A 144,179-nucleotide genomic window follows, 5' to 3' on the forward strand; every position below is an offset into this window, starting at 1 on the left:
GTCGGAACGGAACTCGGTCGTAAGTCCGATGTTACCTGTATAGAGAAGCAAATGAACAGCCCTAACCCAAAGCATACCACAACATCGCAGCGGCCATTTTAGGATTGAAATCGGATCAATGACACAAGGTTGCCGTGGCAACTGTAGCAACATATAGCCTGCCGAAGGGATGCTATAGGTCATAAGTAAGGAAGTTGGCGGGTCGCCGCTGACATTTTGATTTGATTGATGTATAATGACATACACAGTCAAGAAGAAAAATATATTGCAATTAACAACTGTTTCATTTTGCACATAATTTTATAAGTATATAAAATAATCACACCCAATTAGGAGTAAACCAAAATATTTTTGCAATTAGAGGTAGCTAATTAAAAAAAAAAACAAAAATCAATGACTTCCAATGCTAATGGTCACGTAGCATGTTAGCATCCTAAAACCAAATATTCCCGCGCTTCCTCTCACGACGGCGGCGACGTGCTAAAGGTCGCGTGACAAATGGAGCGTCGTGACCTGGCGAGCTCCGACGCGCCCACGGCGGAGAGACAGACGCTCGACTTGAGTGCCACTACCCATAATGCTTTGCTGTCTGATGTGGTCACCGGCCCATGGGGCATAGCTGACCCTTCGCAGGGGGATGAAGGCGCGCTCACCGCACTCTGTGTGTGCCCAAGATGATCTCCACTTGTATAATTTATTACGGAATATAAAACGTTCCCCGTTTTTTTTAATTGGAATGACGAAAGAATTTGCCTGACGACACTAATGCTAATGATTTTTTGTACACAGATTGGCTCATTTGACATTCACAGCGCGAGCTGTCTCTCTCAAGGTCACTTTTCAGTCACAGGGTAAGTTTTTCTGTGGGTGAGCAGGGGCAGCCACACGCGCTAGCCTTCATTCAACCCGGAAGTAACTCAAATAGATAGAACGCTAGCTAGATAATAGATAGCTAATAGTTAGACAGCTAGCTAGGTAGCCGTATAACTAATAGATAGGCAGTTAAATAACGTTGCTGTCACAAAACTGAGCAAGAAATATTAGAGCACAAAAACAAAAGACATTTTTAATTTACAACAGATTATTTTCTTACAGACAGTGTTTACCTGACATGTTTCGTGTCAGGTAATTAAACACCTAAAAAACATCGTCTGTAAGAAAAGAATCTGTTGTAAATTAGATATCAAGTAGACAGGATGAATTTAACACAACAAAAAACGTCGAATGGTCCTGAAAAATTGTCATCATCTCCATGTACTGTACTGTATTCTCCCATATCCGTATTGTACCGCCCCCTGTAGGCCAAAGCGTATAACAAGCAGGTGTCGCACAACTTCGATTGAAATGAAGTTTCTAGGGAATATTACAGGTTATTTCGTTCTTTTTAAAAATGGCGGTAATGTTTGGTGGTTGTCACAGCTGCACATACTTACAACCACCCCCTCGGAAAAAGAACAACAAAAACAGGCGCTGCTTCACCTTTTGAAAACTGAGTGCAGATGCGTTTTGACAAATCTAATCAAGGGCGGTAGCCGAGCAACTTATTGAATTATACGGCAGGAAGTGATTAACGTATCCAAACATGGGGTCGAGTGACGGCGAGGGGCGACAGGAAGTGTCCGCTGGAGTCATCCAGACTGAGCTGAAATCAATGGGAGCAAATGTTTGATTCTGGAAATAACAAAATCAAACATTTGTTTTATTTGATCTTTTTTTTTTTCACTCGCTAGCTATTAGCTGTCTAGCTGACTGGCTAGCTGGCTATCCATTAACTATTTGCTATCTATTAGCTCGCTAGCTAGCTATTAGCTGTCTAGCTGACAGGCTGTGAACTGTCTAGCTGGCTAGCTGTTGGCTATCTGGGTATCTATTACCTATTTATGAGCTATCCATTAGCTAGCTAGCTTTCTATCTGGCGCGTGTGGCTGCCGCTGCTCACCTGCAGAAAAACTTAATCGTGAAGTGACCTTGAGAGCTTGGAAATCAAATGTATTCTTCTTCTTATTATTTCACGTCTAATGGGATTCCCCTTCAACAGAAGGTGTCTTAAAACGGCAACTCGGCGTGAGCGTGTTGTGGCCGAGGTGCCGTGCTTCTTGACCTTTGACCTTCATTAGAAGAGGCATCCAGCCGGGACTGAAGGATGAAGGGCGGGAAAACAAGCCAACGGGCCAAGATAAGCAAGACCACTGTTGTGTGGGTGTGCGCGCGGGTGTGTGTGTGTGTGTGTGTGTGTGTGTGTGTGGGTGTACACCTTGTGCTGCAAACATTCTTGCTCATTCGCTCTTTCAGACACACACGGTCGTGAAAAACATGTTTTCAAATGGAACGGAAGGTCAAACGACTTCCTGCTTCCAACGCGCACGAGCGGGACAAATTCCAGCAGGTGTCCATGTAAATAAGTTTCTTGTATATTAAGCAGCTGCTAATTTCTTAGCCAGATAGCTAGCCAGATAGTTTGCCAGATTGCTAGCCAGTTAGCGAGATAGGTAGCTAGCTAGATCGCTTGCCTGATAGCAAGACAGCAAGAAAGCAACCTAGCAAGCCAGCAAGATAGCAAGGTAGCAAGATAGCAAGATAGCTAGCTATCTAGCTGTCTAGCTGACTGGCTGTAAACTATCTATCTATTAACTATTTGCTATCTATTAGCTAGGTAGCTAGGTATTAGCTGTCTAGCTGACTGGCTGTAAACTGTCTAGCTGTCAAGCTGTCGGCTATCTGGCTATCGATTACATATCCATTAGCTAGCTAGCTAGCTTTCTATCTATTTTAGATAGCTAGATAACTAAACTAGATAGATAACTAGATAGAAACTAGCTAGATAACTATCTCGCAAGCTAGCTATCTAGCGAGCTAGATAGACAGCCAGCTAGATTGCTTGCCTGATACCAAGCTAGCAAGCAAGCAAGATAGCAAGCTAGCTAGCAAGCAAGCAAGATAGCAAGAAAGAAAGCTATCTAGTTAGCTAGATAGCTTTGTAAATAGATAGTTGTTATATATGTTATAATAGATAGCTAGATAGGTAAATCTCATCAAATTGGGCTTTGGATGAGCCTGAAATCAGCTCATGGGAAGGTTGGCGTTTTTGAAGTTGCCGTTGGGGTCACGCGCACCCCCACAAAACCCTCGAGTGAGTAACGCCAATTCCACTAGCGCCCCCTGAGCGGATCCCGGCCCTCGCTGTTTTGCTAGCCGCTCCCAGTCCTCCTGCATCCACAAACACATTTGGCCAACATGTGCACCGCATTAAACACATACACACACTTTCCCACCCACATTCTCACAAGGGTCGCAGGAGGTCCTGGAGCCCATCCCAGACATCCAACAGGCAGTAGTTGGGGGGGCACCCTGAACCGGTCGCCAGCCAATCGCAATAATAATACATTTAATTTCTAAGCGCCTTTCAAAACTCTCAAGGTCACTTTCCAGTCACAGGATCAGTTTTTCTGCGGGTGAGCAGCGGTAACTCAAATAGAGGTAGGTAAGGTAACTCAAATAGATAGAAAGCTAGTTAGCTAGCTAAGAGTTAGCTAATAATCACTCAACCCAGAAGTAACTCAAATGGATAGAAAGCCAGGTAGCTAGCTAAGAGTTAGCTAATAATCACTCAACCTGTAAGTAACTCAAATAGATAGAAAGCTAGCTAGATAAGAGTTAGCTAATAATCACTCAACCCGGAAGTAACTCAAATAGATAGCAATGCACACAGAGACCAACAACCATGAAGCCTTGTCGAGAAATATGCAGTATCCATTTTTGAAGACTGTCATTTGATTAGCTTTACAAGTTTAGACGATAGCCTTGGTTCTCAGAAATGCTAGTAGCGTCTCCAAAAACTTCTTTTACGTTCACAGCAACGGTTTGATTGTTACGCTGACGTGGTTTTGGCAAGCCGACAGCGACCTGAAAGGGCCGACGAGGGAACTTTGGTCTCCTTCGTAACGACTCAGTCGCGCCAAAGCGTCTGGATTAGCACGTCCTTGACATTGCTAGCGCAAAACGTGAAACAACATTGTTGAAATAGGCGATAAGGCATTTCTTTTTTTTTTTTTTTAATTTCCGCGAGATGAGTGAGTGTGACGGTCATGCTGGAAAGTGTGGGAGGAAAGCTGATTGGACGCTTTTTTGGGAAAATGATGACAGCTGTTCTTTCAACATTCCTCTGAGTTGTCTTTGTTTTTAGTGGGAAAGCAGAAAATGAAACAATGACATGTAACATGATGTAGCTTACTAGATAGCCATTTTAGCTAGCTGTTGAGCAAACAACTTTTTTTTTTTTTAGAAATACATGCATCTCCTAACCAGATAGACAAATACATGATGTTAAGTATTGTTAGCGTGACAAGAATTAGCTTACTAGATAGCCGTTTTAGCTAGCTGTTGAGCAAAACAACTTTTTTTAGAAAGACGTGAATTGACTAACTAGACAGACAGATACATGAAGTTAAGTACTGCTAGCTTGACAAGAATTAGCTTACTACATAGCCATTTTAGCTAGCTGTTCAGCAAAACCCCTTTTTTTTTAGAAATACATGTGACCTTGGGCGTTTTGAAAGGTGCTAATGAATGAAATGTATTATTATTATGACTGTAGCTATTAGCTAGCTAGCAAGTTGGCGTCACGCAGCAGTTGACGGCCTTAAAATGTATATTTTTGTGGAATGATAACATATAGAGCTAGCTATTTGATATCTAGCTGGCTATCTAGGTATCTATCGATTAGCTAAGCTGTCTAGCTAATTTGTAACAGATAATAAGGAGACAGAATGAACCTAACGCAACCAGCAAGCTAGCTATTAGCCAGCTAGCTTTCTACCTATTTGGGTTACTTCCGGGTTTAGTGAACGCTGGCGCATGTGGCTGCCGCTGCTCACCCACAGAAAAACTTATCCCGTGACTGTAAAGTGACCTTGAGAGTTTTGAAATGCGCTTAGAAATGACATGTATTAGTTGTATCAAGTTCATCCGGTCTACTTGATATCTAATTTAAATTAATTTACATTAAAAATTAAATAATGACATATTATTATTAAGAATACAACAAAAAAAAACATTTTGAGAAAAATTAAAGTCATTCTTTGACCATAAAGTCGTTTTACGAATGAGTCGCGTTTGTGACGTCGTGTATTGACATTCATGTAAAATCAAACATTTTCGTTAGCCTGACTCGCTGGTGACGTCATCATCACCGGAAACCGAAAAAAAAAAATAATCAGATACGTACTCTCAATGAATTCCAAATATTTTACGATTTTCTTAACACGGTCGAGTGTGGAGTAAGATTGAGAACGGAGGGGGGAGAACAATGCTATTTTTATGCAATTCCACACGAAATGATAAAACTGCCGTCAACGGGTGGGAAGTGAAGCACCGTCGAGCTTCCAGTCAAACACTTATGTAACGTCAACACCCCCACAAACATCCCGGATATTTGATAGACGGACGAATCCTCGGAAATATTACAACGTGACACACACCCCTCCCGTTCCCATCAAATAATTGTCAACCGATGACGTCGGGAGACGTCAAAGCGACTCCCCTTGTCAAAAAAAATAAAATAAAATAATCAGCATACATTTCATTTATAAGCGCCTTTCAAAACTCTAAAGCCCATCTAGGGGCCTTCACTGTGCTGCGGAAACAAAACAGTCAACAATTCTCCATAAAATGTCACGAAAAGGCCAATTGTTTTGAGTTTAAAAGCTTGAAACAATGTTTAGTCGTGTTGTTCCGCGCTTCCGTTAGATTGGTGCTAAAGGTCCGAAATGACGTCATAGTAGAAGTCAGGCGAAAGCTTGCGTTTGCTGCCACCTGGCGGACAACCGTATGAACGCACCCTTTTATAATAATAATCATAATTTAATAATAGTATAATAACAATGATAGTATAATAATAATAACAATACAATAATAATACATTTCATTTATAAGCACCATTAAAAACTCAATGTCACTTTGCAGTCACCGGATGTTTTTCTGCGGGTGAGCAGCGGCAGCCACATGCGCCAGCGTTCACTCAACCCGGAATAACTTTCGATAGTTAGCTAGCTAGCTAATAGATAACTCATAGTTAGCTCGATAGTTGAATAACTCAAATAGGTAGAAAGTTAGCTAGCTAGCTAATAGTTTTTTTACACGAGCAGCAAATGAGTTTTTCTGACCAAAAAAACATTTATAGTTTGAAATTGAAATGAAATATTTTGTTTGTGCAGTTTCAGCTTAAATTAGCTATCTATTAGCTATTTTACCAACTAATCCTTTACATTTTATGGGGAGGGAACAAAATATATTTTTTTTAAGTCATTGTAATTATCAAGCTTTATTTTTTTCCCACAATGAAGTACACTTTAGATTATTTTTTTTCATAAACACTCAGTCACATTTCCAGAGAAAAACCATTTTGACCAATAACAGTTGTGAATAAAATAACAAATATACATTTGCATGCAGACGTAACGAACCGATTTGGGAAAATTTAATATTAAACGTACAGTAAAAAAAAAAAAAAAAAAGTAGAGGCACAGATTAAATCAATGCTATGCAATCCAATGTCTGATATACAAGTATAATAATTGCCTTTGACAAAAAAAAAAAAGAAAAAAAAAGAAATAGAAATAAAATGGACTGCAGCCTAACAAATTAACACAAAGCCCTGAGAAAATGGTGGCCTATAAAACAAACGCTCATGACTGAATGCAAACGATAAACTTGCGGGGTACAAAGACCCAAATCATGTTTGATGCATGGACGAAACGTTTTTGTTTTTTGTTTTTTTGTGGGGAAGAATCTGCGGTTTTACATGCCACCTGATTTGCATAAAAACGGTTCTGACCTTAAATCGGGCACAGTTGAGGCCCAGAGGCTAGCAAGAGATCAGGTTGCGCTAACTGGAGCGGCAGGAACTGAAAAAGCGCATTCCACCAGTGGCCCCCACTTTTTTTTTTTTTTTTTGGAGCCTTCGAGGCACGTCAGGTGAGGGGAAAATATCACGGCATATCCAGGCAAAGGCGTCATTAAAAAACAATGCACACACACAAAAAACTGATTTTTAATTTTATTTTGAAAGACCAGTTTTTAATATCGGCACCGAAAATACATTGAGGCAATCAAAACTAACACCAATTTAAATTTGCTCTTAACCAGATAGAACCAAAAAATGTCAATTTCCTTTTTCATCTTGTTTTGAGATGTGTATAAGAATTGGTATGGACTGGAATTGTTTTTTGATATAATTTGATGGATTTTTGTTATTTTATTTGTGATGATGTATCCCAATCATTAACAAGAAAATTGGGAATTTTAATTTTTGGGTTCTATCTGGTTAACAGCAAATTTAAATCAGCACTAGTTTTATATGCTTCAGTGTATTTTTGGTGGATTTAAAAAACGTATTTTTCAAAATAAAATAAAAAAATCCGTTTTTTGTGTGTATTTTTTTTTAATGAGAAAACACAGTAATCGCCAAATATAATTATTTTTTTAGAATTAATTAAAAATGTAAATCGACTTTTGTATGCCTCAGTGCTTTTTTTTAAATAATTCTTTAAAAATAAATTTAAAAAATGTTCATTTTATTCCCAATTTTCTCGTCATCTTGTTTTGAGATGTGTATGTGAATTGGTAGGTACTGGATTTTTTTGTAATATAATTTTATGGATTTTTGTTATTTTATTTGTGATGTATCTCAATCATTAACAAGATGACAAAAAATTGGGAATTTTTGGTTCTATTTGGTTAACAGCAAATTTAAATCAGCGCTAATTTTATATAGTTTAGTGTATTTTCGATGGAGATTTAAAAAACGCATTTTTCAAAATAAAATATAAAAGTTTTTTGTGTGTATTTTTTTTCATGAGAAAACAATGTAATCGCCAAATGTAATTTTTTTGGGGGAGAATTAATTACAAATTTAAATCGAGTTTTGCATGCCTCTGTGCTTTTTTTAAATAAATTTCAAAAATGTTAGTTTAATTTTATTTAATAGAATAGATGTTAGTTTAATTGTATTTCACAGAAAAGCTTTTTTTTTTAAGTGTCTGTTTTAAATGAGAAAATTATGCTCTTTTTAGCGACGCCTCTTCTGTAACGTGCATATCCAATGTAAAAAAATAATAATATCATTTTCACTTGGTAGCGTAGTTTGTTCAATTCCTGCATTTCCTTTGTATCAATGGATGCGACCTGAGCCACATTGTTGGTCAGATGACAGTGTGGCTAAAATTTTGTTGTATTATGTATCCAATCTGAAATGCCTCGTCCTTGCAAAAAAAAAAAACAAATCCTGTATAAACATCTTTACGAATATGTAAAATGAACCGATAGTTGATTACATGTAAAAAAGTGAAGAATATATGTTTTTCCGTTTTACTTTAAATAGTCTATTTTACACACAACATTAAAGGACAACCGACGTCACTTTTTTGTTTCTTAACTGACATCAGAAAAACGTTTTATAGCATCTAAAAGACCCAAAATGATATTTTTATTCAAATGCAAAACACCAATAAAAATGACTTAAAGTGTCCAAAATCTGCAAAAAATTGAGCTGCGAATGTTGTTTGCAATTGATTAAAGAAGTCCTTCCGTGTCATTTTGAGGCATCTGGACTGCAATGTAGCGTCCCAGAAAACAGACAGAAAATGGCGACCAAGCTCCCTATGAGGAATTAATCAACCCGTTTCCACAGGCTGATAAATTCCTGATATGGAGCTTGGTCGCCCTCTACTGGCAGCTTTTGGGTGCAACATGACGTTTCCAGACCAAACAAGCATTGACGTGATGGAAGGACTGCTACAATGTGTCCTTTTTTTTCGGTCAGGGGCGTTCCTTCAGTGACGTCACGTACGGACTCATCACCAACTCAAAAACAAGACTTCCGGAATATTCAGCGCGTGTGTTAAAAGGTAAAATATAGCTATATGCGCTGGAATCTTAGTAAAATACGCTCAGTAGATGTCATTTGAAGCCATCTTACAAATTACGGACACAACTTGTCCGGAGACGTCGGTTGTCCTTTAAGTTGAAGGGGGTTGATTGGCAGTTGGTCAAGAAAAGATTATCTACCACTCGCGTTCCAACCACAGAAATGTAAACATTCAGCCAAAGTCCGATAACTATGCAACACCACCGCACGGGTAAAAGAAAAAAAGGCGCAAGTATTAAAAGGACACCCCCCCAAAAGTTTTCTACCTACAACATCCTCCACCCACCATTTTAAAACGTCTGCAAAATACCCGCACATATCATTAATTGTGCTCCCAAAACTTTTCAAAATGCGAAATTAGGACGATAACAATAACTTGTAAGCGCTTGTCGCCGCCCCCCCCCCCCCAAAAAAAAGGAAGGAGTGGTCTTAAACGCGGCCAAACTGTGCAGCTTTCACAAATGAATGGAAGCGAATGACTAGTTTTAAATGTCTATATTATTTTTAAAGGAAATGAAAATAATAATTAGAATGATATTTTTATAAAATATTTTTTTTAATTAGTGGTTTGGCCTGACAGTTAACTAATTTGAAGATTTTTTTTTGATGAGTTCGCTTACACGCATGGATGAACATCCCATAAATATCAATCAATTATTATTATTATTTTGATGAGTTCACTTTCACGCATGTACATGAACAGTACATAAATATCAATTATTTTTTTCAATTACTTTTTTTTATTAATTCCCTTACACGCACGGATGAACAGTCCATAAATATTAATTATTATTTTGATTAGTTCACATGCACGCATGTATGAACTCTCCATGAATATCGCTGAATTATTATTTTTATGATTAGTTCACTTACATGCATGTATGAAGAGTCCATAAATATCGATGAATTATGACTATTTTTTGATTAGTTCACTTACACGCATGTATGCCCGGCCCATGAATATCAATTAATTATTTTTTAATGATTTTTTTTATTCGTTTACATACACGCATGTATGAACAGTCCATAAATATCAATAAATTATTATTTGTTTGATTAGTTCACTTACACGCATGTATGCCTGGCCCATAAATATCAATTATTTTTTTAATGATTTTTTTTATTTGTTTACATACACGCATGTATGAACAGTCCAGAAATATCGATGAATTATTATTTGTTTGATTAGTTCACTTACACGCATGTATGCCTGGCCCATAAATATCAATTATTTTTTAATGATTTTTTTTATTTGTTTACATACACGCATGTATGAACAGTCCAGAAATATCGATGAATTATTATTTGTTTGATTAGTTCACTTACACGCATGTATGCCCGGCCCATAAATATCAATTATTTTTTAATGATTTTTTTTTTTCGTTTACATACACGCATGTGCGAATTATTATTTTTTTTTTTCTGAGAAGTTGTGTGAAGAAATTATTTATATTATTATTATTTTATTTATTTACCCTAAGGAATAATCCAGATAGGCAATAATAAAACCCCGCGTTGGATGAAATTTGATGCTAACTTCATTGATTGCCAGTCACTGAAGAGCAAGTAAGGTGGGGTTCAAAGATGGTAAACTAAAACCAAATAATCAACCAGAACTGCCCTTAATCCGGCTGCACCTGAGGTGACGCGACGGGGCCGACAGGCTCGTTCGTACGAGGCTGAAATCTGCGATGAGAGGCAGGCAGCGTAGCAGCAAAAAAAAAAAGGGGGTGCTCAGCTTAATTGACCTGCGCCTTCATGCCGACGACCGTCTCTTCACCTAAAGCCTTCAACACGGTGACCTCGAGAGAGAAAGAAAAAAAAAAATAATCATCATCAGATTTTGGTTCACGATCAATCATGCAATGTCACCTACGGGCCATTAAAAATGTTTTTTTTTTTTCTTAAAAAAAAAAAAGGGGCAAAACTTACATAAAAATTCTCGTCAGCGTCTATTTTCTTCTCAATGTCTCTCCCCAAATCGCCATCCGGCAATTTCAGGTCATCTCTGGTATCCGCGGCGTCGTCCATCAGGCTCAAAAAACCATCACTGTTACCTATGACCTAAGCAAATTCATGTACACGTACACGCTGAAGATGGACCAAAATCATTTCAACTAACTCATTCTTTGCCATTCTCGAATTTATTCGGGTTTTGGGTTTTTTCTAGCGCTATTCAGACCTCTGGCTAGGTAATTTCTTCTCCACAAGGGGGCAGCAGTTCCCTTTTTTCCCATGTTAGCGCTTTGTTCAAGCTTCAGTTGTTGTTACAGCGCTATATAAACCAATATTGTATTGTATTTTGGATATCTGCCCTCATTTCAAGCTCAGATAACTCCAGACCCATATAATTTAGGAATTAACTCTGATGAAAGAAGCAATTCTAAAGTTTCTAACGCTGAATTGAATGTTTGTGTAGTCCTAAAATGCAATATTCTGTGGGTCATGCAATTTGAGCGAAGATGACAAAAACCCTGGCACTGGAGCGGACATATTTTTTGCTGTTAATTAGTTAAAATTAAAAAAAAAAAATTACACTGAAACAAAAGGGGATAATGCTGCGTGATAAAAATATATCTTTTGTTAAAATATGAGAAAAATGTGCACTTTGATAAGGAAAACTAAAAATATAACGTGCTGAGAATGGATAAATAAATAAATGTGCACAAAAAAAAATAATACAAATAAATCAAAATAAATACATTTCAAGCTGAGATAACTCCAGACCCATATAATTTTGGAATTCCAACCATTTTGATGAATATAGGAATCACAAACAAGCAGAAAATAAACTACAAAGCAACACGACAATACAGTCAAACCTGGGTTTTCGAACATCTCGGTTCTCATTCCATTTGGGTTTCAACCAAAAATGTCCTATTTTTTATGCCCCGGTATGCACCTGAATGCATCACTCGACTACCCAAAAATGTCCTATTTTTTATGCCCCGGTATGCACCTGAATGCATCACTCGACTACCCTGTGCTTCCTTATACGTTACTTCCTTAGATGTCTTAGTCATTGTCTCATTGTGACTGACGCATTAATATTGTTTTATTTTTGCAAAAATGCTGACATATTTGGTTAAGATCTCTTGCTTTAAAATCTATGATTTATGATTAAAATCTATGATTTTAAAGCAAGCAGAGGATGGTTTGAAAAGTTAGTGTGACCTGTGTTTGCCCAAAGACGGCTGGGATAGGTGCCAACACGCACCGTGGCAGAAAGACAGAGAGATTTTTATGTACAGATGTTAATGTTGATGTTAAAATTGGTGAAAATAAAAGTTTGACCTGCTCTATTATTAAGCTTTTATCCGGTTTATGCGATGAAATAGTTAAAAAGTTGTTTTCTAGACTTTGAACGGATTAAGATTTTTTACATTGATTTTAATGGAAAGTGCTGTTTCGGTTTTTGAACAAATCGGTTTTCGAACAGGTTTCCGAAACGGATCATGGTCGAAAACCGAGGTGTCACTGTATAACTTATTTTAAAAAAATACATCCAGGATGTTCCTGCAATACACTCCATGGCCACCTAGGGGCAGTGCAGTGCCAAGCGCGCACGGTGTACGCATATTAAACTAAAGAGTAGAAGTGGCGATGGGAGCCGTATGAATGGAGAACTCGTCACTCAGGTTCATTGGCCAAACAGGCTTTGTAAGTTTCCAAACGTGAACATTGCGTTCTCGACATGGGCGTTAACGCAAACGGCATTTTAAAAACAGGGAAAAACGTGCGCAGTTCAAACAAGCTAACAAACAAACGAAAATCAATCACCAACATTGGAAATAAAGAAATAAATGTCTTGGTTTGGTACGCCAATATGGAACCGAGCCATGATCTCACCTGGTAATCTTTTCTCTTCACATGCGGGACGTTCATGTTATGAGTTGACGGGCAAATATCTTCATACTTCTTGCCAGTGAAAATGTCAAGGCCAACAAGGTGGACCTAGAAAAAAATAATAATAAATAAATACAGCCATTTATTAGATTTTTTAAGGACGGTGATACATTGGTTTACGAACATAATTGGTTCCCAGACAGTGTGTAAGGCGAAAAGTGTGTATCCTAAAAATTAATTTCCCATAAGAAACTATTAAAATGAGAATAATCCGTTCCCAGATCCCCATAAAACAATTTTCTAAGCCTTAAAACTACACACACTATACCTTATTTTATGAATAATAAATGTGCTCTGGTATTATAATTAAAGAAATAAACAGTACAGTATAATAAAGTGGTTTTATTGACCTTGTGATGGTCGTTGATGGCTTGATGGAATGGAGTGGCCGCTTTCATCAGCATTAAAGACTCGATGAGGAACGTAGCCTTCTTCTTTCACCATCTTGCGGAATGATCCCTTGTAGGTGCTTTCTCTGCCATAATCTTACCTAGTTCCTCATCAATTGTGTTCTGTTTAGCTGGGTTGATAGCTTTTTGCATCAAGTGTAGCAACAGATGCAGGAAGACACACTAGAAACTTCATTAATAGCTGGTTCCCTTGCTTGGGTGTTCTCTTCAAATTGTACAGATGGCTTGTGCGGGTTATTTGTGGAGCCTGATTGATGGGATATTTTAACCTTGCAGTCTACACTCTGCCTTTGAACTATCAAAGTGGAAACGAGTCAAAATTTCAGTTTTTGATCCATTTTGTCACTCTCTCTCTGTCGTCTGCCTGTCTCTTTAATGTTTAAACCACCTCCCCTCACTGCTGTGTTCTTGACCAATCACGTGGCTTTAACCGAAGACTGGGGGCGGGAATAGAGGGAAAAAAAAGTCGGCTGCCATTTCCTTGTGAGGAGAACGGGCTCGTTCGCCAACGACACATCACTCATTGTGGCGCTCCGTGTGTATTCCGCAAAATAGTTTGTATGCCAAGGTAAAATGTACAGAAATTTAACGTTGGTAAACCAAAAAGTTCTTAAGCCAAGGGGTTTGTAAACCGAGGTATCACTGTATTAGCTGAGCACATTTTCCACTAAATGTGTGGGACGGATCACATTTGAAAGTGTTGCTTTACCTTGGCATGCCCGTGCTTGCCAGTCTTGGAGGTAGACATGTCGACAATCTTACATGGGCGCCCCTTAAGCATGACATGGCCGTTCTTCCTCAGGGCTGAGGCCTGCATGGGGTACGTGTCGGACGCCCCGGAATCCCCACTATGAAAATTCTCCTCTGCCATGCTTAATCCTGCGCTGCGAGGATACAACGGGCGATCTTTTTCAAGACACGTCAAATCAGGCAAATGAGGCAAGCTAATGAGGCAAGCTAACTTGTGTCGTGATTTGAAAGAAATAGTTGATCATCATAATAATAATACCTTTCATTTATAAGCGCCTTTCAAAACTCTCAAGGTTACGTCAGCGTAGCCAGCGTTCGCTCAACCCGGAAGTAACTCAAATAGATGGAAAGCGAGCTAGCTGGCTAATAGATAGCTATTAAGCTATTTTGACCAATTCAAACCTAACAGAAAAATTTATTCTACAAGTTCTGTAAATGCAGTTGAAACTCTTTTTGGGAGGAATCCATTCCAAAGACAAAAAAAAAAAAATAAAAGAATAAAAAAAAACGTTAAAAGCAAAGCAACATTAGCATATATAACAGATGGTAGATTTTCTTTTTAATAAACACAACTAAACAGTTGGGTCATAGAAGTCCATTTTGTTTTATTTTATTTTTTCAAGCAAGAAAAAATCTCGCTAGCTATCTAGCTGGCTACCTCGCTGGCTACCTAGCTATCTATTTGCTATCTGTTAGCTATCTAGCAAGATAACTATCTATTAGTTAGCGATTAGCTAGCTAGCTAACTCGTACCTATTTGAGTTATTCCGGGTTGAGTGAACGCTGGCGCATGTGGCTGCCGCTGCTCACCCACAGAAAAACTTATCCTGTGACTGTAAATGTAAGGTGTCCTTGAGAGTTTTGAAAGGCGCTTATAAATGAAATGTATTATTATTATGATTATTATTATAAATTCGATTCCACAGATCCAAAAATGTTAATGACATGAGAGAATAAACATATAGTACTTTGTTGTTCAGATAACATGAAATGAATCTAAATGATTCATTAAAAAGATAAATGCACATTTTTTTACTTTGAAAATGGTAAGGCCACATTTCAGTGAACGATATACATAAAAATATGAATCTATATATACATATAAATACACATTTGAATAAAAATACATTTGAACACACACTTTATATACATGAAATACAACTATGTCATACAAATATGACTGCAAAAGTTTTAAAACCTTCCGTGCAGTGAAATAGTAATCGATTTTTTATAATTCCATTTTTACTTCCTTTGATATCTGAGTACAATTGAAGGGGCGGGGCTAATGCAGGCTGTCAAAATGGCTGCCACGTCCATTGTGTGACGTCACCTGCCCATCAGGAACGACGCACCTCTTTTATGTATATATACATTTTTTTTTAATTAAAAAAGGGCTCTTGTGTCTTATATGAAGGCTTTGTTGGTGCTGTGACGCGCGATAATTCTCTTTTAACACGAAAAAAGTGAAGAGTAAATTAGCTATTTAAAAAATAAAAATAAAAAAGCAACACGGTCTGTGTGCGTCACGCGTATGCCCCACTTTTATTGGGCTATACCGACATGAACATGTATTAAATTGCGTGGAAATATATTTAAATTAATATACTTTTCATTGAATAAAATCGTATTTCGTGGTAATAGCCCCCGGACCAACATGACGCATTGCTCTCGTTTTTTTTTTGTCATCTAAAGAGACAAAATGTCTGTCCACTCATATTAAACTTTCCATGTTTGCTTTAATGTAATAAAAACAACAAACGTTTCATTAATAAGTTGGATTTTTTTCTCTTTAAATTTGTGCCGATGTGTGTAACCTGACACCATCGTCGATGCTCTTCATCTTCGAGAAAGTATGCGTGAAAAAAAACGTCATTTTGAGTCTTTCATCAAAGATACTATGTTTGTTGATGGAAACAGCACAGATCGATAGAGGTACGTTTATAATTTAAACAATATATAGTTTTGATTGGTGAGCTAGTCATTAACAAAAATGACAATCGAACGAACATTCGCCGCCTTGTTCAGGTGGCCCACACCCAACAGACTTGACACAAGTTGCTAAACATTAGCCCACAGCCAGGTTTCGCCAAAATGGAGCCTTTTAATATTCCAAGTTACTCATTAACACGTCACGGTATCGCTCTCTGGTTTAAAATTCGCAGATAAGAACGATTACGTCTCCTTTCGGAGTGGATCGTGACACGACGTGACCTTACCTTGATGACCTGCAGACGCCAAAAACAAAAAGGGAGCGCGGCTCCGCTCAGCTAAAGTTTTTGTATGGCGGAAGTGCAGGTAAGCGCTCACGTGATCAGCGTGGAAGGGGCGGAGCCGAAAAATCTCTGCTTACAGGAGACCTCGTGACCATATTTGGGCAGGTGACAAAAAAGTATGGCGAAGACGTTTTAAAGGACAACCCACACCTTTTTTTTGTCTCCTAACTGACATCAGAAAAACGTTTTATAGCAGCTAAAATACCCAAAACACGCAGGCTGATATTTTTAGTCAAATGAAAAACACTAATAAAAATGACTTAAAGTGTCCCAAAACTACTTCAAAATGAAACCGGAAATGGCCAGTTTCAGAAGGTCCCGCCCCCATGTTCGTGGCGTCACCCTAATACGTCTTGCCTTGCTGGGGAATCAAAACAATGGCTTCAGATTGGGAGAATATGATTTCTTGTTACTCATCCAGTTATGAATATGATTCAAATACTTCTGAAGAGGAAAGCATACATGTTTGCAATCAATTAAAGAATTTATTTTGTGCCATTTTGAGGCAATGAGGGGGGGGAATGTAGCACTAAAAAGAGGCAGAAAATGACGACTTGTTTGGTCTGAAAACTTCGTGTTGCACCAAAAAGAGGCAGAAGAGGGCGACAAAGCTCCGTGTAAGGAATTAATCAGCCCATTTCCACAGGCTGATTAATTTAATGAAGACCAAACAAGTACAGCAAAATGCATTGACGTGATTGAAGGACTGCTACAATGTGTCCTTTTTTCGGTCAGGGGCGTTCCTTCAGTGACGTAGGGTGAGGACTCGTCACCAACTCAAAAACAAGACTTCCGGAATATTCAGCGTGAGTCTTAAAACATAAAATCTAGCTATATGCGGTGGAATCTTTGTCAAATATGCTCAGTAAAAGTCATTTGAAGCCATTTTACAAATTATGGACACAACTTGTCCGGAGACGTCGGTTGTCCTTTAAGAGTCATTTAATATTTGTTGCGTTTCTTTCGCTGTGTCGGAATGTATGTTATATAAGTTCTCCCCTCATTAAATAATGAATGGCAATGAACGTAGTTGTTTTGTTGTTTGTTTTAAACCCTTCTTTTGGTCGGTAGCAGTCAATGTTTATACATGCTTTGAAAAATGGAATAAATTACAAGTATACATTTCACATATTGTCCATGCCTTTATTTAATTTCTTTTGTAATTTAAACACTGGTTTGTGTGCATTAAACAACACAAGACAACTCTCACAATGAGGTAGTGATGTCACAATTAAATGTCAATTAAAAGAAATCATTTTAGCAACCTTACAGTTTAATACTCACAAAAAAAATGTAATACTGAAGTAAATGCAGAGCGCGTACAGTAAATATGTCATGAAGGAATTCCCAAGCATGGATTATCATATATATCAATATATGGTAAAGAATATTTATATCATCAGAGTAAGGAGGAAATAATTCCCCAAATTATGAATATAATGAATAAAGTCACAATGTAAGAAAAAAAAAATGGACAAGACTTAACTTTTGAAAATCACGTGCCAATTTAGTCAAAATATTACCAAGTACAAAGTTATTATGAGTTGAGGGGGGAAAAATATGACCGACGACAAAGAAAAAGGCATAAAATACACGCAAAGTTATAAAAGGAAGAGGAAAGGAAAGAAAGAAGTAGAAAAACAAAATACAGGAACTGCTGGAAAGGCAGCCACACTCGCGCCGTCATCTTATTATTATTATAATTATTGTTTTTGTTTATTTATCTAATTAGTGACATTCAGTATACTAGCTAGCTATCTATTAGCTACATATCTATCTAAGTGGCTAGTTATCTGTTGGCTATCTATTAGCTATCTACTAGCTGGCTCGCTAGCTTTTTATCTGTGTATTTAATGGTGACATTCAGTGTATTAGCCAATTAGCTAACTATCTAGCTCGCTAGCTATTAGCTATGGAGCTATCTAGTGGCTAGTTATCTAGCTAGCTATCTATTGGGTATCTATTAACTATTTACTAGATGGCTGGTTAGCTTTCCATCTATGAACTTCCGGGTTGAGTGAACGCTAGCGCGTGTGGCTGCCGCTGCTCACCCACAGAAAAACTTATCCTGTGACTGTAAAGTGACCTTGAGAGTTTTGAAAGGCGCTTTCAATGAAATGCATTATTATTATTATTATTATTATTATTATTATTATTATTATTATGATTATGATGCGCACACACAAAAAGAGCGCAACAAGAAAATTCATAACATTATGACAAGTACCAGAACAAGACAAAAAACGTCGCATTGTCACAAGAATAAAATGAATTAAAAACAAAATTGGCATTTTTCGAACAAGTCACACTGAGACAATAACAAATATGGACGCATTTTTTTTGAAAATATGACGTAGAGCACCATTCCCGAATTTGTTTGGTAGTTTGTTTTTTTCATTCTTGGGTGCTGATAAAGCGCTGGCAAGACCTCTGGCAATGTTTTCCCTTCCACAAGGGGGCAGCATTTCTCTTTTTTCATGTTAGCGCTTTGTTATAGCTTCAGCTGTTGTTAAAGCGCTATATAAAGCGATATGTATGTATTGCACTGTATTTTGGACATCGCCCCTCATTTCAAGGTCCGATAACTCCAGAACCATATAACTTAGGAATTAACTCTTTTTTTGCTAATGAAAGAAGACAGTCTCAGGTTTTTTTTTACGCTGGATTGAATGTTTATGTAGTCCTAAATGTTTCCATTCTATGGGTCCTGGAATTCCAGCACATCATCTGGCAGTGAATGAGTTAAAAGCAAAAACAATAATACTGACAGATAATCCCCCTCCACACCCCCTCCCAAAGTCGATTGTTGGGAGACTCCTCTCAAATGATCAAATGTTACCCTCCAGGGGGCGCTGGAGGGAATTGTATTTATGTATTTATTTATTTTATTTATTTTATTTATCGATTGTTCATTAATTCATGCGTGCATGTATTTATTTTCGGTATTTCTGTACGTGTGTATTTCTGTATGTGTATTTCTGTATGTGTGTATTTCTGTATGTATTTCTGTATGTATGTACAGTAAAGTCTCGTTATATTGATATCGGTTATATCGATAATACTGCTTATTACGATACTATTTCTATGAACGGATATATCGATAGTCTGGTTATATCGATATTTTTTCCGACTCCCGACAATATCGATATAACGAGACCTTACTGTATTTCTGTATGTATTTCTGTGTGTATTTCTGTATGTATTTCTATTTATGTATCTATTTATTTATTTATCTATTTATTTATGTATTTATTTATTTATTCATATTTTTGTTGGGTTTAAAATACAGTTTTCCTGTTGTTTGTTTTTTTAAACATACCTCGATGATTTTTCAGTGTTACAATCAAAACGTCCCCTCCCCTCATTGTTATGAAAATAAAGTTGTGACTCACCAGGTGACTAACCGGGTGACTAACCGGCGTATGGGTGGAAGTGGGTGGTGGTGGTGGGAGGGTGTAGGGTGGTGGCCTCAAGCGTGCGCGTCCATTTTGAGTCGCTGCAATTCCACGTCGTCGCCCTTGGCGTGGGTCGGCGCCTTTTTGCCGCCTTTTTGGAAAAGCTCGGCGATCTCCTCGAAGCTTTTGCCTTTGGTCTCGGGCACTCGGAGGTACGTGAAGGCGGCGAAGCCAAAAAGTAGCGCGGCAAACAAGACGAAGACGTACGCGCCCAGCCAGTTCTGACCAGTCCAAACGGGGTACGGTTACATACTCTCGATGTGTTAGCGCTAGCAAGTATTAGCCACATTGAAAAAGGACTAAAAACAACACGTGATACAAGATGAATTGTACCTGGATGTAGGAAAAGGTCATGGCCACGACGAAATTGCTGGTCCAATTGCAGCAGCCGGCGAGGGCGATGGCCGCCGGTCGGGGGCCCTGGCTGAATAACTCGGCCACGATGAACCACGGGATGGGACCGGGCCCGATTTCAAAGAAAGCCACGAAAAGAAAGATGGCCGACATGCTAACGTAGCTCATCCAGTCGTACGAGCTCTACAAAAAGGAAAGAGGAACTCGCTGGGATTGTCTCCGAGTGTCTTCCAAAAGGACAGACGGGGACAAACCTGGAACTTGAGGCCGACCGTCATGGCCGCGGCGCACAAGCACATGCCGCCCAGCCCGGCTAGCGTTAGCGTGCGCCTGCCGGCTCGGTCCACCAGCGCTACCTGGAGTGCACAAATAGCGACTTTTACTTCACGCATGTCATCCAAACAACTTTCCATCATAATAATAATAATAATAATAATAATAATAATAATAATAATAATAATGCTTCAAAGTGTCCTTGAGAGTTTTGAAAGGCGCTTATGACTAATAATAATAATGCTGTCAAATGCCCTTGGGAGTTTTGAAAATAAATAAATGAATAATAACAATAATAAAAAATATAATAATAATAATAATGCTTCAAAGTGTCCTTGAGAGTTTTCAAAGGCGCTAATGAATAATAATAATAATGCTGTCAAATGCCCTTGAGAGTTTTGAAAGGCGCTTATAAATAATAATAATAATAATAATAATTCTTAAAAGTATCCTTGAGAGTTTTGAAAGGCGCTTATGAATAATAATAATGCTGTCAAATGCCCTTGGGAGTTTTGAAAGGTGCTTATAAATTAATAATAATAATAATGCTTAAAATTGTCCTTGAGAGTTTTGAAAGGCGCTTATGAATAATAATAATAATAATAATAATAATAATAATAATAATAATAATGCTGTCAAATGCCCTTGAGTTTTGAAAGGTGCTTATAAATTAATAATAATAATAATGCTTAAAATTGTCCTTGAGAGTTTTGAAAGGCGCTTATGAATAATAATAATAATAATAATAATAATAATAATAATAATAATAATAATAATAATAATAATAATGCTTAAAATTGTCCTTGAGAGTTTTGAAAGGCGCTTATGAATAATAATAATAATAATAATAATAATAATAATAATAATAATAATGCTGTCAAATGCCCTTGAGTTTTGAAAGGTGCTTATAAAATAATAATAATAATAATAATAATAATAATAATAATAATAATAGTGTCAAGTAGTGTAAAATGCAGTCAAGTTTGTAAGCAGGCTGTCAGTAAACGAAAGCGACTGACCGACACCAGGGTGAAGATGGTGTTGATGGCGCCGACGCCGATGGTGGCAAAGGCCGGCTGACTGACGCCTGCTTGGGAGAAGATTGCCGTGGAGTAGTAAAAGATCTTGGGAGGAAAAAAAAGGACACTTCTTGAAAACAAAACAAAAAACAAAAAAAAACCGGACGACACTCAGCAACCTAGAAACATGTAAATATTCAGAAATAAATAAACAAATATGTAAACGAATAAGTAAATAAATAAATGAACACATAAATGCACAGATACACAAATGAACAAATAAATAAATACACATGCATAAATGAATAAATAAACAAACACAGACACACAAATAAACAGATAAATAAATAAATACAATACATATACATAAGTAAATAAATAATGATACAAATACATGAACGGACAAATACACAAGTAAATAAATATAAGAAACAAATAAGTAAACAAACAAATGAATAAATAAATAAATGCACAGACACACACATGAACAAATAAATATACATGCATAAATGAATAGATAAATGCCAGAAAAAATAAGTGAATAAATACATAAATAAATACAAAAAAATACACAAAAATAATGAAACACACAGATACACAAATAAATAAACAGATAAATGAATAAATACATTTATAAAAAGCTCAAGAAAAAGCACATTTGACGCCGTTTTGCCCGCAACTCACCGCGTTGATGCCCGAGAGCTGCTGAGACAGGTGCATCGCGAGGGCCACCACCAGCGGCCGCCGATACGCCGCCGAGCAGATCTTAGGACAAAACGCACGAGACGTGTCGTGTAGAGCGACGCGGGAAAAAAGCCCGTGTCCGAATTCCAGCGTGGGAGACCAACCAGAGACGAGATGGACACCCGAGGCGCCTTGTCTGCCTCCTCCTTCTCCCGCCTCATCTCGTCCAGATCGGCGGATGCGTCGTACGCCCCTTTCAGTCGGTACAGACCTGCCACAGCGGCACTCCTTTCAGACCACCATTGTAAAAACGTTTAAAGGACAACCGACGTCACCGGACAAGTTGTGTCCATAATTTGTAAAATGGCTTCAAATGACTTCTACTGAGTGTATTTTAATAAGATTCCACCGCATATAGCTCGCTATATTTTACGTTTTATGACTCGCGCTGAATATTCCGGAAGACTTGTTTTTGAGTTGGTGACGAGTCCGTACGTGACGTCACTAAAGGAATGCCCCTGACCGAAAAAAAAAAGACACATTGTAGCGGTCCTTCCATCACGTCAATGCTTTGTTTGGTCTGAAAACTTTGTGTAGCACCAAAAAGAGGCAGAAGAGGGCGACAAAGCTTAGTGTAAGGAATTAATCAGCCTGTGAAAACGGGCTGATTAATTCCTTACACCACAGGTGTCAAAGTCAAGGCCCGCGGGCCAAATCCGGCCCGCCACATCATGTTTTTCGGCCCGCGAAAGCAAATCAAACTTGTTAAATTCCATGATGATTGCTAAAATCTGAGCCAAAATTTCATATTTTTGGATGTAAACCACAATAAAAGTCATTTTTCTTGACTTCAGATTTGAAAACGAGTTATTCATTAATTTGCTGTGTGCTCTATATGTAATATTTGAAGGGATTTAAACATTCTAATGGCTTCCCCAAATTCATAACGGCCCTCGAGAGGAAACCATAACGACAATGTGGCCCGCGGCAAAAAATGACTTTGACACCCCTGCCTTACATGGAGCTTTGTCGCCATTTTCTGCCTCTTTCTTTAGTGCTACGATTGCAAACATGTATGCTTTCCTCTTCAGAACTATTTGAATCATATTCATCACTGGATGAGTAACAAGAAAGCATCTTCTCCGAATCTGAAGTTGTTTTGTTTTGATTCTAGAGCAATGCAGGACGTCTTGGCGTGATGTCACGAACATGGGGGCGGGACCTTCTGAAACTGGCCATTTCCGGTTTCGATTTTTTGCAGTTTCAGCCCACTTGAAGTCATTTTTATTAGTGTTTTGCATTTGACTAAAAAGATCAGCCTGCGTGTTTTGAGTATTTTCGATGCTATACAACGTTTTTCTGATGTCAGTTAGGAAACAAAAAAAATGGTGTCGGTTGTCCTTTAATCAAAGTAAAGCGCCCGCAAAGATTCCCTCCGTGTTCGTCACGCACTTTCCTCAGCCTCGCGTTCCTTTCCCAGAAGGATGTAGAGATAACGGGGGCTTTCGGGACACAGAGGCAGTAGGAGGGACTGCAGGACGGCGGGGGCCCCCGACAAGGCCAGCAGAAGGGGCCACGTGGCGTCGTTCCCCAAGATGAAGTCCAAGCCGATCACCTGACGGGTACGTAAGCTGGCGTTGACGCCGAGGGGCCGCCGGCGGTGGCGTACGAGGGAGGTTTACCTGGCTGATGAGGATGCCGACGACGATGGCTAGCTGGTGCAGGGTCCCCAGGGCCCCCCGGTAAGCTTTTGGGGCGATCTCGCCGATGTACATGGGCACCAGGCCGGACGACAAGCCTGAAAACGCACACGTGTTGCAATTTTGAACGGGTCGCTGTCCGTCAGTCACCAGAATGGAGCATAGAGTTGTCGTGTGAGGATAAAGAAGGTGTCATTTGAGCAGATTAACTCATTAACTGCCGTTGACAAATTGATTCGGGAGTTGAAAATATGACGTAGAGCGCCATTCCCGAATTTGTTCAGGTTTTGTTTTTTCTTGTTTGGGTGCCGGTAAAGTGCTGGCCATTGCCTCTAGCAATGTTTTTTCACGTATATTTTTCTCCTGCTTTGTTACAGCTTTAGCTGTTGTTAAAGCGCTATATAAACAAATCAATACATAAATACAAAAAATATAAATAAATAAATGTACAGAAAATAAATTAATTAATAAATATAAACTAATTAATACATAGACATAAATCTGTACAAATAAATAAATTAATAGATGCAAATAAATACAGTAATGAAAAATAAATAAATAGAATATTAAGAGAAGTAATAAATATAAATCTGTACAAATAATAAATAAGTAAATGCGTGCAATTAAAAGAAACAAATAGATATAAATACATGAAATACCAATAAATAAATGTATAGAAAATAAATACATTAATAAATATAAATAAATTAATAAATATAAATAAAGCTGTCCAAATAAATACATAAATAAGTAAATACATGCACAGAAAATAAACATTTTAATACATATAAATACATTAACGAATATAAATAAATGTGAACAATTCAATAAATCTGTGTCAATAAATAATAATAATAATAAAAATAATAAAATAACAATAACAATACTACTACTACGACTACTACTACGACTATTACTAATACTACGACTATTACGAATACTACTACTACGACTATTACCACTACGAATAATAATAATAATAATAATAATAATAATAATAATAAAGCCGAAGAATGAAGTTCACCTTGCTCGAATGAGCTGAGAGCCTGTTCGAGGCCCCGGAACAATAATATAATAATAATAACAATAATAATAATAATAATAATTAGGACACTTTCCAGTCACAGACAAGCATAGGTATTGTAATAAATAAAATACAATCACAAATAGAATGCAATCAATCAATCAATCAATCAATCAATCAATCAAGGGAAAATGTCCGTCTCACCGCAGTAGAAGCCCATGATGGCGCGGCCGGCGATGACCATGATGTGTGGCTTCCACATCTTGCACAGTCCCATCAGGAGCCCGCCAGCCACGGCCAGCACGTTGATGGCCAACATTCCTTTCACCCTATTGGTCGAAATGTGTTAGCGGCAAGTGACTTTAGCAACGTTTGTTTTCCAGTCTAGTACTTGTGAATTTCATGACACGTGTTGATTTCTCACCTGCCTTTGAGGTCTCCCACAAAGCCCACCAGGAAGGAGGAGAGCATGCCACCGACCGAGAAGATGGCCACCGACAGCGACCAGTACATGATCACGGTCGGATGAACCTGTTCCTGCGCACGATCCGCCGCGCGGCTTCCATTCAGCGACATGCGGTCGGCTTCCTCAGGCCAAACGCCCAACGAGCGGCCATAGTGCCTCTCGATCACCTGTCAGGCAAAATAAACAAATAAATTCATAAACATAAAGATAAATAAATAAATAAATAAAGATAACATCCGACTTACGACCGAGTTCCATTTCCACCAAACGGTCGTAAGTCGAAATGGTCGTAAGTCGAAATCCATTCAAAATGTTGAATAGAGACTCGGAGGCTAAATGACTCGCAAACTCTGGTGCCATCACACGGTCGATTGCTGTGCGAGTGTGAGATGCTGGCTGGCCAAAATTGTCGTACACGATGCCGGCCTGCTAGCGCGTAGCGGTGCCAGGCGTATAATTAAAATTTGAAAAATGGGGTCTAGGGGTCGTGGTCGTAAGTACGGGTGGTCGTAAGTCGGGCTGGTCATAAGTCAGATGTTACCTGTAAATAGCTATCTAGCTAGCGAGATACAGTAGATAGCTGGCCAGGCAGCTAGTTAGATAGATATACAGTAGATAGATAGATAGCAAGATAGATACAGTAGGTAGCTAGATAGATAGATAGATAGATAGATAGATAGATAGATAGATAGATAGATAGATAGATAGATTAGAGTAGATAAAGTAGATAGATAGCTACATACAGTAGATAGATAGCCAGGTAGCTAGCTAGATATAGAAATACAGTAGATAGAGTAGATAGCAAGCTAGCTACATACATACAGTACATAGATATTTACACACCAAGCTCGCGAGATAGTTAGATGGCTAGCTAGGTAGATAGTTAGATAGCTAGTTTGCTAGCTAGCTAGATACAGTCGAAATATAAAGTAGATAGCTAGACAAATAAATAAAAAATGCATTTCAAGGATTAGCGAGCATCAAAGCTAAATTTGGTCTGAAAAAAATAATCATTTGATGGGTTGTCTGACCAAAGACCAAAAGTTAAAATTGTGGATTAGACCAAAAAAAAAATTTTTAAGGGTTAGCTAAACATCAGACCAAAGTTAAAATTAGTGACCAAAAAAAAAAAAAAAAAAAACAGTTTGATGCGTTTGGCTAATAGAAGAACGTTAATAATACTACTACTACTAATAATAATACATTGTATTGATAGTCGCAGGATATTTTTTTCTGCAGGTGAGCAGCGGCAGCCACATGCGCCAGCGCTCACTCAACCCGGAAGTAACATGAAATTAAAAATAAATAACAAATATGACAACACAGAGAGTCATTCATTCTTCAGCTCTTTCTGTACCCTCTTTGTGACATGAAGCTGTTCTTCTTGGCAGCGCATAGATAGCTAGCTAGCCAGCTAGTTAAGTCATAATGTGACAATTGTGGAACACACCGAAACAAACCGAGAATGGACTCGAACGCAACTCACCCGTTGCGGGGCGTTGATGACTCCCACGCTGTAACCGTATTGCAGCGAGCCCAAAACGGCGGTGAAGACGGCCAACGCCAAGGTGGCCGTTAGCTCCTGCGCCCATTTGATCAAACTGAAAATAAATCCATTTGGAAGAGAGAGTGATGCTTGCTAAAAATGAATGCTAGCTTACCTTTCGGGGCTCCATGATCAAGAGCCCAAGAGTGTCAGCCAACGGAGATCAGGATCGAGGTGAAGCGGTTGGCGGTAGCGCACGGCGGAGGCGGGGGTTGTTGAGCTAATCATCAATGACCGCCGGCCAATGTACGCACACAAAGGGCAAACAACACGAGTACAGGTAGCAAAAAAAAGCACAAGTAAACCATGCACTGTTTTTTTTCTTCTAAATAGCAAAAATATGAGTGATAAATGTCATACAGGAGTGGTCCATCGATGAAAAGGTTTCGTCAGCCGTCATCTGTACTTCTTTGAAGGTGTCAGATGTTTCGTTCTTATCCAAGATGCTTCGTCAGCAAACTAAAATCTTTTGCTGGTAGTTTCGGCCCTGGATATATATCCCTACTGTCCAGACGTGGCGGTGCCGGACTCTGCTATGATTGGTCCCTGCTCTCAGGTTGCGGGGAGCAGAGGACTACTCCCTGCGCCTCCACTGATTACTTTTATCGTCCTGACTGATTACTTCTATTGTCCTACCTGAGTGTGAGGTCTACGACTGGCCTTATTGGCCCATTTGCTCTGGTATCACCTCATCAGCATAACTAAGCCTATGTTGCCTAAGATGTCTGTTGTACGAACGATCCAAATTGAACCTCACCCCACCATGGTGATTTAGTGAAGGGTTTTGCCGTTTTATGAAAACAGCTTGAATTAATATTATTCAATCCAAGAACGAACGCTTAGGTTGTTATTGTCATCATCTCATGGACTGTAAATATCAGCAATGAGTATGTGTGGATGGATTTCAGCAAAGCTTCAATGAAAAATCTGTGCTAAAAAGTGCCTGCATCATTTTTTTTTTTGGGGGGTGTCAGTCGGAATGTTGTTTCTCCGGGCGACCGTTCCGACTTTCACAGTAAGACACAACTGGGTGTAATAAAACAATTTAAAAAAAAGTGGTTGGTCAACAAAAGAATTGGGATGCAGAATGCGGTGTCAGATTATTCACAGGCTTGTTGTTCAATCAAGCTAAAAATAAATAAAGAAATAAATCCGATTATCTCAGACGCTGACGCAATCACTCGGTCTGGTAAATGATACACTGGCAAGGTGAACAAAGTCGAACATGGCTTCTGCGGCGTAATGATCCAAAATGGACAAACGTACACGCTAGCTAGCACACCACACACACACACACACACACACAAAAAACATCCATGGTAGCAATATGGCATCTCTACTTTTGGATTTATTTCTCTTGTAGTGTTTCTTTTACAAAACAAAACAAAACAAAACAAAACAAACCCTCAAAGAGGACGATTAGTCTTTTTTTTTTAAAATAAGGATGAAAAAGGAAACTGAAATGTTACAGTAGTTTTGTCTCAAAAGTGTGGACATTAGGAAGACGGGCTCGTTATTGCTAAAACATTAGCTTGTTAGCTTGTTGTGCATCTACAGCCATTTTTAGTACAGTACGCGACGCCATGGTTGGGGGCGGTCATTAGCTTGTCTTCACTAGGAATCATCAAACAATTTGAAACGGTTAGCGTGCCGGTGCAAATCCGACGTAACCGCGGCAGTTTGTTGACCATCCACAATGTATCCCGTGTTCTTGTTCCTGACAGGCTAACTTGAGCAAAGCATTTTTTTTCTTCACATGTTAGCAATGCGCTTGTTCATGACAGGTGACTTTAGCAAACATCTCATCCCCGACAAGCAACTCCAATAAAGTTCTTGTTCCTGCAGAGTGAGTTAGCCAACGTTCCTGTTCCTGACATACCGAAACATGAATCTAGGTTCAAAGAATAATAATGTCCTCATCTCTGACAATCGACTGCCCTAAAGTTCTTGTTCCTGCAGAGTGAGTTATCTAATGTTTCTGACATACGTTTTTATTCCTGCTGATTGAGTTACCCAATGTACCTGTTCCTGACATAAGTTCTTGTTCCTGCAGAGTGAGTTATCCATTGTTCCTGTTCCGGGCATAAGTTCTTATTCCTGCAGAGTGAGTTACGCAATGTACCTGTTCCTGACATAAATTCTTGTTCCTGCATAGTGAGTTACCCAATGTTCCTGTTCCTGACATAAGTTCTTGTTCTTGCAGAGTACATTTCCCAATGTTCCTGTTCCTAACATACGTTCTTGTTCCTGCGATATGAGTTATCCAACTTTCATGTTCCTTTCATAAGTTCTTGTTCCTGCAGAATGAGTTATCCATTGTTCCTGTTCCTGACATAAGTTCTTGTTCCTGCAGAACGAGTTACCCAATGTTCCTGTTCCTTCCATAAATTCTTGTTCTTGCAGAGTACGTTTCCCAATGTTCCCGTTCCTGACATAAGTTCTTGTTCCTGCAGAGTAAGTAACCCAATGTACCTGTTCCTGACATAAATTCTTATTCCTGCAGGGTGAGTTACACAATGTACCTATTCCTGACATAAGTTCTTGTTCCTGCAGAGTAAGTTACCCAATGTTCCTGTTCCTTACATAAGTTCTTGTTCCTGACATCTTGTTCCTATTCATGCAGAGTGAGTTACACAATGTACCTGTTCCTGACATAAATTCTTGTTCCTGCATCGTGAGTTACCCAACGTACCTGATCCTGACATACCGAAACTTTAATCTAGAGTCAAAGAAGACTTATGAACTCTGTCCCTGTGGCAGTGGGATACAATTGTCAGAACAGTCACGTTTTGTCTACTTGTGTTAGGTCAACTTTCTTGCTCAAAACAAACAAACAAACAAACAAACGACGAACTGGCGCACGCCATTTTTTTTTTCCGTGCGCAAAAAAGTTTCACACAGACAGGTCTTTGTTGATTGACAGCTCATGTCTGATGCAGCACCTTTGAAGAGTGGAAAGATGAGAGGGTGAGGGCGTGAATGAGGTTGGAAGTGTGCGATTTTCTTCTTAAAGGGACACAGACGTCTTTTTTTGATTTGGAAAGGAGAAGGAGGAGAAAATGGAAGAGAAGGAGGAGAAGATCACGTGCTTCGCAGCGCTGCCCTGGTGTGATTATTTCAAGTCAAGATGGCGCCGAGACGGCCAAAGAAAAGGGGAGGAGGCAAAGTGTGCAAAAAGGTGGAAGACCAATGGCAGCCAGAGGATGGCCCAAGAGGGGAGGAGCCAGCTCATCCATCACCAGTTCATCATGGAGTTCCTGTTCAGGGTCATGAAAAACACTTGGCTGCTGCCTCCCGAGCGCACCGAGGCGAAGAACACCTGGTGAGAGACAGAAAGAGAGAAATTCATGTCACCTGGTTCCTGGTGACTCCAGAAATGTTCCTGGAGATGACTGCAGCAAAGTGAGAAGACAATAGGCTCAATAGAAGTTATCATCTTTGAAAAAAAATCATGCTTAGAAAGGCCCGCAATGGAAGCACAGAAAATCCGGGGTCAATCTGAGGTGAACAGACACAGCCTGTTAAATTGTCATCTTCGTGTAGGAGATCTGGCCTTGGACTCATTTACGACTTGGTAACAAATATATCGGTTTATAGAAAGGACAACTATTTAAAATGTCTATGTTAAGTTGTTTTATAGTTGTTGGTGCTTTGGGATGTCCAGGGGGCGTGGTATTCAAATCAAGAAGACTGTGTTTTACTAATGGAACACTTAAATTTGCATATACGGTGATACCTCAGCTCACATACTTAATTGGTTCCCAGAAAGTGTGTGTAAGGCGAAAAGTTCGTCTGCCAAACATTAATTTCCCATAAGAAACCATTAAAAATGAGAATAATCCGTTCCCAGGTCCCCATAAAACATAAATTTTCTACAAAATAAGCCTTAAAACTACACAAAATATACCTTATTTTATGTATAATAAATGTGATAGTGTATTGTAATTAAAGTAATAAACTGTACCGTATAATAAAGTTGTTTTATTGACCTTTGTGATGGTCGTTGATGTAGTTGCTTCTTGATGATGTCCGAGTCAAGTTGCCGTGCTTTCTCGGCGATAATACCCTCATAGACACCGTCCCCTGCTAGCTGCTTTTTTTTTCAACCTCTTCTATTGCCCGAGACCGTTGCTTAGACAACACAGAAACACCCTTAGCCACACGTAGCAATGGCCGATTTAGCATACTGGTACTGGGACTGCTAAGTCACACAAACGCACACCTCGTTGGTGTTTTTCGATGATCTCCTTCTTCTGCTCGACTGTAATTTTCTTTTTGCGTCCTCTTCGGCTTAACACTAGCCTGTGGCGGGGTTTTCTTCGGTCCCAAAAAAGCAAAAGTACTCCACTCGATAACAAACCACGTCTGCACTGAGTACACTCAAAGAAAGTGGGTGTGGAAAAGTAGTCCGCCAGCCACCGTGGCACTCCGTGTATTTCCTGAAAACTAGTTTATATGCCAAGATTATATTCTCGCGAATTTAATGTTCGTAAGGCGAAAAGTTCGTAAAGTAAAGTGTTCGTAAGATGAGGTATCACTGTTCTCTCAATAAATAGCTTGGCAGAGGGGCTACAGAAGTTGGGCGTCGGTCATGAATGGCTACGTCACCTGACTACTGAAGTCACATGTATGTTACACGTATGTTCCACGTATGTGACACGTACTTTGTCATTGCGCTCGCACAGGAACTTGAGTCTCTGGGCCCTCTTGTGCATGAAGACCCCGTCCAGGTGGCCCGTCTCCACCGAACGAATCTCAATGGCTTTCTCGCCCCAGCCCATGATTTGATTGGAGTGGATGTAGGCTGAAAAACACACAGACAAACGTACAATTTCAATCGTGTTATCTTCTTTATCTAGCTAGCTAGCTAGCTGGCTGGCTATCTATTAACTAGCTATCCAGCTCGCTTTCTATCTATTCCCTAGCTTACTATCTATTAGCTAGCTAGCTTACTGTCTATTAGCTAGCTACCGTACTATCTATTAGCTATCTGATAGCTAGCTAGCTTACTATCTATTTGAGTTATTCCGGGCTGAGTGAACGCTGGCGCATGTGGCTGCCACTGCTCACCCACAGAAAAAATTATCCTGTGACTGTAAAGTGACCTTGAGAGTTTTGAAAGGCGCTTAGAAATGAAATGTATTATTATTATTATTATTATCTATTAGCTAGCTAGCTTTCTGTCTATTTGAGTTACTTCTAGGTTGTCAAAAAGACAGAAAGCTAGCTAGCTAAAAAACTAAATAACAAATAATATGACATGTGTAGTCATATTTGTTATTTCGTTTTTTAGCTAGCTAGCTTTCTGTCTATTTGAGTAACTTCTGGGTTGTCAAATAGATGTGTTGTCATATTATTTGTTTTTTTTTAGCTAGCTAGCTTTCTGTCTATTTGAGTTACTTCTGGGTTGTCAAAGAGACAGAAAGCGAGCAAGCTAAAAAAAACTATATAACAAATAATATGACAACACAAAGACACAGAGTCATTCATTCTTCAGCACTTGCTGTACCATTATTATTATATTATATTATAATTATTAATTACAGTAAAGTCTCGTTATATCGATATTCAAGGGAGTCCGAAAAAATATCGATATAACCGGGACTATCGATATATCCGATATCGATATAATGAGACTTTACTGTACATTATAATTATATTAATATAATTATATTATTATAATTATATCATTACAATACTATATTTATTATATTTATAATAATAATAATAATAATAATAATAATAATAATAAAGTACAGATGACGGCTGAAGAAACCTTTCATCAATAATAATAATAATAATAATGACAATGATAATGATAATGATACTAGTAATAAAAATAATAATGATGATGATGATTCTTCTTCTTACCAACAGAGGTGGGCATCTCCCCCCACTGCAGCACGACGTCTTTGGTGATTCTTCCGTAGGTGTTGACGTAGACGCCTTCGTCCTCGTAGCACAGCAGCATGTCCATGCCGTCCGTCTTGGGCAAGACCACGATGGCGTGCGCCGTCACCGGGCTCGGAATCTATCGGCGCGCACACAGACCACGACGTTCATATCTGGCAAATGTCATTGTAAGCCCCAATCCCATTAAAATCATGCCAGCGGGGTATTTAAGGACATATTTTGGTTTTAATCTCCTGTAAGCGTGTTTGTTGACGTCGTTAAAAGCTGCCTGTAATACGTTTGGATTTGACATACCAAAAATGGATTCGGGTTTTTATTTTGCATGTTTTCCACGTCTTTCTCGGCTTTTCAATGATTAGTTTTTCACTTGTCGGTGGGTCTTTATAATCTATTTTGCCAAATTGATCATCTATCATCTGATAGGATCACAACGACTGTTTTTTTAGTCATGAAAAAATTAAAGTAAACAGAGCTTGACGTTCAAAATTATATTTTATGTATTTTTTTAAATCATGAAGAAAATTGTAATTAAACAAAAAAAAAGGGATTTTTTTACACACTATTTTTTAGATTTTATGGTTTATGGATAAAAAAAATTGAATGAAAGGAATAATTAAAGAAAAAAATACACACTATAGTTTAATCCTACAATATGAAGACACTTTATGGTATATGGAAAAAAAATAGGAAAAAAATAATGAAAAAAAAAAGATTTTTACACACTATTTTTAATCCTAAAATATGAAGAGATTTTATGATTTATGGGAAAAAAAATTGAAAAAAAAATAAAGATTGTTTTCATTTATATACACTATTTTTAAATCCTAAAATATGAGATTTTATGGTTTATGTAAAAAAAAAAACAGAATAAAAAAAAACATTTTTATAAATGTTTTAATCCAAAAATACAAAGAGTTTATGGAATAAATTTTTTTTTAAATATACATGGAAAAAATATATGTTTACACACAATTTTTAAATCCTAAAATATGAAGAGATTTTACAGTTTGTAGGAAAAACATAATTATTAAATAACATTCTTTTTACACACTATTTTTTCATCCTAAAATATGAGATTTTATGGTGTATGGAAAAAAACTTCAATTTATGGATATATATGTAGCAGTTTTTATTAGTCATTAGAAAAAAGATACTGTTACAAAATAATAATAATCATAATAATAATAATACATTTCATTTATTTCAAAACTCTCAAGTTCACTTTACAGTCATGGGATAAATTTTATTTTGCGGGTGAGCAGCGGCAGCAATACGCGCTAGCGTTCACTCAACCTGGAAGTACCTCAAATAGATAGAAAGCTAGCTAGCGAGCCAATCGCTATCTAATAGCTTGCTAGCTGACTAGATAGGTAATAGATAACTAGCTAGAGAGCCAGATAGCGAACAGACAGCAAATGAATAGCTATCAAAATAAATCGTGTTTGTATCATTAAAAAAATATATATATTATTGATGTAAAATAAACATTGCAAAAGCATAACACTGCCACCATTTTTTCCATTTTAAGCTCGCGTGATGGACTGACGATTATTTAAGAGAGATTTTCGTCACGCATTAAGCGGCGGGAGAGCTGACAGCAACCGCAGCTTTTAAGTGCAACTCCAGACGGCGATTTCGGTCGTAACAACATATCCGACGCGAGTCGACTTACGTGCGACGGGATGTAAATGTCGTACGGGTTGCCCGAATCGACGTCGATGACGTGAAAGCCCACGCTGGAGCCGTAGATGACCTTCAACCTTTGGCCTTCCTCCACCGTCAGGTCGACCAGCTGAGGACGGTGCTGCAGCTCGGCGAATGACTGACAACCAAGACAGCGAGTCACACATTTTCATTCACCATTTCCACATCCAGCCTCTCCCACGTCTGTCAAACGCGCTAGCCGGCTAGCTTAGAATTGTGTTTTTCATGGAAGCAGCACCAAGTAAAGCGTCAGAAAAAAATGTGGGCTCCTCAAGTAGCACCATACTCCTCAATGCATGAAAATACTCCCATCAAAGTAATCTCAATACTTTTCAATCAAACAGAAATATTCCCCAAAATAATATTAATATTCCTCAATGTACTCAAGTACTTCTCAAAAGTCATTTAATACTCCTCGTTGCATGAAAATGCTCCCTTAATGTAATTTATTAAATTACCTAAAAAAATACCACTACACTTCTCCTCAAATACGTCCAAAAATAACGTAAAAAAACTTCTAGAGGTATGGAAATACTCCCTGCAAGTAATCTTAAATTTACTGAAATATTCCCTAAAAGTAATCCAAATACTCTTCAATGTACTATTTCGTACTTTGCAAGTATTTAATACTTTTAGATGAATGGTAGTACTCCTCAAAAGTAATTAAAATACTTTTCGACATCCTCATCCTTCAAGATGTACTCAAATACTTCCTAAAATGTACCTAAATCTGCAAAATACTCACAAAAAGTTACCTACTCTTAAATACACTGGAAAAATCACCCCCCTTCCACTGAAAGCTATCTGAAATTTATTTGAATGTTATTTATTTATTTATTTATTCACTTATTTATTCGTGTATTTATTCGCGTATTTATTCATGTATTTTTTTGTTTAATGAATTTATGTATTTATTCATCCATGTAATAATAATATAATAAATGAGTAAATATATAATAATAAAATAACATAATAATTAAAATAAAATATAAAAAAAATATTATTTTATTTATTTATTCATTAATTTATTCAACAATTTATTCATGTATTTATTCATTTATGTATTCATCCATTTAATAATAATATTAAAATACATATATAATAATAACATAATATAATAATTAAAATAAAAAAATATTTTATTTATTCATTCATTAATTTATTCACCAATGTATTCATTCATTTATTCCTTTATTTATTCCTTTATTTATTCATCCATGTAATAACAAATAAATAAATTTATTTATTCATTTATCTACTCATTTATTCATTTGTTTATTTATTTATTCATTCATGTCTCTACTCATTTATTCATTTATTCATTTATTCATTCATTTATATTTTTGTTTATTTATTCATTCATTAATTTATTTGATTATTCATTTACTTATTTATTCATGCGTTTATTAATTCTTTGATTTATTTACTTACTGAATAAAAAATAAAAAGTGACTAACATGCAGTTTGAAAATGGAATGGAGTCATTCCTTTCCGCGCCACTAGAGGGAGCTCTCAAAACACAAGCAGTACCAAACGGACGGCTGCAGCCTACCTTAAAGGCCATGAACTTGTGGTAGGGCTTCGGAGCCCAAGCGTAGATCTCCACCGAGTTCTTCAGCGCAATCACCAGGAACTTGATCCTCTCGTACTTGACTGGAACCACGGAACAGGCGTGAGAATGAGAAGGAGTCTCGGGTGCTTACGGGTGGCGCGGGTTCACGCTTACCGACTTTATAATGCACGCATCCTTCCAGCTCTCCGACAGTGACCCAGCCTTGTTTTTTTTCCACTTCGGGGTCGTTGTGAAGTATTCGGTTCCTCAGCCACGACAGGTAGTACACGCGCAGCTTGTTCTTTTTCCCTGAGAGCGGGCGGGGCCATAAAACAAATAAGTGGCAGGGTTGAAGGCACAAATAAAAAAGTTTTAATTACAAAAATATATAATAAATAAATACATACATAAACACCTACAAACATATGAATCATTAAAAATAATCACACAGAAATAAATATATAAATAACTCACTCACTCACTAAATAAGTACATAAATAAATAAATAGTCCGTACTATACCGGATTTAAGAAAAAAAGCTAGAACAGTGACATTCTGCACATACTAAATATTAATAATAGTCAAGAAACTAACAATTTAAAATGTTTTTTTTCGCCGGGGAGGATAGGGCAAAATTTGAATTACAAAAAATATATAAGAAAATATATAATATAGTATATAAAAAATATAGATATAATAAAATATATAAATAAATACATGAATAATAACAATTTAAAATGTTTTTTTTCGCCGGGGAGGATAGGGCAAAATTTGAATTACAAAAAATATATAAGAAAATATATAATATAGTATATAAAAAATATAGATATAATAAAATATATAAATAAATACATGAATAATAACAATTTAAAATGTTTTTTTTCGCCGGGGAGGATAGGGCAAAATTTGAATTACAAAAAATATATAAGAAAATATATAATATAGTATATAAAAAATATAGATATAATAAAATATATAAATAAATACATGAATAATAACAATTTAAAATGTTTTTTTTCGCCGGGGAGGATAGGGCAAAATTTGAATTACAAAAAATATATAAGAAAATATATAATATAGTATATAAAAAATATAGATATAATAAAATATATAAATAAATACATGAATAGATAAATACACACACACATACATAAATAAATAAAGACACATAAAGACACATAAATAAATAAATAGATAAATAACTAACACACACAAATAAAATAAATAAATAAATAAATAAATAAATAAATAAATAAATAAATAAATGGTCAGTACTACACCGGATAAAACAAAATTTGAATTACAAAAATACATAATAAAATAAATAAATATATAGATAAATAAATAGATACACACACACATACATAAAGACACATAAATAAATAGATAAATAACCAACGAACTAAATAAAAATAAATAAATAAATAAATAAACACAAATAAATAAACAAATGGTCAGTACTATACTGGATGAAGCAAAATTTGATTAAAAAAATAATAAAATAAATACTTAAATAAATACATACATACACACACATACATAAATAAAGAAACATATATAAATACAGAAATAAATAGATGAACGAAATAAAACTAAATAAATACATTAATAAATGGTCAGTACTATAACATTTAAGAAAAAAAAGCAAAAACATTAACATTCTGCACATCCTAAATATTAAAAATATTAAAAAAAAAACTAATCATTCAAAATGTTTTTTTCGTAGAGGATAAAGAATATATACCTGTGTGATGTACTTTTAAATGATGCGCACCTGTTTTGAGTTCAACTCTGCGTTGCGACTACCGATGCTATCGTCAATGATGTTTTCCATTATGTGTTAGCATGCGGCTAAATGCTAACACACTAATGCTGAATATGCAGTCTAATTCTAAAATATTTGGTTAGTTTGACATCCATAAAACACCTTAGATAATTTTAAAAACCTAAATACAAATCAGCTGTTAACAGTGTGTAAAATAAAAACACCTCAACTAAAGAAACAGCAGGCGTACCCGATATGGTGACGAGCACGTTGAGGCCCTCCAGAACATCCATCTGAAGAAAACGCCGCCTGGTGATCAGGTTGTAAACTTTTCCCTGGCCGCTTCGGTCAAGGAGCATCAGGCCGTTTTCCGTCCCCACAAGCAAATTGACACCTGAACGCATCGACGGCGTACGTCACGGATATATCGGGCGCGCCGGGGGGCGGAGTCAACGGTTCGGCACGTACCCCAGAGCGCGGCGCAAAGGATCTCCGAGTTGAAACGCTTCTTGTACTTGCGGATCTCGGGCGTGTCGCTATGCGCTCGGATGTTGGTGGGGTTGACGTTGACCACCGAGATCTTTCTGGCTTCGTTGAGGCGGGCCTGTTCCTGCCGCAGGAACTCCTTGGCAAACATGGCTGCCGTGGTAAAGGTGACGTGGGCGGTTAAAGGACAACCGATGTCACTTTTTTGTCTCCTAACTGACATCGGAAAAATGTTTGATAGCATCTAATATACCCAAAACACGCAGGCTAATATTTTTAGTCAAATGCAAAACACCAATAAAAATGAGTTAAAGTGTCCAAAATCTACAAGAAAATTAACTCGGAAGTGGCCCCTTTCAGAAGGTCCCGCCTCCTTTTTCGTGATGTCACCCCAAGACGTCTTGCCTTGTTGAGGAATCAAAACAATGGCTTCAGATACGGAGAATATGCTTTCTTGTTACTCGTCCAATTATGAGTATGATTCAAATAGTTCTGAAGAGGAAAGCATACATGTTTGTAATCGCTTAAAGAATTTATTCCATGCCATTTTGAGGTATCTGGGGGGGGGAAATGTCTCACCCAAAAAGAGGCAGAAAATGGCGACAAAGCTCCATGTAAGGAATTAATCAGCCGGTTTCCACAGGCTGATTAATTCCTTACATGGAGCTTTGTCGCCCTCTTCTGCCTCTTTTTGGTGCAACACGACGTTTTCAGACCAAAGTACAGCAAAATGCATTGACGTGCTACAATGTGTCCTTTTTTCGGTCAGGAGCGTTCCTTCAGTGACGTCACGTACGGACTCGTCACCAACTCAAAAACAAGACTTCCGGAATATTCACCGCGAGTCTTAAAACGTAAAATAGAGCTATATGTGGTGGAATCTTTGTAAAATACGCTCAGGAGAAGTCATTTGAAGCCATTTTACAAATTACGATTTTTTTTTAAGGTGAAGGCCTTCCATTGGGGTTTGGGCGACGATGCTCACCGGCTGTTGAGTTCTCGTTTTTGTCACTCGGGGACGTTTGGTAGACGCGAGGGTCCACAAATGAGGTGAAGGATGATTTGGAGCCACCCAGACCGAACTGCCAAATAAAACAACAAATAAGAAGAATTCAAATGAGTTGGCGGCTTGTAGTCTGTATTTTCTTTGTAATATAGGGCCAGACTGATTTCTTTTGAACAGCCTTTAGAATGTGTACATTTTGAGTCAAATTATTATTATTATTATTATTATTATTATTATTGGTCATCATGTCGCTGATATGAAAAAAACAAAAACACACATTAGATTTTGTAGCAAACTTGGTCATACCGCAATGGAATCTCACGTGACGATAAAAAAATTAATAAACAAATAAATACACACACACATAAACACATACATATATACATACATACATACCTGCATGCATGCATGCACGCGCGCACACACACACATACATACATACAAGGAAAACATTTTTTCTTCATGACTTAGATTACTATGTGATTGTGCTTTCAAACAATAAATAAAAGAAAAAATGAAAAAACTAATAGATCAATAAATAAATAATTGCATTTATATATATATATATAGATATATATATTAATTTTATATATTTTTTATATAGTTTTTTTTATTTTTTCTTTTACTCATAACAAATTTATTTATGTATGCATTTATTTATTCATTTATTTGCGACGGGATGGGTTTGAAGTACCTCGGGCATGTCTCCCAGCTCCTGCAGGGCGGTGGGAGGCGGCGCCGGCGAGCTGCTCTGCCGCACCAGGTCGGGCAGGTTGCCATGGTTAGCGAAACCGTTGCTCTCGGCGTGGCCTCCTCGCATCTTCCCCTCGGCCTGAAACGGACAAGAAAAGTGGTTAACAACGGTGGTCGCGCCGCTAACGCCGCTAGCGTTAGCATCGAGGCCGCGGTCACCTCTCTCACGACCAGCGTGCCGTCTTTGGAGTTGTTGTGAGGCTCTTCAAGGATGGCCTCGCTCAGTCCGCCGCCGTACGACTCGCCGCTGTTGGTTTGCGAGGCGGGCCTGCGGCACCCAAAAAATATTGACAAAATCCAAGTGACAGCGAAGCGGATCCCCAAACCCGCATCGTCACGCGTGCATTTCTTGCGTGGGGAGTTCGAATTGGAAGAGCTCACATGATGCGAGGGATGTCGCTCACGGCAACGGTGCCGTCGTGTCCCACCGTCTCGCCGTCCTCGTCGCTGCTCTCTGACTCCTGGCTGGATGATGAGTAATCCGTCACCTGCATCAACGGAAAAGATTTGATTGTTGTATATAAAAAAAATATATAGCTTTCTTGAGATTCTTATGACATTTTTTTTTTTTTACTGAACCATCGACACCCCCTCCAAAAAAAAAAAAAATACTAATACAATTTAAAAAAAAAACGCATTATGGATTCAAAGTGGTTGAAATTAGCTTCAAAACATGTTGATGTTTCATGATATTTAAAAAGGGGGAAAAAATCCTTGAGTTAGTGACTGATTTTGTATGCATGTACACACACATTAAACTCTATTTGAGTTACTTCCAGGTTGATTGAACACTGGTGCGTGTGGTTGCCGCTGCTCACCCACAGAAAAAAATATCCTGTGACTGCAAAGTGTCTGAGTGTTTTGAAAGGCACTTAGAAACGAAATGTATTATTATTATTACTGTATCTATTAGCTAGCTAGCTTTCTATCTATTTGAGTTACTTCCGGGTTGAGTGAACGCTGGTGCGTGTGGTTGCCGCTGCTCACCCGCAGAATAAATATCCTGTGACTGCAAAGTGTCGGAGTGTTTTGAAAGGCGCTTAAAATGAAATGTATTATTATGATTATAAGAAAAAGAAACAAGTTTCACCTTTTAAGATCAAAATTACTAAATTAGATTTTCAATCGATAAATCCATCACAAAACAAAAATGCGTTCACACTTGAAATGTCATCACAGCCCACCTTAACAGGAGGCCGGCTCCCGTCCTCGACCCTCAACTCCCGCAGTTCCTTGGCCAGAGCGCTGAGGTCCTAAAGGGATGGAGACCACCAAAAGACCCTCAAAGTCCATTTCCTTTTCCTGCGCCTCTTCGAGAAGCGCCGCTTAAAGGACAACCGACACCATATTTTTGTTTCCTAACTGACATCAGAAAAACGTTTTATAGCATCTAACATACCCAAAACACGCAGTATGATATTTTTAGTCAAATGCAAAACACCAATAAAAATGACTTAAAGTGTCCCAAAACTACTTCAAAATGAAGGGGCCAGTTTCAGAAGGTCCCGCCCCTTTGTTCGTGACGTCACGCCAAGACGTCTTGCCTTGCTCCAAAATCAAAACAATGGCTTCAAATTCGAAGATGCTTTCTTGTGACTCATCCAGTTATGAATATGATTCAAATAGTTCTGAAGAGGAAAGCATACATGTTTGCAATTGATTAAAGAATTTATTCCGTGCCATTATGAGGCAACATTGAGGGAATATTTCTCACTGAAAAAGAGGCAGAAAATGGCGACCTCTTTTGGCCACCTCCGTTTGCGCAGGCTGATAAATTGCTTATATGGAGTTTGGACGGCCTCTTCTGGCGGCATTTGGGTGCAACACGAGGTCCCCAGACCAAACAAGTACAGCAAAATACATTGACGTGATGGAAGGACCGCTACAATGCGTCTTTTTTTTTCGGTCAGGAGCGTTCCTTTAGTGACGTCACGTCAAAAACAAGACTTCCTGAATATTCAGCGCGAGTCTTAAAACGTAAAATATAGCTATATGCGGTGGAATCTTTGTAAAATACGCTCAGTAGAAGTCATTTGAAGGCTTTTTACAATTTATGCACACAACTTGTCCGGGGGCGTCAGTTGTCCTTTAAAGGTTATTGTTATTTTATCGCTATTATTATTATTGCTATTATTATTATTATTATTATTATTATTATTATTAGTAGTAGTAGTAGTAGTAGTAGTAGTATCATTATTGTTATTATTGTTATTTTATTGCTATTATTATTTGTCATAGTAGTATTGTCGTTATTGTTGCTATTATAATTATTATTAGTAATATCATTATTTTTATTATTGTTATTTTATTGCCATTATTACGATTATTATTACAGTCACAGGAGTCTTATTCTTATTCTTAATTGCTGTTCTGCTCACCGCGGGCCTGCTGGGTCGGTTTGCGTCGCGGTTCTCTTCCTGTTTGGATTTGACCTCTTGATTGGCTCCGCCCGCCGACGACACTTCCTGTTTGACGTGACCTGTTGGAGCGAGAACATTTGCACCGACACATTGGACACGTGGTGATAAGAACTTACAGATTTCCTTCCAGGTGGAGAATACGGACCTTTTCTTTCCACGGAACCTCCCTGAGATGAGGGCGAGGAAGAGGATGACGAGTTGGAGGAAGTTCTTTGCAGCATGACGTCCAGGGAGAGATCCGAACGGCGCACGTCCGGGTTACTAGATTCACATTGAAAGAAAGAAATAATACATCAATAAATGAGCATAGGAAGGAAACAGGCTGCTGCAGCCAAGTGGAGACTTTGGACTATAAAATTCTAGCACCCTGGATGACAATAATAATAATTATTATAATAACAATAATAATAACAACAATCATAATCATAACAATAATAACAATAAAATAACAACAACAACAATAATAATACCAATTAAAAAATAATAATAAATAATACTACTACTAATAATAATAATAATAATAACAACAATAAAAACAATACTACTACTCCTACTAATAATAATATTAGCAATAAAATAACAAACATAATAATAATAATAAGAAGAAGAAGAAGAAGAATAACAGTAGCAATAAAAAAATAATAAATAATTAATAATAATAATAATAACAACAACAATAACAATACTACTACTAATAATAATAATAGCAATAAAATTACAACAATAATAATAATATATCATAATAAAATAGCAATAATAACAATAACAACAATTTAAAAAATAATAACAATACTAATAATAATAACAACAATACTACTACTACTACTACTACTACTACTACTAATAATAATAATAATAACAACAAAATAACAATAACAATAATACGAATAATAACACTAATTATTATAGTAATAATAACAACACTACAGCTGCTATCGCTGCTACCGCTACTACCACTACCACCACTACTACTACTACTAATAATAATAATAATAATAATAACTATTATTATTATTATAAATAAAGAATGAAGTTCACCTTGCTCGAACGAGCTGAGAGCCCGTTCGAGGCCCCGGAACAGCACCGCCGTTGGGGGAGTTCTTCCTCACCAAGGCTGGGGAGATGGAGGTGGTCCTCTGGGGGATCTGAGGACGAATAGTTACGCATTATAGCCAAAGAAATTAACTGTTAATATTCGGGAATGGCAGGGGGGTGTCAATACAGCGCTGGTCAGACCTCTAGCAATGTTTCCACAAGGGGGCAGCATTTGCCTTTTGTCCATGTTATTGCTTTGTTTTAGCTTCAGCTGTTGTTAAAGCGCTATTTAAATATGTATGTATTGTATTTTGTACATCTGCCCCCATTTCAAGCTCAGATAACTCCAGACCCATATAACTTAGGAATTAACTCTTTTTTCTGATGAAAGAAGAGAGTCTAAGATTTCTTACGACGTATTGAATATTTATGTAGTCCTAAAACTCAATATTCTGTGGGTCCTGCAATTCAAGTGACAATGACAAAAACCCTGGCACAGGAGTGGACACCTTTTTGCCCATCATCTGGCAGTGAATGAGTTAATAAATTACATGAGATGAACATTTTCATGATGCGCCGAGAAAGGACTTACCGGTTGGGATTCGCGGACCTTCGCCGCTAGGTCTTCCTCTCTCAGCCAGGCGGTTCTGTCCCGATCCCGATCGGCGATGCGGAGCGGCGGATTTTGGTTGTCCGAAGTCGGGTCAGAATTCTGCCGGGTGATATCCGAGCTGGGGGGGCCGACGCTTTGGCTCAGACCCGATCCAGTCTGCTCCTGGAGTGACTGAGAAGCCGACATGGAGCTCGAGTGGGTCTTGACCGGAACCAGGTGGGCAACCTGAGCCAGGAATCGGGAAGAACAAGGACTTTGTTAAGTCAGCGGTCAGGAAGAAGAACCTTGACTAAGTCACCTGTCAGGAACAAGACCTTTGCTCAAGTCAGCAGTCAGGAATATGAACAATCTATCACGGTGTACTTGGTCATGTACGTAGACTACAGGAACAAGAACCACCTGACAGAAATAATAACTTGCTGCTCCGGAACCCCCAAAAAATGATGCAAAAGTAAGATAGAAGGACAAGAATGTCAAATAAGTCACCTGTAAGGAACAAGGCTTAGCTAAAGTGTCCGGAACAAGAACTTTGCTCAAGTCTTGACTCAGGAACAGTTACTGTTAATGATGGTTAATGACAGGAACAAGAACCACCTGATAGGATGCATGATTTTGCTGCTCAGGAACCCCAAAAATGATGCAAAAGTAAGATAGAAGGACACGAATGTCAAATAAGTCACCTGTAAGGAACAAGGCTTAGCTAAAGTGTCCGGAACAAGAACTTTGCTCAAGTCTTGACTCAGGAACAGTGACTGTTCATGTACGTTAACGACAAGAACAAGAACCACCTGACAGGAATAATGATTTTGCTGCTCAGGAACCAAAAATAATAATAATAAAGAAGGACAAGAACGTCAAATAAGTCACCTGTAAGGAACAAGGCTTAGCTAAAGTGTCCGGAACAAGAACTTTGCTCAAGTCCTGACTCAGGAACAGTGACTGTTAAATCCCTGCTTGGTTTTCACTTGAAAATGACAATCACACGGTCATAATAAGCGACCGGTCTGTTTCACAAATGTTACCAAAGAAGAGACTGTGGCTTCAATTAGCTATTAGCAATGTTGATATTTTATAAAGTCCTGGAAAAAAATGTGAGAGAGGAAATGAAGTTAATTTTCAAGTGTTCCTGTGACAAACTCACACACACACACACACACACACACCTGGGGTTCAACAACACGGTGGGGGGGTGGAGTCCGGGCAGCCTGGATGCCTCCACTGCTGCTGAAGGACTCGGATCGGGGAAGAAGGGAAGGTTCGGGGATCCGGTTCGACACTTTAGGCTGTGGTGCCGGAGAACTTTGTCTGTTCAGTTTGGACCTTTCCTCCACCTGACACGGACACAGAAACACACATACGAAGGCGCACTACCGTCACTCGTAGCCTGGTGGTGGCGCTAGAGAATTGTCTTTTTGGGGGGATGGGGGGTGAAGCTAGTTTCATGTCACGACATCAAATTTGGTTTGGAATGAGTAGATCTAGGGAAAAGTTCCCAGAACCAATATTGTACCTGGAACTATTTTTGTTCAACATGTTTTTTGCGCTGTTTTGGCTGCTTGCAAGGGGTCCGCAAAAACCAATTAAGCCAGCGAAGACAGTTACCTAGCAACGTCACATTTTATTTCTATTGTTTGTATTTTCACTCATTCACCGCCAGATGAAAAATACGTCCACTCCGGTGCCAGGGTTTTTGTCATTTTCACTCCAATTCCAGGAACCACAGAATTTTTAGGAATACATAAACATTGCATTCAATACCGTGTTAGAAACCTTGAACTCTCTTGTCTCATCAGCAAAAAATAAAGAGTTAATTTCTAAATGATATGGGTCTGGAGTTATCTGCGTTTGAAATGGGGGCGTCTGTACAAAATGCAATACATACATATGGATTATTATTCCGGATTATGATTTGGGTCGTCACATCGATAGTCTGCAAGCATCTTCATAACAACAGTGAAAGAGGCGGAGTCGGTTGGGGGGGCGGGGAATTGGACAAGCCCCGCCCCCCTACCCCGAGAAGACAAATTGTTAGTAGTTATGAAGGGAAACAAACTAGAAGATTGTCGTTTTAGTTTGTGTGGAGGCAGAGAGACGTTAGCATCGTCATCTACAAGAGAAAAGACAACAATGGAGGAGAGAAATATAGTTTGGGTACCCAACATGGTACCCGAAAATCCACTGGTGAAAATGAGATAGAACACCGGACACTAGAAAGATGAAAGTTTGTCGTGAAGTGGGTCCAATGAGCACTTCTGGCCTGGACGACAATTTTCTTCTTCTCTGTTCCTCAGAACAATCACCAAAAAAAAGTAAGAAGAAGAAGAAGACGGAGGAAGAGAAAGCCTCATTTGGGGTCGATCTTGACGCCATTTTGGTTCTAAGTCTACATCTACTCTAAGCGCTGAAGCGGCGGAGGGCACTAACCAGTTTTTGGACCTGCACGGGGGCCTTAGTAACAACATCAGAGTTGACCGAGGACTTCTCTTTCTGCCGGTCTCGAGGGTCTGCGGCAGCTTTGGTGGGACCGCTAGGTTCTTTCTCGAGGTTACGAGGTTCCTGACCGGCGGCGGTCGAACTGCGCTTCTTCTGACTGCGATTCTGAGCCCTCAACTCTCGGACCCGCTGACTGATCTCCCGCTTTAATCCCGGGTCGAGGGGCTCCCCGGGGTCTAGCGCAATGCGGATGCCGGGGACCTGGCCGGGCGGGATTTGCGCGCCGACGGACGGTGTGCGTCGAGGGGTTTGAGCTCGGGGTTGGTTGAACGACTGATGGTGGCGTGGGTTCGAGCGGGGGGGGTTACCGCGTTGCTTTTGCGATTGCTGCTGCACCTGGCGGGGTGAGGGGGCGGGGCCAAAAGTCAGAGCAAGCAATAATAATAATAACACATTAGATTTATAAGCACCTTTCAAAACTCTCAAGGTCACTTCACAATCACTGGATCAGTTTTTCTGTGGGTGAGCAGAGGCAGCCACACGCTCCAGCGTTCACTCAACCCGCAAGTAACTCAAATAGATAAAAAAAACTAGCTAGCTAGCCACTACTTAGCTAAAAGATAGCCAGCCCGCTAGCAGCTAGCTAACAGATAGCCAGCTAACTAGCTAGCTATCTACTAGATAGCTAATAGAAAACCAGCTAGCCAGCTAATAGATAGCTGGCTAGCTGGATAGCTAACAGATAGCCAACCAGCGAGCTAATAGATAGACAATAGATAGCCAGCCAACTAGCTAGCCAATAGACATCCAATAGCCAGCCAGCTGGATAGATCGCTAATAGATAGCCAGTCCACTAGACAGCTAGCCAACAGATAGCCAGCTAACTAGCTATCTAGCTACGAGATAGCTAATAGGAAGCCAGCCAGCCAGCTAGCCATAGATAGATATAGACATAGATAGATAGACATTATTGTTTTCCCCAAAATAAATGTATTACTACAAATTTGGGAGTAGCGGCGTGTGACTTGTGCTTTCTGCAAACGCCTTTTCGTGTTGACGCTTAAGAATCCTCTCGACATTTCGTCCTCAAACGCATCACTAACTGCACGTGTGTGTGTGTGTGTGTGTGTGTGTGTGTGTGTGTGTGTTTGTGACCGACCTCTTTGGCCCAAGCCGGCTTGTCATTGGGGTGAAGGACGTCTTTGTAGTGGTAGAGCTGTTTTTTCTCCGCCTGCCGTCCCTCCTGTTGCTGTTGCTGCAGCGACACCAAGAAGGCCCTCTCCTGCTGAAGTTTCCTCTGCAGACGTTCGGCCTGTCGCTGTTCCTCCACCTGCTTGCGCTTGTACTCCTTTGGGAGATTAAAAAAAATGAGCATTAAAAAGCAGTTCGAGGCAGATTCGCGCAATTCAGAGATGGGATGAAGGATGGGGAAACAACACTGACAGAAATTAAAATGGGGGTCGTTTTCTTCCTGTTTCACGAGCAAGAATAACGAACAAATGCGTACCTGCCAACTTCTGAAAGTACAAAAGCAGAGTAATACGTCAGGGTCCAGGTTACTGTCTGCATTTCCGCTTGTTATCTAGCACGCTAATGTTAGCGTTTGTCTGGCATGCTAACATCAACTGAGTTAATGAATTATCGAGCAGCCATCTGGCTAACTGAACATTTTACCTTGCGTGTTAATGTCAGCTGCCAGCCTGGTACCTTTATTTTTTTGTTCCAGAATGCTAATGGAGGCAGCTAGCTGGTTTACTGAGTTCTTGTTCTAATAATAATGTTGTTTTTCTACTTTCATACCTTTCATCACTTTGCTGCTGTGAAATGTAAATTTCTCCACTGCGAGACTAATAAAGGCAAATCCAAATCCAAAATCCAATAATACTATAGGACATTTATTACATATAAAATAAGGTGTATTTTGAGTAGTTTTAAGGCTTAAGAAATTAGAAAATGATGTTTTATGGGGACCTGGGAACGGATTATTCTTATTTGAATGGTTTCCTATGGGAAATTAATTTTCGGGATACACACTTTTCGCCTTACACACTCTGTCTGGGAACCAATTAAGTTCGTAAGCCAAGGTATCACTGTATCTCAAAGCGGAGGCAATCAACAAGCAAGCAAAAAAAAAATAAAATCCTTGGAACGATGCTGCACTGGATGTGCGTGAACATTGAGCCAGGTTACCAGCAGTAGCGCCTGTTCCTGTAGAAGTTGTTGCTGGAGAATCTCTAATTGCCTCTGTTCCTCTTCCAGCTGCCTACGGATATAGTCCTGAGCAGCGTGTGAGGAAAAGGGGAAGGAAAAAAAAAACACAATCCAAAAACAGCGACAACGTTGAGAAATGTTAGCGACATTTGGCGGCACAAAGCGAAAACGGAGGTGGAAATGACTTGGAACAGGGACAGGGGAGGGCAAACTTGGGGGTTCTAAGTCATTTTATGGATAGCTTGGTGTGTCGTCAAATACCTTTTCAAAATAAGACATTTTAAAAAAGATCATATCTGAAGAGTAGTAACAAGATCAGCCCAAAAAAGGGTGCAACAAACGGCTTACAAACGCTTTAACTAAATTTGCGAGAATATAATCTTGCCATACGAACTCGTTTTCGGCGGAGCACCCATACCACACGGTCAAACAGAGCCACGATGGCTGGCGGACTAGTTTTCGTCACCTCCTTGCTTTGAGTGCAGATGTGATTTGTTATTGAGTGGAGTACTTTTGCTGTTATGGGACCAAAAAAGACCCCACCACAGGCTAGTGTTAAACCGAAGAAGACACAAAAGAAAATTACGGTCGAGCAGATGAAGGAGATCATCGAAAAACATGAACGGGGTGTGCGTTTGTGTGACTTAGCGTCCCAGTACCGGGACGCTAAGTGGACCATCGCTACGTGTGGCTAAGGGTGTTTCTATGTTGTCTAAGCAACGGTCTCAGGCAATAGAAGAGCTTGAAAAACTTCTGTTGATTTGGATTAAGGAAAAACAGCTAGCCACCAACCTGTTCTCTTTCGGCGTGCCGGCGCTCCTCCTCTCGACGGAGCTGCTCCATTTCCTCATATCGCCTCCTCTGCTCCCTTTCGTGCTGCTTCCTCAGCTCGCGTTCACGTTGTTGCTGCTGTGGATGTGCGTGGGGAGGGGGGGGCGCAGAGAAAGACTTTGGAGCAGACCCCTTGGGCTAAAGTTAGCTTTTCTTGTGTGTTCTGTTATTTTGTGCATGAGATTGAGATATATATATATATATATATATATATATATATATATATATATATATATATATATATATATATATATTTGTGTTGGGAGGAGTAATCGACGATTAATCGATGATTGATTTCTGCCAAATATTAACTCATTCACTGCCACTCACAAATGTATTCGGGAATTGAAAATAGAACGTAGGGCACCATTCCCGAATTTGTTCAGGTTGGGTTTTTTCTTGTTTGGGCGCCGATAAAGCGATGTCCATGGACTCTGGCAATGTCTATTTTACCTTCCACAAGGGGCAGCATTTTCCTTTTGTCCATGTTAGCGCTTTGTACCAGCTTCAACTGTTGATAAAGCACTATACAAACAATATGTATGTATTGCATTGTATTTTGGACAATTGTCCTCATTTCAAGCTCAGATAACTCCAGACTCATATAATTTAGGAATTAACTCATTTTTTCCTGATGAAGGTTTCATACGCTGCATGAATGTTTATGTAGTCCTAAAACTTTAATATTCTGCGGGTCCTGGAATTTGAGTGACAATGACAAAAACCCTGGCACTGCAGTGGACACATTTTTTTGCACATCGTCTGGCAGTGAATGAGTTAAAATCAGCCAAAAAAAAATGAAACAAACAAATAAATAAATAAAATAATTAATGATGTTAATGAAAATAAATTTTTGATGTTTGTAGGAGGAGTCATTACAGAGTTGACTCCGCCCCCTGTTCCTGTTCCCTCTCATGCTAACCTCCTCCAACCTCCGTCGTTGCTCCTTCTGCTCCTCAATGCGCTTTTGCCTCTCGGCCAGCAGGAGGCGCTTATGCTCCTCGTTCTGTTGCTGCTCCAGCTGCTGGCGCCGCTGCGCCTCCGAACGCTCCTTATTGGCCAGCTGAAGGCGCAGGAAATCGCGCCTCAGCGTCGACTCTCCGGGGATGTTGATGATGGAGCTAATGGATGAGGAATAACGAGAAGGCGCGGCGTTGAAACGGCGGGGGACATTTTGCGGGAAGCGCGATGGCGCTCACCTGGGTTCACCCGTGTCTCGTTCCTCGTCTTCTTCCTCGCTGCCGCTGTATTCGTACTCGGTTTCGTCTGGGATAAAGGGATAAATGGGTTCACATCAAGCCATAAGTGGGCCTGACCGATTAATCGACAAACCGATTTAATGTGCCCATATTAGCTTGTTTAAAATCGGCAAAAAAAAAAAACAAAAAAAAAAAATCAAAATAAATGTGCCAATTTTTGTCCATTTTATTTTGAAAGCATCAAAATATGACGACATTCAAATTCCTTCCTAAAAAAAATTGGGATATTTTTGCATTGTTAATTTATTCACTGCCATTCCCGAATTTATTCTGGAATTGAAAAGCATGATGTGGAGCGCCATTTTCCCGAATTAGTTTGGGAAAAAAAAATATTTGCCATAAATGGGCCTGACCAGCTGATTTAATCTGCCGGTATTAGCTTGTTTAAAATCGGCAACAACAACAAAAAAATATGTCTGACAGTTTATGTCCATTTTATTTTGAAAGCGTCAAAATATGATGACAGTCAAATTCCGTCCTTAAAAAAAAATGTGTCCGATTTTTCCATTTTTAAACTGTCACATAAGTATAATAAATATTTTTAGTTATTTTTTTTGTAAGCGTGTCAGGACCAAAAACACCGGAAAATACGCTATTATTATTTTTTTTTGCGGGGGGTCTGTTTGTTTGCAAATCCGTTTGTTTCCGCAAAAAAACATTTGCGGCTGGATTTTAGGCAACTTCTCATTGACACGCACACAAAATGCAAAAAGTGACCAATTTCCGGCTCAGCTGTTGGTTTGAGATTGCCTTGTTGAAGAAAAAAAAATGGAGGCGGACGTCACGTCACCCCTTTGGCCTGGCTTCTTCTTGGTGCGGTCGATGTGGTCTTTGAGTTGGATGCGGATTTGCCTCTCGTTGGGGAGGTCCCTGATGAACGGATGCTTGAGGAGCTGCTCCGTGCTGGGCCTCTGCCCGTGGCTCTTCACCAGGCAGCTTTCCATGAACAACTGGAATTTCTTGGACCTGTCCACCAACGCCGGAACCACAAATACCGGGATGAGTTTTTTTACTTGTTTTATTATAATAATAATACATAAATAAATAAATAATAATAATAATAATAATAATAATAAATACAGAAATAAATAAATAGTAATAATACTACTGCTGCTACTACTACTACTACTAATTCTACTACTACTACTAATAATAATAATAATAAAAATAACAATAATAACAATAATAACACTAATACTACTACTACTACTACTAATAATAATAATAATAAAAATAACAATAATAACAATAATAACACTAATACTACTACTACTACTACTACTACTAATAATAATAATAATAATAATAATAATAATAATAACAATATTAATACTAATACTCATACTACCACTACTACTAGTACTACTACTAATAATAATAATAAAAATAACAATAACACTAACACTAACACTAACACTAATACTAATACTACTAATACTACTACTAATAATAACAATAATAACAATCATAATAATACTCATACTAATACTAATACTCATACTACTACTACTACGACTAGTACTAATAATAATAATAAAAATAACAATAATAACAATAACACTAATACTACTACTACTAATAACAATAATAATAATAATAATAACACTACTACTACTACTACTACTACTACTACTAATAATAATAATAATAATACATTTAATTTCTAAGCGCCTTTCAAAACTCTCAAGGGCACTTTACAGTCACTGGATTTTTTTTGTGTGGGTGAGCAGCGGCAGCCATTCGCGCCAGCGTTCACTCTACCCGGAAGGAAGACAAGCAGCACTTCAAGTCATTTTTATTGGTGTTTTTCATTTGACTAAAAATATCAGCCTGCATGTTTTGGGTATTTTAGATGCTCTAAAAAGTTTTTCTGATGTCAGTTAGGTTAGGAAACAAAGAAAATGGTGTCGGTTGTCCTTTAAGTGACGATTGTATTCACTGGATGAGCTAATATGGAAGGCAAACGATTGAAAAGGGCTCCCATTTTGCGATTGCAGTTCTTTGCTCACCATTTCTTTGACTTGAGTCTGGGCGCGGGATTCCGTGGAATGAGGAAGAGGGCTCTCATGGGGTGCATGTCGCACAGCGCTGCGAGGGTCGCGCATGAAAATGAAGAAAGGACATGGAGAAAAAAAAATACATCATCTCACGTTTGAGTCTCTAACATTGCAAACTAATTTTGGAATAATGTCGTTCCGTTCCAGAGGGACTTAATATAAAGAATGAAATAAATTCCATCCCTTCAACATCAGAAATCAGTAATCTAATTTCAAATTCCTTTGACCAAATATGATTTATTTAAGAATCATTTTATTCCAGAGTCATTTAAATAAATATTCCAAACTGAATAATAATAATAATATGCTAGTTTTAAGCAAAAAACTGATTCTAGAATATTCTACTCATTCCAAAAAAAAAAAATGTAATAATAATGATCATAAGAATAATAAACATCATCATCATAATTATTTTTGGTATTATTACTAAGCACATTTTGATGGAAATTGTGTTTAGTTTTTTAAATTTGATTTTTTAAAAGGAAATATGGTTCAAGATTGCTCTAAAATAAGCCTTAAAATTATAAAGATAATAACAAAATAATAATAAGATAAATAATCGTAGTAGTAGTATGAGTATTAGTATTAGTATGAGTATTATTATGATTGTTATTATTATTAGTAGTAGTAGTATTAGTATTAGTGTTAGTGTTAGTGTCTTCAATTGCTGCTGTGGACTGCAAAATTCCCCATTGCGGGACGAATAAAGGTATTCTGATTCTGATTCTGATTCTGAATAATCGCAATAGCAACAATGATGATAGAAGTAATTATATATATATACATATATAATAATTAAAATAATAACAATAACAATAATAATAATGTATTATTATTATTTTATTACAATTAGCCTTGAAAATTAATAACTAAATAATAATACTGTATTATTATTATTATTATTATTATTATATACATATATATTAGCCGTAATAATAATGATTACAATTAGCCTTGAAAATTAATAAAAATAATAAAATAATCATTATTCTTATATAAATATTTAATTAATCTAATAATTGTTATTATATAAATATTTATAATAATAATCATCATCATTATCATTATCTTATTATTATTATTATTACTAATACTTTTAAGACTCATTTTAGAGCAATCTTAAACCACATTTTATTTAAAAAAAATTAAAATTAATTAAATTAAACACAATTTCCTTCCAAATGTGCTTGTTTTAAGGGGGGTACGGTCAATATCCTAATCTTATTCAATTGCAATAAATAAACAAAAAAAAAAATATATATATATATATATATATATATATATATATATATATATATATATATATATATATATATATATATATATATATATATATATATATATATATTTATATTTGTGTATTTTTTTTTTTAATTCTAGACTCCTTTGACCACATTTACACTTCATCGGGCGGAACGGTGCTTACGTGGAGCTCCTTCGGCCATCTCAATGGCCGTGATGCCCAGTGACCATAAATCGCTCTGCAACAAAACCAATCAATGAGTCCGGAAAGTAATCCCGGAAAGTAATCATCGTGGTTGAAACACATCTCGAGCGTGGTTGCTTAAGCACCTTAAAGTCGTACGTTGCGTCGGGGTTCTCGTCGCAGGCGATCACCTCCGGGGCCATCCAATATGGCGTCCCGATAAACGTGTTCCTTCTTCCCACCGTGCGGTCCAACTGGGCCGACACGCCAAAGTCCACTACATGGAAAATAATATAATAATAATAATAGTAATAATAATAATAATAAGAATGATGAGAATACAAATCAGCGGGGACTGAATTATGGGAAGTATTAAAATAACATCAGACCGACTCGCAAACTCGAATGGAGCATTAAAATCGAGTGCTAGCATAGCCCCCAATGCGTCTGTAACTATTTGTTAGCTTTTGACAGCCGCTAATAATCGACACAGAACCTCTGCCAATTAATTGAGAGTACAGTGATACCTTGGCTTACAAACTTAATTGGTTCCCAGAGAGTGTGTGAAAAGTGAAAAGTGTGTATTCCAAACATTAATTTTCCATTGGAAACCATTAAAATGAGAATAATCCGTTCCCAGGTCGGCGAGACGTCATTCATTGTGGTGCACCATGTTTCACCATGTATGCCAGGATTATATTCTCACGAATTTAATGCCCGTAAGGCAAAAATGTCGTTAGCTAAAGCCGTATATGCAAATTGAAGTGAGCCGTTTCGCCGAGTGTCTTTTTAACATGACCGCCCTCACCTAGTTTGACCTCGGCGTTCTCCGTCAGCAGGACGTTCTGTCCTTTGATGTCTCGGTGGATGACCTTGTGTTGATGGAGATGAGTCAGGCCCTGAAAACACACACACACACACACATTCAAGTGAAGGACGCCAGATACACGAGCCAACTGGAGAGAAAGAGGCTCATTTTCAACAAGACTTCATGTCCTTGTGTCGCCGATTGAATTCTAGTTAGGATGAGCTAATATAATAAAATAGTAATGCGAGATAGCTAGCCAGCTAGCTAGCTATCTTTTAGCTGGCTAGCTGGCTAGTAGCTAGCTATCTATTAGCTAGATAGCTAGATAGATAGCCATCCAGCTAGATAGCTAATAGATAGGTAAAACATAGCTAGCGAGCCAGCTAGATAGCAAATAGAAAGCTAGCTAGACTGTCATAATTTATGATGTAACAGGATGATGAAACCCTGCGCGACAGGAGAACCCTTACGACTGCAGGATGCATTCAAATGTTCACCAGCTAACATTTTGATGTTGTTAATGTTGCTCTCGTAAAGAGGGAATTTCTCAATTGTGAGGCAGATATTATATCATATTTTTTTATCTTGTATAAGGGAGACATCAACAGGGGGAGGTAGAAAGGAAGAAGAATAAGCGAAAGTGAAAGACAAACAAGACAAATGAAGGCGTCGATAACAGAAGAGATGCGAGGCCGATAGCGCCGCCATTAGCGCAAACAGGCAAGATGAAAATCGGATAAGGCGGGATGGCGGTCTCACCCTGAGGATCTCCCGGCAGATGTAGGCCGTCCATTCTTCTTTCAGAGAGTTCCCCTTGGTGTTCTTGATCAGATCCGTCACCGAGCCGGCGCCGCAAAACTCCATAACCAGCTGCGTAAAACAATAAAGGTGGATGACTGACTGTTATTCATGACTGAGTGAATTAATAATCGCGGTAAAAGGTTCAGAGAGCCAGCTAGCTGCTAACATTAGCGCGCTACATGACAATTCAGTAACTCAGCCCGTAGCTGACGTTAGCATGCATGCGAGCTGCTAATATTAGCACACTAAATAAAAATTCAGTTAACCGGTTAGCAGGTGGCATTAGCATGCAGGACAAAAGGTCCGGTTATCTAGCTAGCAGCCAAATTAGCACAATATATAAAAGGTTCAGATAGCCAGCGAGCTGCTAACTAACATTAGTGCGCTAGATTACAATTCAGTAACTCAGCCCGTAGCTGACGTTAGCATGCCTGACAAAAGTGTAGCTCTCCAGCTAGCTGCTAATATTAGCACACTAAATAAAAATTCAGTTAACCGGTTAGCAGCTGGCATTAGCATGCTGGACAAAAGTCCGGTTATCTAGCTAGCAGCCAAATTATAAAAGATTCAGATAGCCAGCTAGCTGCTAACTAACATTAGTGTGCTAGATGACAATTCAGTAACTCAGCCCGTAGCTGACGTTAGCATGCCTGACAAAAGTGTAGCTCTCCAGCTAGCTGCTAATATTAGCACACTAAATAAAAATTCAGTTAACCGGTTAGCAGCTGGCATTAGCATGCTGGACAAAAGTCCGGTTATCTAGCTAGCAGCCAAATTAGCACAATATATAAAAGGTTCAGATAGCCAGCTAGCTGCTAACTAACATGAGTGCGCTAGATGACAATTCAGTAACTCAGCCCGTAGCTGACGTTAGCATGCCTGAGTAAAGTGTAGTTATCCAGCTCGTTGCTAATATTAGCATACTAGATTAAAAAAATCAGTTAACCGGTTCGCAGCTGGCATTAGCATGTTGGACAAAAGTCTAGTTATCTAGCTAGGAATCTACTTAACAACCTCGCTACCAGACTAGGCTAGCTAGCAGCCTAGCTACCGGACAAAAACACTCATAACAATTCAATCGTTCCGATGCCTTCTTGACTTTATCCTCAGTTTGCGTCCAATCGAAATTTCTCAGCAGGTTGGGAAGTGATTGAGGACAACAGGCCGCCGCCATTGTTTTTCCAAACAATTCGACGAGCTTAGCGTCACATTTTTGTGAGTATTAACGTGTCTTGACTTGCCTTGTTTTTACACACACACACATACGATTATGCTGAGCCCTCAAGTAGCGTGGGAACACGTTAAATTAAGCATCTTAGCAAATTTTCCCTCAAAGCCGTGCCTCAATTCATCAACGGGGGTGAAAATAAACAACTCCCGTTATTTAAATCACCATTTTGTACGGAATTTTGGAGAAGGATGGATGACAAACAATGTTTTTAAAATGTGTAAATCGAGTATTGTTAGCGTTCGGGACATCTCAAAGAAACGTTCCTCCCGCCCTTTCCCATCTGCAGTCAAAGGACAACCGACGTCTCCGGACAAGTTGTGTCCATAATTTGTAAAATGGCTTCAAATGACTTCTATTGAGCGTATTTTACAAAGATTTCACCGCATATAGCTATATTTTACGTTTTAAGACTCGTGCTGAATATTCCGGAAGTCTTGTTTTTGAGTTGGTGACGAGTCTGTACGTGACGTCACTAAAGGAACGCCCCCTGACCGAAAAAAAAGACGCATTGTAGCGTCGTTCCATCACGTCAATGTATTTTGCTGTACCGTGTTGCACCCAAAAGCCGCCAGAAGAAGGCGTTCAAGCTCCATATAAGGAATTTATCAGCCTGTGGAAACGGAGGTGGGCACAGGAGGTCGCCATTTTGTGAGTCTTTTTTTGGGTGAGACAGTTCCCCCCAATGTTGTCTCAAAATGGCACGAAATAAATTCTTTAATCGATTGCAAACATGTATGCTTTCCTCTTCAGAACTATTTGAATCATAATCATAACTGGATGCGTAACAAGAAAGCATATTCTCCGAATCTGAAGCCATTGTTTCGATTCACTAGCAATGCACGTCTTGGCGTGACGTCACGAACCGGGGGCGGGACTTTCTGAAAATGCCCAATTCGCAGCTCAATTTTTTTTGCAGATTTTGGACACTTGAAGTCATTTTTATTGTTTTTTTTGCATTTGACTAAAAATATCATCCTGCGTGTTTTGGGTATTTCAGATGCTATAAAACGTCTTTCTGACGTCAGTTAAGAAACAAAAAAGTGCCGTCGGTTGTCCTTTAAGTAGCAATACTGCACCCAGAGTTGGTCGTCAACGCCCGCGGGGTTCGTCTTGATGAAGGCTCCATAGTAGGTGGCGATGTTGCGGTGATGGCTGTACTTCTTCAGCATGTTGATTTCGGCTTTGATCTCTTCTTCCTCATCCTGAGAACGTAGATGCACGCAGGATGAAAAACAAAAACAAAACAAATAAAATAAAATAAGCGGGTTTATTGTTATGGATCTGTTTTTTTATTTTGTTTACACCTCCGCTTACGTATTATGTTAAAGGACAACCGACACCTCCGGACAACTTCAAATGACTTCCACGTCCGCCGTAACGACAAATGCGATTAAGATTTTTTTGACTTTCATAATAAAAATAATGAAAAAAATACAAATAAAAATAAAAATACAAATACATTTAAAAATAAAAATAAAAATAAAAATAAAAATAAAAATACCTTTCATTTATAAGCGCCTTTCAAAACTCTCAAGGTTACTTGACAGTCACAGGATAAGTTTTTTTTTTTTCCTGGGGGAAAGCCGCGGCAGCCACACGCTGCTTCATTGTTGCGTCGCGGGCGCAGTTTCTAATTATAACCGAGACGTCGGCTCACCCGCTCGGCAGACATGCCCGAGACCACACCGTCGCCCCTGATAGCAGCAGCTAATATTACCATGGCGATAGGACTTGTCCTCATTTTCCTCATCGCTCTTAATTAGACGACACGGTGGGATCATCGCGGGAGTTGGCGGCTCATTTGAGAGAATGTGTGGAAGAGAGGGAGTGTGATGCTTACCCCGGTGACATCCATGACCTTGATGGCGGCTAGCTGCCCTGTCTTAACATGGCGGCCCTGCAGGAATAACAAAAATAACAAAACCAGGAATCGGACGATATGGATGGGCGGGAACTTTAATAATAATAATAATAATAATAATAATAATAATAAGAAGAAGAAGAAGAAGAAGAAGAAGAAGAAGAAGAAGAAGAAGAAGAAGAAGAAGAAGAAGAAGAAGAAGAATTTACATTTAAAATTTAAAAATAAAAATAAAAATAAAAATAAAAATAAAAATAAACATAAACATAGAAATAAAAATAAAAATAAAAATAAAAATAAAAATAAAAATAAAAATAAAAATAAAAAAATAAGTAAAAATAACAATAAAAAAATAAGTAAAAATAAAAATAAAAAAATAAAAATAGAAATAAAAATAAAAATAAAAATAAAGTCGAGTGATGCATTCAGATGCACTCAGTTTGGTTGAGAACTAAATGTCGGTTGTATACCGGGGCATAAAAAATAGGACATTTTTGTTTGAAAACCGAATGGGATGAGAACCGAGACGTTCGAAAACCCAGGTTTGACTGTACATGAAAGCAAAACAATGATTCAGGATGATAACCCGTGTGTGTGTGCGTGTGTGTGTGTGTGCGTGCGTGTGTGCGTGTGTGTGTGTGTTTGCGTGTGCGTGTCCACCACGGAACACTTAAGATGATCTTCATTGTGCGTGTGTGATGATTCACTTTTACGATGTACCCCGTTACCATCGGGAACTGAAGGTTAAGCATACAACACACACACACACACACACACACACACACACACACACGCACACGCACACGCACACGCACACGCACGCGCGCACAGGACGAAAGACTTCTTTATCATTTGCTGCTTGACTTCAGCGGGACTGGGATGCCTGCCACTGCTTAATATAACCTGACGCTGGTGTGTGTGTGTGTGTGTGTGTGTGTGTTTGTGTGTGTGTGTGTGTGTGTGTGGTGTGTTTTTTGATTGTTGATGTGCACGACCGTCTGTGCCCTTGCCAAGTCAGTTACACACTCGCACATCACTAGGACACTTTTCCTATGCAGGACACTTCCTGTGGTATCTTAGCAACAGTGTTGCCTGGGCATGAAACTTAAGCACACACATGCACACACACACACACACACACACACACACACAGACGCACACACACACACACAGACAATGACGAGAGTACTTAACATGAAAATACCAGAATCCCCCCCCCACACACACACACAGAAGATAGGAAGCGAGGTGAGACCGAGGACAGGAAGGAAGGAGTCAGAAAAGGAAGTTCGGGAATTGACTTTTGTACGACGAAAAACTTTCTTGTTTATTTATATCCTTGCGTTAGTTTACACGGTCGCGTCGGAATTAAATATACAGTGATACCTTGACTTACGAACTGAAATGGTTCTCAGACAGAGTGCGTAAGGCGAAAAGTGTGTATCCCAAAATTTAATTCCCCATAGGAAACCATTAAAATGAGAATAATACGTTCCCATAAAACATCATTTTCTATTTTTTTAAGCCATAAAACTAGATAAAATACACCTTATTTTATGTATAATAAATGCGCCTTGGTATTATAATTCAAGAAATAAAGTGTAAAGTGGTTTCATTGACCTTTGTGATGGTCGTGGATGGCTTGATGGAATGGAGTGGCCGGTTTCATCAGCATTAAACACTCGATGAGGAACGTAGCCTTCTTCTTTCACCATCTTGAGGAATGATCCCTTGGAGGTGCTTTCTCTGCGATAATTTTATCTAGTTCCTCATCAATTGTGTTCCGTTTAGCTGGGTTGATAGCTTTTTGCATCAAGTGTACAGATGGCTTGTTTGTGGAGCCTGATTGATAAGATATTTTAACCTTGCAGTCTACACTCTGCCTTTGAACTATCAAAGTTGAAACTCTCTCACTGTCGTCTGCCTGTCTCATTAATGTTTAAACGACCCCACCCCCTCTCACTGCTGCGTTCTTGACCAATCACGTGGCTTTAACCGAACACTGGGGGCGGGCAATAGAGAACATAAATAGTCGGCTGCCATTTTGTTGTGAGAAGAACGGGCTCGTTGGCGAACGACACATCACTCATTGAGGCAGCTCCGCGTACGAAAAAAAGTTTGTCTGCCAAGTTAAAGTTCATATGCCAAGGTAAATTTTTCATAAATGTAACGTTCGTAAACCGGAAAGTTCGTAAGCAAAGGGGTTCGTAAACCGAGGTATCACTGTATGACAATTTTGTCACAGTGACTCATAAAAGGAGTAACAAAAAAACACACATAAAACACAAAGAAAAAGCTAAAGTTTGTGATGAGAAATGCTAAGCTTTTCCCGCGATCCCGCATGATGACCCAGAAAAATGAAAAACATGAATCAACACTCGCTAAACTGTCAGCGAGTTAACTCTTTGTCAAGAAGAGGAAGTGGGTTAGAGACTAATCCTAATCCTAATGGCCGCCATTCGGGTTGGTAATCCACACGTTCAAACAAAAACATGAGAGTGATTTTGCCGAACAGAATCTGAACTCGTGGGGGGGGGGGGGGGTCTGTTGACGTGGTAACGATTGGCGGCGAATTTGGAGTATTCAGATCCAAAAATATTTGATGTTAGAAAAGAATAAAAATAAAAATGCTGTTGGGTAAAATAGAACAAGACCGCTTTAGCTGCTAATATTTTACGGAACGATGACATTGACTTCCACTTAGCCGTTAGCTTGCCACAAGATAACAAGGATTCAACTACATGTTAAAACGAGATATATAATACATTTATAATTATTATCAATAATAATACATTTCATTTATAAGCGCCTTTCAAAACTCTCAAGGTCACTTTACAGTCACAGGATAAGTTTTTCTGCGGGTGAGCAGCGGCAGCCACACGCGCCAGCGTTCACTCAACCCGGAATAACTCAAATAAATAAAAAGCTAGCTAATAGATAGCCAGACAGATAGCTAGCCAGTAGATAGCTAATAGATAACCATTTATTTATGTATTTAATTATTAATGTGTTTATTAATCTGTATTTCTTCTATTTGTATTGTATGTATATATATGTGTGTATGTATGTATGTATATTATATGTATTTATCTATCTGTATTTTTTCTTTCTGTATTTATTTATCTATTTATGTATGTATTTATTTTATTTCAATGCAATGTTACAAAAATAATCGTCCAATATAAAAGTCAACTTTCAGACATACAGTAAAGTCTCGTTATATCGATATCTGATATATCGATAGTCCCGGTTATATCGATACTATTTCTATGCACGCACGGAGAAAATTACATGCAAAAAGGGTCGGATATATCGATAGTCCCGGTTATATGGATATTTTTTCGGACTCCCTTGAATATCGATATAACGAGACTTTACTGTATATCAAAGTGGCAAGCACACCTCGCCGCAGTTAAAGACTCCTGCAATCTACCCAATGGTGGACGGACGGACGGACGGACGGACGCACGCACGCACGCACACACACACACACACACACACACACACACAGCTGTGGAATCAGCGAAGCAGTAAATAAAAGTGACAAAGGCCTCCGTTCCAATCTAATACTGCCGCGGAAACACAAGAGGCAGCCCTGGGCGGCTCGCGGGAAGGGTGAGGGGAAAAAAAACTAAAATAAAATGGAGGAGAGCTGTGAAAATATGGTTGAATAGAAGAGACTTGGAAGGAAGGGCGTGTCAAAGCGGACCGGGGAGGGTGATTGTTTGATTGATGTGCATCGGTTGCTGATCATACAATCGGTATGGGTTAAGTACAGTGTGACCTCAACTTACAAACACCTTATCTTACAAACTTTTCGTCTTACAAACGTCAAATTTATGAAAATGAAACCTTATAATAAGCACTATTTTCATAATACACACCCAGCACGGCTGGCGGAGTGATCTTCGGCGGAAGCACACGACCGAACAGCACCAGAGGTTAAGTTACCAACAGTCCTTATGGAAGGTGACTCTCCTTCCATAAGCCATCAACGACCATCAAAAAGGTCAATAAAACTTCATTTTACAGCACAGTTTATTTCTTTAATTACAGTCCTCATGTAATGCGCCTCTCTTTCCAAACAGCAATTCCCTTTGACCTTCGACCTCCGACGCCATTCCATCAAGCCATAAATGACCATCACAAATGTAAACTGTGACGTAAAGTGTCCTTGAGTTTTGAAAGGCGCTTAGAAGTGAAATATATTATTATTATTATTATTATTATTATTAAATAAAGTGACTTTATGATACAATGCAGTTTATTTCTTTCATTACAATACAATAGCACATTTATTATACATAGAATAAGGTATGTTGTGTGTAGTTTTAAGGCTTATTTAGTTGAAAAGTATATTTTATGGAAACCCGGGAACGGATTATTCCCATTTTAATGGTTTCCTATGGGAAATTTTTTTTTGAGATACACACTTTTCGCCTTACACACTGTGTCTGGGAACCAATTAAGTTCGTAAGTTGAGGTCTCACTGTATGTCTCCCGAATCTCGTAATCCGTCGCCGTCCATCCGGCAAGAAAATTAGCACTGCGGCGTGAATTGAGCTAAAATGTATTTTTAGCTAATGCGTAACTAGCAAAGAAGTCACGCTCGCTCACGCGGACGTCAAGGGAGCAAGCGAGCGGGAGAGTTCGTTCCAAATCCGTCCCCCAGCCGCTTCCATCTCAGGAATCCTCATCAATGATCCCTGAACCGTAACCGAGATGGATGCTGCTTGTTACCGTGGGAACAGCAGATGTGGAATGCGGGCGCATTCATTAGCCTACATCCTCTCTGCCGCTTGTTTTTACCCAAGGCCACGCGTCCCACTTACCCATAATGCACCGGGCTACCCTCATCCCCCCCCCCCACCTCCAGTCAATTAGCCGTATCTGATGTCAACAACCTCTTATAGCCTTTTTATTTGTTTATGTATTTCTGTATTAGTGTATTTGTGTATGTGTTAGTGTATTTGTGTAATTATTTGTGTATTGTGTAATGATTTGTGTATGTATCAGAATGGGAAAACCTTTATTCGTCCCACAATGGGGAAATTTGCAGTCCACAGCAGCAAATTGAAAGGATGAAAGGATAGAAAACAAGATATTTTAAGCATAACAAAATAAAAATGTCAACTGTATACTGTGCAAATGGAAATGTGCAAAACCGTTTCATAAAAAAACTGTACGTAGTGCAAGTATCAAGAAAGGCATATTGATATATTGCATCAGCCCATATTTACAAGTGGCCAGTTTTTTTTATTTGTGTATTTGTGTATGTACTTGTGTATGTGTTTATTTATTTGTGTATGTATGTACATGTATTTATGTATTTGTGTATGTATGTACATGTATTTGTGTATGTATTTGTGTATTTATTTGTGTATTTATGTACTTGTGTATTTGTGTATTTATTTGTGTATTTATGTACTTGTGTATTTGTTTATGTATTTGTGCATGTATTTGTGTATTTATTTGAGTATTTATGTATCTGTGTATGTATTTGTGTATGTATTTGTGTATTAGTGTATGTATGTATATGTATTTATGTATGTACATGTATTTGTGTATGTATTTGTGTATTTATTTGTGTATTTATGTACTTGTGTATTTGTGTATTTATTTGTGTATTTATGTACTTGTGTATTTGTTTATGTATTTGTGCATGTATTTGTGTATTTATTTGAGTATTTATGTATCTGTGTATGTATTTGTGTATGTATTTGTGTATTAGTGTATGTATTTGTATATTTATGTGTGTATTTGTGCATTTATTTATGTATTTGTGTATGTACACGTATTTGTGTATTTATGGATTTGTGTATGTATTTGTGTATTTATTTGAGTACTTATGTATCTGTGTATGTATTTGTGTATGTATTTGTGTATTAGTGTATGTATTTGTATATTTATGTGTGTATTTGTGTATTTATTTATGTATTTGTGTATGTACACGTATTTGTGTATTTATGGATTTGTGTATGTATTTGTGTATTCATGTATGTATTTGTGTATTTGTGTATGTGTTTGTGTATGTATTTGTGTATGTATTTGTGTATTTGTGTATGTATGTGTGTGTTTGTGTATGTGTATTTGCGCATTTGTGTACGTGTGTATGTCTGTATTTGTGTATGTGTGTATATATTTCTGTCTGTATTTATTTATGTATTATCCACAGTATACACATACATGAGCGCACATATCAAAGGTCACATTTCGGGAGTAAATTCGCAAACATTGTGACTATTTTATCAACTAGTTTCGACTGTGCAAAAAAGCATGAAAATAACTACAAATAATCATATTTTTTCTTCAAAATAAGTTTTAAAAAATCACAACTGGATTGAACGTACGTCAACAAACGGGGGCGAAACAACGGTGCCATTGAATTTTTTTTGTGGCAACGGATCAACCGTGAGGCGTTGCGACGGAAATTAGCGAAGGAACGGCGATGATGGAGGGGGGGGGGTGTTAGCGGAAGATGGAGAAGGCGTTGAATTATTCAGCGTCAGCCGTGTTCTCTATTTATGAGCCTTCGAGAACAAACGGAATGTATCCGTCCATTTCTATACGACGGGAGATACGTTCACAGGGTAAGCCCCCCACTGGAGGTTGCTCTTATTGTTAACAGGGTGAATGGATAGAGCGCAAATGAGGAAAGAAAGCCAAAATGATGTTAGATCATATACATAGAGTGATACCGCAGCTTACGAACGCTTTAGCTAACCAACGTTTCGCTTTACGAACATGAAATTCGCGAGAATATAATCTTGGCATACGACCCAGTGTTCGGCGGACGAACCAAACCACACAGCGCCACGGTGGCTGGCGGACTAGTTTTCCACAACCCCCTTTGAGTGCAGACATGGTTTGTTATCGAGTGGAGTACTTTTGCTATTATGAGACCGAAAAAGACCCTACCACAGGCGAGTGTTAAACCGAAGAGGACATAAAAGAAAATGACGGTCGACCAGAAGGAGATCATTGAAAAACACCAACGAGGTGTGCGTTTGTGTGACTTAGCGTCCGAGTACCAGTATGCTAAGTCGACCATTGCTACGTGAGGCTAAGGGTGTGTCTCGGTCTCAGACAATAGAAGAGGTTGAAAAACTGTTGATTTGGATTAGCAAAAAGCAGCTAGCAGGGGAACGTGTGAGTGAGGGTATTATCGCAGAGAAAGCACGGCAACTTCACTCGGATATCATCAAGTGGCAACTACATCAACGACATCACAAAGGTCAATAAAACAACGTTATTATACAGTACAGTTAATTTCTTTAATTACAACACAATAGCACATATATTATACATAAAAGAATGTATATTTTGTGTAGTTTTAAGGCTTATTTAGTAGAAAATTATGTTTTATGGGGAGCTGGGAAGGGATTAATCTCATTTTAATGGTTACTTATGGGAAATAAATGTTTGGCAGACGAACTTTTCGCCTGGCACACACTTTCTGTGAACCAATTATGTTCGTGAGCGGAGATATCACTGTCTATATATATATATATATATATATATATATATATATATATATATATATATATATATATATATATATATATATATATATATATATATATACAGTAAAGTCTCGTTATATCGATATCGGATATATCGATAGTCCCGGTTATATCGATACTATTTCTATGCACGCACGGAGAAAATTACATGCAAACAGGGTCGGATATATCGATAGTCCCGGTTATATCGATATTTTTTCGGACTCCCGACAATATCGATATAACGAGACTTTACTGTATTTGGGGGGGGAGGGGGTGCAATAAGGATTCATCGGCACTTTGGGTATTGCATCGCTTCTCAATGTCAGCCGGTAAGCGAGCTGTGACTTTCCACCACGCAGCAGATTTGAACTGCCGTGACGTTGCGACACGCTAACAAGCTGAGCGCAGCCATAAGCATATACTTCGCTAACACCCCCCCGCCCACCACACAAAGGACATCATCTTACCTTGTACACTTGCCCGTAGGTGCCATTTCCCACTAACTCCACAAGCTCAAAGATGCCAGCGGGGTCCTGAGAAGACAGATTAGAAGATGCTGTCACAATATATTTGTATTTGTATTTGTATGTATTCATTTACAGTTTTTTTAGCGCACTAATGACTTTATTGTTATTTCTTTTTTTCCGCTCTTCACTTCTTTTTATTTATCTGGATGGTTGGCTATCTGGCTATCTCGCTAGCTACCTAGCTGTCTAGCTATTTGCCATCGAGCTAACTAGCGAGCTATTTGCTATCTATTTGCTATATAGCTAGCTATTTGCTATCTATTAGCTGTCTATCTATCTGGCTATATATTAGCTATAATAATAATAATACATTTCATTTATCTGCGTCTTTCAAAACTCTCAAGGTCACTTCACAGTCACGGGATCAGTTTTTCTGTGGGTGAGCAGCGGCAGCCACATGCGCCAGCGTTCACTCAACCGGGAATAACTCAAATATATCAAGTCAGTTAGCTAACTAAGAGATAGCCAGCTAGCTAGCTAGTTAGACAACTAACAGATAGCAAATAGATAGATAGCTAGGTAGCCAGCAACGGTGACCACATTCAAGCGGGAATAACTCAAATAGATCAAGTTAGCTAGCTAACTAATAGACAACGAATAGCTAGCTAGCTAGACAGCTAATAGATAGCAAATAGGTAGCTAGCGAGGTAGCCAGCAACGGTGATCATATATCTAGCTGGCTATTAGCTATCTATCTGGTTAGCTATCTAGCTGGCTAGCTATTAGCTACATATTAGCTAGCTTTTTATCTATTTGAGTTACTTCCGGGTTGAGTGAACGCTGGTGCGTGTGGCTGCCACTGCTCACCCACAGAATAACGTATCCTGTGACTGTAAAGTGACCTTGAGAGTTTTGAAAGGCGCTGATACATGAAAATGTAGTATTATTATTATTATGATCATTTGGCTAACTTTGCACCCTCTACTGGTGGAAAGTGCATACTGTAGTCAAGCAAGGAAATCAAATTAGGTGGAATCCCACTTGGATTTTATCGATTATTCGATTCATCAATTAAAAAAAAAAATCAGTTTTGGCGTCAAAGATTTCCATCTGGAAAAGTAATCCCCAAAAGTATTCTTCCCCGTGGACTCATTTTAGCCTTGGGCTACTTGAGTTGCTGGTCACATCTCAGCACCTCTCGGGAAACGTGTGAAGTGTGCCGGGCATTCACACGCCGCCCGCCGCTGGTGCCATCTGTCGCAGCGAGATGCGCTTCTATTAAACCTCCTGGAACGCATGCGGAGACGATAAAAAATAAAATAAAATAAAAAAATTGACAGACACACGCTGTGACCCTCCCAAAACAGGAGGTTGATGAATAGATAGAAAGCTAGCTAGCGAGCCAATAGATAGCTAATTGCGAGCCAGCAGGATAGCCTATCCTGCTTGAAAGGCGCTTAAAATGTAATGTATTATTATTATTATTATTAATAGCTAGCTACCTATATAGCCGGCTAGATAAATACAGGTATCATCCGAGTTGCAACCGGCTTCCGTTCCGACAAAACGAGCATTCATGGAGCTTGGTCGCCGTCTTCTGGCTCTTTCTGTTGCAACACGAGGTTTTCAGACCAAACAAGCATTGACGTGATGGAAGGACTGCTACAATGTGTCCCTTTTTTTCGGTCAGGGGCGTTCCTTCAGTGACATCACGTACGGAGTCGTCACCAACTAAAAAACAAGACTTCCGGAATATTCAGCACGAGTCTTAAAAGGTAAACTATAGCTATATGCGCTGGAATCTTTGCAAAATACGCTCAGTAGAAGTCATTTGAAGCCATTTGACAAATGATAGCCACAACTTGTCCGCAGACGTCGGTTGTCCTTTAAAAACACCAGATTGACATCAGGTAAATGTTAACAATGTGACCAGAGAGTAAAGTAGCTCAAGATAAACGCCCCCCGCCCCCTTATTTCAATCCCTGCTACCCAGCGAGGCCGCATTCCACGGCCCCTCGCGCCACCGACGCCATGGTAACAAGGCCACGGCAGTGCCCGGGGGGGGACTTACACAAGACTTATTCATGAATAGTCGATATACTGTATGGAATGAAGTCTGTCCCAACCCCCCCCCCCCCCCCCACTTCACTCAGCTGTCCCTTCTCCACTTGACGGACCACCGGATCCGGGATCACGAACATGGCCTAGAAGTTGAAACAAGAAGCCAAAATTGCCAGTTTGTGTGTGGGGGGATGCTTATGCTAATTTCCTCTAATTTGCATTGATCCATTTCTGAGCGTTGATTCCGTTCTGGGTGACGAGTAAGCTGGCGTCCCATGGCAAGAGCGCAGATTCTTGACTTTGAAATAGTTCCAGTCGTTCGCAAGAATACAATCTTGGCATACGAACTAGTTTTCAGGAAACACACGGAGCGCCACAATGCCTGGCGGACTAGTTTTCGGCGGAAAAAACACCAAACCACACGGGCGAACAGCGCCGCCGTGGCTGCCGGACTACTTTTCCACATCCACTTTCTTTTAGAGTGACTTAGCAAGCATGCAGTAAAAATGAACCAAAAATGAGATAACTATGGCAGCAAAAACTCAAATAAAATCTTTGCAGCGTTGACCGCAGACACAAACAAAAACCACATACGGCCTTTCCCATAGCAAGCCTGACCCCCAACACCCCCCGACCCCCAACCCCTTCAGACCCAGCTGACCTACTTCCTGTCTAGTCGGTGGATGACTATACACTCATCTGACAGTGTGGGGAGGCGGAGGTTGTTGTTGTTCGTTGGGTTTAAAAAGCGAGCATATGTGTCTGAGCCAAAATGGCTGAGCGTCTGTCCTTCGCTAACGCTAACTTTGGATGCCAACATTAGAGGCGACATCAAGCTAACCTTAAAAGCTAGCATTAGCGCAGTGGTTCGGTGAAACAGTGTTAGGGGTTGAACGAAGCTTCTGCATTGGAGGTTAAGACATACCCAAATCTTTTGGTTGTTATTGTTTTGACACGGCCGCTTGGCCATCACTGATTGTTTATAATAATAATAATAATAATAATAATAATACATTTAATTTCTAAGCGCCGTTTGAGTCTACGCTATGTAATATTGTACAGTGCTACGTCCCTCAAAGGAAAAGCGACACCTCTGGACAAGTTGCATCCATAATTTGTAAAATGACTTCAAATGACTTCTACTGAGCGCATTTGACAAAGATTCCAGCGCATATAGCGAAATTTTACCTTTTAAGACTCGCGCTGAATATTCCGGAAGTCTCGTTTTCGAGTTGGTGACGATGCCTGACGTGACGTCACGTCTGCAACGCCCGCGATTAAGAACGTGACACACAATGCATTTTGGGTACTTTTTTTCGTCTGAAAACACCGTTTTGATCACAAAATTAGTAGGAAAACTACATAAATAACGCGATGGTGAATCGTTGTGTGTCGCAGTCAATTGCGGTAACAAGCATAAAGTAGGGTTGACACAAATTCCCAGCGGACAAATCAGCCCGTTTCCAACGGAGCTTGTGCGCCATCTTGTGCATTTTCAGGCCGCTACATTGGAGTCCAGATGGCGCGAATTGATACGGAAGGACTTCTTTAATCGATTGCAAACATTTATGTTTTCCTCTTCAGAACTATTTGAATCATATTCATAAACTGGATGAGTAACAAGAAAGCATCTTCTCCCAATCTGAACTTTCTGACGCCATTGTTTTGATTCTGGAGCAAGGCAGTGTGTGACCAATAGTGACATCACGAACAAGGGGGCGGGACATTCTGAATCCGCCCAGTTACGAGCTCATTTTGTGGCAGTTTTAGGACACTAAGTCATTTTTATTGGTGTTTTGCATTTAACTAAAAATATCAGCCTGCGTGTTTTGGGTATTTTAGATGCTATAAAACGTTTTTCTGATGTCAGTTAGGGAAAAAAATGGTGTCGGTTGTCCTTTAAATGGCTGTTTGGGTAGTTTATGATTTTGTGGGGAGGGGGAGTCACTAAAGATCTAAGTGAGACACACGATAGTTTTTTTTTGCACCTGCTTGCTCCAATGTCAGGTGCACACAAGTAGTAAGCAAAAATGTAGCTTGGTTGACTCACCCTCAAAGCAGACAGGTCGATTTCATCCAGACTCCGAGCAGGGGAGTCGCTCGCCATGTCGGGGCTGCTTAACTCCCACTAACAAAAATAAAGAAATAAAAGCCACCGCCCAACCCCTTAAAAAATAAGATTAAAAAATGGTCTTAAAGTCCCAGGTAATGCTGGTTGGCGGTTTGAATGGCTCTCGGTTCGCGTGAGCCAACTCCGGCTAAAGCGAGGGGAGGACGTCGGCGACCGCTTCCTGGTCCATATCGGCGGAGTGGAGGCGAAGGGATAGCGGGCATGTGATGCCTCGCGGGTCGGCTTGAGCGTTTGACGGAGAGCCGAGGCCGCCGCTGTGTGAGAGGTGACAGACAGCCAGCGGATGTAGAGCGGAAAGGGCGGGGCTTGAGAGAGAGAGAGAGAGAGAGAGAGAGAGAGAGAGTGACAGAGAGAAAGAGGAGGGGGAGGGGTTAAGGGGTGGAAGTGGGTGGAGCCAGGCTGCCCGACGCGGCAGGGAGTCCCGCGCTTTGAACTTGTCATGTGACTTGCTTAAGTCATAAAACAATCATGGCGTCGTCGATATCATAAAAATGATAATTACACTCATAAAAATAATAATCATTGCGGCAAGTTGTAGCGAAAAAAAAGACACATTTTATGTTATGTTTTAAATTAATGGAATAGTTTAGTTTAGTCGAGTGATTGAATAGTTTTGTGTTTTTTAAAAAAAGGGCGACATTTTACTAATGACCTCCTTTGATTATTTTTAGATTTATTTCATTATCAAAGTCATCTTTATTGTCAAATATGCTAATATGCATGACATACCGCACAGATGAAGTTACTGTTATGTTGTCCATTTTAATATTTACGTTTAAAATATTAAAACTATATTTTAATTGAAAAACGTTTTTTTTCGTCTTTGTTAAATATCAGTTTTAGACAAAGTATATTTACAATAGCGTCCAATTTTCACGACAATGTATTTAATCGACTTTGTTAATTATCTGCTTCCAACGGTATGATTTTGTATTTTTTTTGTTTTTGTGCGGAGCTAAATTTCCGCAACTGACAATTAGAAATTGTGTTTAAAAAAAAAAGATCATTTTTAATACCTCTGAATTATAAATAATTTCTCTGAGACACCCTTTTGCTGTGAACACATGATCATTTTTATTGATTCACCATTTAAAGTCGAGTAAATCCAATGAACTGAGCATATTCGACAGGACCGTACAAAACCATAAAAAGCGGCGAATAGATTGCAGCTAAACAGCATTGTGGTTTTAACAACGATAGAAAGTAAACAATACAAAGGCACAACTGACCGAAATAAGGATTGTTACTTTCATATGTGAATACAGTTCTGGTAAAAAAAAAAAAAATGAAGGTTGGAACGTTTCAAAGTCGATGGTCCCACTCGAGAAATGATTAGTGTTAAGTTATCACAACCAGGACGAATAATAAACTCCTCTTTCCAGCACCGTCAAAGATGGCGTTATTGTTTCACACGCATACACTGTACAAATTTAAAGGACAACCGACGTCTCCGGACAAGTTGTGTCCATAATTTGTAAAATGGCTTCCAATGACTTCTACTGAGGGTATTTTACAAAAATTCCACCGCGTATAGCTCTATTTGACCTTTTAAGACTCGCGCTGAATATTCCGGAAGTCTTGTTTTTGAGTTGGTGACGAGTCCGTACGTGACGTCACTGAAGGAACGCCCTTGACCGAAAAAAAAGACACATTGTAGCAGTCCTTCCATCATGTCACTATATTTTGCTGTACATGTTTGGTCTGAAAACGTCATGTTGCACCAAAAAGAGCCAGTAGAGGGCGACCAAGCTCCATGTAAGGAATTAATCAGCCTGTGGAAACGCGCTGATTAATTCCTTACACGGAGCTTTGTCGCCATTTTCTGCCTCTTTTTTAGTGCTACATTTTCCTCCCCCTATTGCCTCCAAATGGCACGGAATAAATGCTTTAATCGATTGCATACATGTATGCTTTCCTCTTCAGAACTATTTGAATCATATTCATCACTGGATGAGTAACAAGAAAGCATATTCTACGAATCTGAAGCCATTGTTTTGATTCTCGAACAAGGCAAGACGTCTTGGGGTGACATCACGAACAAGGGGGCGGGACCTTCTGAAACTGGCCACTTCCGGGTTCAATTTTTTTGCAGATTTTGGACACTTTAAGTCATTTTTTATTGGTGTTTTGCATTTGACTCAAAATATCAGCCTGCGTGTTTTGGGTACTTTAGATGCGATAAAACGTTTTTCTGAAACAAAAAAGTGACGTCGGTTGTCCTTTAAACATTTCTATTCAGCCTGCTTACATTGTGAAATGCCAATGTTTCTTCAATGGCAAGAAGTGCTATGGGGGTGATCATTCCGGTCTGAAATGTTACGTTTCAATGCAAAATTACCTTCCACGGCAATAAAATTAATAGCAAATTAATAGCAATGCAATGTCGATTAAAAGGGAGCATTTTCTGAGACAGAATAAAAAAGAAAATGTCTCAAAAAAAAGTACAAGTATTTATAAGACACCAGCACCCCCTGGCGGGTGAAATCTGGAATTACAGGAGGAAAGATTGTCTCTTCTGACTGCTTCTTTCTCATTCGATATCTAGCTGGCTAGCTATTGGCCGTCTAGCTGGCTCGCTGTTAGCTGGCTATCTATTAGCTATCCATTAGCTAGCTAGCTAGCTGTTAGCTGTCTGTCTGGCTGTTAGTTGGCTATCTTGCTATCTATTAGCTATTTATTAGCTATCCATTAGCTAGCTAGCTGTTAGATGGCTAGCTGTTGGCTATTATCTGGCTAGCTGTTGGCTATTAGCCGTCTAGCTGGCTGGCTGTTGCCGATCTGGCTATCAACTATTTATTAGCTATCCATTAGCTATCCGGCTAGCTATTGGCTGTCTAGCTGGCTGGCTGTAAACTGTCTAGCTGTTGACTATCTCGCTATCCATTAGCTAGCTAGCTAGCTTTTTATCTATTTCAGTTACTTTGGGGTCGAGTGAACGCTGACGCGTGTGGCTGCCGCTACTCACCCACAGAAAAACGTATCCTGTGACTGTAAAGTGACCTTGAGATTTTTGAAAGGCGCTTAGAAATGAAATGTATTATTATTATCATTATCATTTTCAGGGTGACTTCAGTAGCGAACTAGTGTTTGATATTTTGCTACCCGATTTTAACAACCACATACACGAGAAGTACGGGCGCCGATGGATGATCTCAGGTTCAGGGTTGCCCCTCGCCCTGGTGTCAAGCAGCATCCGGACAACCCAACGCAGCTGATGCGCATCCAAACGGAGGCACGCATGGCCATCTCTACCAAATATGGTCTGTTTTCAAAGGAAGTGACATCCCATCATACTTGTTGACGAGTGTTCTTCCGTCTTCAGAACGCTGCTAGCGCCAGATAACGGCGCCAGTATCCGGCGTGTAAAAGTCCTACGTCCATATCTCGGTGGGTACCATGGCTTCCTTGGTCCCCACCGAGGGCATGAGGTTGTGCTCTGACAGGAAGTCCAGAGGAAACTGAACCAGGAAGCCGCGGATCTTGCGGAGTTCCTCCTGAGCGCGGTTCAGGTCCGCCTGGGCCAGGCCGGGTTTGGACTGGTACTGCTCCAACTCGGACATGTTGCGGACCAGCGAGGAGGGAAGGCAACGGAACACCTGCGTACAGAATCCATCGTCACATTGGTGTTTTTTTTTCTCCACTGGATTGTTTTAGATTTATCATGGCACATTGTCATATTTTGGAGAACACAATTCTGAGACTGATTTAAAAAAAATGTGTCCACTCCAGTGCCAGGGTTTTTGTCATTTTTACTCAAATTCCAGGTCCCACAGAAGATTGAGTTTTAGGATGACATAAACATTCGATTCAGCTTCAAAAAAAAAAAAACTTAGACTCTCTTCTTTCATCAAAAAAAAGTTAATTCCTAAGTTATATGGGTCTGGAGTTATCCGAGCATGAAATGGGGGCAGATGTACAAAATACAATGCAATGCAGCTGAAACTGTAACAAAGCGCAAAAATGAACAAAAGGGAAATGCTGCCTCCTTGTGGAAGGGAAAAAAACATTGCCAGAGGTCTGGCCGGGGCTTTATCGGCACCCAAGCATGAAAAAAAAATCCGAACAAATTTGTAAATGGCGCTCTACATTATATTTTCAATTCCCGAATAAATTCGTCGGGAATGGCAGTGAATGAGTTAAAAATGGAAAAATCTGCCAACTTTTTTTTTAGGAAGGATTTTATTATTATTATTACAGGCATTTTTCAAATGTTCAAAAGTTTGGCAAATAATTTTTCACATTTTCAAAATTTTGGCAAATAATTTTTCTGGGATTTTTCTAATTTTCAAAATTTTAGATGTGGATTATTTCGCTGCTGTAAATTGTGTCATTGGGTAAGACAAATAAAGGTTTTCTTATGATGACCACGTTACTTCTGGGTTGAGTGAACGCTAGCGCGTGTGGCTGCCGCTACTCACCCATACAAAAACTAAGCCTGTGACTGTAAAGTGAGCTTGAGAGTTTTGAAAGGCGCTTATAAATGAAATGTATTATTATTATTACGATTACTATCATTACTGTTACTATCATTATCATTATTATTATTATAACTATTACTATTATGATTACTATTTTTATTACAATTATTATTATTACTATTATTTTTACTACTAATATTATTCCTACTACTATTATTATTATGATTATTATGATGATGATGATGATGATGATGATGATTATTATTCTTATTACTATTATTTTGATGATGATTATTATGATGATGATGATGATGATGACGATTATTATTATTATTATAAGACTTCACATATAAGGCGCACCTTCTCCTACCTTCTCGTAAATGGTGGCATTCCGTCCGGCCGTGGTCATCCACACCTCCTTGTAAAATCGATCGCTGATCGGGTCGGAGAGATCGATGGATGTGTCGCTATGACCGCCGAGGATGGTCCTGGAGAGGTCACAAAAATCAACTTGATGTTACCAGATAACCAGAAGGTCGTGAATTGGGTGAGCTCCTCCAAAATCTTCGAGAAGAAGGAGATAAATGTGCCACCTGAAGCACTCCAGACGCAGTCGGAGCGCATACGGGCCAGCCTGGAAGTCGCGTCCGTCCATCACCGAGTCCACCGTTTCCGTGTCCTCCACGACGACGGCCACCTCACTGTCGCGCTTTCCCAGCATGCTCCTGTCGTTGATATTGGCCGAACCTGGGAAAAGCTATCTATTAGCTATCCATTAGCTGGCTAGCTAGCTATTAGCTGGCTGGCTGTTAGCTATCTATCTGGCGAGCTATTGGCTATATTAGATATTTATAAGCTATCCATTAGCTGGCTAGCTAGCTATTAGCTGTCTCACTGGCTGGCTGTGAGCTGTCTAGCTACCTAGCTATCGGTTATCTATTAGCTATTTGTAAGCTATCCATTAGCTGGCTAGCTAGCTATTAGCGGTCTAACTGGCTGGCTGTTAGCTGTCTAGCTGGTTAGCTATTGGCTATCTATGGGCTATTCATTATCTATCCATTAGCTGGCTAGCTAGCTATTAGCTGTCTAACTGGCTGGCTGTTAGCTATCTATGGGCTATTCATTAGCTATCCATTAGCTGGCTAGCTAGCTATTAGCTGTCTAACTGGATGGCTGTTAGCTGTCTCACTGGCTATTAGCGATTTATAATAATAATAATAAATAATAATAATACATTTCATTTATAAGCGCCTTTCAAAACTAAACTTTCAAATCTTCACAGTCACATGATATTATTTTTGCGGGCGAGCAGCGGCAGCCATTAGCTATCGATTAGCCTGCTAGCTAGCTATTGGCTATCTATTAGCTATTTATTAGTTGTCCATTAACTGGCTAGCTATATATTAGCTATTCATTAGCTGTGCATTAACTGGCTAGCTAGCTATTGGCTATCTATTAGCTATCCATTAGCTAGCTAGCTTTCTATCTATTTGAGTTACTACTTCCCGGTTGAGTAAACGCTAGCGCGTGTGACTGCCACAACTCACCCTCAGAAAAACTTATCCTGTGACTGTAAAGTGACCTTGAGAGTTTTGAAAGGTGCTTAGAAATGAAATGTATTATTATTATTAAAACCTGCATTGAAAATAATCACGTCATGATGCTTGCTAGCCAGCAGGTGGCAACGGGGTGCTTTGTTGTTATGCAACTTCCATTTTTCTTTTGGTGTGCCTCGAATAGCATCGACGACGCACCAATGATGACGGTATTGTCGTCGGCGATGAGCATCTTGCTGTGGACATAAATGAGCTCCGTCACCAGGCGCCCTTCCAGCTCGGCGTGCGTGCGAAGGCCAGCGAAGGAGATGTAGTTCATCCAATGGTCGTCCACTGCGGATGGAAAGAAAAAAAAATGGCGGCGTCGAGGTACGTTAGCAAACGGTTCTTGACTCCATTTGGTCAACTTTACCGAGTGATGTTTGTCAGCCATGACAGATTTCAACCTTAGACGTCTATTTGGAAATGAGGGTCGCCGCTTGGAATTGAAGCGGATTTACAGGAGAAGTGGATGCTACAGCTAACTTTTGGCTTCATAAACTTTGCCTGTAGCTAACGTGTACCTATTTTGAGCGCGAAAGGACACTTTGATTCTCTCCTTTGTCTAGAATAGCTTTAGAATCAGAATCATCTTTATTGGCCAAGTATGTGTACACACTACACTAGTATCATCATAAAAAAGACATGACAAATATGTATGGAGGACACTCATAAAGGCTAATCTAATGTAATCTAATCTAATCTACGAAAATCCACTATACAATTAGATTTGGGTTATTGTTTAGAGAGTTAAGGGTGACGGGGGAAGAAGCTGTTTAAATGTCTGCTGGATTTGGTGCGCATGAATCGGTAGCTGGAAAAGGTGGTGGTCAGGGTGCAGAGGGTTCAGTCGGATTTCCCACGCTCTTGTCTTGATTCTTTAAGTGTGCAAGTCCTCGAGAGCGGGTAGGGCAGTGCAACAAAGCGTATGAGAGGAAGTGTGGCCATGTTTTTATGTTGCGTCGCGTTTATTATTTTAATTGACGCTAACTGATGCTAACTGTTTTGTGAATTGTGAATTGTCGCGTACTTACTCTCCTTCCTCAGCTGAGAGATGATGGAATAGTCCCCTCGAATCATGGTTCTCCAAAGGGAAAAAAAAAACAGTTGTCACGTTTAACGCAATTTGCTAAAGATGGTCGTGCTGGTGCGCCACCTACCTGTAATTGAAGTGCATGACGGCCTGGATGGCGTTGCCCCCGCCTGTGGTGATGTCGCCCTCGAAGCCGGGAAGCAGGGGGGTCACCACGTACACCCGATATTTCTTGCCTTCCCTGCACATCGGGTATAAAAAAAAATAAAATATTGCAGTTTCTCATTATTATTATTATTATTATAACGATTATAATCATCATTATAATCATTATAATTATTATAATGATTATAATCATTATTATAATCATTATAATAATGATTGTAATTATTATAAGAATGATTAGAATTGTTATTATAATTATTATAATTAGTAGAATTATTATTATAATTATTATAAATATTATTATCGTTATTATTATACTTAATTATTATAATTATAATTATTATAATACTTATAATAATCCATCCATCCAATTTCCGTACCGCTGTATCCTCATTAGGGTTGTGGATTATAATAATTATAATACTAATACTCATACTAATACTAATAATAATAATAATAATTATTATTATTATTATTATTATTACTACTACTATGATTATTATTATTATTAGTAGTAGTACTATTATTATAATTATAATAATTATAATTATAATAATTATTGTAATTATAATTATAATTATAAAATATATATGATTAATATTATTATTACTATCATTATTACTGTCATTATTACTATCATGATTATGATCGTTATTGTTATCATTATTATCATCATCATTCCATTTTGCGCTCGGCAAAGGTAAGAATGGCGGAAAATTCGACTCCACAATAATCAATTGATGGCTGGGGCAAAAGGGGCCATTCAAATGTAAATGATGACATTTTGAGGATAACGCGGGGTTATCGACGCAAAACAAAAAGCAGTCCGATTCGGGTACTTGTGGGCTCGGAGGATCCTCTCGATGATGGCGTCTCCGATCTTGTTGTACACCGTCCGGTTGTCAGCGCAGCTGATGAAGAATTGGTTCTGGGAGGAAAAGATGGCGCCTGGGTTACTTGTGTATGATCGCTAACGCTACGTGGTTTGCGCAATAATACGATTCATCTTCTCCTATTTCTATCCTTTCCATGCAAAAACGTGTTTGTTAAAGTCAGCAAGAAATATATCGGAATAAAAATGACAAAATCAATTCAAGCTAACTTCAATTAACATCTCAAAATTAGCAATTTTGCGTAACTTAAAATAGGGGTTGGAAATACACCATGATTAAATAATAAATAACAATTTTCTACAGTAATATTTCTTTCCTGTAATTTGATACGAGGGCCACCTCAATTCAAATGTAATGTTAACTTTAAAAATATTTGTACCTCGACGTAGATATAATATTTGCTTTTGGCGATGACTTGGATGTAAGCGTTGTGGATGGACTCCTCGTGGTACTTGATGCCGGCCGACCAATCGGCCGCCGAGCGCAAAACCTTATGGAGCAAGAAGAGGGGAAAAAAAAAAAAAAAAAAAAACAGTTGATCTTCTGTCAATCAATATAAACAAACTGGACAGTTAGGAACACAATTGATTAAGTAAATAAATAAACGGAAAAATGGATAAACAGACAAACAAACAAATAAAGAACAAATATATGTAAATAAATATACAAATAGACGAATAGACAAATACATAAATAAATAAATAAATAAATACATATATATATAAATATACAAATATACAAGTGTACAAATATACAAATATAAATATATAAATATACAAATGTACAAATGTACAAATATAAATATATATAATATATATTATTATATAAATATACAAATATATTTATATCTTATATATATTATTTATATATATTTATATCTAAATATATATATATATATATATATATATATATATATATATATATATATATATATATATATATATATATATATATATATATATATCTAAATATATAAAAATATCTATTAATATATAAATATATCAATACATGAATAAATGAATAAACAAACACTTTCAATTTTTATGAATGAATAAATACACAAATACATAAACACAATAAATAAATAAATAAATAAATAAATAGATATACAGTAAAGTCTCGTTATATCGATATTCAAGGGAGTCCGAAAAAATATCGATATAACCGGGACTATCGATATATCCGACCCTGTTTGCATGTAATTTTCTCCGTGCGTGCATAGAAATAGTATCGATATAACCGGGACTATCGATATATCCGATATCGATATAACGAGACTTTACTGTAGATAAATTAAAAAAAAACGTTTTTGGATCTGACATGAGAAAACACGACTAGAAAATGGCTGCCCCAAAACAAAATGGCCGACTTGCTACATCTTTTCATGTACGTTTTCTGTTGTAGATTATCTAAAAACTTTCATTTTCACTATTTTCATGAATTTGGGTGACTTGGGAGAACCAGAAAGACTTAAAAATGGATTTTTTTTTTTGGCCTACTTACGAAAAATGGCGGCACAGAAACTAAAGTTTTTTCACTTCCCTGATTACCAGATAGCCAATAGCTAACCAGCTAGACGGGCTGACAGCCAGCCAGTTAGACTGCTAATAGCTAGCTAGCCAGCTACTGGCTCAATCTGTCCAATTTCATTTCATAACTGGCACCAAAGATGAAAAAAAAGGTTGTTTGGCTTTTTTGTTGTTATATAATGGTTCCTTTTGGCCCACGGATTCCCTTTCATGTCCTTCCAGCAGCTTTCACGGACACGTTAGCAATGCATGAGCTCATATTTTGTATTCTTATTTTCAGGCTGCGTAACTCCAAAATGGACGATTGGCAGAGATGGAAGCGCGCCGTTGGCAGCGTGGTCTTACCTGCACTTTGGCCTGCACGCAGTCGGGCACTTGGTAGCGGATTTCGGCGGCGCTGGAGTGCGACTTTGGCAGCAGGAAGGGATAAGATAGCGAGCGGTACTTTGGCTTCATGATCTGAAGGAAGAAAGAGAGAGAGAAGTGGCGGAGGGGGGTGTTGTGAAGGAGGTTGTGGGGGTGACAAGGTGTGACCTCACAGTGCAGCGGAAAGCATGAGTGGCAAAGTTAAAACGTTTTTTCCACACTTGGGAGTCAGACGTTAGCTTGAAATGAAACGAGGGAGTGTTTATCGACCTCCCGTGTGTGTTTTCTATTTAATTCTATTCTTTATTACATGACAAAAATATGAATATTGGAAATGTATACAATAATACAATATAATTGAAAAATAATAATTAAGTATTATTTATTATTTTATAATGAAACTATGCATAAGAATAATTAAATACTTGCAAAAATTTCAATACAGTAAAGTCTTGTTATATCGATATCGGATATATCGATAGTCCCGGTTATATCGATATTTTTTCGGATTCCCTTGAATATCGATATAACGAGACTTTACTGTATATTTTTTTTACAAATAAATACACATACTGCATCACCCATATATATATATATTTCCATATATATATACACATATACATATACATACATACACACATATACATATATATATATATAAATACATACATATATATACACACACACACACACATATACATATATATAAATACATACATATATACACACATATATATATACATATATATATACATATATATATATATATATATATATATATATACATACACACATATACGTGTATATATACACACATATACAAACACACACGTATATACACACACACGCATACACAGGCATAGACACACATTTACACACACATACACACACATACACACACACACACATATACACAAACACATTTTTATATACACACGCATACACACATGCATACACACACATATATACACACATATATATACACACTCTCTCTCTCTCTCTCTTGGCAGTCCATCGAAGTCGAGGATGACGTCGCTTCCATTGCACACACGTACATACACACACACACGCACTTACATAAATACACACATTGAACAAATACTCATTTTTTTAAAATACAATTGTTCTTATTTTAATATCGTTATCATTCTGCAGCGCACTCGTGCTGTTCTTGCCTTTGTGAAGTTCCAACGCTGAATAAAGTGACGCGCCACATCACGAGCGGCTCTGCCGTGCACCACCGATGCGATATCATGCCACGGCATTCTGGGAGTGGTGTAGCGGTCGATGAAGTCTGCGGAAAGGGTCAAAACGAGGGATTAGAATAGATGATCACTTTTTTTTTGTGTCATAAAAATATCACCGTTTAGTGTAAAATGACCTTTTTTTGGCGACAAAAAGAGCCGTCAAAATAATATGGTAAAAAAGGGCTAAAACGTAATTAAAGGTTCCTGATTGTGCTATTAAAAGTTTTCCGTGGCCATTTTTTTTTTCTTCTTTTCAGTGGATATTGAAGAAGTTGTGGTCCACACCGTCAAAAGGTTTTTCCAGTTGGATCCAGTCCCTGTAGACAAAGTTGCAGTAGTCTTTTCCATGCCAGAAGCGAGTGTTTCCCTGCAACTCTCCCACACCCGTCTTGAAGCTTCGCACGGAGCCGCTCCCTGCCAACAACAATTTTTTTACACTTGGGCAAAAAAAAATCAATCAATCAATCAATCAATCAATCAATCAATCAATCAATCAATCAATCAATCAATCAATCGAGGGACCATTTCAGGAAAACTGGCGCTCGATTTTTATATACAGTGATACCTTGGCTTACGAACTGAAATGGTTCACAGATATAGTGTGTAAGGCGAAAAGTGTGCATCCCAAAAATTCATTTCCCATAGGAAACCATTAAAATGAGAATAATCCGTTCCCAGGTCCCCATAAAACATAATTTTCTACTTTCTAATTTTCTAAACCGCCTTAAACTACACAAAATATACCTTATTTTATATCTAATAAATGTGATTATGGTATTATAATTAAAGAAATAATGTGTACTGTATAATAAAGTCATTTTATTGACCTTTGTGATGGTCGTTGATGGCTTGATGGAATGGAGTGGCCGCTTTCATCAGCATTAAATACTTGATGAGGAATTGAACCTTCTTCTTTCACCATCTTGAGGAATGATCCCTTGGAGGTGCTTTCTGTGCGATCATTTTACCTTGTTCTTCATCAATTGTGTTTGTAAAATATTGAAAATGTATTATTTAAATATTATGAAAAATAGTTTGTATGCCAAGGTAAAATTTTCATAAATGTAACGTTTGTAAACCGAAAAGTTCGCAATCCAAGGGGTCCGTAAACCCAGGTATCACTGTATTTGCATCGGTACCCGAGCTATCCACGCTGCTGACGCTGTCGGCGTGCTGCAGGGTGTGCTTGTGCAAATGTCGATACAAGCTGAAGCGCGCGCGGCGGTGGCGCCCGACACCCTTCATCTTGGGCAGTTCCGCCTGGTCTCCGTTGGGCGTCGCCGCCTTCGCCGACGGAGCGTCGACGGAAGCCACCTGAGAAAAAACGCACGACCGAATGAGCCTGCAAATCGGATTGCGCAACAATCCGCCGTGCGCGCGTCCGACCTGTTCGAGCGCCACGGAGCGCGTCACGCTGCCGACGTCGGTCAGCCGGTGCTCGCCGTCATCCCAGCGACCGTACGCCAGGTCGATCCCGCCCACGAAGGCCACCGATTGGTCCACCACCACGATTTTCTCGTGATGCGCCCAAAGGTAGACGGAGGAGGAGACGTGGTCGGGGTGGCGCATCACCTGGCGACAGGAAACAATGCGGAGGAAGCCGCCGTAGAGGGGGTGGGCATTCGGTATATGCGGGGGGACTTACCTTGATGTTGGGGTGCAGGTGCAAGAGGGTTCTCTTGCTGTAGCCTGAATTGATGCCTAATGCTAACTCCACCTCTTTGTATAGCATCACGAAGATCCGCACGCCTTGTTGCTAACAGTGCGCGCACACACACACATAAACACAGGTTCGGAAAAATATCACAAGAGAAACGAATGAAAATCATATTTTGGCACATTAATATTATATTACCATATGATAATTATCATTATTGTAATTTGGTTATTTTTTTTTCAAAATTAGTATGTGATAATTATCATCATAAATTCATTTTTTAAATTAATACAAATAAGAATTAAAAATGGAAAACAATTTTCTTGAAAAAAAATGGCTGTAATTATATTTTATTCGATATGCCATTTTTCGATTTTGTGGCTGCCTTTACAGCGGCTCCTGTATTTTGTTTTTCTATTTCTTCCTTTCCTTTCGGCTTACTTTAATCACTTTGCTGCTGTGAAACGTACATTTCTCCACCACGAGACTAATAAAGGCTAACCCAATTATTATTATTATTATTATTATTATTCATCTGTCTATGAAAAGGTTTCCTCAGCCGTCACCTGTACTTCTTTGAAGGTGTCGGACGTTCCGCTTCTCAACCAAGAGGCTATGTCAGCGAACTAAAATTATTATTATTATTATTATTATTATTATTATAACAACAGAAATCAATATCACATTTATCTAAATATTTCAAATCACTATTTTTTTTATAATTTTTTTTTTGTTGACAAAATCCAACCTTTCCTCTCCACAAAATGCAACCCCATTCTTGCACGTGAAGTCCGCCTAGCAACAAGTGACAGCTTCAAAGAGTGTCTGATGGCGATGGCGCCTTCACTTACAGCCTTCCGCTTGAGGATGCAGTCCAACCTCCAGCGGTTTCCCTCCACCACGGGTCTCTTCAGGAAAATCTCGGGACTCAGCCTGCGTCAAAACACACCGTTTACTGGACTTCACGGTTGATTTTATTATTATTTATTTTTTTAGCTGAGCAAACCCACCGCCGCCCGCACAACACTTACCACCAGTCGGTAATGAAGATTTCCTCTCTGGCCTCCTCCAAGGCATCGGCCACGTCCTCCATGTAAGTCTTTCCATTCACGTACCTGCGCGTGTACAGTCACTCAGTTAGTGAGCTGTTTTGTTTTTTGTTTTTTAATGAAAGGACAACCGATGTCTCCGAACAAGTTGTGTCCATAATTTGTAAAATGGCTTCAAATGACTTCTACTGAGCGTATTTGACAAAAATTCCACCGCATATAGCACTATTTTACGTTTTAAGACTCGCGCTGAATATTCAGGAAGTCTTGTTTTTGAGTTGGTGCCGTGTCCGTACGTGACGTCACTGAAGGAACTGACTGAAAAAAGGACACATTGTAGTAGTCCTTCCATCACGTCAATGCATTTGGCTGTACTTGGCTGGTCTGAAAACTTCGTGTAGCACCAAAAAACAGGCAGAAGAGGGCGACAAAGCTCCATGTAAGGAATTAATCAGCCTGTGGAAACGGGCTGATTAATTTAATTTTCTGCCTCTTTTTGTGCTACATTTCGTATCCCCCAGATACCTCAAAATGGCATGGAATAAATTCTTTAATCGATTGCATACATGTATGCTTTCCTCTTCAGAACTATTTGAATCATATTCATAATTGGACAAGTAACAAGAAAGCATATTCTCCAAATCTGAAGCCCTTGTTTTGAGTGGTTTTGAGCAACGCAAGATGGGGTGACATCACGAACAAGAGGGCGGGACCTTCTGAAACTGGACACTTCCGGGTTCAATTTGAAGTCGTTTGGACACTTTACGTCATTTTTATTGGTGTTTTGCATTTGAGTAAAAATATCATACTGCGTGTTTTGGCTATTTTAGATGCTATCAAATGTTTTTCTGATGTCAGTTAGGAAACAAAAAAGTGACATCGGTTGTCCTTTTAAATGAATAAAAAAATAAAAATAAACATTTCCACTGACCATTTGGCAGGAATGTTTTCCTGCTCCTGCGCAAAAGAGCCGAAGCGATGCTGGCGCAGGAACGCCTTGCCGTGATTCCTGACAAAGCTCTCGATGCTTTGACCCCACCAGCGGGCGTGTCTGTAGCTGCTGCATTTGAACACCAGCGTCCTGCACGCAAGTGGGGGGGGGGGTCACATGAACACACACGTGGGGTAATATGAAGACACACACGCGCACACAAAAACACACACACACACACACCTGGAAAGACTGTCAATCCTGACCCCGTGCTTGGTTTCGGTGTCTTTGGAATCCATTTTGATGCTAAATTCTTTGTCTACCAGAAGCACGAAGGAGATGGCTCCCGAGTCGGGCTTCATGTACAGCAGGAAGGAATCCTTGACCACCAACCAACTACAATAAAAGACAAACGCGTACAATTTTCATGATCACGTGTAGATTTGTATAAAAATTTGCATAAAACGCTAATTCTTTATGTTGTTGTTGTTTTTGTGGCGAGGCGGACTGTGGTAAGCAAATCACGGAGCTGTAGGTGGCTTGACGGTGGCTTCCAAATGTGTGGGATGTTATTTTTTTGTGTGTGTGCGATAAAGAGGAGGCTGCAAAAAAACACACACACACACATACACACACATTGATTAAAAAAAAATGTTGTTCATGTGTGAGACACCTTGGAAAAACAGACTGTGAGTCAAGAATCCAACATTTAACAAACTCGCGACAAAATCGTTTCAAGAGAGAAAAAAAAAAGACAACAAAAACAAGAGGTTAAATCAATACATTAGCGTACAAACCGTTTGGACCAGCGGTAGCAGGCTTGTGTGTGACCACAGCAGTTCATGCCGGGGATACGATGACCACCAGAACGCTTGTATATCATCCCTTCCCTGCGCGTGCACACAGACACATGCAAAACGAAAAAATAAATATAAATAAATATATATATATATTTTTTAAAATACATAATTATATGCATATAAAAAATATCTAGATATGGATACAGTGATACCTCAGCTTATGAACTTAATTGGTTCCCAGAAAGTATGTGTAAGGCGAAAAGTGTGTCTTCCAAACATTAATTTCCCATAGGAAACCACTAAAAATGAGAATAATCCGTTTCCAGCTCCCCATAAAACATAATTTTCTACTAAATAAGCCTTAAATCTACACAAAATATACCTTATTTCATGTATAATAAATGTGCTATTGTATTGTAATTCAATAAATAAACTGCACTCTGTAATAGAGTCGTTTTATTTACCTTTGTGATGGCCATTGATGTAGTTTCCTCTTGAAATCAGAGCAAAGTTGCCTTTGCTTTCTCAGCGATAATACCCAAGGTCATCAAGGTCCATAGCTAGCTGGATAGCCAGCTAGACAGCTAGATAGCATGATAGCTAGATAGCTCTATATTATTATTATTATTATATTACACATATTTTCATGCTAAAGAAATAACAATAAAGATACACATCTGAATTGGAATACAAATGAACATTGATATAAAAAAAACCCCAAATCAAATAAAGATCAGATTGAAGAAAGTAAAGCGCTCACAGTCCTTTGGGGCCCAGATCGTGAATAAAAGACAGCTGGCTGACGTCAATGAATTCCATCTGGGAAAAAGACGACAACAGGCGACGGCGTCACACCGTGCGGCCACTTCGATGCCGTTTTGCTGTACAACGCCGAGACGTGACCCGTACGTAACAAAGTGCGAAATACGCCCGTCCGATTATAAAAGCGGTGTGAATATGAGTAAGATGAGTGACGGTATACTCACAGTGTGGTGATATTTGCGGTACAGGGCCATCTTCAACAGCTTGTTCAAATAGTCCTCCAATTGTCTCTGGAGAAAGACACACAAGCATACTTTGTCTTATTTTGTGATTTGACGTGATTCAACACAATGTCAACATTGAAACAGTTTGTGCGTGCGTGGCGTGCCTCCAGGCGTTAGTCAGATCCATACAGATGGACGACATTTTGACAACGAAACACAGAAGCTCACAGAGCCTGATTGATGGGAATTTTAACCTTGCAGTCTACACTCTGCCTTTCAACGTATCAAAGTTGAAACAAGTCCAACTTTCACTGTTTTCTATCCATTTTATCGCTCTCTCTCTGTCGTCTACCTGTTTCTTTAATTTTTAAACCACCTCCCCTCACTGCTGCGTTCTTGACCAATCACGTGGCTTTAACCGAAGACTGGGGGCGGGGAATCGAGGACCAAAACAAGCCGGCTGCCATTTTCTCGTTAGGAGAACGGGCTCGTTCGCGAACGACACATCACTCATTGTGGCAGCTCCGTGTGTATCCCGAAAAATAGTTTGTATGCCAAGGTAACATTTTCATCAATTTAACATTCGTAAACCGAAAAGTTCGTAAGCCAAGGGGTTCGTAAACCGAGGTATCACTATATCTCAGCCAGGCATTGGATGAATATTCTGACATGTGAACACACCAACACCGCGAAACAATTCCACGAGCGCCTTATTATCATGAACCCATCGGCACGTAATTGAACCACGTGTTGACAACGTACCCGCCGGCTGGACACCTGTTCGTCCCGCACCAACTCGTCGCCTCCGCCCCTGGGCAGCGAGGGCATCTCTCTCACTTCGCTCTTCCTCACCGTCCTTCTCTTCACCGTGTGACTGGAACGCGAGGACAAGCCCGGCAGGAGTCATTTATGTTTGCTCATTCAAAGCATTGTCGCGGTCGGTGCACGGCAAAGCCCCGCGGGTGCTTGCGCAGGCTAATGTGGTTTTGCGAGAATAACTTGACAGCGGGACGACTCAATCTTGAAGGCCAAAGAAATGTTTGGTCAAAGTCTGTTGACACAGACGCAATAACGTCAACAACACATGACACGTGTTATTGAAAGCTTCATGTTGTTTTTGAACTTGAGAAGGTGGTGGGGGACAAGATAGTTCGCCAGCTAGCCAGATACATAGCAAGAGAACTAGCTACTTGTTGACTAAAATCGCTTCCAAGTGAGGTAGCCGCTTACTAAAATAGCTCCCAAGAGATCTACATAGCTACCATTATAGCTAACAAAATATCTAGCCAGCTACATAAATAGCGAGCAAGATAGATAGCAAGAGGACTAGCCAGTTACTTCCTAAATAGTTCCTAAGCGAGACAGCTAGTTCGTAAAATAGATCCCAAGAGATCTATATAACTACCAAGATAGCTACCAAAATAGCTATCCAGCTACCAAAATACCTAGCCAGATACAAAAATGGCTAGCAAGATAGATAGCAAGAGAACTAGCCAATTACTTCCAGAAATAGTTCCCAAGCGGGCTAGCTAGTTAGTAAAATAGCTCCCAAGATAGCTACCAAAATAGCAAGTCAGCTATAAAAATGGCTAGCAAGATACATAGCAAGAGAATTAGCCAGTTACTTCCTTAAATAGTTCGCTAGCTAGTCTCTAAAATAGCTTCCAAGAGATCTATATGGCTACCAAGATAGCTCCCAAAATAGCTCGCCAGCTACCAAAATAGCTAGCCAGCTATAAAAATGGCGAGCAAAATAACTAGCCAATTACTTCTTGAAATAGTTCGCAAGTGAACTAGCTAGTTCCTAAAGTAGCTCCCATGAGATCTACATAGCTACCAATATAGCTAGCCAGCTATCAAAATAGCTAACAAGAGAGCCAGCAATATGGATGGATGCATAGCTAGCAAGATAGTTATGGAAAAGACAGGTCTTCACATTTTGGCTACATAACAGTATATAAAACAACATTTTACTACACACGCACACATATTTACTATGTAATACGATATATAAAAAAAATATAAAGAATATATTAAAAGTAGACCCTTGTTTGGCTACGTTTTACAATTGAAAAAAAAATAGAACAGCTTCATACGCCATGTAGTTTTGCGTTTATGTCGACAATATGCAAATGAGGTGGGCGGGTCTCACCTGCGCGACGGCAGCGGTATCCTCATGAAGGTCTTGTAGGTCCTCAACTCTCTGTGCAGCTCCATAAAGTGCTTCTCTTTCCTCTTCACCACCCACGTGAACTCGCCGTGCTTCATCTCGATCTTGAACACGGCGGGCAGAGACTAACAATTGAGGGGGGGGATTTTGTATGTTATTAAATGAATAAGGCACGAAAAAATGGACATTATGTGCCGACTACAGTGATATTTGGACTCGTTTCAACTTTGATAGTTGAAAGGCAGAGTGTAGACTGCAAGGTTAAAATTCCCATCAATCAGGCTGCACAAATAACCCGTACAAGCCATCTGTACACTTGATGCAAAAAGCTATCAACCCAGCTAAACAGAACACAATTGATGAGGAACTAGGTAAAATGATCGCAGAGAAAGCACCTACAAGAGATCATTCCTCAAAGATGGTGAAAGAAGGATTCGTTCCTCATCAAGTGTTTAATGCTGATGAAAGCAGCCAGTCCATTCCATCAAGCCATCAACGACCATCACAAAAGTAAATAAAACGTCTTTATTATACAGTACACTTTATTTCTTTAATTATAATACCATAGCACATTTATTATCCATAAAATAAGGTATATTTTGTGTAGTTTTAATGCCTAGAAAATTAGATAGTAGAAAAGTATGTTTTATGGGGACCTGGGAACGGATTATTTTCATTTTAATGGTTTTCTATGGGAAATGAATTTTTGGCATACACACTTTTCACCTTACACGCTCTGTCTGGGAACCAATTAAGTTTGTAAGCCAAGGTATCACTGTATACGGACCTTATTGACGCTGCGGTGCTGCGACAGGTTGAAGCGATCCTGCGCCGTGGTGAAGCGCTCCACCTCCAGGATGCGGGCGGTGATGGGCACTGTGGGAAGGAAGACCTTGGCGCTGGCCTCTTTGAAGCCCACTGTGGCGTACACGGCCGAGAACAGGATGCGGCAGTCCCCTAAGGAGAACGCAGAGGTCGGCGGCAGGGGTGAGAGTCGTGCCTGTAGGAGGCTAACGAGTGGGATGCTACGCTCGTTTTCCTTCTAAGATTGAGTTGCTCTCTTTTCATATTTACGCCGACGTTTAGATGCTCGAACACCGCTACTATTTTACCAGACTGACATAAAATTTCTGGATAGCTTGCATAGGAGGTGTGTGAGATGTTTGGAGATGCTTCGCAAAGGTAAACGGGGACAATGACACTCTGTGAGCCAACTGCAAATATAGTGATACCTTGGTTTACAAACGCTTTAGCTAACACACTTTTCGCCTTACGAACCATTAAATTCGCGAGAATATAATCTTGGCATACGAACTACTTTTCGGGAAACACACGGAGCGCCACAATGGCTGGCGGACTAGTTTTCGGCGGAAAAACACCAAACCACACGGTCGAACAGCGCCACCGTGGCTGCCGGACTACTTTTCCACACTCACTTTCTCAGTGTAGACGTGGTTTGTTATCGAGTGGAGTCCTTTTCTCTTATGGGACAGAAAAAGACCCCACCACAGGCCAGTGTTAAGCCAAAGAGGACACAAAAGAAAATTACGGTCGAGTAGAAGGAGATCATCGAAAAACACGAACGAGGTGTGCGTTTGTGTGACTTAGCGTCCCAGTACCAGTATGCTCAGTCGACCATTGCTACGTGTGGCTAGGGGTGTTTCTGTGTTGTCTAAGCAATGGTCTCAGGCAATAGCAGAGTTTGAAAAACTTCTGTTGATTTGGATTCACAAAAAGCAGCTAGCGTGGGACAGTGTGTGTGAGTGTATTATCGCCGATAAGGCACAGCAACTTCACTCGGATATCATCAAGAGGCAACTACATCAACGACCACCACAAAGTTAAATAAAACGACTTTATTATACAGTACAGTTTATTTCTTCAATTACATTACAATAGCACATTTATTATACACAAAATAGGGTATATTTTGTGTAGTTTTAAGGCTTATTTACAAGAAAATTGTTTTATGGGGACCTGAAAATGGATTATTCTCATTTTGGATGGTTTTCGTATGGGAAATTAATGTTTGGAAGACCCACTTTTCGCCATACATACACTTTCTGGGAACCAAATAAGTTCGTAAGCCAAGGTATCACTGTATATTGCCGACTCCAGAGTAAGATTCCGACCCATTACATACCTAGGCAGTTTCCCTCGTAGTCCACCTCCTCCCCTTCATCAATGTCCAGCTCTCGAGTATCCAAGCTTTCCACAAGGTCGGCCATTTTGATTCCGTCGGTCACCCCGCCGTCTGAATTTTCGGCATTCACCAGATCAAGTCTGCTGGTCGTAGGTGGAGCCTTGGCTAGCATGCTCAGCAGTCGTCAGCGCCTGAAGCAGGGCGGCCCTAAGAAGATCGCGAAACAACGGACATGATAGTGACCAAACGTCGAAAGTAGACCTTCAACAAGGCCGAATGAAAGCAGCAACAATTGGAAGAGGAGTTTGAAGGCGCCTTCTGCGTGACTTTTCTTTTGGCGCTGCACCCAAATGAGTCAGACGGGGAGACATCATTACCCAGTGGACTGCGCCATGAGCACAGTCACAGGAGAGCTGACAGACTCCCACTGTCCACGCCCAGTATTAGTGACAGTATCGACACAATATGTGTGTATATACTGTATCCTCCAGTTGGTCCAGAATGCTGCTGCTCGCCTCTTGACTGGTACTCATAAGAGGGAGCACATTACTCCTACTCGAGCATCCCTTCACTGCCTCCCAATACATTTTCAAGTTCTTTTTCAGATGTTACTCTCTTCAAATCTTTAAATGACCACCCCTGCACACCTTCCCAGCGCCTCAGATCTACTGAGCAGATGTGCCAAAAACTAAACGGAGGCTCAGAGTGGATGGATCCTATTCCGTGTCTGTTCCCTTTCTCTGGAATGACTTGAAACTGAACATTGGACAAGCCCCCTCGCTGCACGTTTGTAAAACCTGCCTCTTTAAAACTCACCTGTAGTCTTTGGCGTTTGACTCAGCATGATTCAGACTTGATCTTAGCTTTACTCCCTGCTGCTATCTACTATCTTTGTGACTGCTTTATTTCCTGTATATGCTAGTTATCCATGTTAAGCGCTTTGTTACTGCTTCAGTTGTTGTTAAAGTGCTATGTGATATTCATGGGAACGTAGCAGGAAGGTGGGAGGGTATTCAGTGTCCGTCTCACAAAAGAGGGTGTGAAGTTTTTGCAACGTTTAGGAACGGGGAGAGGTGCGGTGTGAAGTTTCTGGATATTTAATGTCACGTTCGTCGTAGATTACGCACACTCATTTCCGTATCGAGCGCAATAATTTGCATGTTTGAACACAAGCGTGAGGGATGTCTGGTGGGTGAATGAACTGAAAAGTGGCCACGTACTGTTATTCTTTTCGGATCATTGAAAAACAAATAGTACGAGAACTGGAGAATGTCACATGGGAGAAACTGACAACAAATATGAGCTTAACAGTAAACATTCCCGACTTTGGTACACGTTCAGGCATGTTGACGCCGACCCGTCAGAAGAGTTGCCGGCGGTCGACAGAAGTCTGGGAAAGCGCTTTCATTCGGCCACATACGCTAGGTGAACATTTGTTCATTGAACACGTTCATAAACGACAGGCAATGATAAATTTAGCCATTAGCAGTAGCAGTTGTTTATGGAGTAGCAGTTATCGGATAGCACTGGTTGGTTGTTGGCACTAGCAGTTGTTTGTCATTATTTGCGATTGTTAATAGTTGTAAGTGGCTGTAATTGGATGCTGTTAGCACGTGTTTGTTGGCAGTCGTTGGATATGTGACAACTCAGTTGTTTCCGGAAGCCGTTTTCGTGTATCACGTCGCTCAAGGTCTGTATTCCACGTAAATTAGCTGTGGCCTATGAAAAATGTTGTTTTCCGTGTCTATTTTTAGATGACGTATAAAGTTTCCCTCTCTTTCTCTGTTATTTTGACCAAGCAAAAAGTGTTGCTAGCTAGCTAGACTACATCGGATTATCCCAACCAATCGTTGTTAGTAGCTACGAGCTACTGTCAAAGTCGTCGTTGACAGGGAATTACTTTTGTGAGCAGTTGCTAACAGTCACGGTAATCCGTTGGTTGATGTTGTTGCTAGCGCTAGTTGCAGTCGTGGATAGCAATTATTCCCGGTTGTTTCAGTAGCGGCTGTTGCCGTTTATTGCCACTTTTTTCAAACCGTCTCAGTTAGTTGTTATTAGCAGGGGTTTGTGGTCGTGGCAGTCGTTAGCAGTTACTTTTTCGGCACCTGTTTTCAGGTCGTACTAGTTGTCGTTTGAATTTGTATGAATTGTTCCAAATATTGTTGTTTGGTCAATTATAATTAAAGTGCGAAAAAAAAATGTGATTCCTTGTGGTTAACGGCTGTGAGTGGTTATTTTCGCTACACTTGTAGCGGGTGATAGTCATTCTTTGTTAGCATTTATTTGGAATTGTTGTTTGCAAAGGTTAGCAGTCGTCGCTAGCAGTAGGAGTTGGAGTAGCTGCAGCAGCAGCATTCCTCACTTTTTTTTGTTTACATCTTTTTATGGATTTTTTTTGTTGTTGTTGTGAAAAGTGCCATCACGACAACCACGGAAGAATCACTTGGAGTGACACGATCTATTTCGTATTACGATATCGGACAATAGAGGCTCTGACTACTCCTGGTTGTTTTTGCGCAGGGAAACAATGAAACCAGATAAGATGAAAGAGTAACACGGGTGTAATTGTATAACTAGATATATGAGGAAGCGCCGAACGTTTGCCTGGATTAACCAAGAAGTCGATATTTGCAGGGATGAATCCCCCTCCTTTAGCCTTTCTTTAACGTTGACTGACTAAAATGTCCTCTTAGTTATTGCCGACGTTCCTGCGTTATCTCTCGCTGTCCAAGAATAACCGTGACCTCCGGTCGGCCTGAACTTCCCCCCGGAGGTTAACTCCAGGGGGTGCTGAAATGCCGAATAAGATCCCACACAAAACCTGTAGGTGTAGGGGGATAACGGAAGAGAGAAATATGAGTTATGGCTCTTTTCCGTAACTTCCTCCTTCTAGTCTGGTTGTCATGGTGACGTTTAAAGAGCCAGCAAGCTACTTGATATATGAATACTAAACCAAACGCCTTCAATGTCACTTAGTTGAAGCACACACACGGTGGAAATCGTTAGGAGAAGAAGAGCGCCATGAGTGGGTGAGGAAGACGTGCGGAGGATGGCCCGGATGTCAACAATAAAGCTTTTTTCTTACCACGCACGAGGGAGGATTTTCAAACATATTTTTTAATGAATATGTGATGATTCTGCCATTTTTGGAAATCGGTGTATATTTCTGCATTGATTAAGTGTTTTGTTTTTCCAACATAACTTCATGAAATTGTGTGCATTTTAAATTTAAGGTTATTTTTATTCTTCTAAATGTATTTTGCCTTTTTTGGGAGAAATTACTGTATTTTCCGGTGTATAGGGCGCATCCAAAAAAACCTTGATTTGCTTCGAAAGATGGATATGCGCCTAATATGTGAAAAAAGTTTGAGGGTGCGCCTTATACTCCGGTGCGCCTTATACACTGGCTAGGTATTAGCTGTGTAGCTAGCGAGCTATCTCGATAGCTATCTATTAGCTATATATTACTTACCCTGAGACTATAAAGTGACCTTAAAAGTTAGAAAGGCACTTATAAATGAAATGTATTATTATTATTATTATTATTATTATTACTTTGCTAGCATGACTTTGGTAGCTTGGCTCATTTTTTTGGACAAAATTATTATTATTCTATTATTATTATTATTATTATTATTATTATTATTATTATTATTATCATGTGAATCAAACCTCTGAAGATGGAGGACACTGATTTGCTGTGGCGACCCCTTGAAGGGAAAAGCCGAAAAGAAAAGAAGAAGATTAGCTATCTATTAGCTAGCTAGCTTTTTGTCTATTTGAGTTACTTCCGGGTTGAGTGAACGTTGGCGCGTGTGGCTGCCACTGCTCACCCACAGAAAAATGTTTATCCTGTGACTGTAAAGTGACCTTGAGAGTTTTGAAAGGAGCTTATAAATTAAATGTATTTTTTATTATTATTATTATTATTATTATTATTATTATAAAATATGGTACTTCGTTTTGACCGGCGGTAACTTTTCATACAGGAAAAATCCCTACAAATGTTATCGAAATTTATTGACTTGGAATTTTGAGTTTGCCCAATCTATTCGCTATATTTATTTATTTGCATATTTATCTTTCTCCGTAATTTCTTGACTATCTTGGTGCCGCCGAGTGCTAGCTTTTTTTTTTTGGTTTGTTTGACAAAACATGCATGTGTGTCTCAGTCTACAATATCAAGCTAGTCAGTGTTGAGAGTCGTAGCTCAGCAGGAGTGTTCTCTTCCCCCAAAAAATTGGGCGGAGAATGTTTATATATCAACGGAGTTGCACAACGACATTCTGCCCCACTGCTTCAGGACATCCTGGTAGCGGACACATGATTGGAGGGTGCCGGGGCTTTTCATTTTTGAGTAAACAGAGCCAAGTCTTATCCGCAAAAAAAAGTGTTTTTCGCAGCCGGGATTGATTCGAGAGCGAGGAACGTGCTTTGACTATCACACATTGACCCGCAGTTACAATGCAGATGCATCAATGTAACGTGGTGTTCCACAGGGCTCAATTTCGGGGCCTCTGCTGTTCTCTATCATCTTCCATCGGGTTAAAACATGCTACAGTGATACCTTGGATTAGCTCACACATTTTTCGCCAGACGAACATTACATTCGCCAGAATATAACCTTAGCATACGAACTACAGTAAAGTCTCGTTATATCGATATCGGATATATCGATAGTCCCGGTTATATCGATACTATTTCTATGCACGCACGGAGAAAATTACATGCAAACAGGGTCGGATATATCGATAGTCCCGGTTATATCGATATTTTTTCGGACTCCTTGAATATCGATATAACGAGACTTTACTGTAGTTTTCGGCGGACATGTAAATTTACAGATTTGTGTTAATTTACACACTCTTTATGTGTGTTAACGCAATTAGCTGTGACACATCGATTCACCATCGTGTTATTTATGTAGTTTTCCTTCTAATTTCGCCATCAACAAGACTTCATGAATATTCAGTGCGAGTCTTAAAAGAAAAAAATCTAGCTATATGCGCTGGAATCTTTGTAAAATGTGCTCAGTAGAAAGTCATTTGAAGTCATTTTACAATTTATGGACACAACTTGTCCGAAGGCGTCGGTTGTCCTTTAAACAACTGTTATACTGATACAGTTGGGTCGCATTAACAGAACGTGCGGTGCCAAGCTCCTCATGGTACGGATGGTACCAACTAAGAAGATAGAAGAGAGAGAGGTGTCACAGACCTCCTCCCTTTCTCTTTCTGCCCACACTAAAGCTGCCTATTATCTAATCCGCGGGAAAAGAGAGTGGCGTGCGGTGGTGGTAGAGGGGGTGTGAGGAGTGACAAGGACGCTCCAGGAGGCGCCAACGACAACGAGGGAGCGGTCATGCCCGTCACCGTGGCACCGCGAGCACAAGGTGCCATTGTGCCAGTGGAGGAGACGGATGGCGGCGGGAGGGGGAGGGGGGGGGGGGTCTACTTGGACGGGTTACTCGCTCGAGTCATCGTGACCGTGTCGGAGCCAACATTGAAAGCTTAGTGCTTGTGCTCAGACAACTTGAGGGCACTCCCTGGTTAGCGTGAGCACAGCAGGGAGTCGGGGGCATGGGGAGGGGGAGTAGCTCAGTCATCATTAAAGGACAACCGACGTCCCCGGACAAGTACTGAGCGTATTTTACAAAGATTCCACCGCATATAGCTATATTTTACGTTTTAAGACTCGCGCTGAATATTCCGGAAGTCTTGTTTTTGACTTGGTGACGAGTCCTTACGTTACGGTGCTAGGCGTAGAATAAAAATTTTGAAAATAGGGTCTGGAGGTCGTGGTCGTAAGTACGGGTGGTCGTAAGTCCAGCTGGTCGTAAGTCGGATGTTACATGTATACAGTGATACCTTGGCTTATGAACATAATTGGTTCCCAGAAAGAGTGTGTAAGGCGAAAGGTGTGTATTTCAAACATTAATTTCCCATAGGAAACCATAAAAATGAGAATAATCCGTTCCCAGGTCCCGATAAAACATAATTTTCTACTAAATAAGCCTTAAAACTACACACAATATACCGTATTTTATGTATAATAAATGTGCTATGGTATTGTAATGAAATAAATAAACTGTACGGTATAATAAAATCATTTTATTTACCTTTGGCATAGAGGACTAAAAAAGTTGGCTGCCATTTCCAGCTCCTCGTTCACTTCAGAGATCCGGCTCGTTAGCAAACGACACATCTCATTGTGGCGCTCCGTGTGTTCCCCGAAAACTAGTTTGTATGCCAAGATTATATTCTTGCGAATTTAACGTTCGTAAAGCGAAAAGTTTGTTAGCTAAAGCGTTCGTAATCCGAGGTATCACTGTATATATATGGGAAAAAAAATATATATATATATATATATCATGTTTTTTTTGTGGTAAAAGAAGCTATCTGAATGATTCGGCATGCAGCATACAGTTTGTAGTCGCACATCTGGAAAAGGTTAGAGTTGCCTCAATGGACGCCACATCGACGCCACTGGGTTGCACATCTGCAGCTATTGTTGTTCTACTCCGTTTGTCCTCTGACCAAATCTGCCGATTCGTGTCAGTTAATGGAGCACACAGCATTGAGTTGTGATGCTGCATACAGAGGTGAAGTCAGCCTTGAGTTGAAACACTTGTATGATAGTATGATATTTTTAGTCAAATGCAAAACACCAATAAAAATGACTTCAAGTGTCGAAAATCTGCAAAAAATTGAGCTGCGAATTGGGCATTTTCAGAAAGTCCCACCCCCAGTTCGTGACATCACGCCAAGACGTCTTGCATTGCTGGAGAATCAAAACAATGGCTTCAGATTTGGAGAATATGCTTTCTTGTTACTTACTCATCCAGTTATGAATATGATTCAAATAGTTCTGAAGAGGAAAGCATACATGTTTGCAATCGATTAAAGAAGTCCTTACGTGCCATTTTGAGGCAACATTTGGGGGAAATGTATCACCCAAAAAGAGGCAGAAAATGGCGTCCAAGCTCCTGTGATGAATTAATCAGCCCGTTTCCACAGGCTGATAAATTCCTTCCATGGTGCTTGGTCGCCCTCTTCTGGTGGCTTTTTGGTGCAACACGAGTTTTTCAAACCAAACAAGTACAGCAAAATACATTGACGTGATGGAAGGACTACTACAATGTGTCTTTCTTTCGGTCAGGGGCATTCCTTTAGTGACGTCACGTACGGACTCGTTACCAACTCAAAAACAAGACTTCCTGAATATTCAGCGCGAGTCTTAAAAGGTTAAATATCGCTATATGCGGTGGAATCTTTGTCAAATACGCTCAGTAGAAGTCATTTGAAGCCATTTTACAAATGATGGACACAACTTGTCCGAAGACGTCGGTTGTCCTTTAAAGTTCATAAAGCGGTTCTACAATATTGCAGCCTTCCTATGACATTCCAGCAACGTAACTTCCCCCGTGTGCGTGCGTGCGTGAGGGAGCAAACACCTGTGGAATGTTACTCAACTCTCCCTTTCTTCTTTCTCAGTGTTACCCACGAAAAATACACACAAAAAAACAGCAGCAACATAACAATGATGACAAACCACTTTGGGCGCTAAGGTATCCATTTTGAGTGCAATTAGTGACACCGCAACAAAAGACACAAATAGAACACTGACAACGGGACGAGAAAGCGAGTAAAACGTCACCGACCTGCTTTTTGGGGGGGACGTGAAGTCCACATGTTTGCGTTTGTTCGGTCCACTTGTCGAGAAAAGTCACGGAGAAGAAAATAGAAGGCTAGCGAGAGCAACGTTGACGAGACACTTGCGGGTGTCAGTAAAAGTCAAGTGTGTGGCAAACAGTAAAGAGTCAACTCGGGGAGATTTCGCAAAATGGGCGGGGGCGAGAAACTCCAAGCCAATCAGAGCTTCGAATGGGGGGCTTCATTTGAGTCTCCGCCAATCATAGACGAGTTTTTCACCACGGCGAGTCAAATACCGAGGAAGTGGGAGGAGTCAGAGAGAAACCAGAAGACTGGCTTGCTTTTATTACGTCATCCGCAATTTTTGTCTGTTTTGTCCAAGTCAGCTTTTTATAATAATAATAATAATAATAATAATAATAATAATAATAATAATAATAATAATAATAATACGACATTTCATTTATCAGCGCCTTTTTAGTGATTATATGTCAGATTTGAATCTGTTACGGATTCCTCTAAGAAATAAATGGAGAGCTTATTAGTTCTTTGTCTGACCTATTTATACAATTCAAAAGATAACCGTAATAACAATAATACAGACAAACTTTTATCCACAAAGAAGGAATGTTAATTTAACCACTGTATTGTATTATTCATTATTATTATTATTTCCTGTATATGATAGTTGTCCATGTTAAGCGCTTTTTTTACAGTTTCAGCTGTTGTTAAAGCACTATATAAACCAATATGTATTGTATATTGTATTAATAATTATATGGGGATCACTTGAGTATTTCCCCGCAAAAATAATAACAATACATTTTATTTCGAGCTCCTTTCAAAGCTCTCAAGGACACTTTATAGTCACAGACAAGCGTAGATACAATAAGAAATAAAATAATTATAAATATAAACATAAACAAGAGATGAAGCTAACGCAGAAAATGCAATTAAATACTTTAATAAACGTCGTGTCTCCTCATAATATATCACAAATGCGTGTACGAGAGGGACAAATACTTAAAAACAACCGTCAATATGAACAAAAGTAAAAAAAAATCGACGCCATCTTGAACTGGCGTGTCTAATTAATCCGAATTAGAATCAGAAAACCTTTAATAGTCCCACAATGGGGAAATTTGCAACCCACAGCAGCAAAATTGAAAGAGGTGGGGGGGGGGGTCAAAAGATAAAAAAAGATCAAAAAAAGTACTGTATATACAGTACAGTATTCCAAATCCGTATTTTTTGCATCTTTTCCGCCACCGTGTGGCCAATAACATGTACTGCACGACACTACACAGGGGCCTACTTCGTGCAAATGTATACTTTATAAAACCTCCAATCCAAAGCCTTCCAGCAACAATACAGATAACATAATTTCCTCTATACCCCCCCCCCAAAAAAAAAAAGGAATAAAAGAGGATTGAACTCAAAAGTATACGAGATATATTTTCAAAAGGCATGGATATTAAAGTTACACGACAAGACCGTTGATTCTTGCTCACAGGTCTTAATTCTTGCCACATACCTTAATATATGACGAAAAAGCTTCTTTAAAAAAAAAACAACAACAATAATGATATATCCCCTTCCTCGTGTCCCGTCTGACTTTCCTCCTCGCCGTGCATCACCACTGTACGGACGGCCCCATAAAGAAATATTCTACGCCCACTTGTAAACAGTGCAAAGGCCGCGGTGATAACAATATAGACTTAAGCCACGATGAGGAGTCCATCCGACAATAAATGGCGTATCCTCCTTATTGCTAAGGCGATGGGATTGAACATTTATTGAAAAAGGTTGTTGGAATATCGTAGAATTGAGTCCACTGTTTATGTTGACCTTTTTTTTTTTGGTCATCATTTTCCAATGTTTTGATATTTGAGAGGCTTGTAGGTCATTGGGAGAATCGTCCATCTGCTACCAATTTATTCGGGGCTAATCAGAGATCGTTGAAATGGTGCCAGGTGATTACCGAAGCCCATTTAAACCGAGTTTCAATGTGATCGCTTCATTTTGAACACGGCTACAACCAAAGTTATAAAAGGGCGTACACGCTAAGAGGGCGTGTGCATTTGTGCAACCACGTTATCACAGTTATTTGTACTAAGCCACTCATTTTTTTACACTCCAGTTAGTTGGGTTGATGTTAGCCAATCGTGGAAATACATTTGAAATGATTTATCATGGATTTTTTTGGGATATCAACCAAAAAAAAGGGTGTTTCGTCGGGGGTTTGACGACTTTTTTCATCACCTGACTATGTTAACAGAAAAAAAGGTTAGGAGTGACTTTTAGCAACACTTTGGTAGCCCTGAGATTTAAAACACAACCATTAACTAATGAATCCTAATGAAAAAAATATTTAAAAAATACACAATAATCAGAACAGAAAGTCAACACGACAGTTTCTCATTCAAAACACAACTATTAACCAATGACAACAGCCTCATAATAAAAAAAGTATCAAAAAAATACAAAACAACAACAAAAAGTAAACATGATATTTTCTCATTCAGAATACAACTATCAACTAATGACAACAGCCTAATTAATCATTAATAAACTATCAAAAAATACACACTAAGAACAGAAAGTAAACACAACCGTTTCGCATGCGTCCTTAACAGTTTTGAAAGACGCTTATAAATGGGATGCATTATTATTATTATTATTATTATTATTCTTATTTCACCTTTGCTGTATGTCATGCATATTAGCATATTTGACAATAAAGCTGACTTTGACTTATTCTTACTCTGACTCTGAGTCTCACTCTTATTCTTCTTCTTCTTATTATTATTATTATTAATTGTTGTTAATTATTCTGATTTCACCTGTGCTGTATGTCATGCATATCAGCGTATTTGACAATAAAGCTGACTTTGACTTATTCTTACTCTGACTGTGAGTCTGACTCTTACTCTGTTGCCGTTGTTACTCTTAACGTTGTTACTCTTAACATGTTGCCGTTTTTTGGTTGTTTTCAATTTTGATCTTTTGAATTGGATGAATTTGGGGTCAAAATGGTGGCCCTCGAGGACTGAAATATGACACCCCCCTCCACTGCGTCAACAAGCCAAATGACTTGAATCGATCATAGCAACAGATTGTCCAGTAGGTTGCATCGGCGCACTGTCCTCGTCATCAATCTCGAGCAACCCACTCCCCTCCAAATCCCCCTCGCGGCTCCCTCCCCACACACTCACCGAATTGCTGCTGTTGTTTTGGGTGCACTTGACTCCAGATGCGCAGCGAGCCGGGCAGAGAACGCCAACAATTCTTTCCATCCTCGTCCCGTGTTCATTTTGTCGACGAATGCTAAATGCTACATGCTAACGATGCTTCGTCCCTCACGTGTTTGGATGACTTTTTACACTCCACCTCTTTTTTTTTTTATTTTTATTTTTTAGGGGAAGATATATTTAGTGGATAACCGAAAGACATTCCTGACTATTTAAAAACAACTTTTAAAATGTCAAATGATTTTTTTATTTTTTTTTTTATCGCGGTGATGTATTTTATTATGAAAACACCAAACTCGGATAGAAAGACCCGGATTATCGATTTTAATTAAAGACAATTTTTATTTATTTTTATCTGTTTTAAATGGACTTCCCACATTCTCTGTGAACGGCGGCGCTGAAATATTTGTTTTTACGCACGGCTGGCGCTGCGTTGACAGGTTCTGGAGTTTGGTTTTACGTTGCATGTTGTTGTTGTTGTTTTAATTATTTTTATTAACGGTCAAAAAATAGTCGGAGGCCATAACAATATCTCGGGTTATACATCGAATTTTGGTTTTACGCACAGCTGTTGTCATTGTAATTAATATTGTTTCCCCTTTTCTTAACAAAATTGACGATACTGAATAGTTTGTCTTCTCATACGTCTCGTAGAAACTCGCGAGATCTCAGATGATTTTTTTTTTACTTCCTCAATGCGAACGGAAGTTTCTTTTTACGGGTGACTTCAGTTAAAAATATTTTTTTTTTAATATGTAAATGCTTATGTAGCTACTTAAATGGCAGGACGGTGTTTTTTTTAATATAAGCTTGATTTAAAAAAAATCGATCTGGAGGTTTGTTTTTAAACACATTGCTGTATTTTGTGAAAATGTAAGATTGTCGTTGAAATTGATGACTAGCAAAAACATATTTCATAATAAGAATAGATGGCAGCTAATTATTTTTGTCATAGATGTTTTGGAGTTTAGTTTTACTTAAAAAAATAACATTTTTAATGCTGATTATATGACCGAAACGCGATTTCGGACTTTTATTTGTCGCACTTTGTTAGCGCGTTGGCTATCCCGCGCGACGCTAGCCATGGGACGTTGACCGATGAGCCAGAATGGCGGCGAGGCCCGACCCGTCCTGGAGCCTCCCCCTAAACTGCAGCTGGGACGACGAGAGCCGTAACGCCACCCCCCGGAACGGCGACTCTGACTTCCCGCCGCTCAACTACTACAGCCTCCCTCTCCTGACCTTCATCACGGCGACGTGCGCGCTGCTGTCGGCGGTGGGCGTGGCCGGCAACGTCATGACCATCCTGGTGGTGGGCAAATACCGCGACATGCGCACCACCACCAACTTGTACCTGTGCAGCATGGCCGTGTCGGACCTGCTCATCTTCCTGTGCATGCCGCTCGACCTGTACCGCATGTGGCGCTACCGGCCGTGGCGCCTGGGCGACGCCCTTTGCAAGCTCTTCCAGTTCGTCTCCGAGTCCAGCACCTACTCCACCATCTTGAGCATCACGGCGCTGTCGGTGGAGCGCTACGTGGCCATCTGCTTCCCGTTGAGGGCCAAAGCTCTGGTGACCAAACGGCGAGTGCGAGGCCTCATCCTGCTGCTGTGGTGCGTTTCCGCGGTGAGCGCCGGGCCGGTTTTCATCCTGGTGGGCGTGGAGCGGGACCGGCCGCTTTTCGGCGGCAACCGCACCGGCGTCTCGGGGGCGGACGCGGACGACTACGGAGATACGCGGGAGTGCAAGATGACCCGCTACGCCGTGGAGTCGGGTCTGATGGGGGCGATGGTGTGGTTGAGCTCGGTGTTCTTCTTCATGCCCGTCTTCTGCCTCACCGTGCTCTACGGTCTCATCGGACGGCGGCTGTGGCGGAGGAATCGGGAAACCACCGTCGGCTCGTGCGTGGGGCACCGCGACAGGTGCAACCGGCAGACCGTCAAGATGCTGGGTGGGTTGTTGCGCCGCCTCCACGGCTAGCGTGGAGGAACGTGGACAACAAATAACAGAGAAAAAAATTGTGTTTGCCGCGGGCCACGTTGAGTTTACAGTTTCCTGTGGGACTAGTAACTTATTCACTGCCAGAGTTTTTGTCATTGTCACTTGAAATCCAGAACCCACAGAATATTGAGTTTTCGGACTACGTAAATATTCAATGCATCGTAAGAAATCTTAGAGTCTCTTCTTTCATCAGAAAAAAAAGAGTTAATTCCTAAGTCATATGGGTCTGGAGTTATCTGAGCTTGAAATGAGGGCAGATGTAAAAAAAGCTAGCTAGCTAGCTAATAGATAGCCAACAGATAACTAGCGAGATAGTCAGTTAGTGAATAGACAGATAGATAGATAGATAGCAAATTGCTAGCCAGATAGCTAATAGAAAATAGCAAATAATAATAATAATACATTTCATATGTAAGCGCCCTTCAAAACTCTCAAGGTCACTTTCCAGTCACAGGATACGTTTTTCTGTGGGTGAGCAGCGGCAGCCACACGTGCCAGCGTTCACTCGGCCCGGAAGTAAATAGATAGTGAGCTAGCTAGCCAGCCAGTAGATAGCCAACAGATAGGTACCTAGATAGCCAGCCACCCAGATAACTATATAGCTAAAGAGATAGGAAGCCAGCCAGCTAGTACATAGCTAATAGATAGCCAAGTGATAGCTATAAAGCTAGCGCTGTACTTTTCCAAGTTGTCAATATGAATTGTCTCTGCCCCCTCCTAGTGGTGGTGGTTCTGGCTTTCATCCTGTGCTGGCTTCCCTTCCACGTGTGTCGCTACCTGCAGTTCCGTTCGCTGGACGCGCCGTCTCCGCTTTTGTCCGCCGTGTCGGAGCACTGCAGCTTGCTGTCGGTGGTTCTTTTCTACCTGAGCGCCGCCATCAACCCCATCCTGTACAACACCATGTCCTGGAAGTACCGCGGGGCGGCGGCGCGCCTCTTCGGCCTCGGCGGCGGGCAGCAGCTACCTCGGACCCGCACGGCTAGCGCCCTCAAGGCCGTAGCGGACGGCTGGATGGAATCCAACGTCAGCTTCTAAAGTACGGCCGGCGGCGGGACGCGTACTCTGAAGATTGCCGGCTCAAAAGGAAGCTAACATGATTGCTAACGTTTTCAAAGTGGAAGAAGAAGTAGCGCCCTTGTTAGGGTTCGGCACAGCAATTTGCGGAAGACAAAATAAAATACAATATCAAGTAAACTTGCAGTAAGTCCTCCAGGGCCAGTCGTTGGAGCTACGCTAAGCTAGCTAATAGCCAGTTAGCAAGCTAGCTCTTATTTATATTACATCATAGCGGGTCGCATAACGGATGGGCCGTTCAACACATTTCTCCTCACAGAGGTGAAAGTGGACTTTCCTGAAAATGTGTATATGGACGTGTCGCGGCTTGGAATCGAAGCGGATTTATGTGGGATGGGAGATGTGAGACAATCTCTTTCATCAATGGATGCTACAGCGTCGCGTTTACTTTCAACATTTAGCTTGTAGCAGACGTGCAAATGTCACCGTGACGTCCCTGATCCACTGGTGAAAAAGACGCTTTGATCCTCTCATGTTTCATCTAGAACTGCTTTATGCAACATATTTATGTTGTATGAATATACAGAATTAATGAACAGATATTTATCTGTTCATTTATTTGTTTATTTAATTTATTGATTTATGCTTTTAAATTTTCGTTCAAATGTGTTTTACAATCTTAGTCGTGTGATGTCACCTGTTACTAGGCAGACATCACAGGGCGGAAATCAAACCGCACCATGAAAAATGTCAACAAGCTGTTTGAAATAAAAACATAATTTCATGCTATTTTTCAAGTGTTAGCTTTGCAAAAGTCATGGACGTTTTTTTTATTTTTATGGAAATTAAATTTGAAATGTCTAAAAAATATCTTTGTCTCGGTTGATGTTGACGTTCCCATCTTAGGTGTACAATAACGTGACCAAAACAGACGTCTTGTATTTATTTACGACCGCCAAAAATGTACGTTGTTATTGTTGTAAAGGAAGAATATTGTTGTCTTTAATGTTGCCTGATTACATCCGCTGATAAATATGTTGTCATTTTGTTGTAAATAGATGTTTCCCTGTGATTGAAAAATGTCTGGATGTGAGTTTCATTTGATTTTATGTTGTTAACTCAGAAAAAGGGCAATACGCCCTTTCAAAGTAAAATCTCGTGAAATATCACGTTGAAAATGACAATGGTGCAAAATAAATTGTACCGTCAACCAGTCGCGACAATGAAATAAACACTCGCGATCCATGTCAGAAAAAGAAGAAAAAAAAAAGTAAAACATTTATTGGGCATAAATATATTATATATACGCTACCGATACAGTTACGTCTTACATACATAGGGTAGTATTTGCAAAAAATAATAATAAAAATCTATACATTAAAATTGATATGGCAGTTTCTTTATATATAATGCATATGAAATTGTCTAACATTTACAATACAAGAAGAAATGCATGAATTTCTCTAAAAAAACAAAATAAAATGGGAAAAAAAATCTAATTCAAAGACCATGACAACCTGGAATGTTCACTTTGAAAATTGTGAGGTAAAAAAAACAAACAATGTTTTGATTTGCGTGTTTCAGCATTCGGTGGCCAATAGCTCAATCTGAAAAAAAAATAATCTGGTGGCTGCAAAAAAATAAAATAAAATGAAAAACAATAAAAATTTGAAGAAAAAAAATCAGAAGGCACAGGCGTGTGTGTTTTGTGTGTAGGATTGATTGTGTTGCTGATATATATATATATATATATATATATATACAACAGGTAACATCCGATTTACGACCGAGTTCCGTTCCGACAAAACGGTCGTAAATCAAAATGGTCGTAAGTCGAAATCCATTAAAAAGGTTTAATAGAGAGTTGGAGGCTAAATGACTCGCAAACTCCTCCCCTCTGGTGCCATCCCATGGTCGATTGCTGTGCGAGCGTGAGATGCTGGCTGGCCAAAATTGTTGTCCGCGTTGCCAGCCTGCTAGCGTGTAGCGTTGCTAGGCGTACAATTACAAATAAAAAAATAGGGTCTGGAGTTCATGGTCGTAAGTACGGGTGGTCGTAAGTCAAGCTGGTCGTAAGTTGGATGTTACCTGTCGATATTTTTTTAATTTCAATGTAATGGGTCACATATTGCGTGACACCATTTAAAACAAACAAAAAACCAATTCTGAGACCAAAAGTCAACAAAACAAAAAAAAAAATTCAATGGCGCGGGCCAAACCGCCCGATGCGAAACGTGACATGGCAACCAAAATAATAATCATCATCATCATCTAACTCAAAATCAAAAATAAAATAACACGCGAGCGACGAACATGAACAAGCCTAGCAGTAGTGTTTTGGATCGATATAAAAGCCCCGCCCATCAAGACTAATAATGCTGGTGGTGATCGAAAAAGTGCTTCAACTTAGGTTAGTCGTAAATGTACTTATCACCTCTATAGCTCGATCCATATTTCTGTGTATCATCTCATAGCAAAAAAAAAAATACACTAAAATTCAAAATATGACTGGATATAAAACGCTCCTCACTACTCGCTGCGCTTCGTCATGATATTTGCCTGCCTTGCGCTCGTCGCTTGTGTGAATGGAGGCCATTTTTAAAAATTCCATAACCCCCCCCCCCCCCCACCGATACGTCTGCGTAAGCTCTCAGTCGTCCATCGATGACAAGGATCCTTCAGCCGTCATCTGTACTTATATATATATATATTTATATATATATCCAATATATATATATAAAATATATATATATATATATATATATATATATATATATATATATGGCCAAAACTACCAGCAAAAAATTTAATTAGCTGACGAAGCCTCTTGGATAAGAAGTGAAACATCCGACACCTTCAAAGAAGTACAGATGACAGCTATAGAAACCTTCTCATCGATCTCTATTGATACAAAATTCTCTTTTGGTTTGTAGGGGTGGGCAGATATCGAAAATGGCACATTGTGCTTAAAAAAAGGAACCAATAATATTGAGAATTAGCAAATTAGCATCATCACAGATCAAGTTAACGTCGCTTTTTTTGTATGTCCTTTTCATCAGAGTAATAGTCACAATAACAATCGTAAAAAAAAAAAGAATAGTCAGACTGCTGAGTTGTTATAGAATATCACAGAACCCCTTGGTCAGAACAGAGTAAAGCCTGCAAAAAAAAAAACATCAAAATCAAACACAAAACAGGATCCGAAGCCCCTCCTCCACACCTTCCCTGGCCCCTCCCCTCTTCCCTGACTCCTCCCACTATCAGAAACAATAAAAGGAGGCGACGGCAGGCACGTTTGTCTTTGCTACATGTTTTGAAAAGCATGAACGTGGCCCATTTTATATATATATATATATATATATATATATACATATATATATATATATATATATAAAATGAGAAAAAAAATGACAGAACAGTACATCATGTATTTGGTTACACGTTTTAACGGCGGGATCCCAACAACGGTAAGAAATACTCGAAAGGGTTACTGAGAGAGAAGGAATGCTGGCCTTAAAAAAAAAATCAAAAAATACAACAATAAAAAACATCGTTCTAAACACCCCAAAAAACATGCTACAAGGAAAAAAAGGGAAAAAAATTAGTATATAACTACACTTATCTCTTTTTTTTAAACAATAAATAAATGAAGATTGCACTGTAATTGGCATTGTAAAGTACTGTATGCAAATATATAGTATAAATAAAGAAAAACTACCCAAAAAAAAAAAATTACAATAATTTTCCCATTGACTTTGGCAAAAAAAAAAAAAAAATATCGGAGCAAGAAAATCACGCAAGATGCTGTCAAGGCATTCCAAAAAATGCAAAAATATGAATATGAAATGGGTGAGGTGGAAGGGGTGAGGGGGTGTTTTTTTTTTTTAACCCTCCTGTTATGTTGTGGGTCAAAGTGACCCTCTCGGAAGTAAACGCTAGCCTGTCTGTTACACAACTCAGCACCAGTAGATAAAAAAAGAAATCGTTTGTGAAAACGATGACAATATTTTCAGGGTGCTTTTGGAAAATGGAGCTGGGGTCAAAATGACCCATTTTAAGGGGAAAAAAAATTACCACGATTTTTTTTTTAATTTGCTATGAGACTTCATTTGAACAGTCTGTATTTAAGTAATGAGATTTTAACACAGCGTATGTAGAATGAGAAGTTATGTTTGCAACATTCCGGGTCAAATTGACCCAAATTCAGGGTGGGTTTTTTCCCCCTTGCAACTACACGAATGCCCGAGGAGAGACAATGGAAATTGATTCATTTTGACGTTTTCAAAAAAATTGTAAAAAAAAGTTTCATGGAAAGTTTTAGAGCACATAGTCGGGTCAAATTGACCCATTTTAAAGTTGAAGTACTTCTAATTTGTATAATTGATTTTCAATTGACATATTTTCAATCAAGTTGTTGAATATGATTCAACAGAATGCTTAACAAACATTAAACGTCGACTGGGTCAAATTGACCCATGTTAATGTTGGAGAATTACAACAATAGTTTTTTTATCTTTGCAATAAAACGTCACACCAAAAGATATCATTATTTTTTTTGACATATTTAAATAAGATTGTTTCCAATGTTTGTCAGAATGCTTTTGGAAAATAAATAGCCCGGGTCAAATTGACCGATGATACAGCTTACAAACTCGTCCCTCTCACAATTAAACATTTCATTGATAGGCACTTAAAATGATTCAATTTGGAATATTTGCATTTGGAAACTGCAAATAACGAGCTGTAATTCAGGATCACAATGCATTTAGAATGTTAAATCTAACCCGGGTCAAATTGACCCATCACAAGGTTACAGATCGACGAGTTGCATTTCATTTTAGTTAAAAGTTTAAAACGGTTCGTTCGAAATATGTGCAGTTAAAAATGTTTACGATGATGCATTTATATCATGAAACATATTCTGGGTCAAACTGACCCGGGAACATTATGGCCGTTCCTGAGAAACCAACCTAACATGAGGGCTAAAATATCTTTTGTGTTTTTTTTTAACTGTAATTTTTTTGTCTTATTTCCCTGAGGTACGATACAGGCCTAGTGTGCGGACTCCATTTCATACGGGTCAGGGTGACCCTCTTTGGGGTGTGTACCTTGGCATTGTGTTTATTTGAGGGATGGTGTTCAGAATGCCCGAGGAGAGGCGGGATTAAAAAAAAATGGATTGATTGACAAGAAGAGGCACGACAGTGAAGGTCGGGCTCTCACTTTCACGCCGTGACGACACCCCTTCTCCTGCTCGGTGCCGTAACAGAGCGTGGCGTTTAAACATTCCACGCCGACCATTTTCCCCGCCACGTTGCCCGGGTTAGGGAATGCCATGGAGACGGTACCGGGGCCGTTCATCCAGCCATTTTCCGCCTTTGGAGGTAGTAACAGAACAGAACGGAAGGCAAAGTATTTTGGCTCTGATCATTTTGCAGGATCTCTGTGTGAAAGGGGCTTTCAGATTGCGGTTGAAAAACACGGAAATAGGAAATTATCTTCAACAGGTTTTGTGTGGATGGCAAAGAACAATGTTTGCGGCAATTCTGCCTCCGGTGAGTTTTCTTCACTGTGTTCCGTGTGAAAGGCAAAAGCGGATAAAATGCAAAGTCATCTGTTACGGCTCTGGTAGTGCCAGTTTTGCACAATCTCGGCGCGTAAGGTGAAAACATTTCACACTGCCAGGATTTTCACAGTGAGGTGAACGTGGAATCGAAAATGTTTTGCAAAATGCGGTGTCAATGTTTTTGCGTCAATGTCAGAATGCTGTGTCACTGCGTGAAATGTAAAAAAAAATGCAGCAAAATCAACGTTTAGATATGACGGTTTCAGTCAGATCTTCCTCCAGATTTTAAAAGGGTGGCTAAATTCCCTGTGAAAGGCAAAAAGCGGTATGATGGTGCGACAAATTTTGCAGGATCTCCGTGTGAAAGCGATGACGGAAGGCTAATAAGCTGGTTTACTGCTACGATCGGCTTTTTGATCTGATCCAGAATCAGCCAACCTGCTTTTGAAGGTGATCGTGGAGACTGGATATGCGTGTGTATTTCTAACTCTCTCTTTCTATATATATATTTTTTTCTTTCTATTTCATACTTATATTAGATAACTGGGTTTCCATTCTAAAGAAAAAAAATGAAAAGGATAGCAGCATCATACGTACATCACACGTGGATTGTATCACTTTGGCGAGCGTAAAAAAAAGCGGAGCGGCGGCTGCGCGAGCGTTATCGGTTGTCCACGCGCAAAAGTGTGTGTGCGTGTATGTGTGTGTTTATGTGTGTCAATCAATATGCACGGCTAAAGCTTTGAATGCTTACATTAGAATATGGCTGAGTGGATAAAAGACTGCAGCAAAATAAAAAAATGTCAATAAAAAAAAGACAACAAATAAAGGAAATATACACGTCCTCTAATCAAATAGGAAAAATAAAATAAAATAAAATAATACGCAAGTCAGTCTGAGTGACTGCTCACAGCTATTTTTTTTAAGGCTGGCGGATGATTTTTTTTTTATCGCGGCATTGAGGAGAAATAGTGTTTTTCGTGACGATGTGTTACCCAAAAAAAAAAAAAAAAAATAATAAGTTTTTCATGGGTTTCGCCTTCTCTTTCGATCCTGTCATAAAAATAAAAAATAAGATTCCCTCACTTCATGAAGAAGTACTGCAGAAAGCAAGCGATGAGGATGGAGAGGCCGGCGAAGGCGCACACGATGACGGCGGCGAAGCGTTCGTCGCTGGACATCAAACCGGCCGCCGCTCCCCGAGCCGAGCCGGCGCAAGGGGCGCAGGCTCCGCCCCCCGAAGCCCCGCCCACGGCCTCCTGGCGTCTCGCCGTGAAATGGGACGAGGGGCTGAGAGGGCCGCAAAGTTCCTGGCTGGAATCCAGGCAGCGGCGGCAGGCGCCCACGCGGAAGCGGTAGTCCGTGTTGCCTTGCAGGCCCGAAATCTGGAAGGAGGCCTCCTCGCCTTTAAAAACCTGCCGGAAAAAAAAAAAAAAATCCTCAATGGGGAGGTAATGGCCAAGCGCACAAACACCTTTTTGGGGTGTTTTCGACGTCCGATATCTGGATTAGATTTAAAGGACATCCGACATCACTTTTTGGTTTCAGAAAAACGTTTTATCGCATCTAAAATAGCCAAAATACGCAGGCGGATATTTTTAGTCAAATGCAAAACACTAATAAAAATGACTTAGTGTACAAAATCTGCAAAAAAAAATGAACCCGGAAGTGGGCAGTTTCAGAAGGTCGCGCCCCTTTGTTCGTGATGTCACCCCAAGACGTCTTGCATTGCTGGAGAATCAAAACAATGGCTTCAGATTCGGAGAAGATGCTTTCTTGTTACACATCCAGTTATGAATATGATTCAAATAGTTCTGAAGAGGAAAGCATACATGTTGGCAATCGATTAAAGAATTTATTCCGTGCCATTTTGAGGGATCTGGGGGCGGGAAATGTAGCACAAAAAGAGGCAAAAAATGGCGACAAAGCTCCTGTAAGGAATTGCTGATTAATTCCTTACATGGAGCTTTGTCGCCCTGTTCGGCCTCTTTTTGGTCCTCCATGAAGTTTTCAGACCAAAGTACAGCAAAATGCATTGACGTGATGAAAGGACTGCTACAATGTGTCCCTTTTTTCGGTCAGGGGCGTTCCTTCAGTGACGTCACAAACTCAAAAAAAACAAGACTTCCTGAACATTCAGCGCGAGTCTTAAAAGGTAAAATATCGCTATATGCGGTGGAATCTTTGTAAAATAAGCTCAGTAGAAGTCATTTGAAGCCATCTTACAAATTATGGACACAACTTGTCCGAACGTCGGTTGTCCTTTAATGTCAGGGAAATAAAACTGAGTGGATTGAAACGACGAGACATGAGATGACCATCCTGGTCATCTCATCCGCTGCTCACCCACAGAAAAACTTATTCTGTGACTGTAAAGTGACCTTGAGAGTTTTGAAAGGCGCTTAGAAATGAAATGTATTATTATTATTATTATTATTATTATTATTATTATTGTTATTATTATTATTATTATTATTATTATTATTATTTAAAAATGACGACTTTCCTGTTCGACATGAATTTGGGGATATCCGAGGAGGCTGCATCCAAAGCACAGATTTTTCAAAAAAATCAAAAAATACAACAATAAAAAACATGTTCATACCACGAAGTGTAAAACAAAATTTCAACCAAATTCACTACAGGGGTGAGGACTTTGAATGTACCCATTCAGAAACCTCACTCCGGCTGTTATTTCAGTTTCAAGTCCACTTTTTATTCATTTGTTTTTTTAAAGTTGAAGTGGGAAAAGGGGTGACATTTAGTGTTCAAATGTAACACTAGTTCTTCTCGAAATTTATGAGCAAGGGTGGTCCTCACTCATCTGGAGTTATCCGGACCTCACAAAACCATAGAAATAGGAATGTGTGTGTGTGTGTGTGTGTGTGTGTGTTTTGTGTGTGTGTGTGTGTGTGTGTGTGTGTGTGCATGCACGTGTACCTGCTTATATTCCGACTCGCGGCCCACCAGCACCTGCAGCACGTAGCTGACGGGGTCGCCTCTCATGGGCGGAATGGTCTCCCACGTGACTTCGCAAGTGTTCCCCTCCAGCTGCTGCACCTTGGGAGCTGTCACGTGACCAATTAGAACCGAAATTAACGAATCCATCGGGGTGCGTGCGAATTCAAATCCAGGCGCGGTTAGGACGCCGTATTTACCTTTGAGGGCGGGGGGCACGGATTTGGTGGTGCAGAACGTTTGGCAGTCCGAGAAGGGTCCCTCGCCGGCGTCGCTGATGGCCTGTATTCGAAAAGTGTGGCTGCTGGACTCGGTTAGCCGCTGGACCTTGTAGGTATGACTTGGGCCCCTGTAGATGCTAATGAACCTGACAAAGTGAGAGGAGGGAGGTGGGGAGTTAATAATAATAATAATAATAATAATAATGATAATAATAATAATAATAATAATAATGATGTTAATGATGTAATAATAATAATAATGATGATGATGATGATGATGATGATGATGATGATGATGATGATGTAATAATAATAATAATCTGACAATACAGTGATATTTCAGATGAGGAAATTATGTTTTATGGGGACCTGGGAACGGATTATTCTCATTTTAATGGTTTCTAATGGGAAATTAATGTTTGGAATACACACTTTTTGCCTTAAACACACTTTCTGGGAACCAATTCAGTTCGTAAGCGAAAGTATCACTGTATTGGGCTCAGCTCGCCAAAAAATACGAGTTGCTGGATTTTGAAGGGCGGGATGGCGGGTTGAAGTGAAGTGAGGACAGAACTCTGACTTGTGTTGACATTCTATCCATTAGCTAGCTGGCTAGCTATTAGCTGTCGAGCTGGCTGGCTGTAAGCTGTCTAGCTGGCTAGCTGTTGGCTATCAGGCTATCTATTCGCTACTTATTTGCTATCCTTTAGCTAGCTAGCTAGCTAGCTAGCTCGCTATTAGCTGTCTAGCTGACTGGCTGTAAACTGGCTAGCTATTCGCTATCTGGCTATCTATTCGCTACTTATTTGCTATCCATTAGCTAGCTAGCTAGCTTTCTATCTATTTGAGTTACTTTGGGGTTAAGTGAACGCTAGCGCGTGCGGCTGCCGCTGCTCACCCACAGAAAAACTTATCCAGTGACTGTAAAGCGACCATGAGAGTTTTGAAAGGCGCTTAGAAATGAAATGTATTATTCTTCTTCTTCTTGGCTGGCTAGCTATAGCTATCTATTAGCGGTCTAGCTGGCTGGCTAGCTATCTAGCTAGCTATCAGTTATCTATTAGTGGTCTGGCTGGCTTGTTAGCTATCTAGCTAGCTATCGATTCACTATCTATTAGCTCGCTAGCTTTCTATGTATTTGAGTTACTTGGCTACCGCTGCTCACCCACAGAAAAACTTATCCAGTGAGTGTAAAGCGACCTTGAGAGTTTTGAAAGGCGCTTAGAAATGAAATGTATTATTATTATTATTATTATTATTATTATATATATATTCACACGTATATACACATATACGCGGCCAAACACACACACACACACACACACACACACACACGGGAGGAAGTGAGGCGAGCGTTCTTCTATGTCATGTGCCGCATTTCCTTTTAAGAGGCGCGTTAATAGAAAAGAGCTCATCTGCGGCCATGTTAATCTCTTCCCTCACAAGGCCTCAACGTGACTCGGCGATGGTACATCTGGTTATAGCAAACGCACGCTCGCGCACCCGCGCGCGCCCGTGGGCCTTTAATGAGCCGCTTCAATGCTTCTTGTGTAGTATTGACGTTTGCGTTCATTGATTAGCAGCAGGTGGAGGAGGCAAAGTGCTTAGGTCAGTTTTTTAGGTACAGCTGTACAATCTCACGAGATAGGATAATGATAATCATTCATTTCTAAGCGCCTTTCAATACTCTCAAAGTCACTTTACAGTCACAGGATAAGTTTTTGTGTGGGTGAGCAGTGGCAGCCACACGCACCAGCGTTTACTCAACCTCAAAGTAACTCAAATAGATAGAAAGCTAGCTCATGGATGGCAAATAAATAGTTAATAGATTAGCCAGATAGCCGACAGCTAGCCAGTTAGACAGTTTACAGCCAGTCAGCTAGACAGCTAATAGCTAGCTAGCTAAAAGATAGCAAATAAATAGTTAGTAGATAGCCAGCTAGCCAGTTTACAGCCAGTCAGCTAATAGCTAGCTAATATAAGATGTACTTAAGTGTCCTTGAGAGATTTGAAACGCGCTTAAAATGTATTATTATTATTATTAATGTGTACCCAGTAAATTTTGTGCAGATGAATACAATAAATATAATCTTGTAATAAATTAATATGATTAGTATGGGGGTACTTCATTTCATGCCATTTACATATGTCTGTATATTACCCACCTGTGATTTTTGTCCTCCATTTGTAGCGTGTAGTAAACGTCGTCAGCCACCGGGGAGGAGCGAGGGTTGCTGGCGTTCTCGCCCCACTTGAGTTTGAGGCTCTGCGGCCCGGCGGCGGTACATTCCAGAGGGGGCGGGGCCGGGGGGAGGGGCCTCGTCCTGGCGAGCAACGGCGGGCTGGACGGTCCGTAGCCGATGGCGTTCACTGCCTGGATCTGAACGCTAAAAGGCCACAAGGATACAAAAAAAGTTTAGCTTTGGAAAGTTACGACTTTCCGATTTAATTGCTAAATATCAGTGTTTTTTTTTTTTTACTTCAACAGATCCCCAAATTAATCATCGGATTTTAAAAAAGCCATTGCAATCAATTTAACGTTACGCTAATTCACTGGTGTCCAAGTAAAGGCCCGGGGGCCAAATCTGGCCCGCCAGATCATTTTATTCGGTCCGCGAAAGTAAATCCAACGTGTGAAATTCCATGATGCTTGCAAAAGTCCGGACCAAAATTTCAAATTGTCCCATGTAAACCACAAAAACAGTCGTTATTTCAAATTTGAAAACTAGTCATTCATTAACCCATTCACTGCCATTCCCGAATTTATTCGGGAGTTGAAAATATGACGTGTAGCGCCATTCCCTAATTTGCTTGGATTTTGTTTTTTTTTCTTGCAAGGAGGTGCCGATAAAGTGCCGGTCACACCTCTGGCATTGCTCACGAGGGGGCAGCATTTGCTTTTTGTACAGCAGCCCTCATTTCAAACTCAGATAACTCCAGACCCATATCACTTAGGAATTAATAACAATAAAAGTAATAATAATAATAATAATAATAATTATAATTATTATTATTATTATTACATTTTATTTCCAAGCGCCTTTCAAAACTCTCAAGGTCACTTTACAGACACAGGCTGAGTTTTTTTTCTGTGGGTGAGCAGCAGCAGCCACACGTGCCAGCGTTTACTCAACCCGGAAGTAAATCAAATAGTTAGCAAGCTAGCTAGCTAGCCAATAGATAGTTAATAGCTAGCGAATAGATAGCTAACAGATAGCAAATAGATAGCTAATACCTAGTGAATGGATAGTTATTAACCAGCGAATAGATAGCTAATAGCTAGCGAATAGATAGCTATTAGTACTTGAGACTTTTTTTTTCTGAACTCTTTTTTCTGATGGAAAATGAGAGTGTACGGTTTCTTGCGCTGCATTGAATGTTTATGTAGTCCTAAAAGTCAATCTTATGTGGAATTTGAGTGAAAATGACAAAAACCCTGGCACTGGAGTCGCCACATTTTTGCACATCATCCGGCAGCGAATGAGTTATTTTGTTGTGCATTCGCTATGTGATCCATTCTAATGACTCCCTCCCACCTGTTATTTACGAATGCTAGCATAGCGGAATAAAAGCAAACTAAATCAAGAAAGTTTCAATTATCAAAGTACAAAGTGACAGCACGTCATCAAAAGGGCACGCTAACGCACGTGCAAACATTTTCCTGACACGGTGTGATGATGCTGTTAGTTAGGAAGGGGGGTAGCGCGCCCGACCGACATCGTGTTTCATGAGCGTACGTGGCATTTGAAGTGGAACATGACTGACCTTTGATTAAAATTCATGCAGGCCAGCCACAACACCAGCCAACACTGGCCATGAGAAACAAGCAACACGTGCATCGACAGAAACTTTTTTTTTAAACAAACTGTAAAAATATTTCTGCAATATTTTTTTTCAGCAAGTACTCATTTTTTTGGAGTATGTCTCACTGTCAGGAAAAAAAAAATGGCGGTTCTTCATAAAGGAAGAGGTGTTTATTGATCTCACGGATGCATTTATTTATTCCTTCAAGAAACTGGCTTGAACCTGCCAAATAGTGAGCATTGATATCGAGTCATTCGTGACATTAATGTTGACCTAAAAATAATTCAGTCAATAACTAGTTCACACTTATTTATTTATTTGTACATTTATTTATTTATTTATTTATTTGCACATTTACTTATGTATTTATATATATTCATTTGTTTTCCATGTAATAATAATAATAATAATAATAATAATAATAATAATAATAATAATAATAGACAGCTAATAGATCATTTATTTATTTAATTCATTATTTAATTATTCAATTAATTGTCCTTTTAATTATTCATTCATTCCTTTATTTAATTATTTATTCGCCTATTTATTTATTTATTTACTTATCCATTTATTTATTTGTGTCCTTTTATTTTTTTTATATATTTTGATTCATTTGTTTGTTTCTTCGTTTATCCATCCATCCATCCATCCATTCATTCATTCATTCATTCATTCATTCACGCATTCATTATTTATTTATTTATCCTTTTATTTTTTCTTTCAGGATTTTATTCATTTTTTGTTTCCTTGTATATTCATTCATTTAGTCATCTATTTATTTATTCATGTATTTATTCATTTGCACATTTACTTATGTATTTATATATTCATTTGTTTTCCATGTAATAATAATAATAATAATAATAATAATAGACAGCTAATAGATCATTTATGTATTTGATTCATTATTTAATTATTCAATTAATTGTCCTTTTAATTATTCATTCATTCCTTTATTTAATTATTTATTCACCTATTTATTTATTTATTTACTTATCCATTTATTCATTTGTGTCCTTTTATTTTTTTTTATATATTTTGATTCATTTGTTTGTTTCTTCGTTTATCCATCCATCCATCCATTCATTCATTATTTATTTATTTATCCTTTTATTTTTTTTTTCATGATTTTATTCATTTTTTGTTTCCTTGTATATTCATTCATTTAGTCATCCATCTATTTATTTATTTATTTATTTATTCATGTATTTATTCATTTGCACATTTACTTATGTATTTATATATTCATTTGTTTTCCATGTAATAATAATAATAATAATAATAATAATAATAATAATAATAGACAGCTAATAGATCATTTCTGTATTTAATTCATTATTTAATTATTCAATTAATTGTCCTTCTAATTATTCATTCATTCCTTTATTTAATTATTTATTCGCCTATTTATTTATTTATTTACTTATCCATTTATTTATTTGTGTCCTTTTATTTTTTTTAATATATTTTGATTCATTTGTTTGTTTCTTCGTTTATCCATCCATTCATTCATTCATTATTTATTTATCCTTTTATTTATTTTTTCATGATTTTATTCATTTTTTGTTTCCTCGTATATTCATTCATTTAGTCATTTATTTATTTATCCAGCCATCCATTTATCTATTTAATTTATTTAATTATTTATTTGTGTGTCCTTAATCTATTTATGTATTTATTTATTTGTGTGTTTTTATTAATTTGTTTGTTTCTTCGTGTATTCATTTATTCATTCTTTTTTTTTAATTCATTCAGTAATTAATTCATGAATGAAATTATAGATACACACCGTGAGCAGTGATATGTAGGCGTCGGTTGTCCTTTAAGTACATCTTATATTAGCTAGCTAGCTATTAGATGACCGGCTGTAAACTGGCTAGCTGGCTATCTATTAACTATTTATTTGCTATCTATTAGCGAGCTAGCTATTAGCTGTCTAGCAGACTGGCTGTAAACTGTCTAGCATTTGAAGCGATTTTACAAATGATGGACACAACTTGTCCGGAGGCGTCGGTTGTCCTTTAAATATAATTAAAACTTTAAACATGATGACGCAACCTTGAATGAAGCATTTTGGCATCCCGAAACGGCAACTGTTGCAAATGCAAAGACGCTTTCCGCGCCAAAAGAGGCGCGTCGGCAGCGTTGTGCCATTACGCAAGAGAGCACACTGACATGGGAACAAAACAAGCGGAGGAGGAAAATAGCAAACACGCAGACACATAACACACACACACACACACACACACACACACACACACACACACACACACACACGCTGTTACAGGTAAATAACAGAATAATTTACAGAAGGTAACAACAGCATATTGTGATTCAGGTGGTGAGTAGTTGCTTATTGACTGCTGTTTCTCTTTTTGGGTCGACAATCCAATCAAAAGCTCCAAATATTTATATTTTCCCCAGAAAAAAAGTACAGGTTGTCCTCACACGATGATCATTAAAAAATAAAAATAAAATAAAAAAGATTCCAACCTTCTCGATTTTTGTTTTTCAATCACAATGGTCATCGGAGTCAAACATTATATTTCACAAAACAAACAAACAAACAAACAAACAAACAAATAAACAAACAAATAAATACATAAATAAATGTGTGTGTGTGTGTGTGTGTGAACCGCAAGTTAGCACAAGCAGCACAGAGTAACACAACTGTTGGAAGGGCAAAATATGATCAGAAAATGATCAATCCTTGATCCCGTCCGTCCTTCTTGAGAACAACAAATTAACTCATTGACTGCCAGACGATGTGAAAAAAATGTGTCCACTCCAGTGCCAGGGTTTTTGTCATTGTCACTCGAATTCCAGGAACAACAGAATAATGAGTTTTAGGACGACATCAACATTCAATGCAGCGTTAGAAACCTTATACTGTCTTGTTTTGTCAGAAAAAAAAAGAGTTAATTGCTAAGATATATGGGTCTGGTGTTATATAAGCTTGAAATGGGGGCAGATGTACAAAATACAATGCAATACATATTCTGGATACTTGTTGATATAGTGCTTTAACAACAGCTAAAGCAGTAATAAAGCGCTAACATGGAAAAAGAGGCCATGGCCAGCACTTTATCAGCACCGAAGCATGAAAAAAACAAATCCGAACGAATTTGTGAGTGGCGCTCTCCGTCATATTCACAATTCCAAAAAATAAATTTGTGAATGGAAGTCGATCGGTTAAATTAAAATACGTCAAAAAAAAACATCAATTAATGACTGGCTAGCGGTCGAAGATAACGACCACCTTGAATAATAATAAATAATAAATAATAATAATAATAATAATAATAATAATACATTTAATTTCTAAGCGCCTTTCAAAACTCTCAAGGTCACGTTACAGTCACTGGATACGTTTTACTGTGGGTGAGCAGCGGCAGCCACACGCGCCAGCGTTCACTCAACCCGGAATAACTCAAATAAATAAAAAGCTAGCTAGCTATTAGATAGCTAGCTAGCTAGCTGGATAGATAGCTAATAGCTAGCCAGCCAGCCAGCTAATGAACAGCCAACAGATAGCCAGCCAACCATAGCTGGATAGATAGCCAATAGATAGCCAGCTAGCTAGCTAATAGATAGCAAATAGATAGCCAGATAGCTAATGTAAGCTGAAATTGCAGACACAAAATATTTCAATATATAATTCAAAGTTTATTATTTGCTGCTAGTGTTAAAAAAAAGAAACCTAAAAAAAATATGTAATCAAATTCTGAGCCTCAGCGATAATAATCATCATAATCATAACTGAAGGAACGCGAAACCGAATCGCAAAAAGCAATCCGAAAAGTCAAAAAAGGAAGTAAATCGCCGTACCTGTACTCGCTGTTTGGCTGCAGACCGCTGACGAGGTGACTGGTCGCCGGCTCCAGCGCGAGGGTCCGCTCGTCCACAGAGATGACGTACGATGAGATTTCCGCCCCGTTGCTGTTAGGCTCCTCCCACTTGAGGAACAGACAAGTGGCCCGCGACTGACCCGACTCCGACGAGGCCGGCGGGTCCACGAGGGTGAGCGAGGAGACGGCGTCGGGAATGGTCGCCGGTGTCTGGAAGCTGACCTGCTCGCTGTGAGGGCCCGCGCCCGCCTGATTGACAGCCTGAGGGGGCGGGGTCAAAAGTCGCGCTCATTAATCAACACAGACTTACTTTTATTTTTTTCCGTTTTCAAATCTGGCACTTCAAACTCAATAAAATGTATAATAAAAAAATGGAACTTGCTCTTGAACACAATTAAAACTCAACCCCTTAGCTAGCTAGATAGCTAGTAGGCTAGCTAGATACCAAAATAGATAGTGACATAGCTAGCTACATATCCAGATAGCTACATAGCTACATAGTGCTACATAGCTACTAAATAGCTACATAGCTGGATAGCTAGATAGGTAGCTACATGGCTACATAGCTAGTCAGCTAGATCGCTAGATCGATAGTGAGATAGCTATCTAGCTAGCTGGATAGCTAGATAGTTAGCTACATAGCTAGATAGCAAAATAGCTACATAGCTGGATAGCTAGATAGTTAGCTACATAGCTGGATAGCTAGCTAGATAGCGAGAGATAGATAGATAGATAGATAGATAGATAGATAGATAGATAGATAGATAGATAGATAGATAGATAGATAGATAGATAGATAGATAGATAGATAGATAGATAGATAGATAGATAGCTAGCTACATAGCTACATAGCTCGATAGATAGCTACATGGCTACATAGTAACTACATGGCCACATAGTAGCTAAATAGCGCCTTTCAAAGCTCTCAAGGACACTTTACAGTCACAGACAAGCATAGGTACTATAATAAATAAAATACAATCACAAATAGAATACAATAAAGAAAATACCATTATAAATAGATAGCTATCTATCTAGCTACATAGCTCAATAGCTAGCTAGCGAGATAGATACAGTATATAGATAGATTGAATAAGAAAAATCTGTCACTCCACTGGAAGCGGTCTCACCTGTAACCTGCAGCAGTAGCTGGTGGCGGGCGTGAGGTCGGACACTTCGCATTGCGTGGCCGAGCCGCAGTAGATCAACTCCATGGGCTCGTCTTCCCGGCCCCATTCCAGAAGATATTCCGAGATGTCGCTGCCCGAGCCCTCGGGACTCTGACGGACGCGGACATTGCATTTTTCAAGATAACAGAAAAACGGGACGTGAGGTGGATGACAATAAATGGCGTTGAGACAAATATACATGCTCATAAAAATATGCATTGGCTTTTAAAGGACAACCGACGTCACTTTTTTGTTTCTTAACTGACATCAGAAAAACGTTTTAAAGCATCTAAAATACCAAAAAAAAACGCAGTATGATATTTTTAGTCAAATGCAAAACACCAACAAAAATGACTTCAAGAATCCAAAATCTGCAAAAAATTGAGCTGCGAATTGGGCATTTTCAGAAAGTCCCGCCCCCGGTTCGTGACATCACGCCAAGACGTCTTGCATTGCTGCACAATCAAAACAATGGCTTCAGATTCGGATAATATGCTTTCTTGTTACTCGACCAATTATGAATATGATTCAAATAGTTCTGAAGAGGAAAGCATACACGTTTGCAATCAATTAAAGAATTTATTTCGTGCCATTTTGAGGCAACATTGGGGGGAAATGCATCATCCATCCTGTGATGAATTAATCAGCCCGTTTCCACAGGCTCATAAATTCCTTCCATGGAGCTTGGTCGCCCTCTTCTGGCGGCTTTTGGGTGCAACATGACGTTTTCAGACCAAACAAGCACAGCAAAATACATTGACGTGATGGAAGGACTGCTACAATGTGTCCTTTTTTTCAGTCAGGGGCGTTCCTTCAGTGACGTCACGTGACTCAACTCAAAAACAAGACTTCCGGAATATTCAAAATACAAATCTAGCTATATGCGGTGGAATCTTTGTGAAATACGCTCAGTAGAAGTCATTTGAAGCCATTTTACAAATTACGGACACGACGTCGGTTGTCCTTTAAGGCTATTATTTCAAAGTGGGACCTCAAAAAAGAAAATGTGAGGCCGCTGCATCGGGAAATAGTCGTGAGGGCGGCGATGTGATGTCAGACGGACGGCTGCCATTAAAGCGATGAGCAAGCTTGATTGCCGGCGGTTGAGTCACAGACAACAACAACAACAACAACAATGACGCCAAATACATCATCAACGACCTTTCAGCAGTCAAAATCTCAGCCGGGCGCCGTTTCCAGGGCAACCAAAACACTTTTCGACAACCTTCCGTTCGGGCCGTAAATAACAAATTGTGATTTGGTTTCTCGTTTTCCCCATCAAGTCTCTTCTCACCTCCCAGTTGAGCGACACGCAGGTGTTGCCAGCGAGCGCGATGACCGGCGGCCCGCATTGGCCCGGAGGACCTGCTGCAGTCGTCACCACCGTTGGCTCAGAGTACTCGCCAAACTACGGGGAAATAAAAAAAATATATAAATATACAAATATGTGTGTGTATGAAAAATAATAACAAACAAAAAAGCACTTGTTCTATACCTTAGCATTTCATCAAACACCAGACTGTAAACAAATAAACAAATAAATAAATAAATAGAAAAAAATACATTGAAAAATAAATAAATAAATAAATGAATAAACAGAAAATAACTAGCCAACAAATACATAGATAAATAAATAACGAAAGAAATCAACCAATAAACAAACAAACAAATAAGCACATCAATAAATAAACAAATAAACAAAAAGATAAACAAAAACATAAATAAATAAATAAATGAACAGATAAATACATAGACAACAAATAAATAAATATATACATAAATAAATATATACATAAATAATGAAAGAAATCAACCGAATAAACAAATAAATAAACCAAGAGATAAATAAATAGGCAACAAATAAATAGGTAAACAAATAAATAACGAAAGAAATCAACCGAATAAACAAGCACACAAATAAATAAGTACATACATAAATCAATACATAAATACATAAATAAATAAATAAATACAGAGATAACAGATAAACAAATCGATAAATAAATAAATAAATAAATAAATAAATAAATAAACAACCAGATAAATAAATGGATGACAAATAAACAAATAATAGATCAACAAATAACAAAAATCAAGCAAATAAATAAATAATGGAATACATGAATAAATAAATATAAATAAATAGGCAACAAATAAATAGGTAAATAAATAAATAACGAAAGAAATCAAACGAATAAACAAGCAAACAAATAAAAAAGTACATACATAAATACATACATCAATACATAAATACATAGATAACAGATACACAAATCGCTAAATAAATAAATAAACTAATAAATAAACAACCAGATACATAAATAGATGACAAATAAATCGACCATGATATATGAATAAATATTCGATACATGAATAAATAAATACAAATATACATAAATAAATAAACAAATCCTTATTCTTTAGGTCCTCTCTTTAAAAAAAAAATGTATAAAACATTTTTGCTCAATCTTTTCGCTCACCCCAGCCTCGTTGGCAGCCCTGATCCGGAAACTGTAGGTGGCGCCGGGTAGCAGACTACCCACAGTGCACTGCAGCTCCGGCCCGTGGAAGACTTGGGCCGGCTGGGCGTCACCCTCGCTCATCTCCAGGTTGAACACGTATGCCTCGCTCGCACCCGTCGCAGCGGGGGAATCTGTGTAATGAATGACACCCAAAAATTAATCATAAATAATCATGGGAAAATATGCTAATGCTAAAAATTCGTACATAAAAAAATACATAATAATAATGAAAAAAAATGGTGTTGTTTTTGTCCTGTTTGTTTTTCAGTGTCTGGCAGGCGTGGAGGGCGTTCCCTCCAGAGCCCCACCGTTACTCTCGTTTTAGCTCGCTAAAACGAGAGTAGAAGAGCAACGTAGGTCAACGCTTAATTGCGGACATCTACTCCAACTCGACCCGTCATTAAGAAAACCGGCTAAAAGGAGATCTTTGCGAGCTGCGTTCAATTCTCGGAAAATAGCCAGTGCGGAGATGCGGCGGGCAGCTAGCCGAAGGCTAATAGGTTTTTTTTTAATGGAGTCTCGATTAAGCGTCAAGCCTCCTTTGAGCGAGGGGTCCATTAGGGTGGGCCGGGAAAATGCTAACAGGCAGCCACAGGGTGATTAAGCCGCCTCGCACCAATCAATCACAAATAATCAAGCCTCTAAACAATCTGTCTGTGTGAGTGTGTTTGTATGACTAGTCCTGTGAGGACCATTAACATTTTATACCAGTGGTGTCAAATATACGGCCCGCGGGCCGGGACCGGCCCCCAAAGAGGTTTGATCGGGCCCGCGGAATAATTTAAAATGGAAAAAAAATGCAAAAAACGACATGGAATTCATATTTTTAATGACGTACAATTCAATGATTGTCCACTAGGGGGTAGAGTGGTGCTGTTTCGATCAACGTGGAAGAAAACAGCGGTTTCAACACCAAAATGTCATTATCCAAACGGGGAAAAGTAGATAAGGAGTGCAGAATTTTCAATGAAAAATTGACCGTGTCATATTTTTTTTTTTTTTACAGAGATGCATGGGAAACCTTTGTGTTTGGTGTGTTTTCAACAAGTTTCAGTATTGAAGGAATGATATTTGGTTATTTATAGCATGTATGGTATAATTTTAATGGTCCGGCCCACTTGCCATCTACCGAGCCCATATATGGCCCACCATGTGAAATGAGTTTGACACCCCTGTTTTATACCATATACCATATACCATACGTAGTGAGGACATTTTTGACAAGTGAGGACCTTTTGGCCGGTCCTCACAAGTTTTTCATTCTAAAGGCTACTAGAGGGTCTATATATGCATCTGTTAAAGTTTCAGAGAGGGCCTCACAAATTCACCCAAAATGATTTTTTTGGTGCGTATTTTCATTTCATTTGGATACACACACTTTTTACTCACTGTGTGTGTGTTTACGTGTATGTGTGCGTGGTTAATGAGAGGAAAAAGTTCATACCACTAAGAGTAAAACTATATTTTAGCCACATTCACTACAGGGGTGAGGACTTTGAATGTATCCATTCAGAAACCTCACTCCTGCTATTATTTCAGTTTCAAGTCCACTTTTTATTGCTTTGTTTTGAAAGAAGTTGAAGTGGGAAATGGGGTGACATTTAGTCTTCAAATGTCACACTAGTTCTCCTCTAAACATATCAGCAACGGTGGTCCTCACTCCCTATTTGGAATTATCTGGACCTCACCAAACCATTGAAACAGGAATCTGTGTGTGTGTGTGTTTGCATGTGTGTGTGCGCGTGTGTGTGTGTGTGTGTTTGTATGTGTGTTTCACAATGATCTACTCTAAACTTATCAGCATCGGTGGTCCTCACTCCTTACCTGGAGTTATCCGGACCTCACAAAACCAATGAAACAGGAATATGTGTGCGTGTGTGTGTGTTTACTCACCCCATTCTAATTGGACCTCCTTGTGCTTGGCTTTACCCACAATTCTCGGCGGCTGGCAGGCTCCGGGAGGAACGCTTAGCGTGCGCACCGGAACGCCAACAGTGCACTTGAGCAAGATATGATAAAAATAAATCGATATAAATATAAACTATAAAAATAATAAATAAATATTGACAATTTGTCGGAGTATCAATGGCTGGATTATTCATGTTGAGTGGCCGATAAAAATGTCCAGGTGAAGGTCCGCTAGCATAATGCGAAAATATAATGCTAAACCCTATCCACAGGCTAACAAAAGTAGCGCCGATGCGCAATCGTTACAAATGGTTATTTGAACACAAACGGTGCTGCAACGCAGCAACACAGACAGGATCAAATGACTCCTGGGTAGATGCGATTGATTTGGCGCGTTAGCCGAAGCGAGAATGACCATCATGTATTTTCGGAAAGGCTCGTTTTTAAGAAGAGAGTACCTGACTGTGCCCCCCGGTGGTGATGCTGCAGACGCGCAGGCTGTACATGCTGCCCGGGGACAGGCGCTCGCACACGCACTCTGTGGCCGGCCCGCTGTACGCCACCTCCCATTGGTCGGCTAGACACAAGATTGAATGTTCTAGTGTGATTCAAATATTAAATTTAATTTAAGACATAGACAAAAACATTAATAATAATGATATTAATAATAATAATAATAATAATAACAAAATAAATTAAATTACATTTTGTACATAAAACAGTGACTATTTTTTGAAACACGCTTATAAATGAAATGTTTTATTATTATTATTATTTGTGACCAAAGAGCAAAAGCACCACACTATAGCGCCAACTACTGGCAAGGAGGACTTAATGTAAGATTTTATTTTAGCTTATGTGACTGCTTTTGACACACACACACACACACACACACACACACACACACACACACACACACACACACACACACGCACACGCACACACACACAATGACTCCAAACTAAATGGTACCTTGCGAGCATCCCTCGCTAATCTCCAACAAATACGTGAGCGCTTCGGAGCCGCCGTTGTCCTGCGGGGGATCTGACGAGAAGAGGAGAGCAGAGAGACAACGTCACTTCGCCGCCAGGCATCCTCATCTCGCGTTTCCATAACAACAAGATACGTCTCCTTTCAATTGACGGCCGCCTCATTAACATTTGCCCGAATTCAGATGAAGTGTCGACACCCGGACACATTTTGGACACCTGCTTGAATAAATGGGTTATGATAAAAAATAAATAAATAAATAATAATAATAATAATAATAATAATAATAATAATAATAATAATAATAATAATAATAATAATACACCCCCGCCCCATATATAACTATGTAACAATGTTCCTTTTCGTGTTCTTATTCATCAATTTGAAATTAAATTGCAAATGTTTCATTTGCCGGCATTAAAATACTCCAAATTAATTGTTGCCATTTGCAAAAATTCAGATTTTTTTTTTTGTTTTAACTCATTCACTGCCAGACAAAGTGCAAAAAAATGTGTTAACTTCAATGCCAGTTTTTGTCATTGTCACTCAAATTGCAGGACGCACAGAATTTTGAGTTCATCGATCTACATCTACATCTACATATATATATATATATATATTAATATATATAATCAAAATATAAGAACATTTTGATGAAATTAAAATATTCATTTCAAAATAAAAATGAAAATTAATTGCCATTGAAAAAAGAAAACAATCTAAAAAAAAAGAAAAAAATTAGTACTCATACCCGCCAATAATCGGAAAAATATATATATATTAAAGTAATAAATACATTATATATATATATATATATATATATATATATATATATATATATATATATATATATATATATATATATATATATATATATACATATAATCTGAATAAATGCCAAGGCAGTACAAGGGAATTATTTCAAAATCATCCTGATAAATATGATCCTCATTAAACATGAGGCTAGCTAGGATGAGGCTCGCGAGTATGACTGTAAAGTTCATGATTATTGTTATTATAATTATTATTATGATAAATAAATATTGTGTAGGATGGATTCATTTTCACTTTCCTATCTGGAAATAAAGAAGGCCTCACCCCATGTGACGGTGAGGGCGTAAGGCGTGGACGCCACGACGCACGGCGTGGACGGCGGCCCCGGCTTGTCGGGATTGGTGGTGCACACCAGCACCTCGCTCGGACTGCTTTTGCCCTCAACGTTTGACGCAATCAGCTGGTGGAGGAAATGAGTTTAGAAAGGCGCTTAGAAATCAAATGTATTATTTATTATTATTATTATTACACAATTCAATGTTTGCAGTGTCTCCGTGTGAAATCCGCTCACCCTGAATTTATACTGCGTGCTCCTCTTCAGGCCTTGTACAGTACAGGTCAAGTTTTCTCCAGTGTACTTCGGGTGAAATTCCGCTCCCTGCCAGGGGAGGGCGCAGGGGGTTTGTGAGCGTACACCCTTTTTTTAAACGTGTTTCCGTGTGAAACTAAGAGCACGCCACTCACGCTGTTGTCTTCCTGGATCTCCAGAGTGTATTTGAGCTGCTCCTCGCCCGGGTTGCCCTCGGGCCGCCCCCACTCCAAGGTGACCCAGGACACGCCGGCCCTCATCAGACGCGGCGCCATAGGCAAGGCGGGCAACGTGCCCATGGTGTAGAACACCGCCTCCGAACTGAAGCCGCTGGAAAATGGGAACAAAAAATAGGACATAGAAATTTGAAAAATGAATACATTTTGAAAAGAGACGGACGGACTTCAAACAAATTTCATCCATCAATTAACTCATTCGCTGCCATTCCCAAATTTATTCGGGAATTGAAAATATGACGTGGAGCGCCATTCCCCAATTTGTTCTTCTTGTTTGGGTGCTGATAAAGCGCTGGCCATGGCCTCTGGCAATGGCCTCTGGCAATTTTTTTTCTTTTCCACAAGGGGGCAGCATTTCCCTTTTTCCACGTTAGCGCTTTGTTCCAGCTTCAGCTATTATTAAAGCGCTATATAAATCAATATGTATTGTATTTTGTACATCTGCCCCACATTTCAAACTCAGATAACTCCAGACCCATATACTTTAGGAATTAACTTTTTTTTTTCAGATAAAAGAAGAGAGTCTCAGGCAGGGGTGGCTTTCTGGCTGTCTATTAGCTATCTGGTTAGCTATTTAGCTGGCTACCTAACTAGTTATCTATTCGCTATCTGTTAGCTCTCTGGTTAGCTAGATATCTGTTAGATAGCTATTAGCTAGCTGGGCTAGCTTTCTATCTATTTGAGTTGTTCCGGGTTTAGTGAACGGTGGCGCGTGTGGCTGCCGCTGCTCACCCGCAGAAAAATCCAGTGACTGGACGTTGACCGTGACAGTTTTGAAAGGCGCTTAGAAATTAAATTTATTATTATTACTACCGTTACTACTACTACTGCTACTCCTACTACCGCTGCTACTGCTATGACCGCTACTACTGCTACTACTACTGCTATTACTGCTATTACTATTACTATTTCTATTGCTAATACTATTGCTATTACTACTCCTATTACTATTGCTATTAATACAGCCTTTTACTGTTATTACTACTATTAATACTACTGTTACTACTACTACTGTTACTGCTACTACCGCTACTACTGCTACTACTGCTGTTAATACCGCCTTATTACTGCTATTACTGCTATTGCTATTACTACTACTACTACTACTGCTGTTACTACTACTACTACTGCTACTACCGCTACTACTGCTACGACCGCTACTACTGCTACTACTACTGCTATTATTGCTATTACTATTACTATTACTATTGCTATTTCTATTGCTATTACTACTGCTATTACTACTGCTATTACTATTGCTATTACTACAGCCTTTTACTGCTATTACTACTACTAATACTACTGTTACTACTACTACTACTGCTACTACCGCTACTACTGCTGTTAATACTGCCATTGCTATTACTACTACTACTACTACTACTACTGTTACTACTACTACTACTACTACTACTACTACTGCTACTACCGCTACTACCGCTACTACTACTGCTGTTGCTGTTGTTTTTGTTATTATTATTATTATTATTATTATAAATGAAGACTTTTGGGTGGGCCTTAAGCACCTGAAAATCTGGTAATTTTGCTCAACTTTTCAAATATTTATTCCACCCACATGTCTTTTTTTTTTTGGTGGTGGTCATGGTTACCTTGTGCCGATGTCGTTGTGCGCCGCTACCCTGAAAGTGTAAGCGCAGGCGGGGAACAGCCGCGTTAGCTTACAATGTCGCTGGCTCCCGAAGTAACATTCCCGGAACACGCTGTTTTTCTTCCCCTGCATACAAACGAGCACAGGGTTAATTCACGGTCACCTTTTTTTGGGGGTGGGGGAGGGTAAACAAAAAAATTCTGACCTCATCCCACTCAAGAAGGTAGTTTGTGATTTTGGATCCGTTGTCGCCTGGCGGCTGATAGTGATGACATAACAAACACATGAGACATGTTGACGTTTTAACTCATTCGCTGACATTCACAAATGTATTCGGGTCTGGGGTTTTTTCTTGCCGATAAAGCGCTGGTCAGACCTCTGGCAATGTTTTTTTTTCCCCTTCCACGAGGGGGGTCGGCATTTGCCTATTGTCCATGTTAGCGCTTGGGGCCGGCATAATAAGACACTGGCTTGTGTCCACTTGTGGCAACAGAACATGCAACTCTTTGATATAGCTAATAGCTATCTATTTGCTCGCTAATAGCTAGCTATTAGCTATCTATTTGCTATCTATTTGCTAGCGATTAGCTATCTATTCGCTAGCTGTTGGCTATCTATTTGCTAGCTATTAGCTATCTATTCGCTAGCTGTCGGCTATCTATTTGCTAGCTATTAGCTATCTATTCGCTAGTCCTTGAGAGTTTTGAAAGAAGCTTTGGAATTAAATGTATTATTATTATTATTATTATTATTATTATTATTATTATTATTATCTATTCAATAGCGAGCTAGCTTGCTATCTATTTGAGTTACTTCTGGGTTGAGTGAACGCTGGCGCGTGTGGCTGCCACTGCTCACCCTCAGAAAAAAAAACGGATCTTGTGCCTGTAAAGTGACCTTGAGAGTTTTGAAAGGCGCTTAGAAATGAAATGGAATGTTATTATGTTCCAGCTTCAGCTGTTGTTGAAGCACTATACTAATAAAAATAATAATAATACTAATAATACTAATAATGATAATAATGAGAATAACTATAACGATGATAACGATGATAATAATAATAATAATATAATAACAAGCGCCTTTCAAAACTCTCAAGGTCACTTGACAGTCACAGGGTCAGTTTTTCTGCAGGTGAGCAGCGACAGCCACCTGCGCCAGCGTTCACTCAACCCGTAATAACTCAAATAGATCAAGTTAGCTAGCTAGCTAATAGATAGCAAGCAAGGTAGTTAGACAGCTAATAGATAGAAAAAAGCTAGCTAGCTAGGTATATATAAGGCGCTCAAGCGTATAAGGCACATGGTCATGTTTTGAAGAAAACCAAGGCTTTTGGGTGCGCCTTATACACCGGGAAATACGGTAATCTTTGCGTCAAAAACGAGCGACGGATACTTTGACAGTGCGGAAAGAAATCGGGCGTACGTACCTTCCACTGTAAAGTGAGGGTGCTTTTGGTGCGGTGGGAAAGCTTGGGGGCAAGCGGGACGTCGGGAACGCTGACGCTGCAATGCGTGGTGAACGTGCACGCCTCCGAGCACGAGCCGCGCACCGAGTTGTAGGTGGCGCACACCCTGATGGCAAAACAGGAGGGGGGAGGGGTCGCAAAGGTCAAAGGTCAGGTTTTTGAGGTTTAAAAGTGAGGAGAATAGAGCACCTACCGTACGTGGTAGTCGGTCGCTGGCCTAAGATCTTTCAGATGATACTCGAGTTCTTCACCGCTTTGGAACAGTGAGAAAAAAGAAGGATGAAAATGCCGTAATCAATTAATCCTAATCATAATCATAATCATTTAAAAAAAAAAAGTTTGTCTTTGTCTGTAAGAATGGCGAATGGTGAAAAAAAAGCTGCCATTTTTGGACACAATCTTATTAACACTCTATTAGCTATCTGGCTGGCTCGCTAGCTATCTAGCTTGATATCTATTAGCTAGAAAATATTAAATATTTATTATATTTAATATGATTTTTATTTAGATTGGTCTGAAATCTATTTGGCTAAAAAGAAACTGTTTTTCAATGCATCTGTTTCAGCTAAATTTGAGATTTTTTTTCTGATGACAATAGTGTGTTTTTTGGATTTATTTATGTATGTGTTTATTTTAAAAATATTTTTTGGGCTGTGGAAAAGCCTGTAAATAGGATTTTGTCTAAAAATGGCTGCTGTTTGAACCACTCGCCATTTTTACAGATCAAAACACATCATATTTATATGAAATGTATCATATATATATATATATATACATATTAAACATTTCAAAATGTCGTCTTTTTATGCATTTTTTTGCTTCTGTTTACCTGTAGATGAGGCGAAACTTGCCATCTCGTCCTTTTTCCGAGAGGGACACTTCGTAGGAGCACGACACGGGCATACCGTTGCCGTGCCGGCTCATCAGGCCAGCGGGGGGCGCCCAACAGAGACGCACGGCTCGGGCCTGCAGATTAGACACCTACCGAGAAAGAATAAAATGAGGAATTTGACAGGGGGATGATTTCATTTTTAATGTAATGAAACAGAGGACGATTTAAATTCTTTTTTTTTTTTTTTTTTTTTTGCCACCAGACATTTTTTTTTCATTTTTTTGTTATTATTAATTTATCAAGGTTAAAATAAAGATGAGGAAATGTTAGCTTTAGATGTCACGTTTTTTTATTGTATTTTTCATGCTGCAGAATAGTTTGCACACCCCTCTACTTTGGGAAAGCATATGCGGATGCTGCACTCGTGTGGCCGTTCAGAGTACTGCCACTTTTTTTTTTTAAGAAGCCAAGTGACCTCTTTATTTTCTTTCCCGCTAAATTCGAAGCATCTGATTTTCACGTTAACTACCGAAACATGGAAAAATAAAGCACCACAGAAAAGCATGAGACAAAGACCGAATGTGTGTGTCGAAAAATGGGCGCACTAACCTGTGGTTTGTCGATTGTAGACAACAAGTCTTGAACACGTTTGGTCTCTGAGTCGTGATCTGGAGAAGGAGGGGGGGAAAAAAAACATACCAATAAAGTTTACTAAGTCAAAATATGATGTCAGTGTTTTAAAAAAAAACAATTCAAGTGTTAATTTAGATTTTTAGATCCCATTAAAAAATGGAAAAAAAGAAAATATTTTAAAATAATTGGATCTTTTTTTTGACTTGAGATAAAAAATATTTCCATGATATGTAAAGGTATCAAGTACTTCCATGGAGCTTGGTCGCCCTCTTCTGGCTCTTTTTGGTGCAACACGACCAAATAAGTACAGCAAAATACATTGACGTGATGGAAGGACCGCTACAATGTGTCTTTTTTTTTGGGTCAGGGGCGTTCCTTTAGTGACGTCACGTACGGACTCGTCACCAACTCAAAAACAAGACTTCCTGAATATTCAGCGCGAGTCTTAAAACGTAAAATATAGCTATATGCGGTGGAATCTTTGTCAAATACGCTCAGTAGAAATCATTTGAAGCCATTTTACAAATGATGGACACAACTTGTCGGGAGACGTCGGTTGTCCTTTAAATGGACTATTTGCATATGAGCTCTCATGTCGGAGATTTTAAGTGTAGGCTGATACTGTTTTGTTTTCAGTTGATATTGGACCGATATCAAATTTCCATATCAGACCGGTACACACCAAATTTTTACTCTGCAAATATTTAAAACAGGACATTTTTTGAGTTGTGATTTTAATCCAATGATAATTCCTCACATGCTGAAATTTTGATTTGTCTTTTTTTTTTTATATAAATTGCGTGACAACGATCAGACCGTGATGCATGTTTTTTTTTTTTTTTTTTGTGTGTACTTGTGTGCTTGTTTATTTTACATTTTTAAAGCATGACTGTTTCATCCACAAATATCTCACTCAGCAGCATGTGACCGACTTCCTGACTACTGCAAATCCACTCCACCGGAAAGAAGAAATGACGGTGGGGGTGGGGGGGAACCCCCACCACTATCACCTCAATAAAATATAAAATACAAAATATAAAATAAAAATTAAAAAAAAAAAAATTAAAAAAATTATAAAAGATAAAAGATTAAAAAAAAAAAACAGAAAACAGAAAACTATAAACTATAAACTAAAAACTAAAAACTATGAAATATAAAATATAAAATATAAAATATAAAATATAAAATATAAAATATAAAATATAAAAGATAAAAGATAAAATACACAATAAAATAAAATAAAATAAAATAAAATAAAACATCTCGTGGAAGTTGGATGCACCATCACACAGGAATGACGGACAACAACGACATCTTGTCTGCGGCTAGCCTCACACACTGTATGCGCGTGTGTGTGCGTGCGCGCGTGTGTGTTTAAAAAAAAAAATGAAGACGAGGAGGTCACATTCCTGCAGAATGACGGCCTGCGTTCTGTCTGCGCCGGGACAGAAAAAGACCTTTAAGGCCTGAAGGGGGAGGGGGGAAAGAGCCAGGGAGGGGGGAGAGGGGAGAGGAAAAAATGTGAAAAATGCAGCGGAGGGCGCGCAAACGCGCCATGTGGAAAAAAGTGAGATAGATTGTCATCTTTGGCGGCCTCTAATCACGGGAGAACAAAAGCACTCAAAGGGATGAGGAATGAGGTGTGAGCAAGGTGGGGGGTGACTGCATGGTGAGCACACACACACGCATAAACACACATCCACGCACACGTGGTTGCTATGGTGATTGTTGGCACACATCTTGACGCACTTTGTGTTGTCATATTATTTGTTATTTCTTTTTTTGTTGTTCTTTTGACTTCAAGACGGGGCCGCGAGAGTGGCTGCCTTTCCAGCAGCTCATGTATTTTGTTTTTCTACTTTCATTCCTTTCATCACTTTGCTGCTGTGAAATGTACATTTCTCCACTGTGAGACTAATAAAGGCAAATCCATCCATCATCATCATCACCAATCTATTTATTTATTAATTTATTAATGTATTTATTTATTATTATTTTTTTTTCTTATGTTTATTTATGTAGCTATTTATTTACTTATTTTGATTTATTGTATGTATTTATTTGTCTATTTATTTATTATTATTTGGAAACTTGAAAAAATACAAATTTTTAGTGATAAAAATGTTTGTTGATAAAAAAAAAAGTGCTAAAATATGTTTTTTGGTCACTTAATATCATGACAAAACTCAGATGTGTCAACATGTTAAATGTCACCTAGACAGATTATTGTTTTATTCATATTAAATTTATGTTATATTACATTTATATTATATTATATTATATTATATTATATTATATTATACATTTAATTAGTTTAGATTATTATTATTTGTATTATATATACATTATTATATATTAATTATTGCATTACTTTTTTCCATTTTTATTATTTCAGAATTATTTGATTGATGATTTATTTAACTACGACGTAAAAAAGTAAAGATTTGAAATGCAATTACAAAACTCAGAAATGTAAATACATAAAATTTTAAATGTCATCTTTAATAATCTAGACAGATTATTTTTCTTCACATTAAATTTATATTATATTATATTATATTATATTATATTATATTATATTACGGCATTACATATTTTTAATACATTTTTACTAATGCTGAATTATTTTATTTAATTATTTAATTATTATTATTATTATTATTATTATTTTTATTGTAACTTCAATCGTATTCTTCCACATTATACGGTCAAGATTTATAAAAGTGAAGAAAGAAGTTGTGACATAAATATTGGCAGAAACATTGCAAGTAATTTATAAATAAATAAATACATACATATGTATCTAGATAGATAGATAGATAGATAGATAGATAGATAGATAGATAGATAGATAGATAGATAGATAGATAGATAGATAGATAGATAGATAGATAGATAGATAGATAGATAGATAGATAGATAGATAACCATTTTCAAAAGCTGCCTGCTCTCCAAAGCCAAAACAAAAAGCATTAAATGGCGTGCATTGCCAACAACCAAACTCGGCCTTGGGATTGACCCCGCCGGCTACATGCTAACGGCAAATGGAAAACCGCATTGACAAGCTAACATTTAACATTGCCGTGAAACAACCCTTGAAGCGACTGGTATCCGAACGACATATTCCATCCAGGCAGATTATTGAACATAAACAAGCATATATTCTTTATCCTCAGCAAAAAAACAGACTCATCTAATGGGGATTTATGGAGTCTGTACTTGCTGGGATGCGTTTTTTTTCTTCCCTAGAGGATTCTATTTACCATCTGGAAGAAGAGACATAAACAGAATGCTCGGCCATAGGACCCCACCCAACCAGGTTTCCTCACTCACACTCACACACTCAAGCCAGCTGCAGCCCACTTGACACGGAAAAGGGGGTCACTCGCACCGTGATTGGCATGAACAGCCATCCTCAGATGACTTCACGCATGATGTCATCATTTTTCTGCCATATTTCCTCATCTGACCCCCTGTACGCCCCCTTTTCTTGCGCATCGCCCTATTTGGAAACCGTGGGAAGCGCGGAGAACTCAACAACGGCGGCGATGAGATTATCACCATGGCGATGCATAGCCAAATAAAGGAAGGAGGAAAAATCGGGGGAGTTGGATGTTTGTGAGTCATGATTTGGTCAAAAGGTGAGTGCGGCTAATGAAGATGACATCACGGAAAGAGAAAATGAAGTTTTATCCGTTTTTTTTGGCTTTAATGAGTCGGGGGATGCTAAATTGCCATCGATTAGATATCTAGCTGGCTTGCTGCCTTACTATTCGCTATCTAGCCAGCTGGCTAGCTACCTGTAAGCTAGCTGTTTAGATGGCTATCTATTAGCTATCTAGCTAGCTGGCTGGCTACTCAGTGTATTATCTAACTGAATGCATTGTATTATTATTATTATTATTATTATTAGTAGTAGTATTATTAGTAGCAGCTATCTATCATCTAGCTAGCTTGCTTTCTATCTATTTGAGTTACTTCCGGATTCAGTGAATGCTGGCGTGTGTGGCTGCCGCTGCTCACCCACATAAACATGTATCCTGTGACTGTAAAGTGACCTTGAGAGTTTTGAAAGGCGCTTAGAAATGAAATGTATTATTATTATTATTATTATTATTATTATTATTATTATTATTATTATTGTTATTATTATTATTATTATTATTATTATTATCTAGCTAGCCATTGCTATATAACCAGTTAGCTAGCTATGTAGCGAGCTATCTGTTGGCTACCAGCTATCTAGTAGCTGGTTAGCTAGCTTTCTATCTATTTACTTCCGGGTTGAGTGAATGCTGCCGCGTGTGGCTGCCACTGCTCCCCCACAGAAAACTTATCCTGTGAGAGTAAAGTGACCTTGAGAGTTTTGAAAGGTGCTTAGAAATGAAATTATTATTATTATTATTATTATTATATATAAATTCACCAATCGGCTTCTGGAGAGCTATTTTTTTTTGCACCCCCGCTTAAAATGTGCAATTTAGTGCGCAAAACATTCCAAATGTGCAACAAGAAGGCTGGATTGTGATTTTTTTTGCAAGCGGCGCAGTTTGCCGTTGGACTGGGCGAAAGCGAAGTGGGGAACATCTGCTTTGGTCTCCGCGCGACGGAGCCAGACGGTTTCTGCCAGGAGGACGGATGGACGGACGGGTTCTAGGAACCCGCGACGGACGGTGCGGTAGCGAAGACGGCGGGGAGATGGGGCGGGGGGTGCACATCTGTTTCTGCTTGGCTAGTTTCTTGGAGGCAAGGAGGGCGGGGCCTTCGCAGAGCTGGGGAGGAGCTAGGCTGCCATGTTGGCTACAGCTGCTCAATGAGGGTTGGGGGGGGGGGGGGGCAATTTTTGTGCGCCCCAATTGATTTTTTTTCCTCTGAAATTAAAATTATGATTTATTTTTTCTTGCAGCATTGACGATCAATACACAAAATTTAGCGAGTAACCAATTAAACAATTAATGAATTCAACATATGGTTTCCCTTCATTTTATTAGACAGTACCTAAATACAGTAAAGTCTCGTTATATCGATATCGGATATATCGATAGTCCCGGTTATATCGATATTTTTTCGGACTCCCTTGAATATCGATATAACGAGACTTTACTGTAATAATAATAATAATAATAATAATGATAATATCCGCGACCCTAATGAGGAACAAGCGGTACGGAAAATGAGATGAGATAATGATAATAATAAGGATAAAAATAACAACAACAACAACTACTACTACTACTACTACTACTACTACTACTACTACTACTACTACTACTATAATACTACTAATAATAATAATAATAATAATAATACTACTACTACTACTCGAAACGACTCAAACTTCCCAACAAGTTGACTTCCACAGCATTGGATGAGTATTTGTGCCTGATCCCCATCATGTCCTTGAGACCCGGACAGGCCGAGACAGCCAAGGACCCGCAAATACACCGCGTCGTCGACGTGTGAGCGGTGGGCCCACCCCCTCTTACGCCCCCCACCCCCTCCCTCCTCCCCGCCTCGAGCACGTGTGCTTATGTGTGTCTTCTTCGCTGGCAGACGACCATAAGCTCATCTGGTTCCGCACACCGGCTGTATGCTGGCGTGAAGCTTTGAATGAAAGCTACCATTTAAAGGGCCGGTACACTCGGGAGGACATGATGTCTCCATTTTGCTTAATTTGATCCCTTTGTTTCGGAGGAGTTGATGAGGTCCTCACGACGCCTGAAAACAAGCGTGTGTGTAATGTAAATAATAATAATAATACATTTCATTTATAAGCGCCTTTCAAAACTCTTCAAGGACACTTGCCAGTCATGGGATATTTTTTTTCTGCGGGTGAGCAGCGGCAGCAACACGCAACACACCCATACAAACACTATGGACACACCCTAGGTATATTGTGGGTGTGCATATGGTTGTTTTGGTGTTCCCCAGGGCTCTGTCTTGGGTCCCCTGCTCTTTATCAATGACATCCCTGGTTCTTAAAAATATTTTCCGTCAAGATTTTTTGTAAATTCAACACGTTCAATGTGGGGTTTCGCTAATTAGGGTCACCACCACGCTTCTTCATTTCGTCCAGATCGACTGGTTCTTTGAAACATTAGTTGTCATCCGGCTATGGACGACTGAGGTGGAATCTGGGAAAAATTGACCGTTTTTTTCCCATTCAATAAGATTCTAGGAATGAAAACTACCATTTAAAGGGCCGGTAGACTCTGAAGGTGATGATTTCTCCATTTTGCTCAATTTGGTCACATCATCCACTTTGTTTGGAAGGGGTTGATGAGGTCCCCACGATGCCTGAAAACAAGCGTATGTGTGTGTGTAATGTAAACACACACCTATACAAACACTATGCTCATAAATGAAATATATTATTATTATTATTATCATGACACACATATTGTAGTGTGTATGCTTGTTTCGGTGTTCCCCAGGGCTCCGTCTTGAGTCCCCTGCTCTTTATCAACAATATCCCTTGGTTCTTGGTCATATTTTTCTCGTGAATATATTTCACAATAGTGCACATGATATATTTAGATACTTGGTGTGTTTTAGCCAATGTGTGTGCACGTGTGTGTACATGTTTGATAACACAAAGCTGCCGTCTTTCTATGACACAAAGTTTCCTTCATCCAGTAAGACTGCCCAGGTATGCACAAGCACCATGGGCCTACCAGCAACAAGGCGCGTATTGTGGCTGAGGGTAAAGCGATAGCACCCCAGGACGACCTCAGCTATGCGGCTAGCCAGACAAGCCCCTGCCCCCACTCCCGTCCCCTCACCCAGGGATGCATTCAACCATTCTTGAAAGACAAGGTGCGTTTCATGTATTCAAAGGGCCGTTCGAGTCAGGTCACCGGGGTTATTTCTCTGTCACGTGACAAGTCGCTCACACACAAACGAGAGTTGGAGATGACAAACACTCAGCAGTTAGCCGCTACTAGCGGTACAATTCCAAACAATCCCTCATAGAAGACTTTTCAAGCTGTTTAAGGTCACCGATAATTTAAACATAAAGAGGTTTACACTTTGAGCCCATCACATTTGCCGCCATGTTTGTTTGTTTTTGTGTCCCAATGATTTTGTCTTACCTTGCGGGTGTGCCTCCGGTTCACCGTTACGTGGACTGCTGCGAAGTCGCCGGTCCGGTTTCTTGCTACCCGGACTACCGCCGCCTGACCCCACTGACCCGAGCGATGGTGCGTGGGACTTGCTGCAATTTTAAAACACATTATGTAGGCATGCATGTGTGTATATACAATACAATACAACACATACTGATTTATACCGTGCTTTAACAACAGTTGAGGCTGCAACAAATATGGATAATATAGGTATTTTATAGCTTTGAAAGGCGCTTAAAATAAAATATATTATGATTAGATAGATTTTTTCAATGATATGTTTAATACAGTAAAGTCTCGTTATATCGATATCGGATATATCGATAGTCCCGGTTATATCGATACTATTTCTATGCACGCACGGAGAAAATTACATGCAAACAGGGTCGGATATATCGATAGTCCCGGTTATATCGATATTTTTTCGGACTCCCTTGAATATCGATATAACGAGACTTTACTGTATATATATATACATTTAATATATATATATATATATATATGTATAAAAATATAAATGATATATATAAATATTAAAATATATACTATATATAAGTATATATATACAGTATATATATATATATATATATATATATATATATATACACACATATACACTGTGTGTATATATATACACTGTATATATATATATATATATATATATATATATATACTATATATATATATATATATATATATTTCTCCACTGTGAGACTAATAAAGGCATATCCAATCCAATCCAATCCAATCCATACTGTATATCTATACTGTATATATATATACACTTGTATATACTGTATATATATATATACGTATATATACTCTATATATATATAGAGTATATATATGTATATATATATATATATATATATATACACTTATATATACTGTATAATACTGTATATATATATACTTATATATACTATATATATAGTATATATTTTAATATTTATATATATCATTTATATTTTTAAATATATATATTATTTATATGTTTAATATATATTTTTTAAATGTATACTTTATATATTTTAATATTTTCTTAATAAAATAAAATATATTATATACATTTATATTTAAAATGTATATATATTTTTAATAAATTATTAAATAACAAGCATTATCTACTTTCATGCAAGAAAAATCAGAGAACAATCAAGAATCTGAAGGAGGCAGATTGGGGCCAATTTCCATCAATCGATAGCTCAAAACGGTGATTGGATTCTTAAAAAAAAGTCCCTAATAAATCTGATCAAGTCACAAATGGACTCCAAAAAGTCATCAAAAGTGAAAAATGTCATTGGAAGTCTCGCATGCTGCAAAAGCCAAAAGCGTCGGCTCACCTGTACCCGTTGTGGGCGGGGCCCAGGCTGCCCTTATACAAGTTGGAGGGCGGCGAGTTGAGCCGGTTCTGTCGCTCCAGTTGCCGCTGTTCCTTCATCTTCTTGGGCTGCGGCTTCCCGTACGTCTCCTCCCGGATGAAGTTGGAAATGCCGAACACCGGCATGATTTCTGGGTAGGAAGAAGAAGGAGTTAGCGGCTGCTCGCAAGCTAGCGACCGCACCTTTGCTCGACGGGCGGGCTCCTACCTGGGTCGCCGTACATGGGGGGGAGGTGGTGCTGGTAGTACTGGTGGTGGGTCAGCTCGCCGGGACTGACGGGCGGGTAGAACGAGTTGGGGATGAAGTGGGGGTGGGCCAGATAGGGGGGCAGGTGATGCGTGGGCGATAAAGCCGGGGAGTACGATGGGGGGTAGCACTCAGGAGACTGGGGGGTCACTACCACCCGCCGGACCCCCGTGGTATCTTCCAGGACCTGTGGTAGAACAACATGGCAGAGATGATTGTCCATTTTCTACATTTCTGATTGTTGATTCCACCCACACACACACACACACACACACACACACACA

General features: G+C 39.1%; 6 protein-coding genes across 11 annotated transcripts in view; 1 reads left to right on the plus strand and 5 right to left on the minus strand.

Annotated features, from left to right (window-relative positions):
- Window positions 1–7,715: 7,715 nt before the first annotated feature.
- Window positions 7,716–16,294, minus strand: LOC148893206 (eukaryotic translation initiation factor 5A-1-like). The gene is made up of 5 exons (XM_089003709.1): window positions 16,206–16,294; window positions 13,949–14,123; window positions 12,773–12,877; window positions 10,856–10,987; window positions 7,716–10,725 (listed from the first exon to the last, which is right to left on the minus strand). The coding sequence occupies exons 2-5, from the start codon at window positions 14,108–14,110 to the stop codon at window positions 10,663–10,665; spliced, it is 462 nt and encodes a 153-aa protein (XP_088859835.1). The 5' UTR covers window positions 14,111–14,123; window positions 16,206–16,294; the 3' UTR covers window positions 7,716–10,662.
- Window positions 16,295–18,980: 2,686 nt separating this feature from the next.
- On the minus strand, window positions 18,981–27,050 carry slc2a2 (solute carrier family 2 member 2). The gene is made up of 12 exons (XM_089003706.1): window positions 26,899–27,050; window positions 26,724–26,819; window positions 25,196–25,404; window positions 24,976–25,100; window positions 23,730–23,845; window positions 23,500–23,662; window positions 22,212–22,318; window positions 22,048–22,128; window positions 21,364–21,468; window positions 20,326–20,427; window positions 20,051–20,254; window positions 18,981–19,938 (listed from the first exon to the last, which is right to left on the minus strand). Exons 1-12 carry the CDS (start codon window positions 26,911–26,913, stop codon window positions 19,732–19,734), a joined length of 1,530 nt encoding a protein of 509 aa, XP_088859832.1. The 5' UTR covers window positions 26,914–27,050; the 3' UTR covers window positions 18,981–19,731.
- Window positions 27,051–28,111: 1,061 nt separating this feature from the next.
- Window positions 28,112–71,396, minus strand: tnika (TRAF2 and NCK interacting kinase a). 4 transcript variants are annotated; one of them, XM_089003698.1, is made up of 34 exons: window positions 71,032–71,396; window positions 66,921–66,986; window positions 58,928–58,984; window positions 58,164–58,289; window positions 55,815–55,925; window positions 55,056–55,146; window positions 54,394–54,524; window positions 54,248–54,302; window positions 52,774–52,852; window positions 51,555–51,730; window positions 50,705–50,771; window positions 50,428–50,626; window positions 49,467–49,583; window positions 48,654–48,740; window positions 47,623–47,811; window positions 46,455–46,859; window positions 45,194–45,361; window positions 44,010–44,255; window positions 43,421–43,527; window positions 42,528–42,643; window positions 42,341–42,441; window positions 41,147–41,215; window positions 40,344–40,450; window positions 40,122–40,230; window positions 39,904–40,041; window positions 39,189–39,285; window positions 38,186–38,356; window positions 37,968–38,111; window positions 36,127–36,261; window positions 35,953–36,053; window positions 34,369–34,518; window positions 32,655–32,814; window positions 31,448–31,587; window positions 28,112–30,102 (listed from the first exon to the last, which is right to left on the minus strand). In XM_089003698.1, exons 1-34 carry the CDS (start codon window positions 71,086–71,088, stop codon window positions 30,019–30,021), a joined length of 4,356 nt encoding a protein of 1,451 aa, XP_088859824.1. In that variant the 5' UTR covers window positions 71,089–71,396; the 3' UTR covers window positions 28,112–30,018. The 4 variants fall into 4 exon arrangements, with proteins under 4 accessions (XP_088859824.1, XP_088859825.1, XP_088859826.1 ...); XM_089003699.1 differs by lacking the exon at window positions 48,654–48,740; XM_089003700.1 differs by lacking the exon at window positions 46,455–46,859.
- Window positions 71,397–72,161: 765 nt separating this feature from the next.
- On the minus strand, window positions 72,162–101,371 carry pld1a (phospholipase D1a). 3 transcript variants are annotated; one of them, XM_089004525.1, is made up of 26 exons: window positions 99,755–99,895; window positions 92,095–92,301; window positions 90,739–90,908; window positions 89,934–90,076; window positions 88,544–88,655; window positions 87,782–87,847; window positions 87,556–87,614; window positions 86,793–86,885; window positions 86,239–86,391; window positions 85,996–86,145; window positions 85,047–85,130; window positions 84,867–84,948; window positions 84,004–84,114; window positions 83,745–83,930; window positions 83,498–83,672; window positions 82,644–82,772; window positions 82,287–82,405; window positions 81,091–81,204; window positions 79,596–79,706; window positions 79,163–79,251; window positions 78,286–78,399; window positions 78,160–78,209; window positions 77,285–77,419; window positions 76,124–76,277; window positions 75,901–76,018; window positions 72,162–74,708 (listed from the first exon to the last, which is right to left on the minus strand). In XM_089004525.1, the coding sequence occupies exons 2-26, from the start codon at window positions 92,264–92,266 to the stop codon at window positions 74,484–74,486; spliced, it is 3,114 nt and encodes a 1,037-aa protein (XP_088860651.1). In that variant the 5' UTR covers window positions 92,267–92,301; window positions 99,755–99,895; the 3' UTR covers window positions 72,162–74,483. The 3 variants fall into 3 exon arrangements, with proteins under 3 accessions (XP_088860651.1, XP_088860650.1, XP_088860649.1); XM_089004524.1 differs by lacking the exon at window positions 99,755–99,895 and adding an exon at window positions 101,281–101,371 and having other exon boundaries at window positions 83,498–83,930; XM_089004523.1 differs by having other exon boundaries at window positions 83,498–83,930.
- A 2,734-nt stretch (window positions 101,372–104,105) lies between these two features.
- On the plus strand, window positions 104,106–107,775 carry ghsra (growth hormone secretagogue receptor a). Its single transcript, XM_089005030.1, has 2 exons — window positions 104,106–104,949; window positions 105,721–107,775. The coding sequence occupies exons 1-2, from the start codon at window positions 104,106–104,108 to the stop codon at window positions 106,032–106,034; spliced, it is 1,158 nt and encodes a 385-aa protein (XP_088861156.1). The 3' UTR covers window positions 106,035–107,775.
- Window positions 107,776–108,803: 1,028 nt separating this feature from the next.
- fndc3ba (fibronectin type III domain containing 3Ba) overlaps window positions 108,804–144,179 on the minus strand; it is an 83,249-nt gene continuing 47,873 nt past the window's right edge. The window contains exons 5-27 of the mRNA XM_089004673.1: window positions 143,857–144,082; window positions 143,611–143,779; window positions 142,235–142,356; window positions 135,120–135,178; window positions 134,508–134,659; window positions 133,872–133,931; window positions 133,640–133,784; window positions 132,416–132,469; window positions 132,212–132,336; window positions 130,521–130,695; window positions 130,348–130,434; window positions 130,101–130,236; window positions 128,985–129,056; window positions 128,471–128,589; window positions 127,998–128,103; window positions 126,063–126,235; window positions 124,877–124,990; window positions 123,544–123,693; window positions 122,394–122,674; window positions 116,924–117,145; window positions 114,738–114,904; window positions 114,520–114,647; window positions 108,804–112,994 (exon numbers count right to left, since the gene is read on the minus strand). Of these exons, the coding sequence (XP_088860799.1) occupies window positions 112,662–112,994; window positions 114,520–114,647; window positions 114,738–114,904; window positions 116,924–117,145; window positions 122,394–122,674; window positions 123,544–123,693; window positions 124,877–124,990; window positions 126,063–126,235; window positions 127,998–128,103; window positions 128,471–128,589; window positions 128,985–129,056; window positions 130,101–130,236; window positions 130,348–130,434; window positions 130,521–130,695; window positions 132,212–132,336; window positions 132,416–132,469; window positions 133,640–133,784; window positions 133,872–133,931; window positions 134,508–134,659; window positions 135,120–135,178; window positions 142,235–142,356; window positions 143,611–143,779; window positions 143,857–144,082 (3,375 nt within the window). The 3' untranslated portion in view covers window positions 108,804–112,661. The remainder of the gene's footprint in view (window positions 112,995–114,519; window positions 114,648–114,737; window positions 114,905–116,923; window positions 117,146–122,393; window positions 122,675–123,543; window positions 123,694–124,876; window positions 124,991–126,062; window positions 126,236–127,997; window positions 128,104–128,470; window positions 128,590–128,984; window positions 129,057–130,100; window positions 130,237–130,347; window positions 130,435–130,520; window positions 130,696–132,211; window positions 132,337–132,415; window positions 132,470–133,639; window positions 133,785–133,871; window positions 133,932–134,507; window positions 134,660–135,119; window positions 135,179–142,234; window positions 142,357–143,610; window positions 143,780–143,856; window positions 144,083–144,179) is intronic.

The sequence above is a fragment of the Hippocampus bargibanti genome, linkage group LG09 (assembly GCF_051943395.1).
Source record: "Hippocampus bargibanti isolate YZ-2025 linkage group LG09, ASM5194339v1, whole genome shotgun sequence".
Lineage (NCBI taxonomy): Eukaryota > Metazoa > Chordata > Actinopteri > Syngnathiformes > Syngnathidae > Hippocampus > Hippocampus bargibanti.

Excerpts from the sequence above, each read along its gene's own strand:
- slc2a2 (XM_089003706.1), bottom strand. Across the intron at positions 25,405-26,723 it reads TCATCAACGCCCCGCAACGG|GTGATCGAGAGGCACTATGG; the intron begins GTGAGTTGCGTT and ends TTTGCCTGACAG. Across the intron at positions 20,255-20,325 it reads CGGTCGGCCTCAAGTTCCAG|AGCTCGTACGACTGGATGAG; the intron begins GTTTGTCCCCGT and ends TCCTTTTTGTAG.
- ghsra (XM_089005030.1), top strand. The coding sequence starts at position 104,106 with ATGGCGGCGAGGCCCGACCCGTCCTGGAGCCTCCCCCTAAACTGCAGC. Across the intron at positions 104,950-105,720 it reads GCAGACCGTCAAGATGCTGG|TGGTGGTGGTTCTGGCTTTC; the intron begins GTGGGTTGTTGC and ends GCCCCCTCCTAG.
- tnika (XM_089003698.1), bottom strand. The coding sequence starts at position 71,088 with ATGGCGAGCGACTCCCCTGCTCGGAGTCTGGATGAAATCGACCTGTCT. Across the intron at positions 48,741-49,466 it reads GGCACGCCGAAAGAGAACAG|GACTATATCCGTAGGCAGCT; the intron begins GTTGGTGGCTAG and ends CACGCTGCTCAG. Across the intron at positions 36,054-36,126 it reads ATGCGTGCATTATAAAGTCG|TCAAGTACGAGAGGATCAAG; the intron begins GTAAGCGTGAAC and ends CCGTGGTTCCAG.
- pld1a (XM_089004524.1), bottom strand. The coding sequence starts at position 92,266 with ATGCTAGCCAAGGCTCCACCTACGACCAGCAGACTTGATCTGGTGAAT. Across the intron at positions 86,886-87,555 it reads GATCTGGGCCCCAAAGGACT|GGAAGGGATGATATACAAGC; the intron begins GTGAGCGCTTTA and ends GTGCACGCGCAG. Across the intron at positions 77,420-78,159 it reads CTCTCAGCTGAGGAAGGAGA|TGGACGACCATTGGATGAAC; the intron begins GTAAGTACGCGA and ends TTCCATCCGCAG.
- LOC148893206 (XM_089003709.1), bottom strand. The coding sequence starts at position 14,110 with ATGGCAGAGGAGAATTTTCATAGTGGGGATTCCGGGGCGTCCGACACG. Across the intron at positions 10,988-12,772 it reads TGAAGAGAAAAGATTACCAG|GTCATAGGTAACAGTGATGG; the intron begins GTGAGATCATGG and ends GAATTTGCTTAG. Across the intron at positions 10,726-10,855 it reads ACGCTGACGAGAATTTTTAT|GTCACCGTGTTGAAGGCTTT; the intron begins GTAAGTTTTGCC and ends TTCTCTCTCGAG.